Genomic DNA, 144,179 nt, shown 5'->3' on the forward strand with positions numbered 1-144,179 from the left:
GAGCGGAGCCGCGCCCGTAACCACGGCACCCCTCGCTGCGCTCCCGCTCTGCAGCCAAGCGCTGTGCCCCTCCTGTCATTTCACGGCACGAACCTCCACTACTCGGTGTGCACCAGTATAAACTTTTTTTTCTTGAATATTCTTCCAGCACCGGTAATGTCACTAGGTGACCTAAATCCTTCATTCACTCACATTTATTTTTAGTGAATGTCAGATAAAATAAGAGCATCACTGTGCAGGGAAGAAAAAACCGACTGTGTGAACTTTTTTCCTAGAGGTGAACGGTCTGTGGGAAAATTAATGTCAATTTTTAATCACAACATCACAATAATATTTGACTGCCACTAAAGTTTTTGCATTTCAAATGCAGGGGAAGAGCTAGAGTCTTAAATGCATGAAGTAAATAAATACAAAGGTATACAAAACTACTTTTGAAATGTGTAATTTAAGTGTAAGATAGCTGAAAACAAAGCTGCTATTCACTTATAGATGAGAAAAGAGACCTTAATTCATATAATTAGGCAGTTAATTGTCATAAATGTTATTTAAAGGTTCTAATCATAATCATGCATATCTAAGTAAAAACTTGGAGACTATTTAGCATTTGTAAACTTATTTATTCTAATATATTTATATATTCTAATACATATACATTATATGAGAATATAAATATATATAGCTCTATACACACAGCACATCCATTAACATAGAGTAATCTATTGCAGCTTTGCATGTATTGCAGATTGTTCTGTAAGTCTCCTTTTCTTTCCCTTTCATATGTACCAGGTGTGGTAGTAGGCCTCACTGCAAATGAAAGCTAACATTGTTGTTTAAAAATAAAATTCCATTCAGTCATTTTACATGTAAAACAAAAGTTATGTATGTGTATGTAGACATACATATTTACGATTGCAGTATTCATAATGGTAGTATGGAAAGGCTGAACATCTGCCTGAATGTAGGAGAAAAAGCTCTGCTGAAGTGATAAGTGAAAGCTGGCCTCAAGTACTACCTGTATGCAAACTTTTTGCAGGCAGAAGTTAATCAGTGTAAACATTTTTTCATTTTGAATGGAGCAGAAAGAAGAAGGGTCACTAATAATAGGTAATGAAGTAGAAAGATAAAGTACTTGAAATGAAATAATGGATTAGGAAATGGACTAAAATAGATATTTTTTTTCTATCAGGAATCTCACCATTAATTCCAGGCAACAACATTCACTGTGTCAGTTCCAGGTTTCCTGTAAGTTCATGTCTGCAGCAATCACCGTTTAATCAGTGACGCAACAAACAGGCTTTCTAGATGTTCAAGGCTAGGCTTTGCTTTACACAGGGAACTGCCTCTGTGCTCCAGTTTAACAGTGTGTCTGGGACCCTGGCTCTGTGAACCTGCTTCCCCAGAGCCTTGCAGAGTTCACATCCAGGCCTGAACTCCATGGCATTGGTCTGTCAGCTGGGGCAGAGCTTTTACTGTACAAATAACAACCTCTGATTCCCCTTACTGTGTTTGCTACACATGTTCCAGTGAAACGAGACACAGGATTTGTCAGGGAGAGCAGATTAGCCTCACTGAGGCTGAAGTAGGAGCAGTGTATATGGTGAAATCAATTTACAGACACCTTTTATTTCTGGGGGGAACGGTATTTTGTGAATTGGATTAGTAGTAGAAAAATGTTTTAATTTACCTAATAGATTTTTGGGGGCATTATGCAGAATTTCCTGTGCAACACTTAGCGTTGCTCATGGGGAAAACAAAGTCATGCCTGAAAGAGAGCCATGCATAAAAATGATCTTAAGAGTACTTGTTTGTTAAAGCCTGCTTGGACTCCATTAACTGTAGCAACTGCTGCCTCCTGTCGCTTACCATCTGCTGGTCCTCAGTTAGACCATCCCCCGGGAACTGAGCTGCGCGGCTCCGCCCCGGCTGGCGCGTGCTTATTCCCATGGCTGGTCCTTACCGCTCCCATGAAAGTGCTCGATGCTGCACGAGCTGCCCAGTCCAGCTCTTAGTGGCTCTCCAGAGGGACCAAGTAGATGGGCTGTGTTCAAAGTGTTTGGCAGGAACCAGTCCCTCAGTGGAGGCAGCACCTGTGCCAGGGACCCTCTGGGACAGAGCAGAGAGGCTGGATGTCCATGTGCCAGTAGGTCGGACAGGAGCTGGGGCAGAACTGCATACTCTGTTGCTCTTCACTAATTTCCACTCTAATGGCTTTTATGCCAGTGTTACGTCAGAGAAGCTTCTTTGTGACTTTATTGCCACAGTCTCATAAACCTAAATCAAGGACATTGTCTTAATAGCTTCATCTGCTGCTCAGCTGAGTGGAATTTGGACAAAAACAATAACTGAAACTTTTCCTTTATGAGAAAACATTATTCTAAAGCACTGCTAGAAATATTGTCTAGAAATATTCCTTTGGAAAACCTCTCAGTGCCTGTCTAGTTCAAGAAGTGCCTTTGCAGGTTGAGAAATGGAAATGTTGCCATTAGAGGAGTGCTGTCCTGCTGTAATTTGGTTTGGCTTCATCCTTCAAATGTTGCTTTTTAAAACCAGACTATCACTGCAGCAGCCTACTAGAGACTCCTCATGCTGGAACAATTTCTTAAGCAATAATTTGCAGCTAAAGTAACTAGGCAAAGTTTAAAGACATGATCCTGAATTTTAGGAAGATGAATGAAGTTTTCTTGCTTTTTGGAATAGCAGTGTAGTTTATTATTGCCTGTAGTCCTTATGATGAGGATAACATGGCCATGCTCATAGGAAGTAACTGAGGAAGTGACCATTTATGCTGTTGCTGCCCAAAAGTCTACAGCATGTGGTTATTTATTTATCCACTGCAACAATTGCTCTATAAACACACAGTACATTCTTGGAGAGAAACAAGTCAGGATCTCTCAGCAGGGAAGAGGGAGCCCACTTGTGTGTCCCACCCAGCAGAGGCAGCCAGCCATTGTTCAGGGCTGTGCTCAGTTGTTGCACAGGGGATCTCAGCCTGGGCTAAACACAGCCCTGGAAGCCATTCCTGTGCCAAAAATCAGTGTCCTCCCAGTCCAGATGAGAAATTTGAACTGAAACAGGTGAAGTTGCCCACAAGGAAGCATCCCATTTTCGTACTGCTGTCCATGTTAAATAAAAAGTGTGAGAAATTAAGCATAGAAAATGATACTAAAGTAAAATGGTTACTGAAAGGATACAAATTCCATTAAGCACCAGCAGCACTGAGTTCAGTAAACAGAAAGGTCATCTTTCTGTCTCTGCCTCATTCCCAATTGCAGCATGACTCAGAAGAACAATCGAATAGGTTTTGTTAGATGCTTGCATGCGTTCTGGGGTTTTTATTACTTGAAATTTCATTCTGTTCCCTGTTGATTGTACCACAATCAACAAAGTAAATACTTAAAAAATTAGTTGTAAACCAAATAACTTTTTGCATATGTTTAACAATCAAGTGTCCTGATTTCAGAAAGATTTCAGCTGATTTTATTACATGTCCCTGCTTTGGTGGAATTGTAGAAATTGAAGACAAAAAGGGAAGGGAGAAGTGAGAAGAAAAGCCATCCTCGACCTGTCGAGAGGTTGAAAGTGCATACACAGCAGGTGTGCATGTGCTTTACAGCTAACCATAGCAGTGGTAATGGTTGTCATAATCTGAAGAGGAATAAAAGGAGAGCTGGATACCACCAAGACTTCACTTAAACCATCAGATTTGGGATGCCTCTCTCTGCAGGGCAGACTTCTTTCCAAATACTTTGTGCCCTCTAGGACAGGCAGAAAAATCTAATCCTTGTGACCTTTTTTTAAAAAAAAACCATAAGTAAAGTTTGCAGCATGGTATTTGTATGCAGAGATTAGCTCTTGATTTCTTTGCTTGGTACCTTAGGGTATATTTTTAAAGTACTACACAGAATTTTGGTCTCACTTGTCAACTTCTATTGACTTTAAACCTCATGAGTCACTTTGACAATATATCCCAGAGGGTTCTATCTTACATCGGCTTTAATTTAAATTCCCCTGCTTTTAGGGGGGTTATTTCTGAATTTAGAGTTAGCTTGCATGGGAAGTTGGCTTTCAGGAGAATTTTCCTGTCTTAGAGATATTCTGCTTCCAGGTTTTCACAGTATTATTTTATGTTCTGGTTTTCTTTGGGGGGGGGAAAAAAAAAAAGACATTTTTGTTAGTATCTGCAATTTCTTTTACTTATTAGGTTTATTCATGCTGGCAGTGGCTGCATTACTCAATGTCAGTATGCATGGCCCCCTTGTGAGTGCTATTGTAACTCATGTGTAACTGTAAAAGTATGTACTTGGTAAGACTCGTAGTACAACAAAGGCGAAACTCTGTAAGTAAAACCTAGCCAAGCATTTATGCATTATTTTCTTTGCAGAAGGGCTATGTTCTTCTCTCTTAAGAAGAAAATCCCAGCTGATTTTCCGTATCAAAAATTCCAGTGAGTCATGTGATGTCATAAATCCCTATGGGAGTGATATGCTGCTCCATGGCAGCTGGATGCACATCAAGTCCTCTGCCTGGTAATGTGTTAAGGTGCCCAGACTGGTGGATTGGTCATTATTTGTGGCTCTCACATAGAAGTTATGTCAAACAGATATATACAAGGGTGAGAGTGACATTTTGCTAGTCCCCAGAAGGGTTTTCTCACAGTTCACTCCATTACTCCTCCAAAATGGTAAATAAATAAATGACATTTAGAAAGGGAGCTCAGTGAGAGACAGGTCTGTGTTCTGCTAAATGTGGATGGCAGCCCGAGTTATCCGTAACTCCCCTCGTTGACTGGCAGCACCAGGGGGGCTAAAAGGCATGGCAAAGAGCCAGCTTCCTCAGCTGGAGAAATCCTGGGCATGGTAACCACCTTTGCCAGGCTGTGCCATCATGTACCTCTGGGTAGAGCATCAAACAAGTGTGCTAACAAAAGGGTAAGTATTTCCCCTGAAGTGTTTGACAGAAAATAAACAGCTGGAGCAACTGGCAGTAAATTCTAGTTTCCTCAACAGCATTCTGGTAACAATGGGAAAAGGAAGGAGAAGTCAAATCAACAGTACCTCTGTTATAATTGGCACAATAGTCTGGTTTCTCCTCTTTTGTCTTATGTGGTCATATACAAATATGCAAACAGCAACAAATACTGCCTTAGCTAAAGACAACTGCTCTCTGTCTAGGAATTCAGGTAGCAAGATGGTGAAAATTCAGGCTGAGCATTGCTTTCAACATAATTTTCTACTTTGCCATGAAATATGAGCTGATCTTCCATTTTCTCAGTATCTTTCTCATCTAAGGGACAAAACATTGCTCCAGGATTGGTAAGCATATTGAAAACATTAAACAATATAAATGAAATTCTTACTATTGGGCAGAGAAAATAAACTCTCAGTCTTTCCTTAGTTCTTGCCAGGATAATAACTATGGCATACATGACATTGCTACACATCATTATCAGCAGTACTAGTTTCATTAAAAGAAACATTTTCTCTAGCACCACTAGCCATTTCTCATTTGATTTTTTGATTCAAATGCTTTACTGACCTCTAATCAGCATAGGTGTACTGCACTACCTTTGGCTGGAGAGTTGGTTATCTTGGAAAAGGAAGATAAGATTTTGTTAGTATTTAGCTATTAAGTAAGCTCATGTTATATTCCATTCCATTTTCATTGCACCTTCAGGTCTTATTGTCTTCCCCTTCAAAACTCTTTCTACGGCTTTGCATTTTGTTTGGATCAGTCTAATGGGCCTGCCATGGTCCCAACCGCTCCTTTTTCTTCTTCCTTTCATTCTTCTTCTACTTCATATGCACCTATCACAGACATAATTTTCTGGTTACTTAGTAGCATTCAATTGAATAAATTTATTCCTAATATTTGGTATCAGATCTGGAATTTTCTGTGTCCCTCCTTTTGAGATTCAGTTAAAGAGATGATCGAGCCCTTCACATGTGGACATTGGCTTCCAAGACAAGTTCCATACCCTTTTGCTAACCTGTCCTTGCTTAATTTTAGGAATGTACCTATGTGTCCTTTAATAAGTCTCCCTTCATGTATAATGAGCTTAATGTTATCTTTCCCTGCTTTTCAGTTTTATGACTAAAGGGCATTGTTTTAATTTCCTGTGAGTATTGAATATATTGACTTTATTCTTACACCTCCTGACTAGCAAAATGTTTGTTTCTTGGCTGACTGTTGGTGTTTTTTTGTGATTTCCTTATCTTCAGTAATGTTTTTGAGACTCTTCCTACAAACCTCTGCCTTAGTGTATAAATTCCAGATAAGATTGGCACCTTTGACTTAATGACATTCCCGCCTTCCTGAAGACAGAGGTGTTTTGCCTGGCTGACTTCACTAGTCCCCTCACTTCCTTAAAGTTTGTCCTTCTAAGTCTGGAGCTTTCACTATTATGAGTATTGCAACCCTTGCAGTAATAAAAGTGTAGTGTAAACATCTGTGGCAGCTTTGATTTAGGTTACTCATGCACTGCTCTAACTGCAGCAGTTAGTTTTGCTTAGACTAACTTACTCAATTTCTTAGGTAGGTTTTGCAGCCTGCCCTGAGCTCCAGGCTGCTTTATTTCAACCTCTGCTAATGCCCCAGTTTATTACAGTTTACTGAGTTACAGCTTCTGTTTGTTCTTCCATTCCATTTAAATGGCATCAGCTTCAGACTATTCAATTCACGTGTTCCTGTGACCAAATTCTGTTATTAATGTTCTCACTACTAACAAAACCAAGCTTCAAATAGAATTCTGTCCAGTTGTTTTAAGAGTTATTTGGTAAAAATATCAGTTGGTTATTGTACTGGGGAATAGCAGGCCTCTGAATTATTAGTGGCATTTCTCTCAATCATTTTGCTTGGGAAGCTAATGTCACTTACAATTTGTCTCCTTCCAAAGCCACAAATTTCTCTTTATGTACACAGAATTTCCTCTAAGTAATTCTTGGTCAGAGGAAAAGTGGTTTTGACTAGACCTCATTTTGTCACTTGTTCCTTAGCAATAGTCTCTGTTTTAGCTGCCGTTTTTTCTACTATCTGAATAATTGGGTATGTTTGCTCTTAAATATCTTCATTCTTCTGTGGTGGAAGTTACATCATTTGTTCTAGATCCAAAAGAAAACAATAGATGGCAATTTCTTTGATGGACTTTCTGCTGCAGTTTGGCATCCTACCGTTATCTCTTTGTGTAGCATCAACCCTGACCCTAATGAGCAAATTTACTTTTGTATCCTCCTACCTGGCAACAAGTCTTTGCAACACTTCTCTGTATATCTGGCAGAGATGCTGGCTGTAGCAGCATCTGCAGGCAAGTGAGGAGCAATTGTTATTGAGTTGTAGTAGAGACACATTTCAGGGATGTGCTCTTAAGTATTCCTGAGTTGAAGTGTAGGAAAGAAAGTCAGGGAGAATTCTCTCAAGGTCGCAGAGTAAACCACATTCTTGTTCCTATGCACTGTTTCTCTACTGACATCCCGTCAATGAAAATCTGATAAAAAAATGAGTAACTTGAGGAAGTCATGCTTTATTTATGGAATTTGGTTTGCTATTTATTTATTTATTTTGTATTCTCAAAATTTCTGCTGAAAGGGTGGAAAATTGGTGCCTGGAAGCAAAACTGGAGAAAATTCAAAGCACAAACATAGAAATTCTCCTTGCATATTCATGTAGAATAAATATTCCACATTTTATTACTCTATTTAGGAGTGACTGTGCCTAAATTCACAGACAGTCCGCGGGTAAGTTTTAGAAAAGATAGTGGATCTCATGTCACTCTGTTTAAAAAAACTTCAGAATATTAAAAGTAACTGAGTATATTAACTGTAAAACACAACAATTTATGTTCATTCTAATTTCACTTCAATACCTATGAGAATTTTAGTACTTTTTATTACTCTTTCTGAAAGAAGCTAAAAATTACAGTTCAACATTCACCCTAATGCATTTTCATTTTAAATCAAGATTTGATTACAAATGCCAATGGAAAAATATCATTCAGAAAATCTAAATCTCCATAAAACTGTTTCTTTTTGAGCAGTGTCCTTCAAAGTTAATACAAGCTATTTACATGTGTGCTTGGGCATTTACCTACATATCCATATTTTTTATTCCTTTTTTCTCTTCATGTGTATACAGGGAAAGGCAAAAGAGAAGAAGGAGAAAAGGGAGACAGAAAGTTGAGAAATCTCTGCTTTGATTGCTGATAAAATATTTTCTACAGAAGTCACAAGTGTTCAAGGAGCTTGTAGAGAGGTTTAACCACTACCATCAATAAAATATTTCAATGGTTTATAATCTCAAAGAGTGAGATCCTTTCAAATTTGTTGCCTCTTTCTGTTATGAAATCTGCAGCTGGCTCTTCAGTGTGCTTTGCCTGATATATTATGTTAATCAGCTCCCTTATTTTTGCTAGGCAGCAACCACTCCTTCAAAAACCCCACCTAATTGAGTGCACTATTTTGGGGTGTTTTGTCTTGCAGCTGGGAAGCCACATTTTTTGCCAGTAATTTGTAGTCTCTACTTATGAATGAAACATCTTTGTAGCTTCCTCAAGCTGAGTTTTTGGAAGCTATTTGTCAAAGCATTTTTCATAGTTCAAGGCAGAAGCCTCCACTGCGGAAGTAATGAGAAACATTTGGCAACTAGCGGAATTTGTTGATACTATTTTTTCTGGTTTTAATCATAGAGGTGGTCTCCTGCTGGGAGTTTCCCCTGTTATATAAATCTTCTGTAGAGAAGACATTTCATGTCTCTCTCCTGTAAGACAGTTTGGATTCTTCAGATTCTTCCTCTAAAGTATCTTTCTTCTCCTGTGGCTTGGTTTTTAAATTTATTTATTTTCTTTTCCTATGAAAACTGTACATATTCAATAGTACTTTAAAAAGTTTTAAATATTCTCTCTTGGTTTTTTGTCTCCTTGAAGACTTTAATTGCTTTGGAATTTAACAATCCCTGTGTTATTAAAGTTTAGTTCTTAGATTTACCTGCACTTTCACCTTTATAAGAGCAGTCTTCTGGTTCCTAGTGTTTCACAGTGCTTGAGAGATTGCAAAAATATTGACATGCTCTTTTCTGTCTCTGAAAAACTGCCCGAAACAGATTTTTCTCAAGCCTGTTCCATTTCCAATTTAGTCAAGCCACTAGGCTGCATCAGTAACTCTTCCTCTGTTAAGATTGTTTAAAGCAAATACTGTATTTTCCTATTAAAGAATCTCCCTATTTCCCTCTAGAGATGCACTGCTGCTAGAGGCTGCAGGGCTGCCTGCTCAGTATTGTGAGGTATCAATTTTTCCCTCACCAGCCATGAATAACTCTATTCACAGCCTTCAATCTGATTATGACTTTTCAAATGAAGGTTGTCTGAGGGTGGTGGAACTGTATAAAACACGGGTATTTGTGCTCACAGACACCGATGGCAGTGGGTAGTGTAGGCTTTTTCTCTAAGGAATAACCATTTCAAGTCTTTTGTTGGCACTCTCTACTGCTTTGGCAGATGGGCACAGGGTGGGCAGGCATTCTCCTGCTTGAGGGATGGGGTCAGAGTCCCCAGGGGATCATCTCAACTGCAGGAGACGTCCTTTGTAAAAGCTCTGCCACAAAGTGCCAAAGGCAGGAAGCAGGATGCAATAGCCAACACAACTGCCAAATGTAGCAGGACGGGATTTGGTACAAACTGAATTGTTAAGAATTCTGTAGGCTGACATCTGGAAGTGGTAGAGCTCTAACCAAGGGCAGCAAAGTCTAATTATTTTCTCTTTATCTTCTCCCAATGTCTTCCATGTATCTCATCAAAGTGTGAAATTTTCAAGGGAGATACTGACCTCTTCCCACTTTGAGAGCATGGTCCTTGCTAGAGTGCTGGGGCCACAGAAGGCAGGAGTTACCTACTGAGTTGCCTTCTATTTAGATCTTTGCTTACCTCCTACCAATAAATAATAATCTAACAAGTTACACTAGTGGTATTTACAGCCTCTTCTGTAGAACTGGAAGGCATCTTTTCTATTAAAAAGTGAATGTAGAGCATTTCCAAAGGCTCTTGACTTTGGTAAAGAGACCCTTTACCCAGGAGACAGCCTAATCTTTTAAACTTCCTTCCCAATGAGCCTGTTTTTTGGATAATCCATCTTTGCCTGCTAGCATGCTACCCTTGATAATGAGCCTGTCGTGACATCAGGTTAAAATGTATCACTACAATTAATTTCTGTAAAATACATTGTTCAGAGGATAATGAGAAATAAGTCCTATTTTAAAGCTGATCAGGCGGTGCAAGACAAGAATCTCATTCTTTTAATGAAAACCTACAGACTTTTACTTCAAAACCAACTATACTTGATTAAAACTGTGATAAAAGCCTGCAAAGTAGAGCTAAAATGTTGCAGCTGGAATTTCTTCAAAGTAAGAGAAGAGCTCTTATATTGTTTCAGTATGATGTAATGTGCATGTGATGGATTAACTCTATTTCCAGCTACATTTGCACCTGAAGTTTTGATTTTCTTCCTTCCTGTTCATATAATTAAAGGAATTTGGAGCCAGACCCAAGAAAGGACTTCTAGGCACTTCAGGTGGAATTTAGATGCCTATATCCAACATTTTAGTGCTTAAAACCTTCGCTTGATTTGCCAGCTGATCTTGAAGATACCAGAATTCTTATCTTTTGATCTAAAGCTTTCCAGGCATTTTTTTTTGTACAAGCTCCAAGCTGTCTCAGTTCTGTGATCAGATGTAATCAAAATCACCAACTGGAGAGTAGACACTTTCCTTCTCAAGGGCTTGAGGCTGTAGGTATTTCTAGAATGCACTTAATACTACTGACCCCTCTAAAAATAAATTAGTGGTAGCCACTGTCTTCTTGTAAGGCATAAGAGGAAGCACATGCCATTTCTTCTAGCTTGGGGCCCTGAGGTACCCGAGGAGAACCCAGATGGGTCCCTTCCTTTTGATCACATGAGGAAATTAGATAGTGTTCTCAATGTATGGCATATTCTGCATGGGGGGAACCAAAGAGGAACAGAAAAGAGATTAAATATTTCACTGAGGAGGAAGAACACTGAAGGTGATATAATTTTGTGACTAGGAGGTTAAGGTAAACCTCACAGATGCTAGGGAGGTAAATTCTACTTCCACATTTTTTTCAATGTTCAGTGTAAAGCATTATTTTATATAATCCAGTATTTTTTTCCCAAATAAACTGATTTAAGGCAAAATGATTTTTAATTTGGTACTATTGCATAATGGTGCTGGCTTCTGATAGAATGCTGGGTTTTTTTGATGCTTGTTTGTTTCTTAAGTAATTTAATTGCAAAGGGTGCAATAAAAATACAAACCGATATAGGAAGGGTAAAACAAGTACAGAATGATGTGGTGTATTTCTTATTCCTCACATGTTTGTAGCTTGCAGCTTGCAGCAGTATTTTGCCAGTCAAACTCTTTACAAAAAATAATGGTATTAGAAATAGGTTGATCTCATCTGTATGTCATGGAAATAACTTGTGATTCAGATAACAGCTGAAACCCACTATCCTTACTACAAGTAAGCAGTTCAAACACATTGAACTTCTAAGGATAAAATTTTTAGACATAAACTTAGAGTATGATTTCTTAGTGTTTAAAATAACAAAATTAAAAATTCTTTGTGAGTAATAATTTCCTTTATGTAAGAGTAACCATCCTAAGAGACATCATTGGCAGCCTGGCTGTGTATGTCATTACAAGCTCTGGGTGGACACTCAGCATATGACATTATGGAAAAAGGTGGGTTGCTAACAGTTCCATACGTAATTATGGTGATATTCCTATCAACTCATATGGTGAAAACAACTAATCAGACATGGAGGACATCTCTACAGAGGAAGATATTACAACTGGGAAGCAAGATGATGTTATGTGGCTTTTCTTCACCAGAAATGCAGATGCTGTGGTGATGAGGAGAACTTGGATGCTGGATGCCAAAACAGGCTGCTAAGAGACATCTAAGCACAGAATTGCAGTGCCACAGGAGAATACTTTGAAACATTTGCTGGGTTATCTGTGAAAACAGCACAACAATGCAAAGAGAATTTAATTAAATTTAGAAAAGGGCTTGAGAGCAAAACAAAAATATTATTATAGCACATTGTGGACCTGTAATATTCCCACATCTTGATTATTGCTTTAAGTTTGGTGATTTAATCTCTAAATGAATACAGAAGAATTAGAAAAGAAGAACTGAACAGGACTATAAAACCATGTATTCTGCATACCTTCTGAGTGAGGCTAGAGCGGGACAAATTTTGGGAGAGGATAGACGCCCACAATTTCATCGATGAAATGGGAGAAGAAAATGGGAAATACTTAGTGAATATGTGAGTCAGTATAAAGGGGATCCCGATGAAATAAGGTTTTAAAACAAACCAGCGGAAGTTGTTCAATTGTGCAAGTTCAGCTGTAGAAGTGAAGGTATTGTCTTATCCAGAAAAAGGTTGGAATAATCTATGAAAAATAAGGAATCTTCTTAACATCTAGCATAGGAACTCCTTCTATTCATGACCTAGGTAAAGGTCATTCAGCTTGACTTTACTCTGACCTGATATGGATTTCTCAGGTGGAGAGAAGGCTGGCAACATGAAAATTGTAGTTGCTGAAAGAACCATGCTAACAGTGTTCATGAGCATAAAATATTGCTCAAAATGGCTTAGAGAAAACTGTGAAAATTAAAATAGAGACCATCTACAATCTTTCTCACCAGCCCAATTGAAATGTGTGAAAACTTTTTAAGTCCTAAATGTAAAAAAGAGCAGAACTCTCCATTTCCAGACATGCTATCTGTAGCTGGTGTAAAGTTACTTATGATTGCAAAGCCTGCTACAACACTTTAGGAGTGCTGTGACACAGCCTGCAAACTAAGAGGTGGTGAGCATTTTGTAGAAAAAGAGTAAAGAAGTTATGGGGTGAGGAGCTTCCTTACTGATCCACAGTGAGAACTTTGATAACATCTTTTCTACCTAATTGTAAAGGCAGAAAGTTTTTTGAACAGTATTGAGAACAAATGTTGATTTGCAGAAATAAATTTGTTCCTTACAGTATTTTTTTTATGTACTGCAAAACATAGAAACCATTGGAAATACCACTCCCAGTGCTACAACGTGTCTGTTTCCCCCTAGTACAAGCATTTTTGTACAGGCCTAATCAGGATTTGAGCATTCTCTGAGGCTATGACTTTAATGATTGGTTTGTGAAAAGATATTAAAAATCATTGAAAATATTACTGAGTTCATTGCCTGATCTGCCAGTAGGCAGGATCTGAACAAAAGTGTTATTTCCCTGTCTGAATCATGAGCACTATTGATTGTCTTTCCAGTAAATGTGTAGAGCTATAGAAAGAATATTATAACTTGTCCCTGTAAGTCATATTCTGAGTGAATGAGCTTTTAGAAATGGAAGTTCTGGTGATTTATATTTACAGCAGCTGAGTTTGAATTTCAGGAGGATGCTTGGTAAAATTGAATGAGGACAGAGGCTGGATGGCTTAGCTTGTGCTCAAGGAGTCACAGGATGTAAAACAATTATTATTATGGTTGCTGCTAATAATGAATAGAACTTCTCTGCCTCTCTTTGTGTAGATCCTTGTGGCTGAAAACATGCAACTTGCCTCACATGCTGTGTGAGAAGAAATAAGCATGTATATTTACTGGTAAGAAATATATATTTGTACTGGTAAGAAATTTTCTCTTATTTAATGAAAGCCCAGTGCTGCAACCTGCTAAGCATTCTTGATATACATTTAAGGCAGATGCTCATATTTTTTATTAGTCAGTTGGCATACTTGAGTTCTTTAAAATCTTTTGAGCTTTTAGTAATCCCAAAGTGGTGCCAATGTACAAGACTTACCTTGTCTTTCATGAAATTTTAGCAGGAATTTTTGGAAAACATGCTGAATCACTGACGTGCTATATAGTATCTATTATTATTTATAAGAACTTACCTGTTGCCTTTAGTGACATAGGAAATTATTTCAGATGAAACACTAATCATATCACTATAAAATTCACCTTAATTACTCTGCCTTATTTTTGGAATTGCTTATTTGGAATGACCACTGCACAAATCCATCACCATGCTCAGCTGGGTATTTTCAGCTCACTTACATCTATATATATAATAATACAATGTAGAAAATAAGCAGAATGCTATCCTGGGGAGCATTCAAGGTCAGCTTGGATGGGGTTCTGAGCAACCTGACCTAGCTGAAGACCTCTCTGCTCTTTACAGAGGGGTGGGTCTAGCTGATCTTTAAGCTCCCTTCCAACCCAAACCATTCTATGATTCTGATGAAGCTGTATCATTGCTATCTCAATGATCAGGAAAAGCACAATTATGTGGTTGGTAAGTGTAAGAAAGTCGGTGGACTAATATACCTGATAGGACACAGCCAATATTTTGGGTTAACCTGACCTCTCCCTCTACAGACACTTTCTTAAGAACAGAGAGGTATGATAACAATGCTGCTTTTTAAAATATCCACGTTGAATTATTCATTGTATTTTAATAGAGAATAATCACATGCAACAGGTGTTTTTCCTCTGGCTTGTTGAATTTCAGTGTAACTAGCCTCCAGTTATTGGCCTCAGGGAAAGAAGCAGTAGAACAAATCAGCCTTATTTTAAAATAATTACTGCAATCCTACAGTGCCTGTCAGTTGTTGTTTTCCTATTTTATGTCAATGTACAGTACATGTACAAATAGGACTCTGAAACTGGGAGAAGAAAAATGCAACCTATTAAATAAAATTGAGAAAATAACTGGTGGATTTAGTAAATATGTTTTTAGTAGAAGTGGAGGGCCCTTTCTGTATGTTGTATTAAAATCCTTTTGAGCAAAGCAATAATAAATTGCTAGCATGATGATAAAAGGAATAAGGATTATTATAATTTTTCTCCAAGTAATTGCTATGATATAAAAATGCATTTGGGGGCTCCTTTTGTGGCTTTTACGTCAGCATTTAAACATGATTAATTTAATTTAAGGAGGATTAAGTAAAATTTCAAAAGGGATAGAAAGTATGTTTCACTAGTCTGATTCTTTTAAATTTCAAAAATACAATGGCTGTTAATAAGATATTAGGGAGAACTGCATACCTGTTTAATTCGACTGATGCAGCAAGGCCTTCTGATGGATCCTGGGTACTCATGAAGGGAAAATCCAGCTCATTCCCTATTCCCACACATCTGCATTTAAAACACTGCACGAAGTCTACAGGTCAAGGAAGAGGTTGGAAATAAAATAATCTCTGAATCTGGGCCTCTCTTAAATCTGCAGAAAACTCATGTACTGGATGGATATTTTGGAAGAGGGCATAGTGATCAGAGGCATGCATCTGCATGTCCACCTCTTCACCTGATGGTTCTTCCTGTTAGAGCTCTTCTCCCACATGCTGGTCAGACCCCAGCTCTGAATGATCTCTGCCTGATGCCTGTTAAGGAAGATTCTCCTTCCTGTGACAGGACACAGATTCTGCACTGCTCTTAAGTGCATCTGCAGGTGTAGATGCACTTAGTGGGTATAGGTTTTGGTGTCAAGGAATGACCCTCCTGAAGGCGAGCCACCCACACCTAACAGCAACATCTGGCAGCCTTTGAACAACGCAGCGCCGCTCTTTGTATGGGGTTAGCTCAGGGACTTAAAAGGTGGGGGCTTTCCAGAGGTGGTAAATTACTCAGAGAAGGCTTAGGATACACACAACTGAACAGTTGCTGTATTTCTCATAATTTTTTTCAGTCTCTCCCAGGCTAACATATCAGCAGGACTGGGAGAGACTTTTGATGGACTGCAATGCACTGCAGCAAGATGCTACTCAAGCATGCAGCCTTCATGGAGCTGGTGCAGTGTGAGGTGGAGTTCTTCCTTGTAGCAGGCTCAGAATTTGAAAAATTTATTTCACTGTCATCAGATCTACCTATTGGAATGTAAAGACAAGTGAAGAAGTAGTTTAAATTGGAAGTTATTAAACTTATGTAAATGGATAGACTGCTAAGAGGACTTTCCCAACCATAAAAAGAATATAAATATTTTTATTATGCTTTATTCTTGTAAGTTGATAATTTTTTAATAACTATATCTCAGTGCTAGAAGACTCTTGTGCTTCTGAATGAGGCAGGGAAGATTTTGTTTCTATTTTAGCAATTAAAGATCCTCTCACAGCACAAATATGGACATAAATTCTTTATAATTTTCACCTTGTCCCTTTACAGCAAATTATGTTCAGAACATAAAGTGTTACCCAAAAATTGAAAGATGAGATAAAAGAGATATTTTCAGATTTGGAGAATAATATGAATAAGATCATATTTGTTGGAAAATAGACTAAAAGAATTGATGCTTTGTGCCACAAAGGCTAGGTGGGAATAGTAATCATCACAGCTCTTTTCACAGTCTGCATCATCACCAGTAGTGTTTCATAGTATGAAGACTGGACAGTAGACCAGCACACAGGTAAATGATAACTAATACAACACATTTCTCCTATGTGTTTTTAATTAATGTAATTTGTTATTTTGGTACTTTTTAAATAGCAAAAATCTTTTAATAATTTTTTTTTAAGTAATAAAAGCATTCCTGTTAGCTTTTTACAATGAGAACATTAAAATAAGAAAAAACGTAGTCCTATATTTATTCAGAAATAATAAAAATTATGCATTTAAAATGTTAATGAAAGCTGGTGAGTAATTAAATGTAATAATTTTGTACATTTATTCTTCAAATTCTTCACTAGCCTGTATTAGTGAAATACACAGATAATGAAAATTAGAAAATGGACTTCACCGCTCAATTAAAGATAAAACAGGAGACACTTTAAATGTTTTCCTTTCTATTCTATTTCTATCTTGTGCTTCTCTGTCTCAGTTTCAGAGGGAAGCAGAAACTCAAGGAGTTGCTGCACTAACAAAAAGACACTTACACAGGTGCATTCCCATTTCTCCCTCTTAGTGCCATGCAAACATTTATTTCCCTTCCCTTCAGCCAGGAAGGAGACACATTCTGTGTCAGAGTCTCAATCCAGAGGAACTCTCCATGCCCTTCAGTGAAGTTATTGTGAACTTACTTTTACCTAATTGAATCGTCACTAAAATCAGAATCCAGCTCTACATCTCTGACAAGAGATGGAACAGCTGAACAAGAGTAGGCATAGAAGAAACACTCAGCTTTTCTTTGTATTTTCCTCCTTTGGCATCTTCACAATTCCTTCTGAAAGCTGGAGACACAGGAGCTGGGAATCCTGCTTTTACTCCAAACTGAGGTTCAACAGGGAAAAACAACTATTTTGCAACAAATTTGAGAGACACGCAGCTTAGATCTTGATGTCTTATTTCTTCTGAGTTGTATTAATAAAGGCCCCTATTTTTTTCCTACCGAGGAAGAGATGGAGCAAGATTATGTAAAAATTATAGAAGAGATTTGAGTTATTTTAATACTATTTTCTTTTGAAACAGGAGGAAAGTATGAAATGTTTCTTACCTTTTAAGTAATTTTTCTTATGTCATTTATTGTTCTAGTGATGAATGGTTAAAACTTACTTCGATAAAATATCAGGCTAAGTGAAGTTAGCTATGACGAATCTTTCATTTGTAGATCAAGATTTGTTGCAACTAGCCTACATTTTCTTTATACACTTTAAAAGACATCATCAGTTCCAGAATTCCTTCATTTAAGAATGCACACATGTACAGACTAACACATCTTCTTTGGAGGGCTTCTCCTCTGTTAGAAATTGTATACTTGTGGTCCTTTTGGAAGCCTGGACCCTAGTGGAACACTTAAAAATGCTCAACAGATGTAGATAGTTAAAAGCTCAGTAGAGGGGCCTTCATGCATCTTCAGTTATGTTTAAACTTTTTTTAAATATCTGAGAGCTGGAAATTCAGCTCTGAGTCAATTTTCAGATGTTTTCATAAAGTTTTACTCTGCGGCCATTTTTCATGGTTTTGATGTTTAGCTTCTATCAGAAACTAATTTAATGAATGCATCAATACATAAATTAGTCTAAATATGTCAGAATATAAGCCTTATGTCCCACAAACACTCGTTCTTGTATCATCTGTACATGGGTTTTATTCTTGTCTTTTACAAGGTGCAGTAGAAGGAACAAGCACACAAAATGTACAGTTATTCAGACAGAGTACCTCAACTGTGTGCATCACTAGACAGGAAGTCATTTGGGAGTGTGTCTGTCACCATTGTCACCTGCTGTAATTAACAGCATGCTAAGAGCTATAAGCAACCCGAGAAACTTGATTGCATCACACGTTGAGGAAAGGACAGCTAAAAGTTTTTCTAAATAAAAACCAAAAAAATAACTTCAGATATGGTTCTCTGTTCTGTAGGTTCAATAAAAATCCTGCATAAGTAGTGAAGGTGATTTGACAAGAAGAGCCATTATAAGAGACAAATAAAATAAAATAAATCAAGTGAATTACTGATAAGATGAATTTCAACTTAGATGGTTTGATTTGATCATGCTCAGTGTTTCTGGTTCATTGTGATTATAGGGTCTGATTTCTCAGCTTTATACTCTTGATTTATGCCAAAGAATGAGATATACCATTGATTTCAGACTTCCTGTTTTAATGCAATGCTAAATTATGGGTTGCATCTCATTACATTTCTGATTCCCAAAATTAAAAGTGTGTTTGAGAAGAGACTGCGAAGGAGAGAGAAGACAGGAGTGCGATGAACTGCCCAGCTGTCTCTAGCAGGAGCTCTATCTAATGCTGGGAAGCAACACAGAACAGCAGTGTTCCTACGTCTCTTTTTCATTTGTGAATGTTTGCCAGAGATTACAATCACACCACTTCTCATCAGAGCTGGAGTTCTAGTTTATCAAAGTGTCAGTATGAAGACTAACACTAGGGAAAATTTGCTGCAATATGGCTGGAATATGAGCCCTAGTCTGACAGCTACAACATAGAATCAAACCCATCTCTGTAGCCGAAAGGTTTTGTAAACATTATTGGGCAGGAAGGGACAGCTTTTACAGGTACTTAAGGCTTAAATAGTTTATTGTGGAGTGTGCCATTATAGTTTTTAAAGCATTTGCATGTCTGGTACTGTTATTTTACTGGGAAGCAGGCATAAAGGCATTTTGTAAAACCGTAGTGACTTTTGTTTCCAATGCTACTGCACACCTAACACTACAAAGTATATCCAACTTCTCCCTGGTGGGGGTTTCACACAACAGGAGGTGCCACACCTCTCAGGAGGCTCCAAACTTTGTCCTTAGAGCCTACACTCACAGTCACAAGGGAAGTGCCATCTGGGCTTATGATAGTGCCCCACCCCGTTCTGTTTTTCAATGGTTCTAATCATCAAGGAATTACTCACAAATATTGCAGATTTAAAAATTATGATGCATATAGCAAATATGAGTGTGCATAGTCACTCTTTTTAGAAATGGAACTCATTTAACAATGTAGTCTGCACCAATAAACTTTGGGTATTCCTTACCCCAGTCTTAATTATATTTGAACTTTAAAAAGCTCTCAGACTATTTGCAATCTTTTATATGTTTAGTGTATTCATGATACAGAAATGCAAAGCTCATGGCTCAAAAAGAGTAGGGGACAAAAGGGAGGCAGTAAGATGAGGGCTCGAAATACCAAAGAACTGACATTCATCATTGTATCAATGGTAGCACATAGCTGTATGGACACCTGCAGGGAACTGTTTGGCAGCCTAACTCCAAGCCAGGACAGCAGAAGGCTGTCACAGAAAGAGTCTGCAATGCTTTCTTACAGACCCCAAGATTCATTATGCAGTTCTGAATCACAGTATCATTTCCACTCACATCACCTGGCCTTGCAGAATAAAGCTGAAGAGGTTGGGATTGTAATTCCCAAAAGCACACTAATGCACTCATGCACTTTTCCTGGGATCAAATCTCCCCCAAAGTCATAAACCCTTGCTGCATGCTCTGGTGACTAACTAAAACTTTAACTATGCCTATAAATTGATCCTTTATGTCAGCAAAGTTTTTACTAGACACAATTTTTCTTCAAGATGTGTTTGGTTAGTGGAACTAGAGTAAATATTTCATAGGATGATAGTAGTAAAACTGAATGGCAAGCAAATACCTTTATTGATCTTGGACTTGCTGACTAGACATCATAATGAAAGACACACTGGGAACTCGTGAATGGATGACTGGTCACTGTTCACTGTGAAGCATTATACTGGTACTCAAATCCTGGGCCTGAAGTGCTTATGCAGAGAAAACACTGTCCGCTGGAAATCTGTGGGAGATTTGCCCAAGTAAAAGTTGATGGAAGGGTCCCAAAGAGCAGTCATCTACAGGGGAACTCATGGATTAAGGTCACCTCTGTCTTTCTATGGGAGATGAGTCAAGGACCTTCTGCCATGAGTGCTTTCCTGGGTCTAGCCTGGCTCAGGCTCTGGTGTTGTTGACAATCTTAGTGGGTAGCCTCTGTGGTGAAAAATTACCAGGACATCTTTGAAGGGGTGTAATTTTTGGGATCTAAAGATTTCTTTTTTCAGAAATAAAAGGCAAACCATACCTGTTTAAGAGAGTTTCTTTATCCTGCCACTGAAGGGATATAAATACGAATTGAATGTTTTTGTTTGTTTTTCTATGGCTCTGGAGCTTGTATCAAATCTCTATGGTTACTTATTTGTATTTTGTTTTAGAAGTATCTTAAAATATTCAGTGTTCATGGAATATTTTCTCCAGAACAAAGACTGCTCTGAAGGATAGCATCAAATGCTAAAAGGCTGCATGATCCAAATTTGTTGGTTTTAGAAGAAAGGCACTTCCTCCTTTTTTGAAATCTTCTGAATTATTATGAGCTCCTTTCTGTAACAACTCTTTGCTTCTACAAGAAATATTCTGAATAACCAAAAGGTAGAAAAAAAAGTAGCTAGAGAACAACCTTCTACCAGGTCTATTTTTAAAATGGAACTTTGCTTTCTTCTCCAGGGCTGTGACCAGACATTTATTGCTAAACTGAGGTGTTTCATCAAAGCTCTGAGTAATATGGTGGGATACATGTGACCCAAAAGTGTGTATTGGGGATTGAAAGCTTACCTATTTAATCGAGGACCCTGAGACAGGAGCACCTTGCACTATGAGTACTATGTGTAGGTGCTGCCATGTTGAAAGAAACTGTACTCATACAGGCCATTTATTGCTGTTTTTTGTTATTCCTTTTAAAATTGATTCACAGACATTAGAATCAGGTAAAAATATGATTTGTATAAATAAATATATGCAAATTCACTGGTTCACTCTCTAGGTTGCAAGAGATTGTGAAAACTTCAGCTTAGTTGGAAGATGCTGTTTACCAGATTATTTATTAGGTCTCCTTCAGCTTTGTCCAAGGGTGAGAATTTGACTTTAAATACACTTCATTTATTTAATGCAAGCCTCCATTGAATTATTCTGATTCTGCTTTTATTGCTGTGTAAATACATTTCTGTTATTTTTCAACCTAATAGCTTTTCTAAATTTCTGCTATTTCACTTCTGGTCATTTTGAACTTAGAGGATTTTGTTTTGGGGGGGATGAGGTTTTGTAGAACTGTGCTTTGAAAACATGATGTGTGCAATTTGCTACTGGCCCCCTTCAGTGTGCAGCACGGCTGCCTGCTACGCAGCATGTGCTTCACCTACAGTCAGGTGCTAGAAACAACAGTCCTGTTTTGTCCCTCTGCCCCATATGTTTCCACTCCATCCTTCATATGAAATCTAGGCTGAAAATTGACTTAATTCAATTCACTGGTTTGCCAGTACTTTTGTAGTTTTGTGCTTGGCTCTTGCTTTAGTTGAGTCAGACATCTGCTAAAGCAGTGAGCTGGCCCAACTCACCCTACAGCCACTGAGCTAGTAGGCTGAATGTAAGTAATGAGGGACAGACCACACAGATAAGGTGTGACACAAAATAAGTAGTCTCAGTGACTGTTCTTTACTCCTGATATTAACTATGTCTGAGCCAAAGTCCACTGCTCCATGGTGCTTGTGCCGGCTGCGTCTACACTGCCTGTAGCAGCAGGAGTGCGTTGCACTGGTTTTGAGCTTGGAATCTTCCCCACCCGTGCCTGAGTCGTCCCTCTTGGCAAGCCAGGATGGGAGCAGGAACAGAGCTTTGGCTTAATCCTGTGTGATGATATTGTCATAGTCTGAACTCCAGAATCTGCAGCCATTTTGTGAGGCCAGACTGCCCAGCTGTAGCACCACACCACAAGGGGCTGGCCAGCACAGGTGGCAGAGCTCAGCGCTGTCACGCAGCCTGTGGTGGGTAACCCTTGGCAGCAAGGGAGGGAGCAGCCTTCTCACCAGAGATCCAAGCTCTGGGCATCTGTCCTGTCTACAATGTGGTGACAGAAACAAACTGTTCTAGTTTGTGTTTTCTTTCTGTGAAAGAAAATGTGTAAAATAGGACTGAAGAGATACATACAATCTTTCACAGACCTTTATTTTAACTGAGGAATTTAATCCAATGTAAATAGATTGCATTTGAGTAAAACAATGCAAATATGTATATTAATGTAATTAGAAGACACTTATCTGCCTGAAGGACCTTTTAATGATTTTATTTTTATGGGTTTTTTTCCCCTGGAATGAAGAAAAGTTCATTTTTATAGAATCCTCTGAAGTCTCTGGGATGTGTATTCTATGTATCTTCTGCATGTAAATTTACATATATTTTGGAATGTAAATACAGTGGCACTCTATATGGGGGGGGGGGCCCATTAGAATCTAATAACAACTCCAATCTCCAATAACAAAAAGTGTTCATATGAATAAAAGAATTGTTGTGGTTATACAGTAAAGAGACTAAAAATGTATATGAAATTAGGGAACTGGAAAAACACATAATTTTTATCATCACTAGAAAAATATCTGGTAGAAGTCAGTGGAGGTACTTGGTTACCATTGTCATTAGTCTGAGTATTACCCAAAGAGAGAGGTAACTAGAAATAAAATACGAAAAATATTTTTAGAAGAGAAAAGCAAATCACTGCGCAGTTGCTTCTTTATCATTCAGAGCATGAGATATTAGTCATAATAAGTGTTGTGCTGGGGGAGTAGATGCTTTAAAAGCTTTCTTCCTCTTCTGGAAACATCTTGAATGAAGAGCTTAGGAAGAAATCCCTAGAAGAGAATAAACTATTGTGTTTATTAAGAACATCCTATTGATGGATTATTTGGAATGGTACTAAAAGTTTCCCAAGGGAAATATCTATGACTTTTACAATCAACACTTGAAACAATTTTTTTTATAATGTCATAGAAATCCATTTAAATTGAAAATACTTTGTATCAAACTTTCTAATATGACCAAAGATTTAAATCCAACCAGTAACAGTGAACATAATGATAAAATTAAGCATGTGGTAGAGAAAAAATATCCTGTAAGAGACAGTATGGCCCTAAGTTCAATGTTGCTTTAATATTTAAATTTGTGAGAGTTTATTTCAGTAGAAAAGAATCAAATGCCATATCTGAAAAACAAAATGCTTTCCTTAGAAGAACAAAAATTAATGCCCCAAATCTACAACACACTGTCCAAAGGGTTGGTCTCTCCTCTGCATTTCATTTTCAGGCTGCCTTGTATTACAACAAAAGTACTGCAAAGGCAATCAGAATGATGTTACTAAGGAAAAGTCTGCAAGCAGAAGCTAAGGGGGTTTCTGTCTTTGCAACAGAAAACATGAGAAAACTCAAGAGCTTTTCAGGGAAAATGTAGGAATCAAGCAGAGAAGCAGGTCAGTGAATCCAGCATTTAACTTTTCTGGTGAATTCCTGCACCAACCATTGCTCATCATTTATTTAGTTTCTGATCTCTAGCCCCTCTCTGAACCCTCTCTATCTGTCAAATTTTTTTCTCTCTGATACAGCCAACTTCAAGGAAATGTCAAGATCATCTTCAGGAGTTTACTGTGTCAATTGCCAGCTATTTAGAGCTAGCCTACAAAAAGTACTACTTAACACTGTTAAAAATATGTTACCTGATTATAACTGTATCTGAAGAACCAACTCCCCCAACCATAACTGTTACAGGAATGTCATACAGCTGAGCCATATCAGTCTTTGGAATGTCCAGAAAATTATTCATATCCTTTTTTTAAAAAATGTTGGTGAAAATGAATAATGACGAACTTGAAAAATACATAATTTTGTTCCATACTTCTCTTAACTTCAAAGCCATACTTGTAAGACATGTTACAAGTTTGTTTCCAGTATCTTTACAGTGACCATATCTTACACACATATTATGAGCTCACAAGCCTGAAAAGCAAACTTCAGTTGTAAATTCAGTATGCTCTACCTGTCTGCTAGTGAATAAATATAAAAGAATATTCAATTCAGCAATACATTAAACATATCCTCTGTACTCATCCCAGGGAGGATATATACAATATAAAAGATTTATATGGATTGGTTTCACATAATACCATGATTTCCTTGGTCTTGTGTTTTTGTTACCTTGTATATATAGCACCAGCAGAGACTAGAAATTTGTTTTTATCTGGAGCTCTGCTACAGCTCTGCCTATCATGTAGACAAGAAATTAACATGGCTTTCTTCAAACAAAATACAATTATTCTGAAGGTCTTTCTGGTTCCAGTTGTGACTGAACATTCTGCTACAGGTTCCCGTGTTATTTCACTTCAAGCTAACATTTCATTACCTTTGCCAGTTCTTTCTGGCAAATACAAATCATTCCCATGACGAGGAATGAGAGTGGAAAAGGAAAATAATCTGTCCTTTCTCAGCATCAGACGTGCTCTCTTCCCACTGTCCAGCTGGCATCCAGAACCTAAAGTGCAGTTTGAACAGGTATCAGCAGGCATACGGCAAGAGATAGACAAGTCTGACCTGAAGTTTGTGGTCAGACTTTTTTTGCAATCATGGTGCTACATGTTTAGCAGAAATATTTTTTTCATTTTTCCAAATGACCTCAGTGATGCTCCTTGTATGCTTCCTCTCTAGACTCTTCACTATCTTTGTACCCCTCATTTAGATGCTCTTTAATATCCTTCTTATCCTATCCTAGCTAATGTCCTTCTTATACTGTGGCACCCAAAACTGGACACAGTATTCAAGGTGAGGCCGCCCCAGTGCAGAGCAGAGTGGAACAATCCCCCCTCACCTGGCTGGCAATGCTGTGCCTGATGCCCCCCAGGACACGCTTGGCCCTCCTGGCTGCCGGGGCACTGCTGACTCATGTTCAACTTGCCATTGACCAGGACCCCCCAGATACCTTTCCACGGAGCCTCTCATTTCCCAGTCTCTGTGTACTTCCAGGATTGCCCCATCCCAGGTGCAGAATCCAGCATTTGCCCTTGTTAAATTTCATATGGTGGGTGATTTCCCAGCCCTCTGATTTGTTTAGATCTCACTGCAGAGACCCCCTGCCTCTGAGGTAGTCAACAGCTCCTCCTAACTTTGTGTCATCAGCAAACTTAGCATACTTTTGAGTCCTGTGTCCAGTTAGTTTATGAAGACAGTGTTGGAAGGCCTTTATTTCTCAAGTTACATAGACCTTCCCAGGCATCTGCAAGTGACTTGTACACACAGCCTTCCTTCCCCTTTCTATACCAGCCTAGATTAGCTGCCATGGCAGCATGTTCAAGTTGTTCTACACAACTGCTGAAAGCAAACACTCCATTCAGATTGGTAAACAATTACCTGGCAGGACTCTGTTATGATTACATGGCGTGATCTGGTTCTGATGAGGCCCTCCCCACCCTAAGTAGACAATCTCTCAGGCACCTCCCCCTTCTTCTGGCTTTGGCTCGACTCATGGGCTTGTTGAGGCACAAGTCAGTATCATTCCCCCTGAGGATTTTCTACTCATGATCTTTGTCGCATCCTGGTCACTTCTCCTCTGCACTGACAGCTTGATAGTTAAACAAGGTGTGGCTCAGAGCAATATCAAATAACTCTAGGAAGGAAAAAGGGTTTTCCTGCCACCCATTGGGAAAGCAGGACAAATTGGCAACTGCTGCATTCTTTCTGTGGAATGGATCTTAGGCAAAGGGACAACAGTAGGGTTATGTGCCAGGCTTAGATAAGGGCTATGTCCCACCCACTCCTCGAGCTGCCAGGTCCTTGGTAAAGCACTCCATTAGTACACAAATATGTATCCTCTGAGAATAAGGAAGCTTGGGAAGGCAGTGTAGTTGGTAACTTGGTGTGTGGACCCTGACTGACTAGTTAGGGTGATATGGTCCATAGTCCAAGAATTGTTCTATCTGCAGGGCAAGCAGGTAACTTGCAATCAGGAATGTCTCTCTGCTGTCATGAAAGGAGTGTTACCTTATGTGTGGTGAAAAGGAGCAGAATACCTGGACAGGAGAAGGTGAACTTGATTAGTATAGCTGTTCATGGCACTTGAGCCACTTGAGAGTGAGAAAACGCTGAAGCACCCTGGGCAGATATCCTATACTGGCTTGCTAACTTGTAGGTGTACCTTTTAAAGTGGTAAAATGTAAAGTATGTTACTCAGTTTTTCTGCAGAGACAAAATTTAACCCTTGTCCAGGCTCAGCACTAGCTAAAAAAGACTTCTGGCTCTGGCAAGGCTGGAGTGCTGTGTGGTTGGTGCTATCTTTTTTTGTTGATGCCTGGCCCTCTGCAAAGGTGAGACTATTTTGGTCTATACCTAAAGCCTGGTATACAGAGAGGCAGGTCTGCTCTTCTCCTGTGTGTGGGTATGGATCAGGTAGGGCATGCTAGATCCCTCCCCTTTGCCTAGACATCTGATGGAGATGGAGAATGGCCCTAAAGTGGGTTTGCTGCCCCCCAGTTTCAGGATGGAGCCTGAAGGACAGCAAAAGAAGAGATCTAGATTATATAAAGCACACTGGGGTGATCGCAGGAGATATCTGTCAGGAAAATACCAAATAACAAAGTTTGGCAAGAAGGAGTGCACGTGTTGGCTATAGTTTGCCAGGGACAAACTGTCTGCACACCTTAGGAGGAGGAACACTGAAGGAGCTTGGTGTGCCACTCTGAAAGAGGCATGAAATAAAGGGTGGATCAGCATGGAGGTGTTGCAGTCATACTCTGTTTAAAACAATGCAGATAATGGCATCAAAGGAATGACCAAGAGCTGAACTTTGCTTCAATAACACAGAAATACATGTTACTTTTCATGCCCTGCATATGCTAATGAAGTAAAAACTTGCACATGCTTTTTATGTGCTACTAAAATCATTAAAATTTCACCTAAACATGAAATGACATCAATTGTAACTTTATGTTTTCTCCTCCCTCAAAGGAAACAATATAAATATAGCTTCAGTGGGGAAGGGGATCAGAGGGGGCTCCACCTTTGTATCCTGGGACAGTCGATGGGCTGTAGTTATCTCCTTTCCCATAAGGACTCCTATGGCTATTGGCTAGGACCTGAACACTTGGCTGTGCCAAGTGCTTCTTCAGGAAATTCAGAAAGCAAGCTTGTGTTTGTGGTTAAACTTGCAGTGCTATATAGTCATCTTGCAATTTAATGTATTTTTCACTGGCTGTATTATTTGTATTTCATGTATTCATGCCCACTTCTGAGGACAGTATATCACCACAACAAGTAAGAACTTGCATTTCTGTTTCTCAATAAACGACACTATTTTGCACCTGACCATGAGAGATATTGAATGTGACTGGACTTTTAGTCTGGCTGTGAGAGTTCTTTGGGCACAACCAGGCTTAGAGTGGATCGCATTATTTGTGAATCCATAATCATGGTAGTTCTTATTGAACATGACCAGACTTACAGTGCCACGCTGGCTCTGCATTTCTGTTGCTTAGTGTTGAACTGGCTATCACTCAGAATCTAAGCCCAGTGACCCCCAGCCACCTGACATCTGAGGACCAGCTGGAATGCAAGGAGGTTTATTTTCTGTCAGATCTTCCTCTTAATGCAAAAGAAACATTATCCTTACTCTTAACACAAAAATGTCTGTGGCAGCAGAGTTTACTGAATCTTGCACAGTATAAAAGCTGGTGTTTGGAGATTGCAAAGACCTGTGGGATAGTTCACAGTGCTCCTTCCAAAGCATGAGATGGACATCATTATGGCATTTGCCAAGGCCAGGGCACTGGACTGGGTCTGGCAAATGATTTGTGCATCTGTGTGCTGTTAAAAGAGATAGAATGGGCATAGCCAGAGTAATCAGTTTAATTAACTTCTTTGTATCTATAATTAGTCTGATTTTAGAGCATATTAAAATCGAAATTAAACTTCCAATACATTATTACAGGAACATATTATCTTTCCTTTATGTCCCATTATAGCTGTAATTAATATATTCAAAAGTATACATTACACTGTCACAATAATGAACAAAGCTAAATGAATATAAATATCTGCAGTAAAATACAGTGAAGTCCTGTGGTGCAATGGTAATGTTAGTCATTTTTGCATGAATAAATTGAAGTAGAGTGTGAAATTCCATAACTCTGCTGTGAAGCAAAGTCTCCAGCTGGCATGGACTGTCAAGTCTTTGCAGGACTAGTCTGTTGTAAATATTCATTATTACTAATTTAACGCTTAGTCACAAAATAAACCTCTTATTCTTCTGTGTGATTTCCTATCTGCACTGTGTTCCATTTTCATTCTTTTCTGGAAATGAAAGCTTGAGATATGATTCTGACAGTGTGAACTTTGGAAGTAAAAATCAACAGAGAAACACTTGCTCTAGTCTCGTACAACAACTGATTCAGCACTTGTGGCTGATTACTGAGAATCTTTAGATATTGAATTGTATTGGCCGAATTCATTGATTTTTTTAAGATCAGAGAACAGTATTATTTAATTTCAGCTCCTTTCATAGCACAGACACCACATCAAATGAATTTATTATTAAAATAAAAACATCAGCAACCTGTAATCACTATTCCCTTGATTACTTGAGAATTCTCTTAATTACTAAACTAAGGGGTCCTTTACTATGCAAGTCTTCTCCGTTGCAAACAAATAGAGAGCATAAACAAGACAGCTCTTATTCTGATGGAGAAATAAAAAGTATAGGGCAAGACAGGCTTTTCAAACTTTTGTCCAAGCTTGCAATGCATTTCCAAAGTCTTTCTGATTTAAAATGCAAATTCTGAACAGGTATATAGATTTTCTAGTACTTTCATTACAAACATGAGTTCAGATGTGCTAGCAATGTTATTATACTGATGTGTATTTGTAAAATTGGAGTATCATGTAGTTTGGAAGGGATGTCTAGACCTTGTCTGGAACAATGTCCTGCTTAAAGCAGGGTCACCTAGAGTGGATAATTGAGGGTAATTCCCAGCCTGTACAAAGATTACTTTAAACAGTGCACTGGAACTTGTATTCAGACATTATTTGCCATGAACCTTGATCCTTTTTCTAAGTCACCTCTTGACAGGTAAGGAAGTCCTGACTTAAAGAAGAACGGTTTAGATCTGTTGACCTTTCGGGTGCAATCTCCACATCTTCCTGACAGATTCTCAGTGCATGTTAAAACGGCATAAAATATCTCCAATGCATTTCTAAATGTGCTGTTAAGGGTACCGTTGGCATGAAGGAATCCTGAGGTACCCCAAAGGCAACTTTGTACTTCTCTTTGCTACCCTTGCCAGGGTGACTTGTCAAGATTACTTTGGGGATGGAAGAGTAAACCAGGAGTGTCATTCACTCCATGATCAGTTGCAAGATCTGTAGTTTTTCCTGCTTTTGTGGAAGAATTCTAGCTTGTGTTGGGGCCTGCTTTGACCTCAGGTAGTTTCAGGAAGAAGGGGAAGCCATTGGTTGCTGCCTTCCAGGGAGTGGTTGCTGCCTTCCAGGGAGTGCCTGGAACAAGGCCAGAAAGTCTCCTTAGCCTAGTCGATTGTGCGCCTTGAGATCCCCTTCAATCCAGGCTTAGTAGACTGAAGAATTCAATATGACAAATATTGCTGTGACAGTAGGTCATGGACAGAGCCCTACTGCCAGGCTACGGGGCTGCATGAAGAAATTCTTTGAACTTAAAAATACCCAGTTACCTAAATCCCAGGTGAAATGCTCTCTAAAGCAGCAACTGAGCATTTTGTACTGCTAGTAGGCTTTAACAATTCTTGGATAAAAACCATAAGTAGGGGCAAAAAAGGTCACATTTCTATATCATGGCTGAAAAGCCCTCATACAAAAGGAATATGCACATTCTTCTAGGAATCTGAAGACAGTAGAAAATGTTTCTTACTATTTACCTGGCAGATTATCAGGGGGAGATAGTAAGTTCCTGTGCTAACCACGTTTTTGACACATAAAAGGACATTGTCCTACTTAGAGTTCAAAGAAGGTTTCAGTTAAGTGTTTTACTCTTTCCTGTGTACTTCTGTGCTGCTGTCTTCAGCAGGTTATGCTTGAGCCAGTTTTTTTTCTTTTCCTTTTTTGAGACATTCACTATTTCTATTTTTGAAAACAAAGTTGTGGAAACTATGTCAATGTCAAATACTGGGTAAAACCTGCTAGAAGTGATGGTATCAGAATGTGGTTTTACAGGCTTGTATAATTTTTGGACATGATAAAATAAAAATTCCTTTTGTGATATGTTAATTCTTTATAAATACGGGTTTTCTTTGTTCAGCATAGACCCTTGAAGGACTTCAGCAGTCCTACTGGAAACCTGATTTTATTAGTGTTTTAGAAGAAGTACTTGTTGAAAAATCTTTAAAAATTTGTTTGGAGAACTTTGGAACATAGCCTTACTTTACCCATCCACAGTAATGTCTGATCTTCTAAAATGAAATGTTAATTTTGTTCAAATTGAGTAAATGTTATGACAGGGATGGTCTCATGGTCATTTACAAGCTGATGTCTGATGGCACTGTTAAAATACTTTAGTAGCTTTAAGTCATTGCTCCTTTGTAATATATGGATTTATCCATGAATTTAATATTTCTGGTCCTAAGACCTGGATTACAATCAGAGGGTTTTGGTCTATGTTGTGATCAGTGCAGCTACTGTATTCATTTTCAGGAAAACGGAAGTTTAATTTACAGCAAAAGCAGGTTTCTTTACATTACTTTGTGCTGACTTTCCCTAGTACAACTTCTGCAATTTCTGCTGACTCTGCCAACATATTAAAGGGCAAGAGTGGCAAGCAGTCAGAGGACCCTGAGTGTATGGGGATGAACTGAGGAAACCTTTACAGTCAAGCAGTTCTTCAGGATTATATTTCTCTTACCTGTCCATTAATTTAATTCTAAAATGTACCATATAAAAAGACCCCTTATTATTTTCAAGGTATATAGAAAGTGACATCAACTCACTTAAAAATCTTAATTGTGGGGAGAAGCAAGAGATTTTGAACAGCTAAACTACCTCACTTTAAAATCCCAGCAACAAGAAATAGTCTTATAAATTAATGCCTTGCCTTATCTCTGAATAATTTACAGTGTTACTTGTGCCACTATCAGAATGGCTTACTGATCAGAGTTATGCACTGTTTCAAGTCCTGAGAAAGTGCTAGTGAGTTTTTGCAGCAATTCCCAGGCTGGCTGTGTCTAGATCTGGGCTTACACCTTTTAATGCCAGGCCTGGACCTAATTCTTCAATCTCAGGAAGTATGTATTGGAGAATTTTAATCAGAAAATAGGGAAGAGAGTTAAAAAGCTTGTGTTTCAAAGAAATAAAATGAAAATTGGATATCTGTACCAAGGTAGTGCTCTATTTGTAGTATGAAGAGTCAAGGAATCTGAATGAGAAGAAACAGAGTGAAAATGCTCAGTTAGATCATAGCATAAAAATAAACAATTAGTCCGAACTGAATTAAATTACAGATATTTAGATCAAAATGTAAAAGACTATAAGAACAGTATATGCATTACTGAAACGCCCTAAGATCATTGTGCTTCAAAACACACCACAGATTTACATTATGCTGGAAGATTTATTAAAAATGCAATTTTAAAAGAAGAATTAAGAAGATGACTATGGTATTTTTGGAAACTAACAAGAACCAAGGAGAAACCTTGCCTGACACAGGAGAACATACAGCAAACACTTCACAGAATCACAGAATATGCTGAGTAGGAAGGGAGCCACAATGATCATCAAGTCCAACTCTTATCCCTGCACAGGACGCCCCAAGAGTCATTCCATGTGCGTGAGAACATTGTCCAAATGCTTCTTGAACTCTGTCAGGCTGGTGCTGTGACCACTGCCCTGGGGCACCTGTTCAAGTGCCCAAACATCCTTTGGGTGAAGAACCTTTCCCTAATATCCAACCTAAACCTGAACCTGGCACAGCTTCAGGCCATTCCCTTGGGTCCTGTCACTGGTCCCCACAGAGGAGAGATCAGTGCCTGCCCCTCCTCTTCCCCTCACAAGGAAGTTGTAACTGCAATGAGGTCTCCCCTCAGTCTCCTCTTCTCCAGGCTGAACAGACCAAGTGACCTCAGCTGCTCCTCCTATGGCTTCCCCTCCAGGCCCTTCACCATCTTCACTGCCCTCCTTTGGATGCTCTCTAACAGCTCAGTGTCTTTCTCATATTGCAGTGACCAAAATTGCCCACAATATTCAAGGTGAGGCTGCACCAGTGCAGAGCAGAGAGGAACAATTACCTCCTTTGACTGGCTTGACAGATTACATTTATTTAAATGATGGATAAACTAGAATATTACTGACTTAACGTCTCAAGTTACTGTTGAATCTTGTAACTTCGGAAATTAAAATAATTTGTGGTGATTTTCTTATTGATTTACTCAGAAGCATGATTGCTATATTAGACACACAATTTTTCTAAGATTTCTGAAAATTGCAATATCAATTATAAGAGCAAACAAAAGGAAATATAGAAACCACTCAAACAAACAAACAAACAAACAAAACCACACAAAAAACCAAGCAACCAAAAAAACCCCACCAACAACCAAAAAGAATACTAACCAATGGTAAATCTATATGCCAGGGAATAAATTTTCCTATAATCCCCCAAAGACAAGCATTTATAAATTTCATAGAATCATATCATAATGCAGGTTGGAAGGGACCTTTGAAGGTGTTCTAGTCCAAAACCACGCAATAAGGAGGGCCATTTTTAACTAGACCAGGTTGCTTGGAGTCTCATTCAACCTGATCTTGAAGGTTTCCAGGGATGAGACATCCAATACCACTCTGGGTACCCTGTTCCAGTGTTTCACCACCCTAATTGTAAATATTTCTTCCTTGTATCTACTCTGAATCTATCTTCTTTTGGTTTAAAACCATTAACCCTTGTCCTACCAGACAGACCCTGCTAAAAAGTATGTCCTCAATTTTTTGAAAACTACTGCAAATTATTTTAGAGCAAATTCATTAGTAGCTTTTCTTTATTCAGGTTGTCCATTTCAAATTGTTAAATAAATTCACTATGCAATCTATAGTTCATAGCTACCAAATTGAAATTAGGTCACATCACAAGATAGGTATCTTCCTTTGTTAGAAAATGGAACCAGAAAGTACAACTTGTTGTATTTTAGGGGCCTCTATGTATTGTTTACTATAGACTTCATGTACAAACAGAAACCTAAAACATTCTTCTACATATGGCATATCCTAATAAAGTCACATTCTCTACCTACTAAATCAGTAAGTGTCTACCTGGAATTAAAGTGCATGTCAGAAAAATAAAAGCTCAGAAAAATAATGACGGATGTTGTTTCTTTTAATGTCATTTTCTCTTATTCATCACATGGGGACAAACTGTGGCCCTGTAGTCACTGAAATATATGCTCCAAATGTTCAAACTTCGCATATTGAACTTGGCTCAAAAGACTAACTAACATGTAGAAAGTTAACATATAGGGATGTTCAGACCCATTATCTTATAGAAAAACAATGACAGCAAGAGTACTATGCATTTTTCTGGTGGTTCCTAGGCCTTTTACAGATCTGAAATTATGAAGCCTAACAATAACCTGAGAGATTGCATTACAATTTGTTTGTGGATCTGAGCAGAAAATCTGAGCTGTAAAAATGAAGAAGTATTTATAGTGAAAGGCAGAAGTACCTATAAATTAGGTGTACAACTTGTAAGTATAAGGCACCTGGTGCTAAGAATGGGATTCAAAACCAGGCTAGATGCTCAGGCTCCCCTTAGCAATTCATGGCACCTTTGCTATTCAAAGCACCATCTGCTGAATGGAAAGGGATGTAAAGATGCCCAAAGGAAGTTTGGGAAGCCACCTTGGAGGTGACTGTGCCTCTTAGTTCGAAGACCTGAGTGCTGTGGAAAGTCACCTAGGAAAACAGAGAAGTGGATGTGTTCAATGTGGTCTTTACCTTTTCTCTTCAGATGGTGAAAATTCAAACTTCTCTAATTACCATGGAAAGACCAAACCATAGACAGGAGGAAAATATTTCCATTGAAGCTGTGCCACTGGGCAGAATGGAAGGAAAGATTCACATGATTACTAAGAGTTAAGAAGAGCCTGACACTGTAGTTGGAACACTAGCTGTATTGGAGGATGCTGAAACACTGTCCTCCTATCCATCCTATGTTAGACAGTTGCTAGAGAAAAATATAAGGACTGAAATAGTTTACAGCACTGAAGCAGTGGGCCAGGATTCCTTACTCCTAAGGAAATTCCCTGGCCAATACAACACAGAGTGATCTGACAACAGTCGGTTGGGAAGGGTTTTCTGCATGTGTTTGTGTCCTGCTTTGTATATGTCCTCATATTTTTTGAATCTGGCCCTAAGCAATTGTTGATTCCACATAGCAATTTAACAGCAAAACTAATCCATGCTTCCATTCCATGACCAGAAACTGTAACTCCTGCAGAGCACTTTTGAAAGGAATTTTAAAAGCCTGAGGCAGACTCAGCAATTTGTGTGATGTACAAATGTGTAAATACCAGAGAATCTGGTTACCTCTCCTGGCGGAGAATGGGTTTTTGACAGCGGAAAAAGAGTCATTTTTTTTCCTTTGTTGGCCACAATGGGTTGCACACCCTAATGTAAGGTGGGGAAACCTTGTAAGTACCTGGGAAAGAGTTCTTCCTCTATTTGTATTCTAGATGTAGGTTTGGCTTAGCTCTGCTGGGGATTATTTGCCACACACTGCTTGCATCTTATTATACTAATGAATCATATACAGGCATCATGGGAGACATTTGGATCCTAGTGGAGATGTTGGCAAACATCCCACGGACTAAACAGCAGACTTAGATGAACCCAGTGAAGACTAAGGACACTAATGGATTCCTGTAGGGTGTTTCTCAGCAAAAATGGCCTGCCCTGCTGCTGCTAAGCTTCTGAAACAAGCCAACCATTAGCTGTCCCACCAACTCTTCATGTTGTCCTTCAGGTAATGCATTTAACTTGAAATAGAAATGAACTGTTACTTTTATTTTTCAGACAAAGCTAAAATGATACTTCTAGAAAGGTGAGACTAAATGTTCTTTTTTAAAGCAAAGAGCAAAACCAACGAGTCAGTTTTCTGAATGCAATCTGTGTGATTAATGTGTCTCGAAATACAGACATTTCTATAAAATATTAATCACTTCACTTCTGGACTGTATTAAATTACATTTAGCAGTTTTGAAATTCCTTCCATATACTTTTATAAGCAAATAATATTTATTAAAATTTTTGATCCTGTAAACCACTTCTTGCATGATTTTACTCTTTTTGTTAAAAAATCTGATTTGTTTGCCAGGCAAAATAGAAGTTCAAGGAGCTTCCTAGGAGAAGAGATGACTTTTGTGAGCAGGAATTCAAGGAATGTACTTTTTTCCTTATAGCTACAGTGCACAAAATTTCAGACACGTGAATGTTGAAGAGTAACTGATTTTTTAAAAAACATTTTGCTTTTTTAACAGGATATCGTCATCATAGCTTCTCTAATTAAAATTATTTACATAGGTAAGTCTATATTAAAGTTATGAATACAGTTTAAATTCTTGATGTATCTTATAGTACCCAGAATGATTGAAATGTGTTTCTGTTTTACTAAAAAGAAAAATTCCCCTAATTGCAGAAGTAATGTGGTTCCATATTGGTTGTTTGATGAATTAAGGTGTAAAGTTCACAAATCTATCTATTAGTTGACATGATTATTTTCATTTCAGTCTTATTAAGGTGAAACTTGGTAATGAAGGATTAGATTATAAGAAAACAAAATGGCAATAATGATACCTAGTGTTTAATGAACACCGTATTTTCTCTTATTGGTGTCTTCAGAGATAGAGAAGAGTGCCACACCTCTTTCATGAGCACAACAGATTCACTGTCAGACAAGGAAGGAGTTGGCAGGCTCATGAATACACTAAAGGAGGAGAGCAGCTGTTTAGCAACAAAACCTTCCTAGCAGAGCCTTTCAGCCAGTTGCTGGACCATTTGATGTGGTGCTTGTGAGAGCGTGCGCACGTGTACGTAACTGGAAAGGCAGGAATGCAGGAAAAAAGCTTACAGTGGATGCACTGATTGTCATGTTAACTAGGTAAATATGTAACTTTTATAAGTGGGAGGTATTTTAAGGTTTTACATATGAAAGAACCACTTTCATGCTTTTCAGACACCAAATGGGAAAAATGTCTATGTTGTTGTTTATTGGGACAGTTCCCATAAATGTATATGCACTCAAGTTGTTTCTAGTCCGTAGAGTACTTCTCTTGACTGCAGTCTGTAAAATCTACGATGAAGAATGGGAAGAATAGGCCTGTTATCCTGAATTGATACCAAAAAAGGGCAAAAGGAGAGAACTGCATATCTATTCAAGGCAATTATCATCCATTATGAAGACATGGCTGTTCTGCATTCTTCACACAGGCTAAAGAGCCACATACACTTTTGATGAAAAAATAGAACACGTGTGCAGAACAATAGGATTCTAGAGGATATATTCCATAGTTGTATTTCTTTGCTGTTGTCCAGGACTCCAAAGCACATTCTCCACACCAAGGACCTAAATCCAAAGGTTTTGCATTTTTTCTTCAAAAGTTGGGCAGAAATTATCTTAAAAAAAGAGATGTATATACCATAATGTCAAAAATCCTATTACATGAATAAATTTTGATTTGCATTTAAATGTGTTCATATGAATCCATTAACTCATCTTACAATGACAACAAAAGATCTTTTTTCCTGTTTATTTTAGGTGGATAATAACTTGGGCTTTTATTTGGCATCACGTCTTAAGACATGTTTGCTCAACTGACTATTTTCATGCATATATGTTTTAATGCATGATGTAAAGTATTTATCATAGGCATGTAGACCCCATTTCAGAGTCATAGCTTAGAATCCAAGTTTTAGAAGTAAATGTTTACTGTTTTATTAACTTACTATGAGCTCAGTCTGAACTCTCCTAATGTAGTCTCACCTGACTAAATACTGGATTTATAACACTGAGCAAAAGAATAGAGATCTGTTTCTGTTGAAGGCAATTAGGACCTATGAGGAAAATAATGGCTGTTCTGTGTTCTTCACACTGGGGAAAAAAAAAAAAAAAAAAGAGCCACATACAATTTTGGTGAAAAAACCAGAGCACAAATGCACAAACAGTAGATTTCCAGAAGAGGTATTTGTTTGCCTTTGTCCAGGATTCTGATAGATATACAAAAGAAAAGCCTATTCTGTCTCTCCAACCTTTAAGGCAAGATTCAGCTACTCTTCCCAGCACACTTTTTTCCCAGCTCTGCCTTTATATCTGGGGAGGGAAGACACAAGAACATACAGTCCTATAATTGTAATTTGTCTTGAAAATATTCCAGCTTGGTAGTTGGTGAATATTCTTTATGTGTATTAGATTAGCTATTTAAGACAATTTCTATATGAGTAAAGTACCTTCACAAGGATAGTTGCAGTAGTAGAAGTCAGCATGATCACTGGTGTGATCACTTTGTAATAGTAATCTGTTGCTAAAATGAATGTCTTTCCTGCTCCTTCCCTTGGCATTTGTTGCCTTTAAATCTCCTGCGATGTTTGCAATTTGGAGGAATCTTCTCTTCCTGTGATATTAAAAAACCTACAGTCTCTGACAACATTTTATTAGAGAAGGAAAGGTGCTTGCCCTATAAGAAAGACTGCTTTAAAGCACAATGCTTAGTACTGTTTCTTTAGAAATGCAGTATTTTAGCATATTTTTCTCGTAACACCTAAACTGTTACTATCTGATAGCACAATAACTTGGTTATTGAAATCACCTTGTTATGTTCAGAATTTGACCAGAAATATTGTAGTCAAATGAAGCAATGTATTATTCATGCTTAGTTAGGTCAGCTGAACACATTTCAGCCTCACCGTGTTTGCAATCATCTTGACTAGTGTCATAATATTTTCCATCACCTCTCCCGAGGCACATTTATCACCTTTTTTTTTCCCCCTTTTTAGAAAAAGAAATTCTCAATTATAGCTGTAAAAAAAACAGGCAACTGAAACCCACCCATTTCCTAAAGCTCTATTATCCCTGAGGCATCTGAAACAAAAACATATCAATACCAATTACTTAGCAGAAAGCAATCAAGAAAACCTTCTCACTTTCAAATCTCTCTTCTCCCTGTACTCCTATAACCAATGTGCCTCTAAAAGAAAAGCCTGAGCTGTCTGAAAGCACACAGGGAGACATGGTGATAGCGAAAGCAAGCCTCCTTTATGACCTTGACCCCATGAGTCTTTTGTGGTATCTTCTTCTCACAGCCCTCTCCTGGTTCACCTGTGATAAGTGTAATCTCTTCTCAGCAGCTCCCAATGCTTCAACTCACTGATTTCAACAAGCAAGCAAGCAACAGAAGAGGTGTTGTTCATACAAATCTATCCTCTCCCTTCATCAGGCCGATGCCTGTACTGAAATGAGCTATCATCAGTAAGTCCATAAGAACTGGCACCCACGCCTGCGCAGGACTGGCACCCAGCCTCACAGCAGTATCCTCTGTGGGCTGGAGAGGATGCTGTGGGCAGGCCTGTTGGGAGGCTCCAGCAAAGGCTGCAGGGTGCTGTGGGTGGCTCGGTGCTCTGCTGTGGCCAAGGCTTCTGTAAGGCTGGGCTAGAGCAGCCAGGGGCTTGGGACAGGAGTTAAAAGTGGCTCATTATAAGTGAAATAACAAACTGAAACAATCCTCTATTTCCTTCTCTATGTTCTCTGTGTTGAGCTAGGCAATCACTCCTCAGTATTTAGGTTCCATTAGTATAGATATAGATACAGATATAGATACAGATATAGATATAGATATAGATATAGATATATATAGTAAGTGGTAAACGTACTCTGGAAGGTTTGGGGTTTTTTTTCCCTTTTTCTGAACTAATTAATACATGTACGGTGTCTGGCTAATTTTCTTTTCCAGTTAATTTTTAAAAGGATTATGGATTCCATAATTTTTCTCAGTCTCCCTCTCATGCTCTGTTAGATCTTTCTGCACTCATTTGGGATTTTCCAGTCCCTGGGAGTCATGGGGTTCATACCAGCAGAGTAGAACATAGCAAGGCTTAGAAAAAGGCACGGCTTCATCACACAAAATGCTGAATGTGTGAATTATGTGAATGCTTGATTTTGCATAAGCCAGGTTCACTGCAATCACTGGTCATACTCTTGATGTTTCTTTTGAAATGGTAGATGATCAAAATTATCAAAAATGGTGATCAATGTAGTATTTAATTTAAAAAAATGAATAAAATATTTGTTTACAAAAACACAACCCCAAAACCTGAATCCCCAAGGGTGGAGTAGGAGAAAGGTAAAGTTTACTACCTGCTCTTTGTTTCGTCAGGTGTACTGATGATCAGAAAACCAATAATGTTGGTGAGCTTTCCCCTCAATGCCATGGGATTATGCAGTGATGTGGGTCTCTTGGCAAGTAAGTGCATTTATCTAAATTATTCCTATTAGAAACCAAAAAGTCTTCAATAATTTGATATGATGGTGTAAGTATTTATGCTTCCATTTTGCCATCTCTTCCTGTATGCAAATGTTTTTACATGGAGCGCAATGAATTAACGTGAGCATAAATAGCAGAACAATTTCAAAGTATGTGAAGATTTTCTCACAAAGAAGGTGTTGTAACATTGATTCTTAAACTTTATGCAAAACAGTGCCTTTCCCTTGAAGTGAGACAGACCTGGGAGTTCTCCTGTTTAGTTAGGGTTGTTGGGGAAGAGGTCTGAAAGGCAGCTTGTAGTAAAATAATATGTGCAGATTTCATGTCCTGCAACCACCAACAGCACATTGATTTTTAGTTCAGTACACTGGTAAGATTGCTTGTTTTGCACTTCCAAGTGCTGCAATGAAAGCAGTGATGGAGGAGCGAGGGCAATTAAGAAAATGCTGTACCCATGAGAAGTACGTGCACTGCTCATCTGATTTGTGGTTTGAAATCCACCAATTCCAGAAGCATGGGGAGATATGCACTTGCCTCTCATTTGGCTTCAGATCACCAGAATCAGATGAAATTGATATTCAGGCTTCTAGAGATATACCAAGTGCTTACTTTGTGTTTATAATCAGCCCTTGAACTATGAGGATATTTCTAAGGGGAAATCTGCTACAGGAAAAGGCTCAAGTAACAATAGTCATTATAAATAACAAATGTTGCAAATCATTAATGTAATGACTTTCTTCTGAGTTTCTCAAGGTTTACTAAGATGTTTCTTTGAAGTGCCTTTCTGTATAATTTACAAAACACTAACCTACTTAAATTATTAATCAGCTTTCATTATTATAGTTTATTTTTATGCCTTCTCTGAGTTACTGTGCTCCCTGTATTCTACTCAGTCATTGAAAAGGCTTTTTGAAAGATTTCTTCTGACAAACATTCACAAATATTTCCGATCTATTTTAATAAAATTTTATATGAAAATGCCTTGACAGAGTTGCTTTCATTTATCTTACTTCATTAGTGACATAAAATCTTAAAGTAGCCCTAGAAATCTAAATATTTTGCTCTCATAAGGGCATAAAACTACCTGTTCTCTCATGGATTTGCAGTTTTCTCACCACTTTCCCTTTGAAACTTTATAAACCTTGCATGTCTTTTTAATATGCATCTGAAACAGTCCATGGATATATCCCTATCCAATAGTTAACATTAAACTGCAAAGTTATAAATTTCATAGAGTCTAGGAAAAACACTGTGTCACAAGTCTGCTTAGAACCCTCCTTGTTGATTCATTGGACATAATTATTGACTTTTTGTAGCTTTATGCAAAATCAAGGGGTTTAATATGTTGTGCAATACCATAGCAAGCTGCCTACTGCAGCCTGACAGAAGTTTTGCATGCTTCCTGGAAGGCCACAAGCAAAGTAAGTTTCTGCACATCAGTTTCCTCTGATTCTGGTGATCTGATGTGAGGAAATCTATACGAAAATCAATTTTCTGGCTTTACAGTCTTCCTTTGTTACATTAATTTTTGGACGACTATTTAGGATCAGAGGAAGAAGAATTAGCTGATCTAATTCTGCCTGAAAACCTGTTTTGTTTTCTTTCAACAAGGAGTGCTTTTGGAGCTGATGGTGTCTCTTACCAGGGTAACATCACAGGAAACTACTGGTGCCTGTTGCCTTTTGTCTGGCTGCTGTGCATTCTTGTGAAGAGGGTACCTCCACACTCCCTGCAGCCAATGGTGCTGCCAACTGTTTCCAGCTGAGGCACTCCTTGCTGGCCTTGCACGCTTCAGGTTTGAGCTTGCTGGGAAAAACTTCCTGCTATTCCCAAGCCTATTTACCTTACTGAGTTTTTTTTAAACTAAAATCAGGATCAAAGTAATTTATACAATCAATTCCTACATGAGAGATCTTTTATGTGATGGACCTTTATGAAAATTCTCTAATATTAACGCTTATGGTAATTAATAACTAAGCAGACTTTCAGAAGGATACAGATTCAAATTTAATTTAAAGATTCCTTTAAGTTTGTGTTAAGCTAAGAAATCTCAAAAGATTTTTATCATATGAATACAAGCTTTTAATTCTGCTAATGCAAAATGGGACTTTAATACTCCAAGGTATTTATTTTCAACTCCCCCCCCCAAAAAAAAAACCCTCAAAATCAGGCAATTCAAATTAAAATTCAGTTCTGGTTATATGCTTGTTTAGCTTGCCTTTTGGTCCTTTTTTTTTTTTTTTTTTTTAAACTGGGATGTGACTGCAAAAACTCTTGCGCAAATGCTGTGATTACAATGCCAAATAATTTTACATTTCTTTAATGTGGACCTACCTAAGGTAAGTATTTCTGGAAATATTCTCGTATAAGGCAGTGTCCATACTAGGTTGTTCAGCCAAATATAACACAAACAGTTTTAGCTAGTTAGAATTTTCTCAAAAATTCAAGTTTACAGGCAATGTGTCTTTACAAAAGATCTAATTTTGTAAAACTTTTAATTTCCTAATTTTCAGATGTAATATTTAAGATGTTGTCTTGGGGTGACATATGCACAGATGTGCACGCAGTATGTAAAATTGCACAGAATGAACCATATTGTTATTAAATATTATGATTACAAATATAACACTCAAAACTTGGACTGTGCCAAGAATGAGGTTGCTAGCAAAATATTAATTTGTTCCTTTGTATGCATACATATAAACTATTTTTAGTAATAAATCATGCACAGAATATGCATTTCTGTGTGCACAGAAATAAGGTGTATGTGCATGATGACTAGAGATGTCCTGTTCCCTAAGGTGGATAGAATAGATTAGCACCTACTTACTAGCTCTTTTGTATGTGCCATGCCTCACCTGCCACTGCTTGAGGAAACCCAGCCCCAGGGGCAGGAGCACAAAACTCCTCAACTCTATCCCTGTGGGTTTACGTACAACCCTGGAGGGCTCTGAGAGTGGGAGGGGGATTTCATCTCCTGCAAGCCATGTGGGGACCCCTCCGAGTGCCTGTGCTGCCTTGGGTTGCTTTAACCCGACTTCCAGGCTGTCCAGTGCCTGGTAGGCCCTGCGAAGGAATGTCCTACAGTGATTCCCAAGCTATCCAGGGCCTGGTATCCCCTGTGAAGGAATGTCCTGCGCCTTGTCCCACAAAGGCGGGTGTCACACCTGCCGGCTGCGAGAGGCCCCACTGCAGTGCTCTTTCTCTTTTTAATGACTGACAAACCAAAGAAGTACTCTGTTACACCGGCTAAATCTAGGAAATGTTGTGAAATTTACAGGTGGCCAGGCAGGAGAGGACCTGGGGGCACAGGATTGACCAATACAGCATTTTGGCATCTTTTAATTTCATCCCAGTCATCCGCCAGTTTCTTCCCCGGGAGGCAGCGCTGCTGGCTGTAGGTTTAGGGTAGGCCCCAGCTTAGGCTGGCCCCCACCCGCCAGAGCCGGTGGCCCGGGATCAAGCCCGTGGCCACCTGCACACCTCGGAGCCACTCTCGCGAAGGGGCGTCGCGGCGTCCCGGCCTGCGCCGCTGCCCGAGGCGGGACTCGAACTCCAGGCCCTGCGACTCCCGACTCCCCGCGCTAACCGCGCGGCCACCAGAGCACGAGCAGGTGCGCGCCGCGCGCGCCCCCGCACGGGCCGGGGAGGGGGCGGGAGGCGGGGCGGCGCGCGTGCGCGCGCAGCTGGGTGCCGGCCGCGCGCGCCCTCCCAGGCTTCCCAGGGAATCCAGCGGCAGCAGGAAGAGGCTCTTTCCCGCGCACGCGCAGCTGTCCGGGCGGGCGCGCGCTGAGCCGCGGCGGCGGGAGGGAGGGGGGAGGGGAGGGAAGCTGCTGAGGTAAAGTTAGGGGGAGAGAGAGACTCCGTCAGCGAAGCGAGAGCCGGGGAGGCTCGGCGGCCGCCATTACTGAGCGCCGGGGAGAGAGCGGAGAGGCGGGACGGGGCTGCGGCGGCCGGGAGCGCTCGGGAGCTGCGGGCCGGAGAGCGGAGAGAGCCCCGCGGGGAGGAGAAGCCGCCGGGGGCGCCGGCGTGGAGAGAGCGTCCCGGGAATGCTGCCGCTCTCGCCGCCGCCGAGGAGCCGGATCCCGACGGCGCGAGGTGAGGGGAGGAATGCGGTCCCGTGGGAGCCAGCCCGGCCTGGAGCGGGGCGGCCGGCCCGGCAGGCGGAAGGGGAGCGGGGGGAGGAGGCGGCTGCAGCCCGGCGAGCCGGCGCGGCGGCCGCTGGCTGTAACCAGTTCGGAGGGCTGGGGCCGCGTGGGGAGCGGGCACCGGCCCCGCGCCCCCCGCCCGGCCCCCTCGGCCCCTCCGCGCCACGGAGGGCGGGCGGGAAGGGCAGGGAGCGGAGTGCCTGGTCCCAGACAGGTGATGAAGGCCTGAGCAATGGGAGGGTCTGAGCCTGCTCTGCGAGGCTGCCAGCTGGTCACGGCTCTCTAGGGAGGGAGGAAGACAGGAAGGGGAGCTTCCCTGCTCCTCTCTTCTTCCTTCCTCATTCCCTTCTTCTGCCTACTCCTTTAGCTTCCTCCCTTCTTCCATTCCCACTGCCTTTCCTCCCTTTTCTCCTTTCTCTGTACTTATTTTCCTCCTCATTACCCGCTAATACTCATTCACGCCTTCTCTGTTCTTTTCCTCCTCTACTAAATTTGAACAGTTGTCCATTCCCCTCCTCCTTCCTTTCACCTTCAAATATTGCTCGATATTAAATTTCAGAAAACTTCACTCTCCTAATGATGTGTGTGCATTTCTGTTTTTCCACCAGGTGGATTTTAAGGCTTTGGAATAGGGTAGCCAGTTGCAGTGTTGCAGCTTTGAAGCATTTTGAATCCCTTCAAGCAGCATAACCTTTAGACTCTCTCCACCCAAGGGAATCACCAGAGACATACAGATGTAATGCCATGGTGTTGTAGCTATAAGACATAAGGAATATGAAACACTGCTTTAATTAAAAAAAGAAGCAGGACTGTGTAGTTATAAAAGGAAGACATACTTGTCACCTTCTCCCCATTATACACCCCACCCCTCTGTATCCCCCTCTTTTTCTCTCTCCAGTATCGCTTTTGATATCAGCGTGGAATATTTCCTTAATAAGTAGCAGGGGAACGTTTTTAATCTAGACCAAAATAGGCCTGTGGGAGTATGTGTGTATTCTTTAGTTTCGTGTCATGCAGATAAACTGGAGGATTTTTTTTCTTAATAAAATCCTTGACAGAAATTTGAAAACTCTACACTGCAGAGTAAAAGCAGTAGAGAGAGAACAGCGTTTGCTGGTCAATTGGACGTCCATTTTAAACCTGTGCATTGAAGCCAGTTGCAGCACTGATGCCTGTATACTTATTTCATCAAGAATGAGGAGTCAATAGGTGGCTTTTTTGTCAGTTGTGCTGTCTTACCTTCTGAAGGGTCTTCTGCATGACAGTTGTTTTCAGCAGTGACATCAGTGACCAGAGTTGGCTGCCTTCTGATAAAACCCGTACTTATTTATAGTACAAATCTAAAGTAAAGGGTATTACAAATATTCATCCAGGTGCATTTTTGTAAGGGTTTACTATCATTTTTGTGTTGCTTTGAAAACTATTTTTAAGAAGTGCTAAAAATCTTAAAATTATATTTATAGTACTCTACTAAAACTCAGTATTACTAGATCTTAAGAAGTATGATGCAAATGTAGGGGTTTTTTTAAAGTCTATAGTACTTAAAGTATGGGAAGTTGTTGAAGCATTTGTTATCACTGACTTGTTTTAGTATAAGTTGCTTTAGGCATGGAACATACTGAACTGAAATTGCATTTTTTTCTAAAGTATCGCTATCTAAAGCAGCTGCCATTGTTGTAAAATTGTAAATAATTGCAACCAAATGCCTACCACTCCCTGGTATTGGACTTTACTTTAGCTAAGGTGTTGCATGTGTAACATAATCTGATTAAATACTTTAGGGTCAGACTAAATTGTTTTAAAATGCTATATTTAGCACTAACAGAACCAAATGCTCCACATATTTTTCCAGCTATGTGCTTTCCTAAAGCTGTAGGTGTTCTTTCCGTGTGCAGACTTTGTAGAAAAGAAAAGCACTGATTATAATAATAGATTGTTCTGTGTAAGTTTCCCTGTTGGGACTTGTTATTTGAGGAGATGGTGGAAAAATAATTCCTTTATGTTTAATAAAGATATTAAAAGGATGCTGACGCTATCTTTAGGCTTCCAAAAGTACTTTCTTGACACAAGATAAATCCCATGTACTGGCATCCTTCAGGAGTATGTCGCATAACACTTCACAAAGCACTGCACATCACTCCGTGTAGTAGACTGCTCCGCGGTGTGTCCTTAGGATTGTGTGCAGAGGGCGTTCTTGGGGGGTGACACTCCCTGACCTCCGAGAGAGTGGCACTTTGGAAGGCAGATACCCACGGCTGAGTTCTGCTGGCACGGTTACGTCGGGCGGACTGAAAACAGCCCGATTCGTGGCCATGACGTAGCTGTGCGAGCGAGCCCGTGGTGCATTCCTGCTCGGTGATAAGGAAGGAATGCTTTCCAGAGGGGCCTGCGTCCCGCGGCCAGGGAGGGCTCGCGCCGCCAGAGGGCTTTGTGCGCGCGGCGCTGGCGGGCGCGGGGCTGCCCGGCGCGGTGCCCGCGCCCCCGCTGCCCTCAAGGCCCCCGCAGGGCCCGGCGGGGAGCTCAGCGCAGTTTAGGGGGGTCGCGGTCACGCTGGGAGGTCAGGACTAGCGCTCCCGGGACTTTTTCCTCCCCTGTATCTGTGTTACGTCTCTCCTAATGGGCACACAAAATACTTAATCGCTCTTTAATCACTCTTTGTTTGGTTGTTTGGTTCTTTTTCACTCTTGAGAATTTTTAGCCTAAAGGTCAGTGTAAGTGAGCTGGAAGAGTATTGCATTTTACAGATTATTGTTTGAACTATCTCATCACTTCCTTATGTTTATAGATTTGGTGAAATATTTAAAGAAAAGCAAGTTCATAGTTCCTCACAAGAAAATCTGAAACAATTGTGAAGTTATTTTGAATTTGCATGTTAACTGTGTCTTTCTAGTCACTAACATCTATTGGAAAACAAAATAATTAATCTTTGGCTAGTTCTGCCCATTACATTTTGTGGTAAATAAAGAGGTTTTTTGGCTTTGAGTTAAAATTCCCACACATTTTTGCAGTTCTGCATCAGTTGACATTCAAACATGACAGAAGAATGTTTGCATTTAAAAAAGCAAAACCAATACCTGCATGTGCAGTTTTTGGAAAAGTGTATATTGTTGCATTTTGGCATTTATTAAAGTTGGCTAATTTTTATGCAGAATATTATTTGCTGCTTATATATGCCATTTCTCTTTCTCGTTTCGTAATTTTAAGTAGGGGATAACCAGTGTTGTTTTACACAGGTAGATATGACATATATTGCTTGTACAAGGTCAAACAACAAACTAAGCTTTATGGTGTCGAGTCCTGGATTCTATACTGCAATTGCTCATGAAGCAAAATAATCTGAAACGATCCAGATCTGGGGATCAGTGAAATTAGCTGTAGTTGCTGATACAGGATGTAAATGTTCTTGTTTTTTTCTTCCAGGCAATGCATTTTACCTCTTTTTCTGTCCTTACTTTGATCCTTCCTTCTTTGTCTGCTTCTTTTTCTTTCTTCTATTTTTATAAGTTTTTTGATGGATCCCCTTTGTCCGATTTCTCCATTAGTTCTTTTGTGTTCTTCCTGAGTACCTCTGTAAATAAGCCTGATTGGAGACTTGCCCTGAGAAACTTCTCTGACCACTCTCCATGTTTTCGGTTGGAGCTTATCCTATGCATAAAGAATTAAGAATTTATTATTTCTGTAAACTTGCACTTTCCTTCCCTGTGAAGTACAGGCTTTGAAACTATACTGAATGCTTTCAGATTTTCAAAAATCTGAAGATAAGTAACTTGAGAGGCCTAAGTTCAGAATACTGCAGTGCTGGTAATTTGAACCTTTGCAATTTACCTGTTTATTGTACCTTGGTTTAATTTATTTAGGTTGGTTTGGTTTTTCTCTTGTTTGGTTTTTTTTTTTGTGGAGAGCAATGATGATAATAGGTGCCCTGGGACTGCTAGATTCCACCTAAAAAATGATGTTTTGTTTAGAATTCAGAAATAATATTTAGGCTCTGATTTAATTTGGGTAATACACAGTCTTCAGTGTATTATTATTAATAGAAGACATTTATTGAACTTAGCAGGAACGAAGAGCTTTGAACTTCTGTTTTTAAACACAGTTTTTCATTGCTTTGTAATATGAAGTTGTCTCTCTTTTTTTTTTTTTTTTTTTTAATACATTGGTTACTTTGCTTTTGTATGGAAAGAATAATCTAGGCTACAGAACTACTGTAGGGATGGTAGTTGGCCATCATACTAACCAAATCTGAAATGAACGGTGATTGTAGTCACCCATTCTCATCCTTCATTTCCCTGGCATGATTAATCAGCATACCAGTTACACCATATTCCTTTTCAGCCAGAGGATCACTCTTGAGGGCATTGCAAGATATTGTCCTTTAAGTCTGGATGTTGCTTGATTGAGCTTACTTTGTGATAATGTGATAATGTCTGTATAGTGTTTTTTCTCATGTTGGCTGATACTTGGGTAATTGTTGTATTTATCATTATTTATAAGTAAGATTTCAAGTGTGATTAATTAAGGTTACCAGCACTTGTGCAGGCAAGAATATTGGTATGCTTGTGAAGTGGACAGGACACATTAAGTGTTAGGACCTCAACAGACTTAGGTGATTTGAAATTGTTGATAAGGTGACATCAGTATACTCTGGTTTCATTTCTAAAAAGGATTTTCACTTGAAGGGAAGATTTCTTATGCTTGCTTGTGTGAAAAAGGTAACTCCTGGTAAATACTGAACAAGAAATGACAACATTACATTAGGGTACATCAACTTTTTTTTTTTACTGGTTGTAGAAGGGAACACAGTTGAATTCTTACTCTGTTTTGAGTAGGGCTATAGTTATTGTTGTGCTGATAGATCTTGGGCATTGGGTACTGTAGTAAATGTTTTCCAATGCCAAGTTTTGGTTCTCAAAAAGTATCAAGTGAGGAATGACTCAGTATAAAAACTTGGTGTCAGTAGTAACTTGAATCTGGAGCTGTAACTTTCTTGGAATCATGGTCAGTGATATTTTGAGTGCGCAACACTTTCAAACTCATCCTCCAGACCATTTCAGTGATACCTACTGTGTTTGAATTTACTTTGTGATCTGCTGTAGAGGTTACAGTAAGTTTCTGTTGGTGTATTCGTGTACCTGGTAAAGCAGACTAGGCTGTTCACGTATGCTTTTCTTTGCTTCTCCAGGTGATTTACAAACAGACTTGCAAGACTATGCTAATTGAAACTAACCCCAGAAAATACTAATCCATAAACGATTGGGTCTATACAACACTACAGAGTGAGTAAAGGACTTGGGGAAAAAACTCTTTATTTTTCCCATTGGCAGCTGCTTAAATAGTTGACAGTCATAAGCAATTCTGTAGACTCTTTCAGACAACATTTTTACTTCAGCCATGTTAGGTCTAAAACATTTTTAGGTTCAGAAAACAGGAGGGTATTGAGAAATACTCAGGAGTATTTATCTGTAAGTGATTTTCTTGACTGTGAACTCATCTACAAGTTCCTGTGCAGCCACAATTACTAAATAATGATAGGTGATTAACTCTTCAAGTATTTATTACTTGCTAATAATATGTCATTCTACTCTAGTGTTTAGAATTCAGCTCAGAAGATTTTGGGAAACATGTATTTGTAAATAGAGATTTCTCTGGCCTCGTAACGTTTCTGACTGATGTTGTGGGGGCCTGTTTTTGAGCTTTCTCTTGTGGCCGTGTCCGTCAAACCTCAGATGCCATCTTGCAAGCAGAGACACTTTTCTCTTAGCTCTTCCACATACTCCTGAGTTCTTCAGAGTCCCATTGTCTTTTTCCTCATGAGCAACTATCTGCTCTGCTCAGGTAGCTGTGGATGTAGAGGAGTGCCACAGCTTGGAGATAAGGGCAGGGAACAGCACTTACCGCCTGTCTTCTTGTTCAAGTGATAGAATTTAGCACTGAAGCTCAGCCAGGCTTAATGCAGGACTGATAGACTGCTGCCTATTAATTCAGGTATTGTTTGGTACCACCAGATTAGTTACTGTTGTGATATTGGTATATTGTTTATCAGTATAGCCAAACCGTTTTTGTCCAAAAGAAAATTTTGCTAAAGCTTAGACTCTTTCAGTTACCTGCATTATTCCCAATGCCGAGTGAAATTACTAAGAATATAATTGTAAGTGGCAAAACAAGAAAAAGCTCTGCTGTTTTGATATAGTATTTAGCATATATAGTGTGGTGCTGCATCTTGCTTAACAATGACACCTTTCCTTAGTTCAGAATGGCTTACATAATATTCCAGTGCAGGTGACTCAAGTTCCTTTCCTTTTCTGCATCATAATGTATGGATCACTGGCCTGGCAAAGTCTGGGTTTTGTGTGAATGCAAAGGGAAGAACAGTGGAAGAGAGTTCAGTTTTTTGTTACTTTATAGTAGCATCCCTGCAGTGAGATCAGCACTTAAGAGGGTTATATTAATAACTTGTACCCTAGTTGAGAATTCAAAATCTTCAAATATAATTGTACTTTCAATTTCTAATTTGTCACAGTTCAGGAGGCCTTTTAATTTAGAAGTGGTGTATTACAAGTAAAAAGGTTTTGAGGTAGACTGTACTTTTTTTCCTAGTAATAAAATATATGTACATAGACATACATTTGTTTAATATATTTTGTACTTATGACTATACCAACTTCATCTGACAAAGCTGTGTTCTAAATACTTTAGAATTCCAAATTACTCTACAAGTGATTAGTGATTTTTGTAGCTCACATTTTATATGTTATCTGAGAAACTACATTAATTTTTTTCAGAACAGGCTTCTGCAAACTAGGTATTGTTGAAATATCAAGTTGAAATTCAAATCACAGTCATGTAAGAACTCTCCCCTTTAACAGGTGTACTTGCAGGATTTAAAACTTCTAAACTTAGATAAATACCAGCTTGAGATCTTGAGTTTTGTTTATGGGTTTAAAATAAGGAAAACAATCCTCATGCATAGCTGAAGTGTTGTACCTTCTCTGATTGCTGCTTCTTCCTTCATAAACTTGAAAGTTTTAATGGTTCTTATTTTTTGTTTTCAGATCCCTCAGGGAAGGACTTACTGAAGGGCACTGTTTAAATGTGTGACATTACTGCAGGAAGATTACAGCAGGATAGTCATCTTGCTTTGCACCTCGTTTTCCTAAGGGTAAGTTTGGGCTTTAGGCCTTTATTATGTTTAAGGGGGAAGGTGGGTAAATAAGTACAAGATGCTACCTTAATTTCTTTATAACTACACTTGGAAATCTAAAAATCTGTAGAGACAAGGTCCTACAGTGCATCTGTAGATGGTTAGAGATTATTCCTGTAGTGATGTCAGACACTTTGTATCTTCTGAGTGCCTCAGAATTTTCTGTATATCATAGATGTATTATTTTCAATCCTAAGATTGAAATTAATTGGGGAAATCAAACAACCCCTTGTTTGAATCTGTAACAAAGGTGGGGGGGAGGGTTGGGTGAATCGTAGTATTTACAATTTGTTATAATTGAATTAGGCAGATTGAACTAAGATAATGGAACTAATTTACAATTAATTTCCAGTGTACGTGCTTTAAAACAGTACAAAACTATAAAAGTATCTTTACATTAGTGGTATAGTGAAATGAAAAATCTTCCATTTGGAGAGCAATTTAATGATGATAACATATTAAATGTGAAGCCATTATAATGTCAGATTTTTACCAGTCGTATTACTTAATTAAAATAGATTTCATTTTGTGACTTTGTACAATCAGTGCAAAGTAGGAACTGTATTTAAAAAAAAACCAAACCCACACTGATTTTAAATCTCTTTAGTGATTCAGCTTCTGCTATGGTTAAAATCTTCCATGTCAGAACTTTAATGATAGACTGATGTGTTTGTTCTCCCTTTGTCAGTGTCCCCTTTCATCTTACTCCTTGTACTTACTTGCTTAAAAATGTATCAATTTAACAAAACATTTCATAGATGGAGGAGGAACAACCTTTGTTACTGATGATGTAGAGTATCTGAAAGTATTAATTGTTTCTTATAAACTAATTTCAAATTGACAGTGTCTTCCTGATGAAATGAAGTAATCCTGTGGATGAAGATTCTTGTGTTCTAGTTTAGTCCACATGAAATCTGTATTGTGCTGTGGCAAACAGAAAACATTTTATAGTGAAAGTGCTGACTAAATTTCTCATTCTAACAGTTTGAATGATGCTACTATGATAAGCTTTGCTTTAGAAAGAAAACACTGGGTTTATTTGTAGTAATATAAATACTGCTTGTAAAGGATGTTACTTTTGCTAAGTATTTTTATTCCTGGAGGCATTTTCTGTTAGCTCCAAATTCTGTGTTTTAAGAATATAATAAACACAGTGGAAACAGTGAAAAGCAAAATTCCAAATACAAGTTGTCTTTCTGAATGTGTCTTTGAGTAATCTGATTTAAACAAAAAATAATTCTAAAATCTGGCATAAAAGTTTCAGTTTTTGCAATAGAAGAGCTCTCAAGTATGAAAATTAGGTGTTCCTCTTCATTTTGTAATGAAGTTGATACTTTTTTCCTAAAAAAAGTACTGTCCTTTTTCTGTAATTTCTATAACTAATAGCTGGTTTTATGTATGTAGTTTGTATTTTATATTTTGGTTAGTTAATTGATGCTAAGAAGGGCAAAGTATGTAACACTAAAATTTCAGTACCTATGCTTGTTATATTTGTGTTCTTATAAGGGCTATTTGCATGTTTGTTTTAAGTACCTTTATGTTGTTACTTTGTACTCTACAAATGTAAAAGCATTTACAAATATGTTAAGTACCGTGGTATCTACCTTTCATTTACAGTGCCATGTAATAGTTGTCTTCTTACCAAGAAAATGAGAAGTATTTTAATCAAAATATTTTCACAGAGTATAGAACAGTCACCTAGGGCAGATTTCCCAGGTCTGTGTCCAGGTGTCTTTTGAATATCTTTGGTGCAGGAGCCTTTGCAACCTCTCTGGGCAAACCAGACCAGTGCTCAGTCACCCTCACAATAAAAAAAGTATTTTCTGATGTTCATTTGGCATCTTGTGTATTTTAGTCTGTGCCCATTGCCTCCTGTCCTCTTCCGGGGCACAACTGAAAAGAGTCTGGCTCTGCCTTCCTTGCACCTTTCCTCCCAATACTTGTACACATTGATGTTCCCCTGAGATCTTCCCTGAGTCTTCTCTTTGCCAGGTTAAACAGTCCTAGCCCTCCTAGCCTTTCCTTGAATGAGAGATGCTGGTGGTGCTTTAACCCCCTGCTGCATTCTCCAATAGTTCTGTATCTCTCCTGTGCTGTAGAACTGGGCGCAGTGCATCAGGTGTGGCCTTACCAGTGCTGCAAAGAGGGGAAGGTTCACCTGCCTTGACCTGCTGGCAGTAAATTGTCTAGTGCTGCCCAGGGGACTCTTAGCCTTGTTTGCCACAAGTGCACACCGCTGGGGTTCACGTCCACTGGGATCCCCAGGTCCCCTTCTGTCCAGCTGCTCTTCAGGCAGGTGGCTCCCAGCATATACTGGTACATGGAGTTATTCCTCCCTGCATGCAGGCCTGTATCACCCGCGCCTCCTAATTTTGTCATCAGCAAACTTGCTGAGGATACATTCTCCCCTGTCATCCAGGTAATTAATGAAGATACTGAACAGTGTTGGACCCAGTACTGGCCTATGGAGTGCACTTCTAGTTACTGGCCCCCAACTAGATTTCATGCCACTTGTCACAATCTACTGGGACCAGTTATTTGGGTATTCAGTTTTTTCTTTCTTCCTCATAATGTAATTGATTCAAAACCAACAAATACATTTCCATTTGCAGTATGCATGCAAGCAAAGTCTTCTGATTAATAATTGAGACGTAGTCTTAATTGTTATACTTGATGACAGCTTCAATAAGGCCACTGGAACCTTGTAGTAATTCTGTTAACATCTGAATGTAGATATAGTAGTTTTTTTGTTTCCAGTTAATAAAAGTCTGGTTTTTTTTAATAGAAACAGAAGAAGTGACAACACTGTATTCTTAAAATCTATACATAAGTCCTACTCTTAGTATTTTTATGATATTTGTGTTTTCCTGTAGTATTCAGGTTTGAAACATCACCTTAAAAGCAGTTTGCTGTTAGTGTACAAATAAAGTAGTCTACTTTGGCAGATAGGTAGCAGCTGAGCCATGCGGCCAACTGCCTGCTTTTACAACTACTTATTTTGAAGTTTTCTTTACTGCAACCTAAGCTCAAAACTACAAATGCACATAAAAGTAGTGTTATTCATGCAGATGAGCATACCTAGTGAAAATGTGAGTGTGAATAGAAGTACATGAATATTGGGTTGGGTTTAGAGGTTTTATGTTGTATTTTTGCTTTTTAGTGCCCAGTATTCATAAGTTAAGGAGGAAAAGAGTAATTTGGGGATTTGGGTGTGGGTTTTCTTTTTTTAGAAGTAATGCTGATCAGCTATCAAAACAGCTGACAAACTACTACTAAACTGTGCCTAAAATCTGTTTATTTTTAAATTTGTCGTATAAATAGCATTAACTATAGTTCATACTGAACTGTGAATTTAAAACCTTGTTCAAAGAAGTTGAAGAATTTTCATATACACAGAAAATCAGGGTGATCAATTAAAAGTGCTTCTTAAAATCTCCTTTTTTAATGAATATTTTAAAGAAATACCTGCAATCTTGAACAATCTTTTTTTCTCTGTATTTTTTAGGAAGATGATCCTCCTTGTCATGGTTGTCTGAGTTTGTCTTAATCACAAGCTGAAGCAGGAATGACTGAAAGCGATTTTTGGAACCCTGGATATACAATTTAAATTTGTAGGAACCTTTTCCAGAATGAAAACCGCATACAGTTACCTTGATAATTGCAAAAGGATGAGAGGAAAGTTATGATGGCAAAAAACAAAGAGCCACGCCCCCCATCTTATGCTGTTAGTGTTGTTGGACTGTCTGGAACTGAAAAGGATAAAGGTAATTGTGGAGTCGGAAAGTCATGTTTGTGCAATAGATTCGTTCGATCAAAAGCAGATGAATATTATCCTGAGCATACCTCTGTGCTTAGCACAATTGACTTTGGAGGAAGAGTTGTTAACAATGATCACTTTTTGTACTGGGGTGACGTAACACAAAGTGGTGAGGATGGAATTGAGTGCAGAATTCATGTAATTGAACAGACTGAGTTCATTGATGATCAGACTTTCTTGCCTCATCGGAGTACAAATTTACAACCGTACATAAAACGTGCAGCTGCCTCCAAACTGCAGTCCGCAGAAAAACTAATGTACATTTGCACAGATCAGCTAGGCTTGGAGCAAGACTTTGAGCAAAAACAAATGCCTGAAGGGAAATTAAACATAGATGGGTTTTTATTGTGCATTGATGTAAGCCAAGGATGCAATAGGAAGTTTGATGATCAACTTAAATTTGTGAATAATCTTTATATCCAGCTCTCAAAGTCTAAAAAACCCATAATAATAGCAGCAACAAAATGTGATGAATGTGTGGATCATTATCTGCGAGAGGTTCAGGCCTTTGCTTCAAATAAGAAGAACCTTGTGGTCGTGGAAACATCGGCAAGATTCAATGTCAATGTTGAAACATGTTTTACTGCACTGGTACAAATGATGGATAAAACTCGTGGTAAACCTAAAATAATCCCCTATCTGGATGCCTATAAAACTCAAAGACAGTTAGTTGTTACGGCAACAGATAAGTTTGAAAAACTTGTCCAAACTGTGAGAGACTATCATGCAACTTGGAAAACCGTTAGTAACAAGCTGAAAAACCACCCTGATTATGAAGAGTACATAAATTTGGAAGGAACAAAAAAGGCCAAAAACACATTTTCAAAACACATAGAGCAACTTAAACAGGAACATATTAGAAAGAGAAAAGAGGAGTACATTAATGCATTGCCAAGAGCTCTTAATACTCTTCTGTCAAATCTAGATGAGATTGAACTTTTGAGCTGGTCAGAAGCCTTGAAGGTAATGGAGAAAAGGCCTGACTTCCAGTCCTGTTTTGTAGTGCTTGAAAAAACACCCTGGGATGAAACTGACCACATAGATAAAGTGAATGACAGAAGGATTCCATTTGACCTTCTCACTACCCTAGAGGCAGAAAAAGTTTATCAAAACCATGTGCAGCATCTTATATCCGAAAAAAGGAGGGTTGAAATGAAAGAGAAATTCAAAAAAACTCTTGAGAAAATCCAATTCATTTCACCCGGGCAGCCGTGGGAAGAAGTTATATGTTTTGTGGTGGATGACGAAGCATTCAAATACATCACTGATGCAGATAGTAAGGAAGTGTATGGTAGGCATCAGAGGGAGATTGTTGAAAAAGCCAAAGAGGAGTTTCAGGAAATGCTTTTTGAACATTCAGAGCTATTTTATGATCTGGATCTTAATGCAACACCAAGTACAGATAAAATGAGTGAAATTCATGCAGTTCTGAGTGAAGAACCTAGATACAAAGCTTTACAGAAACTTGCACCTGATAGAGAATCTCTTCTGCTCAAACACATAGGATTTGTATATCACCCAACTAAAGAAACTTGTCTTAGTGGCCAAAACTGCATGGACATAAAAGTAGAAGAGTTGCTTGCCAACAGTCTTCTGCAACTAGACCATGGACGCTCAAATTTATACCATGATAGTGCCAACATTGATAAAATTAATCTTTTCATTTTGGGCAAAGATGGCCTTGCACAAGAATTGGCAAATGAAATTCGGACACAATCCACTGATGATGAATATGCATTAGATGGAAAAATATATGAACTAGATCTTAGGCCTGTTGATGCCAAATCCCCATACCTGCTGACTCAGTTGTGGACCTCAGCCTTCAAACCACATGGTTGTTTCTGCGTGTTTAACTCTATTGAATCACTGACTTTTATTGGGGAGTGCATTGCAAAAATAAGGGCTGAAGCATCTCAGATAAGGAGAGACAAGTATATGGCTAATCTTTCATTTACATTAATATTGGCTAACCAGAGGGACAGTGTTAGCAAGAATCTACCTATTCTGAGACATCAGGGACAGCAATTGGCTAACAAGTTACAGTGTCCTTTTGTAGATGTGCCTGCTGGTACATACCCACGCAAATTTAATGAGGCCCAAATAAAACAAGCTCTAAGGGGAGTACTGGAAGCAGTTAAACACAATTTTGATGTTGTAAGTCCAGTTCCCACTATTAAAGATCTGTCAGAAGCTGACTTAAGGATTGTCATGTGTGCCATGTGTGGTGATCCATTCAGTGTGGATCTTATTCTTTCACCTTTCCTTGATTCTCACTCCTGTAGTGCTGCTCAGGCTGGCCAGAATAATTCTTTGATGCTTGATAAAATAATAGGTGAAAAGAGACGTCGAATACAGATAACTATATTATCATACCATTCTTCAATTGGTGTAAGGAAAGATGAACTTGTTCATGGATATATACTGGTCTATTCTGCGAAGCGAAAGGCATCCATGGGAATGCTTCGGGCATTTCTTTCTGAAGTTCAGGATACGATTCCTGTCCAGTTGGTGGCTGTTACTGATAGCCAGGCGGACTTCTTTGAGAATGAAGCAATCAAGGAACTCATGACTGAAGGAGAACACATAGCAACAGAAATTACTGCGAAGTTTACAGCTTTATATTCATTATCTCAATATCATCGTCAAACTGAGGTTTTCACATTGTTCTTCAGTGATGTATTAGAGAAGAAAAACATGATTGAAAGTTCCTACATGTCAGACAGCACAAGGGAATCAACGCATACAAGTGAAGATGTTTTTCCAAGATCGCCGAGAGGAAGTTCCCTTGACTATAATTACCCAGATTCAGAGGATGATGCCGAAGGACCACCGCCTTACAGTCCGATTGGTGATGATGTAAGGTTACTCCCAGCACCTAGTGATCGTTCGAAGTACCGACTGGATTTGGAAGGAAATGAGTATCCTATTCACAGTACGCCAATCAATTGTCATGACCATGAACGCAACCATAAAGTGCCTCCTCCGATAAAACCGAAACCACTTGTTCCAAGAACAAATGTGAAAAAACTGGATCCTAACCTCCTGAAAACAATTGAGGCAGGTATTGGCAAAAACCCCAGGAAACAGCCTTCTCGAGTGCCTGCAGCACCACCAGAAGATACAGACCAATCTGACAACTATGCTGAACCTATTGACATGGTTTACAAACACAAAGGCTTTGCAGATGATATCTATGCGGTTCCAGAGGATAGTCAGAATCGTATTATTAAAGTTCGAAACTCAATTGTTATAAATACCCAAGGTGAGGAAGAAAATGGGTTTTCTGATAGAGTAGCCAAAAGTCATGGGGAAAGAAGGCCTTCAAAATACAAATACAAGTCTAAGACACTGTTCAGCAAAGCCAAGTCTTACTATAGGAGAACACATTCAGATGCAAGTGATGATGAGGCTTTTACCACCTCTAAACCTAAAAGAAAAGGAAGACATCGTGGAAGTGAAGAAGACCCACTTCTTTCACCTGTTGAAACATGGAAGGGTGGCATAGATAATCCTGCTATTACATCGGATCAAGAATTGGATGATAAAAAAATGAAAAAGAAACCCCACAAAGTAAAAGAAGATAAAAAGGTAAGTCAGTTAATTTAAATTTTATTTACAACTTCTGGTGCGTTGTAAAAAGGGAAGACACAAAATATGAAAGAGTTGCACCCTGTTTTGAAACAGGTGCTTTAAAATTTCCAATCAATATTTGTTAGATTTTTTTTGTCTTAAGTTCCTGTTAAGTTGCTTGGAACTAGCAAACCTTAGGGAATGAGATAGTTTGTCACCTTATCAGCTGTTTAATAAATTTCAGTTGTTTTCATCTCTGTACTTACATGTGGAGGCTTCCTTTCTTTTAAGTGAGGTGGTGGGGGTTTTTTTAAGGAAAAAGATGCTTTATGACTTCTTGAGTAGAACCGGTTCTTTCAATTCTTGCAGTTTTTGCTGTTGGAATGAGGTTTAGGGCTGGTGAATGAAAGGAGTGATTTCTTTTTAAGTCTTGGTTGTCTACCTGGAACTCTAGAACAAGTGCATGAAAAGGAAACTTTGTATAGTAGTTCTACTGACTGCTGCATTTTCCTAGTGTGAGCAAACAGCTGATCAAGTTGAAAGTTATACCACTTGTAAGGTTCTCTATTCAAGCAGAGTAAAAGGAACAAAATAGGGAAATAAAAGGAAAATAACAATGTTGCAGTTTACTTGAAAAATGTTTCATTTTCATCTTTATGCCTGAGAGTTACTTATTTTTTGACTTACTGTCTGAGAAGTTTTATCATCCAAGGTAGTGTTGTGGTGTGGGTTCTATATGTACATTCTTTATAGTTTAGATTTTAATTTTAGGCCAGCAGTCATTGTGTTGGGTATAGTTTTGACATGAAATCAAGACTGTTCCTGATCAGTTAGATACTTTCTGTCTTGTCTAAAAATAATCTGACCTTTTTAATATTATCTTTTGTAGCATTTTCAAAATGTCACTTTTTTAGCTTAAATCTGATGGTACTTGAAAACCAGGTAGAAATAAGTTTTGTTAAAGTAGAGCATAGTTACATTTTACTAGTAGATAAAATTTTTCCTGGTGTGCAGCTGTGATTTGAATTACACATGACTGATTTAAAGGGCACTAAATTTTCTTAGGGCTTACTCATAAGCGTGGATAATGATGTCTTGTGGGCATAAAATCATATGGTTAAAAATACCTTGAAGTTATCCTTGTGGAGAAACTTCGATTTAAAAAAACCCCAATAATTTATATACTTTTCATAGGATCGTTGAATATCCTGAGTTGGAAGGAACCCACAAAGATAATCAAGTCCAACTTCTGGACTCCTTTTGCTTGAAATAATCTTGTTACATAGAAATTGAAATGTAGTTTCATAATCTTCCTGCTGTCCCAGCTGTGTTGAGTTGACACAGAGTTATTCTGTGTTGAATATTTATGTTTTAAACTGAGTAGATCTAGTAGAGTGGGGTCTTCTCTTCCTATAATTGTGTCAGGAAACCTGCTGATGCCTCTACCAAAGCCTCCACTTTTGGCTTTAGCCTGTTGAGAAGAAGCCTGAGTTGCAAGTTTCAGGCTGTTTTAATTTTTGTAGTGGGTAAGTTTCTTGAAGAGTAGAATTGTTTTAAGTTTTGGTTGGTTGGTTTTGCTTTGGTTTGTGATTTGTTGGTTATCTGGGGGTTTTTTTTGGGAAGGGGTTGTATGTGTTTTGTTTTTTTTTTTACTCACAAGTAGCAAAGCTGCTACTATTAGAGAAAACTTTTAATAATCGTGGAAATTATTGTAATGATTGAGAAAACAAATTTAACTTGATAGCTCAAATGTTTGCAAGTTTTTAAAGTATCTTGAGTGCTATTTTGAGTGCTCAGTGCTTTTGATAAGTAGTGACTTCTGTGTTGACTTGAATGAAGTTGAAGTGAGAGCAGTTCCAGTTCAAGTGAGTCATTCTAGTTCATTACCTGTTCCTTTGGGTTTTTTAATGCTTAATTTTATTTCAGAAGAGATGCAGTTTTATTAATTTTGGAACTTTTTCCACATGTTTTCCTGTGTTGTTTTGGATGAGGAACTAGCAGTCTTTTATTACAGAAACAAAAAATTATTCAAATTATATTTTCCTTGTCAAGTGTTCTTTGGTCCATGTGAGAGATGTTAGTGCACCACTATTTACAGATTACTTGCCGAGTTTTTTTGAGAATTTTGACTGCTTGAATGTGAAAGAGATAAATAGAACTTGTGTACTTTCTTTCTGACTATTTCTTAAATCTCTTGCTGATACTTTTTCTGAATTGTTCAGCTCTTTGTAAAGGGAACATAGGATACATGTGTAACTATTCTTGCTTTAATTACAGTGGTTCTGAAATACAGAAATCCTATGAACAAAATTAATTTGTTTGGAAAAACTTGAACTTTGAAGTCTGAAGTCCTAGTTGTCTTTTTCAGAGATTGATTGTTTTATTTTAAGCCTGAATAGGGTGTAACACTCTTGATACTCCTTGCATTTTTGTTTGAGATGTGATGTGTTTCTGGTTGGGTTTCTTGTAAGGTGTCTCAGGAGAGACATAACTGTGCTGCAGGATGCTCATTCTGCCCTGATGCTTTCAGGACCCCGGTCTCCCAACTCACAAGATAAAATCACGTAAAAATATGGGCACTAGGACATTTATAGGGAGGCAGAAAATGGATGTAGAGTGATTGTAGGGTTCAGGTAAAAAAACTGAAGGCAAAAAGGCAAGAGTTGGGTGGGTAGGAAGGAGGAGTCAAGATCTGACGAACAGTAGAGTGGGAAAATGAACAGCTGTAGTTTGGCTAACACTTACGTATCAAACTTTGAAAATCTCTTGTGAACACATGTTATTAAAGGCAGAAGTAAATAGTCAGAATTGTGCTACTTGTTGCTATTTGGAAGCATAAATTAAAATGTTTTACTGTGGAAAGTAATAGCAATGACAAATCTGTGGAAAGCAGGTAACATTACTTGCAAGGTCATCTAACGTTTTTTACTACCAAAAGAAACAATTTAAAATTCAGGCCAGTTAAGCAAGTGTGCTTTGGTCTGAATTATTTGCCCATTATTTTTGTCCATAACACTGTGCTAGTGTTCTTAGGTCTTCTTTCAGTATACTGGTAGTCAGAACTGGAAGAGAATTGTCCTTGAGCTCTTCTTTAAATTATCACAGCAATATAATTCCTCTGAAAACTTTTATCCCCTCATTACTCATTTACTCTGAAAAACTCATCCAGAGCTTCTGTTTCCTCTGTATTGGTGAGCAATCTTGCAATTCCTAGTTTTCACCTTTCCATGTGGTAACCTCTCTCCTGGAATGTTTTTTTTCTCTGTCTGGTCGCCTCCAAACTGGTAAAGAAAAAATGGCTGCTTCTTGACCTGAGTTTTAGAAGATTTAAAGAGAAATTGGAATTGTCCTCTGAACCTGTGTTTTTGAATGAGGGTGACTGAAACTGTGCATAGTATTGCAAGGAATGTCATAACAGTGCATCATATAATCTTAATGTTTGCTGATGTCTACTAGAAATTACTACCCGACACAGTTGTGTGATTGTACCCAACCTTTGCTTAGCTGCAGTTGCTGTCACTTTAGGTACCTTTGGCCTGCTCTTGTCCTTGATAATTTCCGGGTAATGACTTCACACTGTATAGTACAGGTGGTTTATTGTACATACACACCTGTATAGTATATACACACAGTATCCGTACATTAGAGCACGTGCTACAGCCACATTACAGCGCATAACTGTTACTAGTTGCGCATTCCAGTGCATGATTTTTCCATTACTCTACGACTTTGTCCTTTTTGTTGTTGAGTATCATCTTTTTTCTGCTCCTCCAGTTGTCACTGTAGTTTCCTATATGCCATCACCAAGTGCCTTACTAAAGTTCAGATTGGTACGACCAACAAAGAGATGGTAGTTCTATCTTTGCCTCTAGAAAAGTGGAAAAGGTTGAATCAGTATAGTCTAATCTGTGATACACCCACCTTTATCCTATTTTATTTTATTAGCATGTGTCTAAATGTTCTGAAAAATCCATTATATGGCCTTGCATGTGCTATTAACAAGTTGACCATTGAACTTTTTCTGGTGGGGATAAATATGAAGAGAAGTGAGGAGGTGGTGAAGAAAGCAAGCAGACTGGCTTCAATCACAGGACTTTTTAGCCACGTTCATGTGGAGTTGTGTGTGCACACTGAGCTTGAAATACTTCAAGTGCATGTTGTTCAATATTTGAAGTGCATGCTGTGTGCTAGTATTTGTTAAGCTGTAGTGGCCTGTTTCTTCACCTACAGAACTTCTTCTGTAAAGTTTCTCTTATGAGAAAAGCATCTTGTCCTTTCTGTTGTTGCTAAACAAAATAGCAAAAAAATGCATTTTGTGGAGTAAATTCTCCTCTATATTGTCATGCTTTCTATGTTTGATTGTTTATTTCCATCATGGTGTTCACAAACTTTAAAGGATCTAAGCACAGACTAAAATGTTAAAATGTAGCTTTGTGCTGTTTCTTCTTTGCCAAGTTAGACCTCTCCAGCTGTGATGTATGCTCACTCATCTCCATGTCTTTATCAGAAACTGGAAGTGGGAATTACAAGTAGATGCTCATCTCAATTAGAATTTTTAACATTAAGGTCTAGTATAAACATTATTGGTGTTGGTACACATGAAAAGCAGCAGCCTTGCAAGCTGTATCATAAACTGAAGACAAAAATAGTTTAACTTAATTACTTTGGAGATACAAAACAACAAACTACAGAAAATTTCAGGTCATGAAAGGGCATGAACATTCCTAGAGGAAAAGGATCTTGCTGAAGGAAGCCTTCTAATATCTTAGGAAGAACTGTTTCATGTGTGTGCAATAACCTTAAAGCTGCAACTGATGCATTTTATGCATTAATAGAAAGCCCAAACCACAGTAGTCCTTGCCTTTCCATTCTCACTGTGTAAACAAGCCCAGTGTAAATATTTAAAAAACTAGTCATCAATTATTATCAATGATTTTTTTTTTATTATTATTATTACTATGAAATAATAGCCAGTTGTTTTTGATCCTTGTCTTAATTTAGTAATTCCCTCTTCAGCAGGAAGCCTGCCTGATGTGGAAACCGGTAGCTATTCCATATAGTGACAACTAATAACCTTGTTATTTGTTTTTACAATGGCATTGATGTGTATTAAAACTTTACCCACCTGCTTTAGAGCTCTTATCTTTGTGAACACTTTGAGATATGTTCAGTGTCTAATTTAGGCTGTTTTTTTTCTCCTCTTATAGATTATGGTTGTTTAGGTTTTTGTCCTCCACAACATATAAAGAACAGCAAATATCCTGACTAAATTTTTGCAAAGGGAAAGGAAAAGCCTTATCTTGAATTTTTTAAGTACTTCTGAAAAGAAATCCTAACAAATCCACCCACCACAGAGACTAGAGAGATCTTGTAAACAATACAATCAATTACCTGTTCGGTGATAATTCTTTGGCATGTCATTGTTGAAATCTGAAAAAGTTCCACTATATGTTCTTTGACCAATGGTCAGTAGTTTGGTTATTCAATGTCTGATGGGTTTTTTTTTTTTTTTTGGTGAATGGAGTTTCCATCTGTATTGCTAAATCTGAGAAACAGTGTTTTAAAACATTGCTTTGTAATCCTGTTTGCAAACAACACTGGTTGCTTCCAGAGAAGTTTGTGAATTACTTCTTTCCATTTTCATTTATACCAAGATGATTGATTGTAAGATGCTTTTTACTTTAAATGAATCTGAACACTTTCCTCAGTTATTTCAGCAAGAAAAATCCACTAGCATCTTGATGAAGTCTCACATATTTTACTTTTGACTTTTTAGAACATGATATAAGCAGTACGTTTCTCATCTATTTTTCTATGCTTAAACTTGCTTGCTGCCATTATAATTTCAAAACTATATGAAATTTTGTGTTAAAACTATTACAGAAATAGTGTGAGGAACTGTAGAGCCCATGTGTGTTGATCTCAGTTTTAATAAGACTATGGTAAACATGTGAGCAGTGGCAGATCAACTTACATTTTTATTCAGCTGTTCTTGTGTAAATTCAGTGGTTAATTTAGCAAAATACTGTACTTCAGACTGGAATGTGCAGTGAATTTTTTTTTGTTCTGAGGAATACAGGAAATATTAGAATCTGTACTTTCAGGTTTCATCTGTTCAAATTTAACACTCTTAATATGCATATTTAGAGCCATATGCCTTCTTGAGCCACTGTAGTTTAAAACAGTGTAACAAGCTGGAATTCTAAAAATGGCAGAAGGCATGAAGTGAAGAAAGAGCATGTTAGGGACAGTGATCTGCATTATTCATATATCATATAATTTCTGAAGAGCTGGCTGTGAATTAGAGATTACAAATACTTTATTAAGTATATTTATTCACTATAAAGTGAATGCTGTTCATGGTGTGTGGTTTTATGAAGTCCTGAAAATACAGACTTTGCCCTCCATGACCTTAGGGCTGACTGCAAATGATGCAGGCAGAAAATTTCCTTTGCATCAAAAGTAGTAGTGAAGTCTTTTGGAGGTAGAGAAGTGGTTGAATTTTGTACTTAATAAATAAATTATTGATGGTAGTTCTGGTGGGATGGCAGTGAGAGGAAAAAAAAGCCTGTCTTGAACAGAGGGCTTGCTAGAGTAAGCAGCCCATCCATAAAGGGACTTGATAGGATTTTGGCAGTTTTTAGTTTTCTAGGTTAATTTTAAAAGGTTGTATTTAAGTGCATTATACCCTCAAGGCTCACAACTGGCTAAAGTCTTAGCCTAGTTTCTCTCTAGATGATGAGTGTTACTTAGCTGGTTCCCTAGTACCTGCAGTCAAGAGGTTAAGCTTGGGTATTCTTTACATCTATATTTTCAAAGTTAATGTTCTTCGTAATAATATTTCTTTGAAATCAAGAATTGGATACTGTGCCATGCTAGACTATGTTTTTGTGTTTACCTTGTCTTATGTTAAGAGGACTTTAGCTAATCTTTTGCAACATGTATCTTGGTGATTGAAGTACTGCAAAATAAAGCAATATTGCAAGTAAATGCAATGCAAGGCAAGTTTGGAATTATCAGAGTTATAATGCTTTCCTGCCAAAATATATAAGGATCAGTTGAAAGTTTGGCATTAATCTGTTAGGGTATGACGAGAAGTTGTCTTTGGCAAGAAGCAAGTGGTGAAACCCATGCTGAAAGCTCAACGTAAGTGCAGCAATCAATTATACAAAGCCCCACAGATCTATACGAAAACAAAGGATTTCAACTTCATGGTCTTGGGCCTGTATTTTAATTACTAGCAGGAAAACAGTGGTATGTGAAACAATGAGCTTTTTGCTAGGCTTAAGTCACAAAACTTTTGTGCTGGTTCTTGTCTTCTTTAACTTGGTGCCTATTAGTTATTTTTTTATGATGATGTAGGAGAAGCATACAAAATTGGTTTTGGCTGTGCCTAGATTAGTACTTGCTGCATGCAGTATTACGTGACTGCTGCATTGTCGGGCGTAGGTGTTTTGGGAGGATGATTGAACTAAAAATACCTGGGGCAAAATCATAATCTCTTTGCCAAAATCTAGGAATTATGGTTCACCTTACTCAGGTGCTGTTTAACTAAATGAATAATTTAATGTTTAACAGTTTCTGTTTATTGTTTCATTAGAGATATTTTAAAAGAATTTTTTCTGCATAAAATTAAATGGTAGTTACTATCTTGACTAGAAAATCTGAAAGTTCCGTTCTATGTCTGATAGATCAGAAAAAAAAGGTGTTTTCTCAGAGTGGGGAATAGGGGTTAAAGAAAAGCTTTCACTAAGACTTAATTTTGTTAGAAATAAGACCCATATTTTTTTCCCTGAAGCCAATTGGTCTTTTGGCAAAGATTAGGTCTTTTGTACAGTACACCTTTTTGTTCAGAACAAGTTCTCCACTTAAGAAATCTAGACCAACAACTTCAGGAAGGTGTGGAAGTCTAAAATCAGGAAGTGGCATGTTGGTTTTTCTTAATGCCTTAAAGTTTTGTTTTTAATTTACAGAAGTATTTTTTGTAAAGATCATGTAGATAGTGTTATTTGCAGGAGGATTTGATTTATGCTGTCAGTGGAGAGTTTATGCACTCATATACCCCAAAAGAAAGGAAAATAATGAGGGAGATATTTTAATAAATACTGGCCAGGAGAGGTACAAAATACATAATGATACATAATGAGAAACAGCTGATAAACTTATTGTTGTAGCAGCCTTGTGAAATTGTAATTTCATGTTTATGGAATAGTCTTGCAGTGATCATATCTTGTACTCTGCCTTTAGACCAGTTTGCAAAAGGACTTCAGGGTTCTCTCCTTTTTCTCTTTATTGTTTTATTCTTTATGCTTCATTAAGTTCTTTAGACAAATTTTCACTTTCCAAACTGGGGATTAAACTGTTTTCAAGTAAAGAGTTCATCTAAGAAACCTTTTTGCATTTGTGTGTGCATAATGTCAAACGTGATATCACACAGTCCCTTGCAACCTTTCTTCTAAAAGCAGGACAATTATTGGAAAAGAGCACTATTTACTCCGATTTTGTACCTGTGTCTGGTATTTCATACTATGTCCAGGTATTCTACACAGATAATATTCATAATTTTCATAAAATTTCTGTGGAGTCCTAGTTTATTATTCCATTTGCCTGACTGCTTTCCAAGAGACACACAGAGTCTTTTTCTATCTTGTTGATCTTAAATACACAGTCTTGAGTGTTGCTTCATTTATTCTGTGATGGTGAAGATGTGCAGTGAACACCCTGGGGAAAAAAATTGAGTTGTTTCTCCTTTCTTTACCGCCTTAATATATGTATCTAAAATGATCTTTCGTTTAACATTTGACAAAAATGTTTTCAGTGAGTTTTATACATTGTTTAGCTTCAGCTTGGCCCTTTCAGCTGTTGCTCATCTGAGCTGGATGCTGCCTAAATAAATATTTTTGATGTACTTTATATTTTCATCAATATTCAGAGATGCATTATGGTATCTGATACAATATAACTCTTGTAATCATCCAAGGCTGGTTTATCAGTTCCACTGATACAAGTCCTTCTCAGTGGGAAAAAAAAAAATAAAAACAGGAAAATTCCGTATGAAACTCTCCATCTTAGATTTGATTGTGTGCAAACCTCCTTTTGGCTAAAATCCTATGCCTGTAACAAAGCATCCATGCATAATAGGAGTGCCTGCAACTTTAACTTCAAGACTGATTGTTAGTCATTCTCCATTGTCATGTTTCTTGTATAGTTGCAATATAAAGATTGTTTAGTATCTTTAAATATATGCAGAAGACACCAGCCTTGTTTTGGTGATATGACACCGGAGTTTTATCCTGACAATTTATAAGGAGGTGTGGTTCGGATGTGATTCCTGTGAGCTGTGCTGAAAGACTTGTCACAGCACTCTAAACAAGTGGTGTCTTTACTTCTGTTCCTGTGGTCTTTCAGTTACTGATATATTGGGTCATCCTGTTCCTAGTGTAATACAAAACGGATCAAAACTTTTAGAAGGTGAGTGCTTTGTATCTAATGTATTATTACTTTATAATTAAGTATTTATAAATTTATCATTTTAAAAGTGCATTTAATTTTTATTCATTCAGTTTGCTGTAGAGGAATTTTAATGTCTGATAGATATATGATCTGGTTGTGTTTACTGAATGATTGAAATATGAGTTGGTTAAAATGTTACTTGAATATTACTTAAATAACTCTGTTTTGTTGTAGCCGAAAAAGAAAACTAAGACATTCAATCCTCCAATCCGTAGAAACTGGGAAAGTAATTACTTTGGGATGCCCCTACAGGATTTGGTTACACCCGAGAAACCAATACCTCTGTTTGTTGAAAAATGTGTGCAATTCATTGAAGATACAGGTAAGATAGGAGGACTGTTAGAGGAAAGACTTGCCCATTTTGCATAACAAGTAAAGCCTCTCGTTTTCTGTTATAAAGTACTTACAGAATTTTTTACTATAAATAAATACATGGGGTTAGGCACATTTAGAAAGAATGTTTTCTAAATTGTGTGCTTAATATGTGATTTTTTTTTGACTTAATTTATACAAATACTTAATTACTTTTTGACAAGTGTCTGAAGTTTAACATGTTCCCTGTAATTTAAAAAACTTGTATCACTGTCTAATGCCAAATGACGTTTAACCCAATGGCAGTCCAGTCTTACATGTCTTACTATTGCCACTGCATTTTCTTTCATATATTTAAAAGCTCTGAAATCCGCCTTTTCCAATTATAGAAAACAGGGACTTGAAATGGCTTCTGACTTGGTTTGATTAGTCAGCTTTGCTTTCTTGATTTTGAAGGTGAACCTAGTTTTGCATTCTAACTTGTCACAGAGACAGAAACATTTATTTTCTAAACACTGTGTAATTCTCCATGAAAAATGTTAATCTATCTAAGATGTAATTTCACAGTATGGTTTTCTCTCTCTCCTTTTTCCCTGGCTTCCTGGTTGTGTGTTTGTCCCTGCTTTCAGCCTATTTACTGTGTGACCATGAGGCAAGTAGGATGATTTTGCTGGTCCAACAGAAGACTACAGTTAGGAGTGGGGATTTGTTTTGAGGTTTGGGAATGACCTGTGGTTGGGTTTTGTTTGGGGTTTTGGGGGGATTTTTTTTGGTTTGTTTGTTTTTGTGAGCACTGTTTTTCAGTTAGTGTGTAGATCCTGCTTGCTCTGAAGTTTTATAAATGCTATATTGCTGTATTTAAAGTAGATGACAGTGTGACAACTGAAACATGCAGGACCATCTTTTGATGTGTCTGCAATTGGATGTTGTTTAGTGTAAAGTAAAACAGCATCTTTTTTCTAATTTGCTTAGATCTCTAATACAATTTTGGCTGTAAGATGACAGTAGCAGTTTTAGCAAGAGTAAAGCTGAAAGGTTTTTTTTCTTATAATAAAATTCAGTTTTACTGCCATCTGTAAGAACAGTGTTTCCAAAAGAATTACCACAGCTGGTAAGCCTAATAGCTGTTTTTAAAGACTTACATACTGCATTATTGCAATAAAAAAATTAGGTGACCTAAACCTCAGGCACTTTAGAGTCAGAGATACTTGTATAGGTCTGTCTTTAGCCTTTACTTTCTATGGATTAAAGGTAAGAGCTGTATTTTCTTCCCTCTTGCTTTTTGCTTTTTTTTTTTCACCCAGTTAAAAATGGGAAAGGAGGAAGAAGGGCAAGGAGTAGTAGAGTAGCATAGGCAGTTTAACATATATATATATGTTGTGTTTGCTGTTTTCTGTAGCAAAAAAAAAACCCAACCCAAAACAAACCAGCATAAATTATGGGTGAGTCACTGTTGGAATTGGTGTTCTTTAAAAGTGGGTACATACAGCTACTATGTGTAGCTATATGAAACAGGTATTAACAGGTATTGAAGACCAATTTCAAGAGTTTGTAGAATCTAGCAATAACTTAATCTGAGCATGTTTCACTTTTTAAGAATACTTTCAAACAACAAAATTACAAATCCAGTTCTAAGAATTTTATTTGCTTAAAAATATTGTTGTCTTTGTGGTAAACTTTCTAAAAAAAGGTATTTCTCCTGAAGAATTTTCACCAGCTTGTGGGGTGAGAGAGAGAACTATAAGAGTGTGGAAACATTATTTGTTGTCTTTTTTTTTTCTTCATGATTGTCAAACCGTGCGACCAGCTGAAAGATTCAGGACATCTTTTCTGGTGGTCTGTCTTGGGAAAATGTTTGGTTTAGCTGCTGTGTGTTCAAAATGTAGGGTCTCCTCAAAAATGGTGACTCAGAAGGCACAACTTCACTGTTAGGTGCGTATATGTTAGTTCATCCTGGGATGCTGCTATACAGGTGGAGAATTTTAATTCTGGCCATAAATGTAAGCTGGACAAACATCGTGCCATCTGCATACTTAGTGACTGTGAAGACAGTAGTTGTCTTGCTAGTTTTGTTTAAGCACTTAGAACAAAACCTCTACTTTTGATCTGTATTACAATTTTCTTTCTCTTACTCTGGATTCTGTGTAAGTAGTTTTGGTGTTGTTTTCAGCTTCCATAGTTGGCTGTGGGAGTTTTATTTTTGGTATGTATTATTTTTATACTGAATTAATATGCTGTAGGCATTTGAGGTTCAAGCAGGGTTCTGATAGAATGTATTTGTTACCTTTGAGAGAGGAGAATGTTCACTTGCATTGCCTTCAAATCCTGTACTGAGATAGATTCACATCATTGACTTTGTGACTGTGAGAAAATTCCACAAATACAGTTTTGAAGATTTATCAGTCTGCACAAGACAAGTCAGGACCTACTGTCTCCAGGCTGGAGTTCAGAATGGTACCGTTCCTTTATGATAAAGCTGCTTGGCCCTGGGGAGTTATTCAGTACTCCTCTGTCTATTAGCAAGTCAGCCTGCTGTCAATTTGAACTGCACTGAATTACCAGTGTTTATTATCATGGTCTTTTTAATCAAGAAGTGCAGTCTTTTCCAGTTTGGCTAATCTGTATCTTTCTCTTACAGAGGATATAATTGTTTAGCATTTCCTTTTCAGGTACTTTCATGGAGTTCAGCTTCTTCCTATGTAATTTGGATTGTGGCTGAATTTGTGAAGCTGTGATTAATCTCTGTTTGAAGGGCTTATCTTAATTTTTAATGTTCCCTCTTTCTGTCTCATGAAATTATGCAAGGCAATGCTTTGTACCGAGACTAAATTTTGGCCGAGGCTAGAAAGTACACAGTGTGAAAAAGTTTTCTGTATTTCAGATGCCTAGATGAGACAATAGCACCTTAAAGTGTCTTTGAAGATTCTTGCTCCACCATAAACCTTAAAGAATCGAGCACATGCAGAAAATACTATCAGATTTTTGTTTTACCATAATATTCTGGAATAGCCTCACAAAAAAAAAGTGTTTGTCAGTAGAAGAGGGACAGTTTGGAAAAACTAAAGTAAATTCAGGAACTTAAAAGTTCTAGCCTTTTGTAAATAAACAGATTTTTTTCTTCTGAAGAAGCCGTATTGTTCCTGTCAATGTAAAGGGTGATCTGGTAAAGATCAGGGATCCTAAGTCTGTGCCTGCAGGTGAAGGTTATTGTCCCTGTGTTCCTCTTTAGTGTGTTTCAACAAAAAGCTTTCTTCTAAATTGGTTTAGCTTTATGGAGCCGACCAGTTAGTTTTTGAAATATAATACAGAGTTTGAATCCCCTTGTAATCTTCTGATAGTACTGGAAGCAGAAACTGGGGGGCAAAGTGGTTAATACCTGAGTAGATCTAAAGCTGGTAAGCTGTAAATATATGTCAGAACCTCCATTTCAGAGCAGTCTGCACTGTCACTGGTACTGGGGGTATGAAGCAGCAATGGCACATAATACTTGGTCTTGTTGGAATCTATTGATTTAAAAAAAAAAATAGCACAATATCATGTGTGAACATCTTAAATTTTATACCACTGGCACTTCTGGATAAGAAGGAAGGAAAAATTTGCTAAGTATTGTAAACAAACTTTGCTTCTGTGTTTCTGCATTGTCCATGATTACAGGAAAACCTTTTTTCTATCCAAGCCTTTAATTTTTGAATTCATTGTAATTATAGCAGGATGAGTAATATTTTGTTTGGTTGTCAGAGCTCTTTCTTGGTTCACTGAAGATGATCAAAAGATTTTTTTTTTTCAGGTAAGTGACTTGCCAATGGTGAATTACGAAGTTTTCCACTAAACATCTTGGTATAAATGTATAATGTTTTCAGGAAAACTGATTTTTTTGTAAAGATCCTGTGATCTTATCTGTAACCTTTTACAGACTATATGAACACTTTTCTGTCACTAGTGACATGTATGATATTTGTATGCTTTTACCTCTGTCACAACCTTTGCAAATCAGTTTGTAACTTGCCTATGAGGGCAGCTATTTCAATTGACTCTTTGTCATTGGTAGCCATTTTTGATTATGGGCTTCCAAAAGAGTATTTTGATGATACAGTTGTTCTGGTCTGTTTTTTGCTTTCTCCTGATGGACTCAAGAGAACTTAATTTTGTTGCATCATTTGAAATGAACTTCCAAAGTGTATTAGTTTTCTGCAAACTAGGTTTATGAAAATGTATTTAGCAGGGAAACTAGAGTTTTAATTTTTAAGAAAATTGTAGTGGCTGTTTTTGTGTAGAAGTAATGGTGCTATGCTAAGACATACTAGAAAAAAGATTACCTGCTCTTTAAAAAAAAAAAAAGTCCAATGTAGACCATTACCTTTTTTAGGGCAATTCATTTTTTTGAAATATAGGCAGCAGAATTGAGATACTTTTTGAAACTAAACTGTTTAGCTGTATGAATTGCATGAATTCTGTGTTTCTCTAATAATTATCATGGAGAGAATAAGGTAGATATTCTGATACGCTGATAATTTTTTTTGAGAGAGAGGAACAGATTTCTGAAGGCTAATTCAATGTCTTCAACAAAATGTTAATATGGTTTGAATTTTGTATTGCAGTGTAATGGAAAAATATTTACTGAATGTTCGATTGTAAGTGTAAAGAGTGTACATGTTTATGCCAACTTTGTAGCTTGAGTGTTTTGTTAGTAACATTTTTATGCTGTTATACACACCCTGAATTTAGTGATGAACTATTCCATGTACTGTTTGTGTACTGTTCAGCACCTACTGTTGTTGATTTTTAACTTTTTCCCAAACTTAAAATAATTCAGGCAAGATGACTTATGCTAACTGATACTATTAGCGTATGAGGGGTTTTCTAATATTTCAGTATTTTTTTGGGTTTACTTTTTGTATTTGTTCAGGCATTGGTGGAAAGTTTGGTATAGATCACATTTCATTCTGTTTACCAAGGAAGGAGACAGCAAATTAACATTACAAATACTAGCAGTTTTGCCATTTAGTACATATAGCTCTTGAAGATATTCAACTTTAATATCAGTATTTTAAAGTTTTTTTCTCTGAGCTTTCGAATGTTTTAAATTTTTTTGTAGAATATTGCTATCCATGTACTTCATTGAGCAGATTATAAATTTTAAATTCCGTACTTCATAGAAAACTGATAATATTAATAGATTGTTAATTGTACATGAAATAATTTAGCAAAGAGAGGCTTACTAGAATAATTTGTGGTTTAATAATTTAGTTACTCAATTAATATGAGACAAGGAATGGAATAAAGACGGAAGAAGGAATTTGACAGAGTTAAATGTCAATATCTCACATGGTTCCTATGGAGAGCTATAAGAGAAATTAAAAATTGTGTACTTGGTATATGTACAATAATTACTGCTTTTGATATTGAGACCATTTTTGTAATGCTGCTAAATTCAGTTTTGGAGGTAATTCAAGTAAAAAAATATTGCCTTCTGTGATTCCTTCAAACCTAGGTTACACCAAGGTCTTTTATGCTGTATCTGCAGTGAGGCCAGATTTTTACACTGACAGTATAGATAAGGCAAAGTTTGTCTCCAGAGAATGAGATTTGATAGAAATAGGTGAGAAAATGAATCAGCAGTGCTGCTTGTGGTAAAAATGTCAGGTAAATCATTGAAATATATTCCTAGTGGCTGGAAAATCCGGAAATCCAAGGTTGTTTACCTTACCTTTTATTCAAGGGGCTTGGGAGAGCTAGAGGGTTTTAGGAGCTTGGTGTTTTGGACAGAGAGAACAGAACCGGACATCCCCCTGGCCTGGTGTATGAGAGCTGGCATTCTCAGCGTAATTTCATAAGAAATAGTATAATAGCCAGAAAGATTCTCTCCTGCTGTATGCTTCTGCCACTTTTTACTTCGGGTACTTGTCAGATGTCTCTGAATCAGTGGCGTTCGCTGTTTTGAAAAGCTGTATCAGCAAAAATGATTAAAGTCCTGCTGTGTAGTATTACAGCTGGTAAGTTAAGGGTCAAATATGTGCCAAAACAAGTGCAAGGCAGGGAGCAGGAGCAAGGGAAGGACAGAAACAGTGATTGATGAGGCAGGGAGTTAGACCATCTTTTTCAGTCGTATTGTTCAGTTAAGTTGACCCAACTGCCCATGAAGCTTTATGTTTAGCAAAAAACGCACATGGGCCATGCCTCTGCTACTTTTGTTTCTGGATAGGTACAGTAACAATAGATTTAAATAGTTATACAACACATTTTGTACCCTCATCAAGTTGGCGAGTGATTCTAGAGTGGGTGGTGTGGTTAATGTATTTAAGACCAGGGCTTCTGCTCAAGGGAACATATCCCAGCTGGAGGAATGGGATAGTAGGAACCTGAAGGAATTCATTGAGGACAAATGCCTTCAACTAGAATTGCAAGGACTAAACACCTGCAATAGTACACGCTGAGGACTTGACTGGCGCCGTATCAGTGCTAATGAAAAGAATCTTGCAGTCATGGTGGATAATAGGCTGATCATGCCTTCTGTATTGGACTGTCCCAGTAGAAGGGCAGGCACTACAGAGCAGAAGTGGTTACTAAGCTTTGCTCTGCACTTGTTGGACATCATCTGAAATACTGAAAGAAAGGCGTTGACAAACTTGAGTCTGGCAAAAAGAGGTCAGGGGCTGGAGTTCCTAATATGTTGGTTTATTCAGGTTGGAGAGAGAGGCTGAGGAGGCCCCCAGAAGCGGCTTCCCATACCTATGAGGAGGTTACTGACAAGGTGCAGCCAGGCGAAAGAACTGAAGAACAGTGTCACTAATATAGGAGGTTCTGATTAAAAAGAAAGGCAGTACTTTTGCTCTGAAGGTTATTAAAGCACTGGTTCAGGTTAACCAGAGAGGTTGTGGGGTATCTTGGAGACATTCAAGGGAAGTTTAGACAAGCATCCGAATCTAAATTCTATGTTGACTGTTGTTTGAGCAAGAGGTTGCACTAGATGATCTCCTGAGAATTCCTTCTGTGATCACTTCAAAACTGGCATAGAATTGGTTTCAGTAGTTAGGAGACTGTACACCGGTTTGTGTTTTGTAACTTTGAAATTAATCAACAGGGAGGAAACAAACTCAAGAGGGTAAAACAGGCATCAGTCATTTTTCCTAATGGAAGACTGACTACCAAACAGGGGAGGAGCAGATGCATTAAGTTAGTAGTGTAGAGAAATAGTAGTAGTAGAGAGAATCACTGAAAACTGTAAACAAATATGTTTTGAAATACTCATAAAACACATGTTGTGCACTTGGGTTGTATGGCTAATGAGTTATCTCTTCAAAGGAAACATCATGGGAGTTATAAAAAGAATTCCTAAACAATGCAGGTAGGACCAAGATGCCAGGGTATGTACGATAGTTATGCTGCTCCACTTACTCCATCTGCATTCTCCAGACCCAAAGTGACTAAACAGCTGTACTATATGCCTGGAAAACTACAATGCTTCAGTTGTCACCCATTTTTAATGAAGCAAAGAATGCACCTACCTTTTCCTAGGCATGTTTGTAATGTCATATTAATTGTAGTCTCTTGTTCTTTTTTTCAAAATGAACAGGCCATAAAATATGGGCTTGAGGGGCACTTCATAAATGATTGAGGCCTTGTTTAATAATCAGTTAGTGTAAATTGTAGAAATGTTAATTCAACTTTGGAGAGCTTCCTATTATAAGAGTCTTTCTAAAAGTACTGCTTACTTCCTTACACTGCTTATTGTTTATTGAACATTTCAATATGCTATAAATTATTTTATTTCAAGAAGCAGTTAGAAACTTATTTGTGGTTCTGGTTTTCAGTGTGTGAATTGAATATCATATGTCTTTAAATGTCAGTGTTGAAAAGGACACATTAAGTGTGTTTTATGTAAGTAAAGTTAGTGCTAGATTCTTACTTAGAGTTTGACTTTTTTGCTTGGTAATTACATGCATTCTAGGTGTACATAGAAATTAATGTTTTGGATCAGTAAATTGGTGGTTCCTTTAGTCTTGTGTTGTAGCATAGGGGTTGAAAAGAGGTACAGCAGATCCATGGAATCAATCCATGGAATAAAATTAGAGAAATATATAGATCACCAAATTTATAAAGATAAGTGTGGGAATGATAGTCTTAGCTATTGTAGTGAAGAAGGAGTCCTTAAAGTACCATTGGCCACTGTAGAGGAAGGAATTGAACTGGGGAGAGACAGGCTTGCTGTGATTGTGGCATGTATTCAGAAACACAGACAGAACATAGCAGAATCTGGCTGTGGATGTTCTTAGCAGACACTCCATGACTTTCCAGCAGTCTAAATGTTAGTATAGCTGTTGTCACTTTGGAAAAGGCTTTGGAAATCATCACAGACAGCTCTCTGAAAACTTAAACTCTCCGTACTTGCTATCAAGCAAGCAAAAACCAAAAAAAATGGAGTGTTATGGAGGAAGAAAAATCATGCTATTACATAATGCCATGTATACGTACAATTTGGATACTGGTTGCAATTTGGTTCAGCCTTTCTCAGAATAGAAAAGAATTGGAAAAGATAATACATATGGCAGTAAAAGTAATTCTTGGATAAAGATGAACTGAATGGATTAGCTTAGAACATTTCTGAGGAAGAGAAATTACATAAATTTAAAAAACGTGCTGGGAAAATGTAGAGAAGTTAGTACTTCTTGTTAAGAATAAAAACTATGCAAACTTCAAATACTGAGCATAAACTCAGTGTGCTTTCATAATGTACATTCTGGAATGACAAAGCTGCGTTCACCATGATGTAAAGACCACAAGACTAGAAGGGGTTTGGGTGAATTAGTGATGGATAAATCCCCAGGTGGCTATTACAACGCCTTATGCAAAAGCCTGTGTAAGCCACCATCTGCAGGAAGCTGACAGGATGTACCACAGAAAGATTGCTGGTAGGTTTTGGTTTTTTTCCTCTCCTGTCCTTTCTACGTCTCTCCTCAAGCACCTACTACTTAGTGTAGTATATGGGATGGAAAGTAGATATTGTACCAGGTTGACTTCGGTCTTCTCTTGTGCTGTAGTTAATTCATTCTATGGAGGAACCAAGAATTGTGAAAATATATTGAAGCCTAAGAATGGAAGTGTCCTACAAACTGATTATGCATATAGGTGCAGGTCCACCTTGCTCATTTTCTCTGAAATGCTTTGAACCCCATGTGGCGAAATTCCAGTTAGATGGGATGGAGCCCTGGTCACAACTGGCAGCACAAAAGAAGTTTATTAGGCTCTAGAAAACTTTGAGAAAAGAGTAGTCTAGGCAAAGGGGATATGATTGTTAAATATATATAGGTTATTGTGATGTGAAGTAAGGAGAATCTAAGTTTTTAAACCTAGTGGTGTTGTAAAGCTAGCAGGACAGAGAAGCAAATAAATCATATGATTCTGATGTATAATATTACAGTAGCAGTTGTGTTCAGTAAGGATATATTGAAAATTACGACTGGACCAGAATGCAAGCAGGGTAAGAACATAGAAAAAAATTCTGAAAAACCAAGAGGCTTGCAGATGAAGGAACCGAATTTTTAAAAGGGTGCCAGAAAAAAGAGATGTTGAGTGCTCTCTGTCTCTCCCTCTTTTATTATAGATATACATTATAGATATACAAGAAGTTTAAAAGCTAAAACTTGTGAACTAGAGTGTCTGGTACTTGCTGAAGGTCCTGATGTAAGAAGTGTTGGAGAGACCTGGTTGCATGATAGAAAGCAACAGAGAATTGGAGCAGTACTTAAAGAATACTTTCAGACTTCTAGCTGTGTGTATACTCACAAACAGCTTAAACTTAGAAAAAGTGTAATGGCAATTGACCAACTGTTTCATGAAGTGTGACTTTCTAGAATATACACAAGCAAGAAAAAGTTTTTCCTTGAGGAAGAAGACAAATTTAGTTAGCTTAATCCAGAATTGCAGCACTTCACTATTTTTGGAAGATGCCTAAATTCAGTAGGCATCTCTGTGTTTAACCTGAAAATTTTCTGAAGTACTATAAGTTGTTTTTCTATGTTTCTTAGAGCTGTAGCCCAGATACCACACTAGAGCATTTATGTCCAGAGCCAGTTGAAGTATTCAGGGTCTATACACTAAACAGTGGCTGGGTCAGAAACTGCTATTTGCAGCACATTCAGGTTTTTTTTTTTTTGCAGAAAGAAATTGAATTGTAATTGGATAAGACAAAGAATATCCTGGGGCTGTAGGGTCTCCAATTGAGAATTCTCCCATACTAGACAAAGAGAATCTTGATCATAGCTTGTTCTTATCTACCAGTGGTCTTTTGTGTTTATTTACAGCTTCTGGAAGAAGAATGCAAAGTGTTTCTGGCTTTGATCACATATAGCACATTTGGGGCATTCTTTTGAAGGCAGGTTTGAAAACCCTTTCAGATAGATTGAGTCATTGAAACCACTTTTTGCCCTGTGCCACCAGATTATACCTTCTGGTGGTGTTCAAGGATATCAGTGAACAAGGCTCAGGTTTTTTGAAAGGACTGTTCTGGTGTCTGGCTACAATAGGAGAACTCCTGGCTATGAAATTGGAAAGCTAAAAGGTAGACATGAAAGTTTATTGAAGAATTGCTTACTAAAATAGCCTTGATGCAGCCGGTAAAGAGACACATGAGTTGTCGAGGCATTAAGAAGGAAATGAGTTAGAAGAGTCATATGAAATCATTAAAAATTTCCCAGCTGTATGAACCAGTCAAGTGCTTCTTGTACTTTGAACATTGTAATAGGGTTCTTAATTGTTGTTGGTAACTTAAAAGGAACACTTGGTGGATTGTGGTGTGTCAGAGCAGTTAAGTATTGATCTGATGATCTAAAATGCATTCAGTTTTTGACCTGTGATGGCAAAAGGCCAAGAGATTCCATAAAGCTGTGAAACCTGTGAATTTTTTAATAAAACTATGTAGTGTTATGGAGATCTAGCATACAGAGAATTTTGCACCCATACAGGTAACTTGCAGAGTTATGGACCTATAAGTTGTTTAAATTCCCTAATAGTTTCTAAATTAGAAAAATACCTCGGGTAATGGTGTGAATATCAGGATGGACTCTTTCATTCAGTGAGTAGCTGTGGGCAAAAAAGATAACGATATGATAGGAAGCATAATCACTGGAGTGGAGTGTGCAAGTGTGTGTGTGCATAATTAAGGTGTACTGTTCAATGTTTACCATGAAAGGCTGATGGAATTATGATGACTCTGTAATGTGTGGTAAAACAAAGTAATAATGAGAAGCTTGGGGAACCTCTGCTTCCTAAGTCCTTTCCTCTTTTTCCCTTTTCCCCCACCCCTTAAAGAAAGACTTGTAAGTGATGTGGTAATTTACCTTAGATAAGAAGTGAGGGGAAATGGATTCAAAGTTTATAAAATATAAATGTTAAAAGGGAAAGAATGTTGGAAGATTAAGTTCTTATCATATACAGGAGTGTGTTACACCATGAAATTAAAAGATCAGGATTCAGTTACAAAGGCTTAATTTTTATTTATTTATTTTTTTTTCTCCCTGCAGAGTATTTTTAGTGTGTTGTTGCTTACCACAGTAAGTTGTTAAGCCTAAACTGTGAAGACAGTTTTTAAAACCATAAATGTTGTGGGTACCACAGAATTTAGGTTTTTGATTATTATTTAAAAAACTGTATAAATAACAACTGTCTAATAGAGATCAGTGAGAGAATAATTTTGGGTACATTATTGAACAAATATCTGCCATCAGAGTTTTGTTATCCTACAATGTCATTTCCTCTGATTCATATTAAATGGAATAATGGACTCTAGACAACTGACATTTTGTGTTTTGGTAGTCCTATATCCCTGTAACGGTTAATGTGTTAACTTTTTAGGCACTCAAGAATTGTATTCCTACTTTTGGTTTCTGAATTAGTAGTTATAACTGGTTCTGCTTTGCTCTATAGTATATAAACTTGCTTTTAATTATTTATTTTTCTTCCTCTTCTAAGGATTGTGTGCTGAAGGCCTGTACCGTGTTAGTGGGAATAAAACAGATCAAGACAACATTCAAAAACAGTTTGATCAAGGTAATCAGAGATTTTATTATTTAAAGCCAAAACAGAACATGAATTCTCCATGGATTTATCACAGTGCAATATAAAAGGATTGCACTTTCAAATCAACTTCCATAGCACTGAGTACTTAATGCTCTGGTGGGTTGTATTGGTATAGTCCAGGTTATTACCAGTGAAACTCCAAGGATGGGAAGGGAATCTTGTTGCAGCTGGATTAAGTGCTATTAAAATATTATCTAAGTGGTATTTGAAGGTTTTAAAGAGTTTAAGTGCAGTCGTAGCTGCTCCTTGTGTTAGCAGTTCATCAGTCCTAAGGCATTAAGGCATTCACTTCTGCTTCTTATGCCCCAAAGATAGTAATTCTTGATATTTACTGGAGTGAAAGGTCTCTTGAATAATACACATTAACAATTAAGTCTGGATAATTTCTAACACAGCCTTTGTCACTGTAGAATATAGTGAAATGTGATTGGTGGATTAGGCTGTTCACTTTGGTGTATTTGTTTTTTAAAATGATAACTCTTATTAAAAATTCTTGGATGTTAATAATGAAGTTGAGCCTGTGAAAAATAGTAAAATATCTCCTAGATGTTAAAGAAAATAAATGTACTATTTCTTAATGCCTTGCTTTGCTGTTTAGCAGCATTTGGGAAATAGAATTTATAACTCCTTACTGGGCAAAATTGATTAATCGGAAGCCAGTTAAATGACAAATACAGAATCATTCAAGTCTTCATTGAGAATTAGACAACTTTATTTTTCTGATCTTCTACTGTTTTGTAATACTGTCAGAGTTTGTCATATTTGATTCCTTGTTGGTCGGTGTGATAGCAACTTATCAATATATTTGCCTTTTCATGCCTTATTTAATAACCATTTGGCAAAATTTTAGTTTTCAGTGTTTTGAATAAATTCTTGTTTTCATAAAGTATTATAAGGAATGATAACAGTAGGTTTTACTTACACTGCTATTTAATTTTTCAAATTTTGTTTTGCAGATCATAATATCAGTCTAGAATCAATGGGAGTAACAGTGAATGCCGTGGCTGGGGCTCTTAAAGCTTTTTTTGCAGATCTGCCAGATCCATTAGTTCCTTACTCTTTGCATCAAGAGTTGTTAGAAACATCAAGTAAGTACTAAACAGCCTTTTCTTTATTTGTGTTATTTCCATTGCCCTTATTGCTATTTTTACTTCATTGTAAGTTGAAAGGACTATCTGCACTGAATATTTTTTAAATTGCTTAGATATGTGCATTTTTTAATATTCTTTAAACTTAGAAGAACTATATGATGAGATGAATGTAATACATTTTTTCTTCAGAATGAATTTGGCTTATTTCTCCTTTTCCTAGAAAATTTAATTGGGAGAAATCTACTTTTTTCTGTTTTTTGTTAAGTGATGAAAATGATGAAAGCTCTTGGAGCGGCTTTGCAGTTCTTAACAGGAAAAACCTCTTGAATTCATGAAGTCCTACATTCAAAGTAGGCTTTAAAAATCAGACACATCTATGGGATATTATGGTAATTCTCTAATTCTCTTAGATTTTTTTCAAATTCTTTTTTGAGCTCTTATAAAAGATGCTTAGTTTTGTTTGCCTTGCAAACATTTTTCAGACATTTCATAGTATTCCTATCTTTGAAGTTAATGTCTTGTGTTGGCAGCAGGCTGTTCCACAACATGACCACCACACTTTTTACAGAATACAACTGTGACATACAGTATTCCAAAGTATTTTTTGTTCAAAACATGGAAACACTAGTATAAGCCTAAGGCTGGGGCCTGGGCTTGAGTCATATATAGCCCATTAGAAATTTTGTATTTTTTGATGATATCTGTAGATACCTGTTTCTGGTGTTTTTACTGTACGTTTCAGGCATATTGCTTGTTTAATGTAATTACCTTAGTTTTATTTTTTCTTAAAAGTATAGCAGTTAAATTCCAGTCAAAGCATAAAGTAGCTTAGAATATAAGTGGAATTACTGTTTTAAAATCCCATTAATACTGCTTTAAATTTATATTTGGGATATACTGGACCGTATTTAACATTTTTTCTATGACATTAGGATAGATCAAATTTCTTTTTAGCAATGCGACCTTGTATTCCTTTTTATGATATGAATCATCATTGATGAGAAGTGTATTCTGCAGAATGTATGGATCCACAGCATTAGTTGCTGGGTTTTTAAAAATAAAATTGTTACTTTATTTCATATTCCTTTCCTACATGTTGGTTATTTCCTGTTTGAAACATGAATAATGTCCTTTGGTCCTGTGAAAAATCTCTGCTCTTCTTTAAACAGTATATTTAAAATAGCTGCACTAGCCCTATTAGTAATTATTTTCTTATTTGAGTAACTGTGAAGTTTAAGATACTCTAAGCTCATGTGAATGTCTTTCTGTCATAATGTTTTGCAAGCAGAGGGAACTCTTAACAAGAAATGACCCTGTCACATTGTTATTCTACAGGCCAGCAGTAAGCTAGTCAAGTTCAGTTACTTGCTGAACACATAAATAATTCTGCTTAAATTCAGAAAAATATTTTTGTGCTTAGTTAAACTTTATCATAAAAAAGTTACTCTGTGGAAATAGGAATTTTATTAAATATTTTCTCACTTGATATTTCTCTGTGGGTATCTTATCTGTACTGTTATACTAGGGAAAACACTCAGCAACACTTTATTCAGTATGTCTTTCTAGATGTGTCAGAAAATGTCACTTATTTCTATAGAAATCATGGATAAGACAGAACGGCTACACGAGTTAAAAGAAATTGTGAAGAAATTCCACCCAGTGAACTATGATGTCTTCAGATACATAATAACACATCTAAACAGGTTTAGTATTTTTCAATTTCATTTAAGTTGTAATAATTGCAAAAAAGATTGTGTTTTTAACAATGAAATATCTACTAGAATTGAAAGTGTGGAAAAATAAATTAGGAGTTACAGTTGATTATTAAAGCCTTGTAGATTTGTTTCTCACATTTTACCGATATATTTATCTGGCATCATTGCTACTATAAAGCTATAAGAATGATTGCTCTACATAAAAAAAGCTTGAAAGAATAACTGCACCTAATAATAACAACGTACCTAATTACAACTATTACAGACACCCCCACCCCCCCCCCCCAGGAAATAATAGCCATTAAAATTACAGACTAATCTAGCTTTTAAGGAATTTGAGTCATTTGGCCTCTTCCCCCTGTCCCCCTCCTGCCAAAATATCAAAATCTAAAATACAGAGCCCAAACCTTGTGCTGTATAGTAAAATGTAGAACAAATCTGTAAGTAACAGTAACTTGGTTACATTTGCTTCTTAAATTTTGCCTCTTGCATAAAAATTTAGTGTTTTTATCTTTAAAAGTTATTTCCATATTTACTAAAATAGTATTTATTAATGGATGTATATCACATCATAATCTGAGCCTTTACATATACAATATTGTCATAAAAAAAGAGAGAAAAAGACTAGCTTACTTGTGCTTCTTATGAAATTATTCTCTGGAATCCACAGAATGAGATAAACAGTGTTGTTGTTGAGGTTCAGGGAGAGATTGATCTTTGGAGATTGTTTTGTTCAACACCATTGCTTTGACAGAGTCAATTACAACAGATTGCCCAGGATGGTGTCCAGTTTGGTTTTCAGTATCTCCGGGAAGTGAGACTCCAATTTCTCAGAACAACTTGTTCAGTGCTCAGTCACCCTCACAGTAAAGAAGTGTTTTCATATGCTAAGAGAATTTCCTGTGGATATTTGTGCCTGCTGCCTTTTGTCCTATGCTGAATACCACTCCAAAGAGTCTCAATTCATCATCTTTACATCCTCCTATCAGATACTTAAAACCAATGATAAGACTTTCCCTGGCCTTATCCTGGCTAAGCAGTATTAACATTCTTGGCTTTTCCTCATTTGAGGAATCTTGGATCTCTTAGTGATCTTCTTTGTCCCTTCATTGGGCTCACTCCAGTAGTATGTTTATATGTCTGTTGTGCTGGAGAGTCCAGAGCTGGATCCCAGACTCCAGATACGGCCTTTGCAGTGCTGAGCGGAGGGGAAAGATCACCTCCCTAGATCTGCTGGCAGCACTCCTAATGCAGCCTTGGGTGCTGTTGGCCTTCTTTGCCACAGGGTCACCTGGCTGACTCATGCTCAGTTTGTTGTCCATCAGGACTTTTTCCTCTCTCTCTCTGCGCTGTTACTTTTCAGCCAGGCAGTTTTGTGTATACACGCATATGTAAGCTTTTCATGACATATAATTGTTCTGGACTACTCTCTGTGTGTTTGTGTTTCTGCAGGTATTTGTCATGATCTAACTGTGCTTGTATTATGGAGGTCGAAATAAGAACCTTTAACTTCCCTACTTAGTCAACAGGGAGAGTGTGGGTAGTCTGTTGCAGTTTGGAAGGAGTCCTTTTTCATGGAATGTGTAAGATTTTAGAATTTAGGTGCCTACTTTTACACTTCTCTCCATCACATATACAACTTGCTTAACGTTTATAAAGTCATCCATTTTCCTTTTCAGGGAAATGGATCAATTTTTCCATTGTAGTCTTGTCCAATACAAATTCAGCCCTAAATTATATTAAACCATATCAATGAACAAATACCCTTATTAGAGAACTTCATGATGTGCTTGCAAGTATCTAAAGTAAAACTAAATGTGTCAGACTTGACTTGGTTATTAGTTACCTGAAATGTTCTGTTAATTCTTAATCAACCTGATAAAAATTTTTGTGGAAGAATGGCAGTCTTGGAATTGTCAAAAGTCTTCATCTGGTCACCTATTTGCGTAGCACAGCTGAATGTACAATGTCAAGTACCTGGATTGCTGCAAGTAAAAGCGCTAAACATAATTTTAAAAATCCCTGAATAGGTTCTAATGCATGCATATCTACAAACAAATGAAACATATTAATCATGGAATTCACTGGAGAACATAAGTGATGTATGCTGGCCTTTACTTTCTGGTCTGGTCCACTCTATTAATTGGTGATTTACATTACAGGTTGCTAGTAACAACATGATCTTTTCTTAAAGAAAGGCTGTCATTTTTTGTCTCATTTGCAGTGTCAGGTAGTTGCATTCCATTCAGCAAGAAATCTGCTTCAATGTAAGCAATTGCATATATAGAAAGAGGTGGATACAGCTGTGTACAGGATCTTAAAGGCTACTTGCAGCTAAACTCTTGACAGTCTGTATTTATTTTTAAGAGATTAATTTGTGGTAAATTACTGCTGGTATATAATTAAAATGGAAATGTTGTTTGCCAGATGAATTGCTCATTTAATGAGGTAAAGCAGTCTTCTACATGATGAAAGAGCTCTCATCACAAGCTAATGTTTTAGATGCTTTGTTTTTACATCCTATGTCATTACACTAAAATGTGTGCTATTGTTGTATAGTTAGTAATGGTTGATTGATAATATTTTGGTGTGTCCACAAGCACAAGACCTGGTTATTGAAAGAAAAAAATGTAAGTATTGTCCACATCGTATGAGACCAGTAAGCATAAGAATTCAGTAAATGGCAACAGTGAGATGAATTTTTCATTAGTGTTATAAGCACCTCTCTGAGCATTTCAGGTAATTGTGGTTGATTAACTGTAAGCAGAAGCGAGCTTTTAAAACAGGATAGTATTGGATTGAAATTGGCTTTTTTGATACTGGTTGTGTTTTATGCACGTTTTTTGGTGACAAGATCCTTTATACATAAGGACTAATATGGCATAATATACTTCTGAAGTCTGGGAAAGCACCAGTGTACAGCTTTTGACGTCTGATCAGAGTGGGTTTACAGTCTGAATTTCCTGAGACTTGGCAGTGGAGGAAGTGGGCAAGATCAGGAGAGATACTCGTCATTTTTCATTTTGAGTGAACATAGAAGGTAAATGAGCATTTGCTGAGCACTTAGAAGAGGATTCTGAAGTAGTTTGGGAAAGTTTGGTAGGAGTTAGCATAGAGGTTTGGTAGGGTTTTGCTTACTCTTAGAAAGTACAAAGGTAAAGTTGAAGCACAGGAGGGTATACAGTTGATTGTTGATTTTGTTTAATCTGATAGTGAGCTGTTGTTGGGGATGAGGTGCAATGCCTTTCTGTTTATTCTGACCTCTAGCCATAGGTTCCCATTGCTTCATTTATTGGGTGTAATGATTGTGGAGATACAGCATGTTAATAATAATGCTAAGCAAAATGTAGCTTACATTTATTCTTTTATCTGTAAATTAATTTAAAATGTAATTTTTTAGCAAAGAGATTATGAATGTTACTGCCATTCAGAAATAGTATCCAAATGTCCTTTCGACCAAACTTACTCAAAACAGATTGAGAGGCAGTATTTGTATACCTTCACACTATTTTTTATGCTTTATAGTTACCAGGATACATGCATTGTAAATGAGTGGAAATATTTTCTTATAGTGTTAATTCTAGTGTTTACTATGACTTTCACAGCTTTTGAATCTATGGGCTACAGCCAGCTGTCAGAATTTCTTGTGGGCTGCTCTTGTTAATCATCAAAATTGTAACTGACAAATTTCTGAAGTTTTATTTTCTATTTCTACAGGACAATTGTAGGTCTATTGCCTTTGTGATGTGTACTGTAATACAGAAAATGCATGTTGCCAGCTGAATGCGTATCTTAGGTGTTTTTCAGATGTATTAACACATGCTTTTTAATGTATCTCTCAGTAATTACTTCTTGATAAAATTGTGATGTTGGTTTAGAATGCAGAATATTTTAGAAAACAAAATATCCAGGCTCTTTGTAGCCTATTACTCTGAAAAGCATTTTGTTTTTTCTGAGGAGGCATTTACTTGTAGGTGATAAATTTGGTAACAGGATGGTTTGTTATTCTTTGGATGTTTGTTTTTGGTTTTTTTTTGTAATACTATTGCAATAATGAATTCAGATAAGTGAATAACTTGTTTCAGTTTGTTTATTATTGTCAGTTCAAAATGCTGGTGGAATGTTGAATTTCTTTCTTGATTAAAAGCTTAATCAGATTTATATTAGTTAACTATCCAAATCTGGAAACAGCATGGTTTCTGAATTTTCTTCTGCATAATTGCATAAAGTATTCCAGCACAATTGTTTTAATGGATTGCTGGAGGAAAGGAGCAAAAATCTTGAGATTGTTTAGTAATGATGCCTACAGTTAGAGCGTGATGAGAATATTTCTAGTCGATTGCATACTGGTTTTAATTCACGCTGTGTGTATCATTCTCATTTCAGGGTTAGTCAGCAATATAAGACCAACTTTATGACTGCTGATAACTTATCGATTTGTTTCTGGCCTACTTTGATGAGACCTGATTTTGAAAACAGAGAGTTTCTTTCTACCACCAAAATCCACCAGTCGGTTATAGAGACCTTCATTCAACAATGTCAGTTTTTCTTTTACAACGGGGAGATTGTAGAAGCACCTAACCCAGTGGCTTGTCAGCCACCGCCTTCCAACCCAGTGCAGATGGTGGAACCCATGGTACCCCTGCAGCTGCCACCCCCGCTGCAGCCTCAGCTGATACAGTCGCAGTTACCAGCAGACCCTCTCGGTATTATATAGACAGAAGATGATTGCAGGCAGCCTGGCGCTGGACAGTAGAGACAAGCTATAGACGTGCATGTTTCAGGATACAGTAATGTACTTCATATTTATGAGAAATAATTCCCATCCAGCTGATTGGACATCTTTTTGTTATATCCCGTACTGTGCTCCTCATTTGTACACGCTGCAGATAAAAACTATGTGATAAGCATGACTGGAGAGGTTTAATTTTTAAAAGCAAAAAATAGCTATAAAGTACAAAGCTGCTGCTGCATGATACCTTATTGCAATCACTATATCATTCCTGTGACGGTTTGTCACAATATATTGTGAATAAAATTTTTCTATAGAAATGAAATGATTAAAAAAAATTACATTTATGAAACATTCAGTGCTTACAGCCTGCTTTATGGCTGGTTTTTGTTATTTAACATGCTATTTTTGGCAATTTGCTTCACATTCAAGCATTCTGCGTAAACAACTAAAGCCCAGCTATAGTTCATTTTGTAATCTCCTGGCTACTTATGTGACTTTATGCTTAGGGTGGTTTATGGAAGAATGCAAAATGCACTGTTGAGAATTTTACGATCCTTCACCATCCATCTTTACTTATAAGTAAACCTGTGGACAGTTTAAGGGTGGGTGAACTTGCTTATTATTTCTTACAGCACAATACCAAGGACATGCTTGTTGTAAAAGTGAGTTTCAAATATTGTACAAAAATTTTGATGTTGCCTACTTATTTCTTTATGTTCCATTACTGAACTAAACATTTTGTAAAACTGTTAATTCTGTAAACAGCTGCATGTTTAAAAGATCATTGACGGTCTTGTAAACTTAATCTAATATATTTTAGATATTTTAATTTTTCCCACTTGGGAATACATGTAGTGTTTAGAAAATAGTTCATGACATTTTCGTATAAGGTTATATAACTTTTCATACATAAACATGACTTTTGTTGTAGTAAAATTCTCTAAACCAAACAATGTTTTAATCTAGGACTTCAATTAATCTATTCTTTAAATCTATTTTTATGTGACCCTCTAAAGATATACAAAAATGCATTGCTAATACATAGCAATAAATACTTTGGGTACTGACAATTAACCTCTTTGGAGTGTGTATATATAAAATCACATAAACTTGTATTCATATTTTTTTCCTGTGGTATGTTGTACTAAAATTTCAAATGACTCTTTTTTTCACCATATTTTTAAATTATCTTTTTTTTTCATTTATTTTACTTTTATATTGGTACCAATTTTGCTGTAAAAGAATGCTGCTTAATTTAAACAAATCTTTTGGTTAAATATTTTGATAGTGGTAAAAAAATTAGAAGGTTACAAATTGTAGCAAAGGGGAGACCATAGATAAACACTACCTGTGAGACTTTTCACAGCAGCTTTTTTTCTTTCATGCTCAAAATGTACCTTTTTAGGTCTGCAAAGAAGAAAGTTTATTTCTCATTCAGCTGCTAGAATGTTTTGTGTAGTTTTAAACAAAAAAGCTTTATGATGGTCACTGTTGTAATCTTCACTTATAACAAGATTTAAGATCGTCTTGTATGTATTATAGTAAATAGATGATTTTGAGAATTAAGGCTTTTATTAAGAGATTGATTTGCTCCATTTCCCCAAAATAAAAATTGCCTTTCCCACTTATGTCCTAGGTATTGTACTTCTAATGACTTGGATTATCATTCTAGATTACTAAAATACCATAAACCTGGCTGCTGTTTGAAGTACATGTATATTATAAATTATCTTGATATTGTGTTATATTCTTGCAAGTAATTATCTTTTTTAAGAAAACATAAAAAAGAAAAGTCAACCCTATTCCTATTGCAAAGCACACAGGAGCTAATAGTCCAATAAAGTCTGTCCTGTAAATTGTAGCATTTCTAACTTGTTCTACTTTACCTGTTGTCTATATAGCTTTTATTTATAGTTTTCAGTCTAATCTTGGCATGTTTAGCAAAGAAAATGAAACTTCAAGAGTTTTTATAAACTATTTCTAGGTTGCTAAAGAATTTATTTTTCTACTGTATATGGCATAGACAAAGCATCATCTGTACAGGAAACAAGTGTATTTCTAATAGAAGTAAGCTTAAAAATAAATGCCAGTCATATCCATATTTAAAAATTCCATCTATAAAGTATCTCCAATCTTCGTAATGTGAATTACATTTTAAACTTTCTATAAATTGCAAGTTTTTTGCCATAATACTTAACTAATCTTTGAATACTAATTTTTAGAATACTTTACATTCCATTTTCATGATGAACTTTCATGCTGAACTTTTGATCAGCAGTGTTTGCAGTATCATTTCTTCGTGTATGATGTTATGGCTAAATCACCATTATTTTTAAGAATCTTTACACTGACATTCAGCCAAATATGGAAGTGTTATTACATTTACTGGATAAACATAGAGAAATAAGAAAGCGTGGCATGCGGCACCTGGTTGTCGCATGGAAGAGTCCCTGCATACTGTTTGCATTATGGAAGTGTTGTATGCAGGAATGTGGATATGTGTGTATGTGTAATAGATACACTTTGAGGTTTTTTATCTGTTTGTGTGTTTATGCAGACATGCATGCACATACACCCACACAGTAAAGTTTTTAAAATATACTAGGAAATTAAACTGTGGTTATTAAAGATTTATAATAGAGCTTTATCTAATATTATTTTTATTAGTGCTATAAAATGAGGAAGCATGTCAGTTTATCCAAATTCCTCATACTTTGGCTCATGTAGTCCCTTCTAGTTTTAATGAAAATCCAAACAATAATAACTATATTTTTTAATGTGAGCATTTTTACCGTAATATCTATCTTGATGAATATACAAATGTATATTACTTGATCGAGCCATCTCAGTGACACTTTATGGAGTAGTTTCTTTTTTATGTTATAATGATATAGACATACTGCAGTGTATTGTCTTTCACTGTTTCAGCAATTCTAAAATCCCAGACCTGAGTTACAAAAGTGCCATTTTAAGTAATGCTTAACAGGTTATTTCAAAATTCCTTACCCTTCATGATCTTGTGGAATTTAAACTCATATAGTGTAAATAGATTGCAGATGTCAACTTAAGTGAAAAGAAACTTTGTTGTTGTTGTATGTTTTCTCCTTTATTTGAATCCTGGTTGCTAGGAATTTATAGGTATGTCTCTTTTTAGTTGCTGGAGTTTAGCTTCCCATATTTATGATAAACATAGAAAAACTATCAATTGGAAATTTAAAAAATGAGCCATAGTTTATGTGCTTCTTTCATTTTTTTTTTCAGTAATTGTGATGCTGTTTGTCAATTGCAAAAATTGCACACATTTAAAAAAAAATTCAAGTCAAAATTTTGTTCTTTGTTTATAATGTAATCTTTTATTGCTACATCAGGAGAATACTGCAGTGAATTAAATATCAGTGAAGCTTATTCTGTATAAAAGATGCAACGAATAAAATAATAAGATGCTTACTGTGTATAATGTTCAGTTTAGTTGCCTACTAAATTTTTAAAGGCAGAAGCACCCCATCTTTCACAGACACAGAAATGAAATTTAGCAGTAAATCTTGCTAAAGTGAGTGCAGTGTGTGTTTTAAGTTTTTCTTGGGTGGGAGGCTTTCTCTCATGGGTCTCTTAAATTTATTTTTCCTGTGGAATTTTAAAACCTGAAGTAACAGCGGTGGGCTTTTAAGGTCAGCTTTAAGTCATCAGAGTTGTACATTACTGGTGATAATTCTGCTAATGATATGGGATAAATGCAGCTTTGATAGTAGTACTGGTTTTAGTTCTCATGTTTGCAGTGTCTGTGCTTGCTTTGTTTCTTCAGAACATCTTGAGTATATGGCTGCTGCAGAAGTAACTGCACAACCTTCCTGACACTCTTCAAATCTGAACACTGTTCAGGTTTTATTATACTTATTATATATATACATATCTATATATATTTTTATATATATCATAACACATTCAGATACTGGAGCACTTTAATCTCAAATAGGATTCATCTTGCACACTGAGTAAATTACGTGTAAATCTCAGTTATTTGGATTGCTGTATCAAAACACAGCTCTACTGAATCTGACTGAAGTATAATGTGCTGTTCAGACTCAAGTTTCTGAGAGTAGCTAACCCAGAAAACCAAAGTGTAACATCAGTGTTCACTTGTGTCAAATTCAGTTCTTCACCTAATTCATAGTTTCCATGGAATCAGAAAGAGATGAAGTTAATCTGTCATCATAGCTAGTGAACTGAACACTTCCTGCCTTTCCTTACTGATAATTTCTTTCCCAAGTGTGTAGCTGGTGCATCTTATGGCTGTTTCCCATGTGTTTCTCATCTTCCTTATGGAATACAATGCATGTGTATTTAGAGCTGGCACTTTTGTTGCTGAACTGAGTGTTATTGATGCCCAGCTGACCTCATAGTGCTTTTATATTGCAGAACAGGGTTTAGTATAATTGATTAGTAATAATTTGACCATTACTGATTTTTATTTGGTGTGATTTAGAAAATAGAGAAAATTAAATAGTTTCACTGAAGGCCTGCAGTGCAGCACCTGGGGTTTTTTTTTGTTTTACAATGTGATACTAACAAAGACTGTTGTTTCTTAGAAGCTGTTTGATTTGAGAAAGGATGGAAAGGAAATCTTGTGGTGAGTCTAGCAAATGACTGCATGTCAGTGCTTCAGGGTTAGATGCACTGACTTGCAGAGTACCTCTGGCTGCTTATGTGACTGACCAATTTCTGCAGTGTAGCCGTAGCTTGTATTGCCCCCAAAATTATGGTATCACAATCTATCTGTTCTTGTAGCTCTTTCTGCTTCACAACTCAAGAAGTGAGGTGGCTGTTCTCGTCAATTCCTGCAGTTCTCAGCTTTGTCACTGATGAGAATTGTCAGGGGCCCCTAAATTGCTTTTGCAGTGTTTTACTGAAGTAGGAAACGTATGGAGTGGTTAGTTTTGAGTTAACTGACACTGAGTGCAATCAGTTGATGAAGCAAATAGAAAAAACCCAAGTTGCACTGTTATAAAGTGCAGGTGTCACGGTCTCCCCTTGAAGACTCCACTCAGTACTTGACAGTGTAACCTGAGTTTCTGTAGTGACAGCCCTTGGTCATACTGATGCTGTGCCAGTTGGGAATGAAGAAGAGATCAAGAAACCTCAAAAAAAAAATTTGAACTTTGAACAGCTGTCTCTGAAAATATTTAGATGAAATTATTAAAAATAGAGTGTAGCAAATAAAATAAATATCAGGAATGAAATGTCCATGGTTGATTATTGAAATATCTATGTATGTACATATACTTTTTTTAGCTTAGTAAAGAAGTGGATGTTGATGCAGGGGTTTTAGTATAGTAAAGGGGGCCAGCCTGCTACAGGTAAATATTGCTTACAACTCACACGTTAAATTTTGAAAAATGAATGTCAACAGTTACACCTAATTTTGATACTGTGTTGGTGAATTGTCTAGCTCTAATGGTTTAATTTTGTTACCATATTATCTTGTGGTCACACAAGCCTGGTTTTATGTTCTTGATGTAACTCTTACGAGTTGGAAAGTTTATTTTCACAGATAACTGCTTTCTTTACTCTTCTTTTTGACTTAAAGCCAAAACTTAAAATTTATAACATGATCATACTACTTGTCTCCTATAAAACAGACCAGGTCCCACATAAGGTTTATAAAAGTCTGACGATACTCTTTTGTCCCCTTTTGTCTGCACTTTTATGTGTGTACTCATTTGCAGTTTTGGGGATGGACTTGTCCATGTCTGGAGATTTCTGATCACTAGCAGGTATATATTGGGGTGATCCCTTTCCATATCCTAACCTGCTTTTTATAAAAAAGTGCTGGAAAGACCAGCTAGGAAACCATTAAAAATGGTGAAGGATAAATACGAGCTCTTAGTACATCGATGAGATGAAGATGCTCATCTCAACTGGGCTTCCTTTCTTTGCTAGAAATTTGTGTGTAGGGTGGTTTTAAGCCTTCCACTGATAGTGTAAGAGGGAGGAGGAGATTGAAAAACTCTTCCCTCTATACCCTTGTCTCTGACCTCAAGGGTCAGTGTTATTCTTACAGAGTTTGGGGCATAAAGTTGCCTATGTCCAGCGTGGAGTTTTGGCCCCACAGAGTTGTGGATTAGCATGTGGCCTTCAACTGAATTTGGCACACCAAAGCAGTGGGGACATATATATGAGCCTTAAATTGTTCATCAGCATTCCTTCTCCTGAAGTGTGCTGGCCTGAGAGTTTTGTTGGTTTTTACTTTAAAATAGTTTCGAGTGGTATTACCACCACAATCTGCAGGTCCAGGTGATTTTTAGAGGATACAAAGATTCTCTGACCTGAAATACTTCTGAGGAAGTAGAAATCAAGCTCCATTCTCCTTGGGATTGTGCACAGCACTATCAAGTGTTACTTTGTTTCCTCTCTTCAAAGAAAACCATTTCTAAGAAAAATCAGAGGACTGAACTGTTATCTGTCAGAGGTGTGTTTTTGTAGCATGATAGTGACACCATGAGGTAAATGCCCAGGTCATTCAATGAAGGTATTGAAGCAGTCTATGAAGATGTAAATCCTGCTGGAATCATTTGGAAGACTGTGGCAGAGTGAATTGCAGAAGAAATTCTCAGTCATGGCTGTAGTTCGAGACTTAATACTTTGTTTTGTTTGTTTTCTTTTTTGTTCTTCAGGAGGGGGATAAACTGGCGTGCATGTAATGTGATTGTCAAAGCTGAGCTCTAACCCCAATGGGAAATGAGCAAAAAATTTGACACCAAGTACACTAAAAGGCAACGCAGACATCTATGTCCTGTTGTAGTATTCAGAGTACTGGGAGGAACTGGATGCTTCTGTTTTTCTCCAAGGCTATGCGCTTTTCATAAACTGAAGGGAAGGGTCCCGTAGCTCCCTTTGGATTTTGACTACTGCCCCATATCCATTATTTTACTTAAAACATTTGCTGTAATAAATGTGGTTTTTAGGTACTGATCTGTAAATGGATTGAGTCTGATTTCCTGAAACGCTATTCTTTCCCTTCCTTCATTCTTCTTTATTTACTTTCTCTCCCTATACACACCCTGACCCTCCCCAAAATGGCAGAGCTACTCAGCTAGAGTTTTGTCAATATGAAGAAAGGATTCTCCTGCAGGCTGCTGGGCTTTCTCATTTGAGAGTACTTGGCTTTAGATCTCAGCTCTCTTCCTTTGCGCTATAAGAATTTGTTTCTTAACTTCTGAGCTTGCTACAAACCCTGTTTTTTCTCCTCCCTAAAGTTGGTGAGGATGAGTTGGCCAAAACGAATGTCTACAGGCAGTTACTTGTTTTTGTGCATTAATTTATGGGACAGATACCCAGAGCCCTAGGATGGCAAAATTTCTTCAGAAACAAAAAGAATAGCTTAAAACTTGTGAGTCTCCTTCCTTCTGATGTACTCCTTAAGGAAACCTACAGTTATTCTTGCAGTGAATAGTAGTAAAAAGATTGTTGCTGTGCTGATCTGGATGATAAATATCTCTATATTAGAATTGTCTAGCAAAAAAAAGATGTAAGCAATTGCCTTCTTGACAACATATTGCATGTCCAGCTGAAGTGAAGGACTACTAGAAAGTGTGCTAAATACAAGCCAATAGGATGTGCAAATAGCTTAGCTCATCTGAAGAAAACCATGATAGAGTGGGGATTTTAAGAGCTGAGAAGTTTTAAACTGACCGGAAGGAAATATTTATGGTGGGTATTCTTTCCATTCTAGGGTTTTCAGAGGCTTCTGTTTGTGTTTTTTTAACATGAGAACATGTTCTGACACATTCCCACTGCTGCAATGCTCTTAACTAATGTCTAGCTGTGTGCTTGATGAGGAGGTGCTGAAGGCAGTTTGCATCATCCTTTTCCCTTTCAGTGTAAAACCCAAGGGCTTTAAAAGGCTTCATGTAGGATAAGAGAGTTTCCCACCTTCACAAAATTCTCAGGAATATAGATTGTTGGCCAAAACCAATCTCAACAGTTTCTATGGGGATGTTTTTTTGGACTGGTTGTCCTTTTTTAAAAAAAAAAAAAAAAAAAAAAATTTTTGAATTTGGCACAACTTTATTTTTTTTTTCCCTTTTGGAGAGGTGTTAGAATTTACTATTAAAAGAAACTATTAGAATTAGCTAAGTAACCTTCTGGAAATACCAGTGAAATATTCATATTAAAGGCAATAATCTGATTAGTTTTTCTAGTGGCCGCATAATTTTCTGACTACCAGCTAGATTCTTTTTAAGTCATTAAATGTGTTTTATTTGCAGGGATATTAATGCCATTTTTAAACTACAGTTGCATGTATTAGTTTTAAAAAGATCTATGTTGAAGTAGCTGCATACAGGAGGCCCTGGATTATTCATTATTCTGATGGTGAGTGAAAGAGATCCAGATTTCTTCCTGAGAATATAAAAAGGAGAGAGCTGACATTCTTTATTGTTAAAGAACAACTAGGGTGACCTTTTTTTGCCTGAATTGGCAGAAGTTTGGTTTCAACTGCAACTGGCAATAGTGCAACTGCAGTATCTGGAGCACCCATGTACAAAGGAAAGAGAACCCGTTCTGTGAATGTAACTTCCAGAGAGAGAAGCATTAGGTAGAGCAGATGAAAGCATGTCTTAATTTTTTTCCTTACTGGAAATTTGACTACAAGACTGACTATCTTAGTCTGTTTTATAGTCTTAGGACATACTCTGTCTGAATATAAATGCCAGATGTATATTTTCTAACCCATCTTTCAAAAATGCTTAGCAGACCTGTGTTCCTGCATTCATTATATTTTCATTTCTGACTGTACCCAGTTTGGTTTTTTTTAAAGAGATGATGTCTACACATGCCCAAAATCATACTGACACAATGGCAGTATTAGTTCAGATTAAAAGGTTTAGTGAGTGTTGTCAGAAAACAGTTTTTGGTTAGAGTTAATCTGATAAAGGTAGAGCAACCTGTGTTATTGTTAAAATGCTGCTCTTCACCTTAAAGGTGAAGTAGAAGTTAAGTGGGGATGGAAATGTTGCACTTCTGCTTTGGTGTAGGTTCAGTTAGTGAGGAGGGAATGAAAGTTTCTATTTACTTGTGAAGTCCTCGGCAGACGGCTCCGACGTGATCAGCGGAAGTCTCACATACGTGCATGTGTGCACGGAGGGTTATGAAAATGGCTCTCTGACGCTGCAGTTTGCTCATTAATCTAGTAACTCTGTGTCCCCAAATGTCTCAGATTCAGCTGTGTATAGCACAACGTGTTGAGTTTTCCAGCTTGTCTTGGAAACTAAAACTCGAATTTGCTCTAAGTGCATTAACTTTTAGTCTCTCTGCTTCCTGAACAGCATCCTTGCTTTGTCAATACAGCTGGTATTTAAGAAGCAGAGAAAATAAAGGTGAATGAATTTCTGAAAAATCTGGGAGTTTCTGTATTGGGAATTTGCCCCTGTTCTCTGTCTGTGGAAGAGATCCAGCTGCATCGTTCCTACAGGCACTCTGAGGGTAGCTGAGTATTTTGTTTCTAGGCAGGGCACAGTCTCAAAGGCTGGCATTTCATATGCGGTTGTATCCTTGAAACCTTTGGTAAATGGCTGTGTACTGTTCTCTTTAAATACTGCAGAGGAAAAGTTCTCTCCCTCTGATTTTGAAAATAAAATTTAGAAAACTATCCTCTTGTTTCACATCAGCAATGTGAGTCTTTGCCCTTTTCCTCAAGAGGCTTAAAGGAACACACTTCTATTCCTCAACTGCAAACTTTCCCTCATCCTTCTGATTTTAATTGATGTAGGAGATAAATTGTGTAAATGGAAGAAAAGTTCAAATATGTGCATGACATCATGTGCACATACTCACTGAGCAGGAAATAATTGAAGTCCTTTTCCCTTTTGACTCTGAAAAATAGTTGTTTTAAAGATGTGTGTAAAAATGCATGGGCACAAGTATGGTGGTCTTCTCAAATCTAGGGCTCTGATCACGCCCTTTGGTTTATTGGAAGACCTGCAAATGATATTTCTAGCTTACTGCTTAAATCCTCGGCCCTCTCTGCTTCCCCAAAAGAAACAGGTAGCAAAGAGTGACCTTGCCTGAATCACGTCACCCACTGTACACTCTGTTACCCATTTACTACAGCCAGCTGTTGTCTCTTGCCTTCTGCTTAAGTCACAAGTTTCTGGAACAAGGAAGTTTTCATGCTGTGGGGTATTTGGCACCTTCTTGGGACCACACCTGTACAGTAATAAGTGTACAATAGCTGGGATTATGCTGAGTTTTGTAAATCGTATTGGCAAAATTTAATTGGATGCAATACCAATAGGATGGCAGTAACTTTGTGTATATTTTTAGAAAGAATGAGGATGCCATAGGAACTGCATTTAGAATTGAGAGACCTTAAAATGATTTTATCTTCACTCACTTTTTTTTCCCCCTGACCTACTTTCTTTCTGTTTTCCCTTGCTAGGTGGTAGACCTCTATGGCCATTTGGTTGTTCCTGCTAACAAAATTCTGGAAGTTGTGGAGACTGCACAGATTGTTTAAGAAACGTGTGGTTGGGGGCAGGGGGGCGGAGTTATATATTTAATTATAATTTAACATTTAATAATAATTTTAGAAAGGCCATAAAATAGGGACCCAAATATGGAAATGGTTAAGAAGTAGAGTTAAGGCAAAGGTCTTCAAAGGAGGAAGAACTTAGTTGTTAATAAAGGTGAAGATGTAAAAATAAGGCTGCATGAAATGTGGGAATGGTTGCATGTGTTAATATAAGGGTTCTAGCTCTAGGCTATGCAAATGGGTTTGTTTGACTATTTCTGTATATTTGTCTTGTTTAATCAATACATATACGCTTGTTAGGTTTTTAAATTTACACTACTATTGAGATAAAACAATTCTTGACACACCAGAGATTTTATATAATAAGTATTACTGAATATTCAAATGTAGATTGTAATCATTCTTCTTGTTTGGATATTGATCTATGCTTTTTTTCTAAACCTGTGAAATAGATTCCACGGTTTTCTCCCTGTCTTATGTTAGTGATTCAGTAGCCTTATGGGGAGAAAGATTTTCCAGGTAGCCAAGCTAAGTCTTCCTTACTGCAAGATGAACTGAATTCTTCTAGTTCTACTGCAAGTGGATGTGGTGGATATTTATCACTGTCACCTTTATGGTGGTCTTTAGAGGCTTGAAGACTTCTGTGGCCCATTTTTCTCTCACTGCTTTCCGTGACTCTCTTACCTTTGTCCAAGTAACACAATCTCTTAAGTTTTTTTGTAGTTTTGTTTAAAACCTATGTAGTATTTTTGTTGCCTTTCTTTTAAGTATATTGGTGGTCCAAACTGGGCACAGTCCTGATCACTCTATGAGTACAAATGACACCCCATTTAATACCTCTTATGTCGTGTAAATAACAAGTAAGGCTGATTAACCCCTTGCCTAATATACTATAGGCCCTGATTTTATTACCAGACTGTCCTTTTAAAATAGTACCCTTCATTCAGAAACACTGGTTTGTTCCTCTATTGCACAGTTTTGTGGGTGTTTCTGTCCACTCAAGGGGCTCAAGTGGTGTGAACCACTGTGCTACAGGCACTGCTCAGTAGGCGCATGAGTGACAGGGAGATGTGGGATGAGGCATTCTGCCTTTCAGAGAATTGAGAGGCAGGTGGCTTTCTTATTAATTGCTCCTGAAACACTCGCTATTAAATCATGCTGCAACTCTGTGATCTAATGCTGTCATTGAGAAGGATGATAGGGAAAACACAAAAGACACAGTAAGCCTGGGTGAGAGCAAAGGCAGCCTTTTAAAATGGTTACTGAATTGAGTGATGAGAATAGATGTGTCTCTTCTTAAAGCATATATACTTAATGCAAATGCCATTATCATGGCTGCCTTGCTTTAAAGAAATAACAAGAATTGCTTTGTTCAGTGAGGATTCAAGAATTAATGTTTGTTCTTTATTGGATGCTTCTAACATTCAAGAGAGAAATATAGTTGGGTGAGTTAGGTGTCTTCATGCCTGAATTACTTCAGTATATCCAAAATGTTTAAATACCTCCCATTTATCAGAGTACCTGATCAACATTTTATAACTCCTTGTTCTAAAACTGAAAACATTCTTTCAGTGTTCTTAGCTTTGTCTGCAAAGATACAAGCGACATTTTACAAACAATGCAAATATATTTGGCACTGAATCCCATAATAAATGTCTTATTTAGTACATGCTAATTTAAGACTCAATGTCATGTTTCCATAAGGTTTATTGGCTATTAAGTTTATAGCTCCCTTCATCAGTTCCAGGGCTAGATAAAAGCAACTATCCCCCCACCCCCAAATCCAAAAACTTTAATTTGTACAATAAATACCATTGTCTGAAGGTCTGTGATCTGGCCTTTTAAATGCTCATCTGTCCTCCTCTCATTCTTCTCACTTTCTTTACATTTATAGGAAATGTAAGTCCATAGCACTGCAGTGTGATTCCTTATTGCAATAGAGGCCATTAATCAAGTTTTGCTGGTTTTGAAATGTGATATCGTATCAGTTCCTTCAGTGTTGACAGTGCATTCCAAAATCTCAAAGCAACAGTTTCTTAAATGACAAGGCAAACAACTTACTATACACCTGTAACAGGTAATAACATGAAAGGATTGCTTTAAGAAAAATATCCTATTAGGAAGCATATTTCTCTAATGTTCTTGATGATGTATTTACATTCAGCTATGCACACATCATCTGATACAGAATGCACCGTATATTGTCCTAGAAATGCAATAATTTGTGGTTTGAATGTGAAGGTTTTATTGGCAAAAGTGTGGGATAACCATAGGACCAATTGATTGCAAAGCCACTGAGACAGAGCTAGTACATTGGAGTGGTTTAAAATCCAGTTGGAAAATTAAACTCCACTCAAGCTTCTCCCTTTCTCCCCCTGCCCCTTCTGGTAATGAAGAAACAATAAGGAGACATTATAAATTGGAATAACAGTTTACTAAAATCACAATAACCATAGCACTACCAAGAGCAAAGAGCATCTCAGAGAGGGTGCTTTACCCACAGAGGGGCATTCACCACAGGGAACAAAATAAATGCCTCCCAGAAATAGTGCTGCCCATGTGGTCTCCAGACAAAAGACAATATGGTGAGGAGAGCCCAGGGAACCAGGACCCAACAAAGCCCTTGGGAGCTTGGACCCTCCATGCTGTGCTGTGCCCTGGTCCTTCTGGACCACTGCACCCGAATTATGTCACACAACTGGAATTTTTTAACATGTGTCTGGGAACTGAGAGGCTTTACTGGGTACTGCTCATGTTACGGAAGATCAGGTGTCTTTCAGTTTGGAGTGGAAGGAGAAGAGTGCAAGTCTATTTTGCATTGCACTGCTTTGAATAGGCACAAAAATACCATATCTATTACAGGGACGCGTGAATTCTTTTGGCTAGCAAAGGCTCTTCTGGGAATGTGGTTTAGATAAGCTCCCTTCATCATTTCAGTGGTTTGGGTGATCTGATGACTTGCTACCTGAGTTTAGTGTTATTCATTTGGCCCGCAAGTTGTTTTTTTATTCTGAGCAGCAGCCCACTGCTTGGGTGTGAGCAGTGAGATTTTCCATCTGGCATGTGTTGGTGTGCTCCCTGTGAAGGCAGGAGAAGGTGTGATGTGGCCTGGGGTTTCCAGCCGTGGACCTGGTGCTGTGAACGGACCACAAGTAAGCTGCCTTCAGTTGATCTTCAGAGCTCAGTGAATGAATTTCTTTTAACAATGAAGCAGGCAAAAGAAAGTGTAGAACTAGGCAGATGAAAAACAAACCCCAAAATGTTTCTGTTCTCCATGAAATGGCATAATGCTTTCAGAAGCACAATAGGATTTGTGAAATACTTCAGTACACAGCTTTCAGTAATAATGTGTTAAAAGTAAAGTTTTAATTTATTTTAAAATGAAGCCCTAATTGTTTGATCTATGAAAGTTACTTCTTTTAAAATGAATTTATCACTTTAAAAAATCAGACCTGCTTGAACCATTCTAAGAAAATTACTTTCCTATTTGATTAAAATACTTTGGCCAGTTTTCAGGTTTCTTGTCTTAATCATACAGAACTCAATTTGCACAACTTGATGTTCATCATTGAAAGCATTCACTGACAGTTTCAGGTCTTCTCAGGCTGAATTAGATGTAGGAGTGATGCTCATGTTTTCAGTCTGAATGGCTTCTTCCTTTCTCTCCTTCTGAGAGATTCTGCTCAGCAATGCTGATCAGCAGCTTGGACAACAAATCAAGCAGAGCCCTTGCAGACCTTGTGCATACAGAAGTTGTTGAGCAACATCATGTGAATTCCTTCTCTCTCTGCCACTTGGCTGTCTGTTGAGATGATGGTTTGTATTGGCTGCAGCCCTCCAGCCACAAAATGTTTGCCAGGGGACAGGACACACCTGAGTCAATGGCCCAGTGGACAGCTGTGCCTTAAGACAGCAGACAAGTTCATTATAGACAGCTAAAGACCAGGAGGCACACAGCCCCGAGTGCTTGTGTTGTGTGGAAAGGAGGACAGGATGCCTTCCCTCTGAGGTTTTGTGTCATGGCTCAGATCTCCAGGTTAACATCTGGGAGCTGGCATGTTGCCAGCCCTGTGAACAAAGCGGCCGAGTGTGCCCCGGGAGAACTGACCCCTGCAGAGTTCCAACACCTCTGCTCCTTTCTTCACTCTGTCCCAGTTTGCCCGTGCTCACATGCCTCCACTGAGCATTTGCTCATATTTTATCATGGTGTTTTGCTTTCTTTTCTCACAGATGGATTTGCTTGCATTTTTGCTGGCTAAAAATCTTGGTTCTGCTACTACTGAAACCTTCCTTAATCTCTTCTCTTAGTTCATGAGAACTTTACTAAGAATTTGACCCATATGCATAGATAAATAAGTATTTTTGTGTTTCTAAATTAATTACTTCTCCTTGTCATTTAAAAAAAGGTTATGTTTGAGCCTGTTCATGGTCAGAAAATAAGCATATGTAGTGGTTAGGATGTAAAATAGAACTTATGGCATTTATACATATTTTTGTGTTGGCTGTTACTTTGAGGTGTCCTTATTATGCCTATAGTTCAAGTCTGCACTTTTAAGAAAACATCTTTTCTCTTTCTCTACCACTGTGAGACACTCACTACTGCCCCTTTAAGTAATTATCTTTGTGAAAACAAATGCCAACTTGCTGTTGGTACTGTTTCTTTATTTTTGTCAGGAATGCAACTGAGGCAAATCACTAAAATTTCTTGGTGTTAAGTAATGACCTTACCATAAAAACCAACTATCCCTGTTTAACAAAATACATAAGAATAATAATCCTCACCGCTGGTTAGTTTTAAAAAAAGAGGTTTGGGTTTGTTGTTTTTTTTCCTTCCTGTATTTCATGCAGTAGGTTTGACCTCTAAGCTAAAAAAGAAAAGGTCTGTGAGACCTCCATTCGCATTTACTGCTGAACCTTAGAGCTCAGCAAACAGGAAAAATAAAGACTTAATGCATCAGGCCTGCATGACGGACAGACCCTCTCTATGCATTACATCTCTTTTAACCAGATGTGAATTGTATTATAGCTGGAATAAAGGTTTTGTGTGCTAGAGGCTAATCTCTTGAATGAGAAAGCTATTTGTTTTATTATTCTTCAGGCTTTTATACTGCAGAATCCTGCTGCAATTCAAAAGTGTCTGCAGACAAGCTGATGCTGACAAAAGTAAATATTGCAAAAAACCTGTTTATAGAGAGAATCATAAACTGATGTGTCTGAGCACGTTATTTCCATTTAGAAGATTTCCAGTGTTGCATCAGTGCATTTCACTGCAGATAACTGAAATTAATATTATTAGGTTTTGTTTTGTTGGTGCAGTCATTACTGTGGCTTTGTGTCTACGTTTACAACGTGTTGAAATGATTTTAATATTTTGACTTGCAATAAGTAAAAATAACATTTTTACTGGTTTTTTTTCCCCTTTCTGATCATACTTTACTGAATGTTATGTACATAAATGTTAATTGTAACAAAAATTCCAAGCCCAGTTTTTATAAAAGCAATTAAAGCAGCCTGTGTAGGAAAAAATGTTCAAAGAGTTGCAAGCAGAGAATGGATCTGGATACAACTCTTCTGTGTCTCAAATGAACATTGCAGACATTTAATGGTAGGATGAAACTAAAGAACCACTTTATGAGCCAGGCTGTCGGAGACTGAATTTCAGAAGCAGTCTCAAGACCATGATTCCCACACAGACACAACCCCTCAGTTTGGTCTGCTTTTTGCTTCCAGGACTGGGCTTTTTGTACTTCCACTTTTTAGTTATCAGGTCTTTCCCCACATCATAAGAGAAGTCTAAGTCCCAGTTAAAAGCTCCATGTTGTGCTAGACTCTGAAGTGCTGAAAGCTAGGTGCTCCGAGAGCCAGCTGTGGATCCAGCCACATTAATGAAGAGTATTCTCAGGCCTCGGAAGGTAAGCACGGAAGGCATACGCTGGGACAACTTTCACTCTAACTTCTCCAGGTTTTCTGCCCTATTCTGTGCGTGTCCAAGTTGTTTATGATTCAGGGGCTATGTTTTAGGTTAAAATGTAACATTTTACAGAGAACTATCTCTCATTTCCATGTGCTTTAAAGCTGTACTGCATTACAGCCCTCTGGGAGCTGTCTCACAAACTGTTTGAAAATCCATGCAATGGAGTTAGCAAGATGTAACCTTGTCATGTGTCCCAAGGTAATACATTCTGGATGGTTAATCAAATCCTTCAGTTCAAGCAGGGATTGGAGTGACTGACTTCTTTTGTGTCCTTGGAGCATATTTGGAAAATTTGCACTCAAAAGACTTACGAGGTTGTTAAAAGATGCTCCTCTGAGGGAGGACAGCTTGCTTTGATGCAAACTCTTGTCTGACAAGCCAACTCAGGTCCATTTACAGCATCAGAAGTGGACTGCAGAGAAGCTTCTTTTGACTGTCTGTTCAGTTGTTATCTGGTGAAAGTGGTTTGACTTCGAGTACGTTTCAGTATGATGCTGTGGTATGCATCTGTTATTTTTTCACAAGTTACTTTTATTGCCTTTGTCCCAATTTTGTGACATGAAACAAGCATGAAGTGGGAGATAAAGGCAGTGGCTGAGAGACAGAAATGCTTGTTTAGCTGCCTTCCTCACTACATCCTGGTAGAGTTGTCTCTAATTGTCATTTATACTTGCTACACTGGAGTTAACATTTATTCATGCTTTTTTCCTTTGTTCACCTTTATTTGGTTTTCTTTTCCAGGCAGTTACTCTGCTTTATTGTTCTTGTGTGCACAATTCCACTGCAGTTATATTTATGAAAGATTTTAGCCAAACAAACAAGCTTGGCCTGTGCTCCACAGGGACTCATTAAAGTTCTTCTTATTCTTACTATTCATGTTAATGCTTTGAATTTTAATTACTTACACATGCAGATAAATAGAACACATTCTTTATACTTGTAAAGCAGGTTCTATGAATTCTGTAAAGTCACTTCTGTTTCATCTAGTATTTGTTTTACAAGGTTTTCAAAAGGAGCAAATTCTGAGGAGTTTGGTGGGTTAACATTCACACTGAAATCCCTGGTGTTTTTTATCCATGCTAGATTTAACTTTTTATAGTGTTTTGTACATAACAGTAAACTTTTGCCATATGCATGTGTCAGGCCCATGTTTAGTGTCCTCACACTTCTACAAAGTGAATGTCACTTGTGATCCCTTTTTGAATTTTAAGCACACAGAAACAAACACGGAGAGCTTGAGCATTGATAGAGCAGACAGAACACCTACTGAGGCAGTACACGACACAAATAATAATACAACAGCTGAGACCTGGGTAAGATCTTACTGGGCTGCAGGATCAGCAAGATGATTTCAATGGAGTTCACGGAGTGGTGTGGATGTACCGGAGTGGGAAGAACACTGCTCTCCCCAAAGAGCCTTGGGAAACCACCATTAGCAGTGGCTAGTTCAGAGGCAGGTGTGTTCTTTGGAACTGTCTGAAAGGCAGCTCCTTCCATAGATAACATGCCATGTTAATTGGTATTGTGCAGCTAATTCAAGTTCAGTAATGATGCTTACATCTGTCTGACTTTCTAAACCCACAGCAGTGCAGGATATTATGAGTTGCAGTATTTTTCTGTGGGAAAAGAAGATTTCTTGACACCCAAGATAGTGCTAAGAAACCATACAATTATTTCTTAATATCACAAGCAGTTTTGTTGTTAAGTAAATGATTCCATATGTGGAATTAACCACAAAACATTTAGTTCTTGAGATCTGCTGTTTCAAATGCCTCTATAGCTGTGGATTAGGAGGGAGGTCTAACAGACTTAAAAGGTAAAATCCCATATTATGAATTTAAACAAGGGTAATTTTTCATTTTCTCTTTTGGTTTTCCCCTCAGAGAGAACATTTCTACCTCTGACAAAGATTTTGAAAAGTTTAGTGATGTTTGTGCTTTAACTTTGTTAGACAAAACTGTATATATTCTCCTCTCCCTTAGCACAGGTTTATTTCAAATTGTAGCTGATAAGATGTTCAAAGATAAAAATAGAGATCATAGGTTTTCCTTGGGCTGCTGTAGCAAAACATGTTTTCCTTAAAGTAATGAAATTTATTTCAACTTCTAAATTAATTTGTGCACACATTTAATTCTCTAGAATATTTACAAGAAAAAGAACACCTTAACTCCCTAATGATATAAAAAAACAAACAAAAGAAGCCATTTTCATGTGGTCTTCCAAACCATCAGACAAACCAAGATCTTTAAACTTCTTGTAGTGTTGAAATGAAAATGTTAACTCAATTTTTTTTTCAAGAAAGAAATGTCAGAGAAAACAATGCTTAGTTTTCACTGGGGGGTAGTATCCATTTTCCTTAGGTTTACAATGGGCTGGTTGTGCTCAGATGAACAGTTAGTACATCATAATTCATGTAACCAGGCTAACAGGAGTTCAAGCCTTCGTTGCATTAAAACCTCTAGAGACAGGAAGGCAGCTTATATACTTTAATATTCTCTGGCTTGATGCCCTGATTTAAAATACTCCTACAGCACCTTTTGCACAAACTTTGGATTGGCTGTGTTCAAAGTAATAGTATGCAAGTTGTGGTAGTTAACAAAGATTTAGAATATATGTAGTGTTTTCCATCCCAAGATCCCAGAGCAGTTCAACACATAATTTCCTTATAACCTTTCTGAAAACACAGTTTAGATTTTAAATCTGTATCAAAACAGATTATAACTGTTACTACAGAGGTTTACTGGTATTTCTTATTCTTTCTTAATTCTCTGTTACACATTTGGTTTATCTGCTTTGGAGATGGAATGCGAGAGCCAAGCAGAATTACAGCCAGGGTGAATTTGGCTGGGTACCGGCAGCCACTGTGTGTGCTATTTAAATTATTTATATGCTCCTTTGGGAGACTTCTTCACTTCTGTCAATCATAAAAGAAAACAGCCAACAGACAATGAATACCTTGTGGTTAGATCTTTGGAAGAAACGGTACACAGAAATCTTTGGGTATTTCTTTCTTTCTCTTGGTATCTCTGACTTCCTAGAAATGTTGGTGATCAGTAAAATAAGAATGAATTTTTCAGCTATTGCATAAGAATTAGTTTTTAAGCTATTAGATTGTGAGGTTCAATATCCTCAGGTTTATTTATGAGGATCTCCGCATAAACACTGTACAAAAGAAAGGCAAAAAGACAATTAGTGATTCAGACTGACAAAGGTAAGTACTAGGGCAAACCTAATTTCATTGCTGCAAATCTTGGCTAGTTAGGCCAGTTTTTCAGTTTAACTACTGGGAGCTGTGGATCTTTTAATGTATTTATATCCCTGTCTTCAGAATTTGTAGGAGAATGAATGAAGTTTACTGAAATGATCCTTTAGTTTTTTACCTACAACAAAGAGCATCCTGTAACTCCTGGAGACAAGGCTTACACTCTGACTTCTATCCTTGCTCCAGACCACCCTGTGCAGCCCTGCTGGCCCATGGCTGAGCAGCAAGCAGGCACAGGTGGGTGTCTGTTCTCAGCTCCTTGGTTTGTCCTTTTAGCCCAGACCAATGCTGTTGCTGCCTCGCTGACCTGCTGTGCTTCTTTCTGCTTCTTGGGCTGCAGAGCCACCTCACAAGTGCCCAGCAGGATTGTCCCCTGCCCCAGCACCTGCAGCCCTGCCTCTGCATGTCCCTGGCATCAGCCACACACCCTTTGCAGGGCACTTCCCGGACAGCAGGCTCCAGGTAAGCCATAGCCATCTCTCTCAACCCATCCCTGCCTTTTTTTGCTGTGGAAAGGAGGAGAAGATGGGTGGAAGATGCTAAATCCTGATACTCAAAACTTGAGACAGCATCCTGGCTGTGCTTAATGTGAAGGAGAGCAGAGCCCAGTGCTGCGGGAGACTGCAAGGACTGACCTCACCCTCAGGGCCGCTTTCGCCTGGACTGCTTTGGGGTTTGAATGTGTGCGTGTTTGCAGGGTTTGTTTTCTTTACAGTGGCATTATTAATAACTAAAACTCTATTTTCATTGGACTCCTGACCCTAAGTAGTGCTGGCTGTGATTTAATGCTTTTTTCCTCACTGGCAGTCCCTGCAGTTGGCTCCTGGTATGAGGCTGTGGCAGGACTTGGAATCCAGCAACCTTAGTATGGGCTCCAGCTCTCTCTTGTTTGAACTGGGAGATATCCTAATTCTAGCTTGCTTTTCCTGTAAGATATTTCATTACTGTTTCCATGTTATGAGGAAGAAATGATATTCAGACTATTTTTTTTTGCACAGACAGATGGCCAATAACTGAGCCTAATGAAGAGAATAAGTTGGATCATGGTGCTAGTGTCAAAGAGAGGATAACTGGAAGTCTGTCTTGTACAAGATGAGAATGCAACAAACATAAATTGTAGCCAAGCTATATTGCCACGTGGCTTTCTTATTTAATTTGTTCCCTCTTCACCAACGTTTTTGCAATTGTGCTTGTTAATGAAAGGTAAATCAATGTCATTCATGTGTAGGCATGTGGCCTTGTCAAAAAATAGCTTTAAAATCTCCTTTCCTAGCTCTGCCCATATGTGCATTTTAGTATTTCTCTTCCCAGATCTCAAATTTTCTCACTCTTTTTCTCCAAAGTGATAGGAATTGAGCAAATTTTTAATTTCTTTTTTTTACTCGTGTTGTACTTGAAAAACGTTTGGCAAGTGTTGCTATGCCTAAGGATTGCTCTGACTGACTGGTGAACTGAGAACACTTAATTGAACTTTGCTGTCTGTCTGCTCTTGGGAGATTATGGTTGTGCATGCATCCCCAAGCCTGGCAGTTGGCCTAATTTAGGTTTAGGACCCATTGTATCCAGAGGTATTCAGGGCTGGCATTTGGCCAGGCCTATTTTAATTGCAGCTTCTCTCAGGCTCCTTCCTGGAGTTTTGCTTTTCTCTCTCCCCTTCCCTTCAGTTGTGTGGCTGGAGAGGGTGTAGAAGAGCAAACTGCTCACAAAGACTCAAATCTTGGAAGGCTTACACAGCCAACCCCCTTTGCTGCAGACTAGCCACCCATGAACTCTCCTCATCCAACTGGGTAAAGCCCTTGGCACTCAGTGGATTGATTTTTTTGGACTATAGATGGTAACAGGAGCGAGCTCAAAAATCAAGAAGGAAGATAGAGTTTTCACCCCCTCTGTTCTATGAGGAACAGTAATCCCTGCCCACGAAAAAGATTTTTGTTTGCAAAATTATGGCCTGCAGTCAGGCTTAGGTTCCTGAGTGGGTTGTTTAAATCAGACTGTACATTTTACTTACAATTTTCTTTGTCAGAGGTTGAATCTTGAGCCAGAGTCTACTTACTGCTGTATTTTGATTTGCAATATGCGAATGCTTCAGCAGACAACTGAAATTTAGGAGAAAAAAATCGTGTTTCTAATGTCTCAAATGTTTTCAACAAAAAGAAGAGTCTTGCTTGTGAGTTATTTCTTTACTTTCATGTTATCCTTCATAACTCACTCACCATCTAACTATAATTTTTCTTCCATTTGCCTTTGATAGCAAGAGGGGAAAGAAACCTTCCTGTAACTGAGCTGTAGCCTTGCAGATAGGTTATCTGCTTCACTGCTAGTGTGTGGGGTGATGTGGGAGCATTTAGTTCAGTGGGAAACGTGACCACATTTTCCCCCTACCTTTTTCTTCATCTACAAAACTTTCATTCTGCTGATTTCTGGTGGTACACTCCTGCTTTTTTGTTAACACATCTTTTCATCCATTTACAATTGAAATGCAGAGTCATGAATCTTGAAATCTCACATTAAAAAATATTTAATACAGGAAGATGAATTAAGTGAGTTTCAGAAGAACATGGTGAATCCTCCCTTTTTTTTTACATACATACGTACATATATATATATTTATATACACAGGAAACTTGGCACCATATTTTAGAAAAACATGCAGTAGGCTGAAAGTTCTGACATTTCTCTCTTTCCTGGAAAAAAATTAATTAGCTCAAAACAATCAATCCAGTATCCTATTGATGCTTTATTTGCAAGATTGGTTGCACATCTGGAGCAAGGCTGTGAAGAGTTTTTTTCCAACAGGAAATAACTATTAGAGGAACTGCTCGTTTTTCACCACACTTTTTTCCTTCCTATCTGATGTGATCTGTTCTGCAGCACAGCACAGGTGCTCCCAAGCACCTCTTCCTAATGTAAGTATTGACTATTATTTCCAACAATAGAAAGTGCTCTCAGAAAAAGATCATCACTTGATGGGTAATGATAGGGAATAGAAGCTAGGGAAAAGCCTATGATAAAAATTGCAATCAGATCTCCTGAAAGTGAGAATAAAATTCACTTATGCATTGAAGTCAACAAGACTTTTTGCAGAAAAGTTGCTCAGAGAGAGTAAGGTTGGGAAAATGTGGCTCACAGCATCTGCTCCATGGTACTGAAAAAGATGGTACTGGCAGAATGAGTAGCTGATATGCATGACTGACTTCCCTGATCACAAATCTGATTTGTGGTGATCGAATTCAACTGCATCTGATGTTGCTATTGAAATACCTGAAAAAGTTTAACACTGAAAAATTAATGAAAAAAGCACACGAGCCTTAATGTTTGCCAGAGGAAACTGCCGTGATCGTTCCATGAAAGACCCTTTCTTCTTGAAGGCTCTCATACCTTCCATGGTTTGCCAGCCTTTTGTAACCAGTTCTCCAGAAAACACAACTTTAAGACAGTCTCACTGTCCTCTGAATTTTTATTCTAAACACCCTCCATACCGTGTCTGTTCATTACATCAGAATGCAGATGAGATTTTTGCATTTCCGCATAGGATGTTGCAGCTGAGCTTCCCAAGTCAGTTAAGTGGTGCTAATGGATGGAGCCTCTGAGCCTCACCTGGTTTGACAGCTGCTGTTACACAGAGGTTTCACAAAGGCCCATGATGTTTAAATGAAAGACACACATAATATTTCAAGGCAATAGAAAAGGAACTGAAATAGCCTGTTCTCTCTTGAATATGCAGGTGCTCATTTCTTTCTTCTTTCTCTTCATAAGAATAATAATAAAAATAAAAATAAAGATCTTTACATCTTTTTTGCATCTCTTTTTTTTACATTTTTTTGGACACCATCATTTGCTTGGGTTTTTTTTTTTGGTCAACTGTGAGAATTAAATTTCATCTTTTCCTTGCCGAAAATTGACAATATTTTGTAAATACGTGTTCTTTCAGGACTATCTCCAACAATCTCATTCCACTTTTCTTTTCTAGTAAAAATATTTTTCACAGATGATGTTTTTGTCAACTTAATCCTGAGTCAGCAACAATATTTGCCCGCCTCCCTAACCTTTCTGTTCTGAAAATATTTTACATCTTTGGATTAATTTTTTCTTTACCAGAAAAGGCTGTTTCAGATTCTTACCAAAATCGATCAGTCATCACAACAATACTTACCAAAAGAAAAAAATCCTTTTCACTTAATTTGAAAAAGAAAACTAAAACTAAATATCTGAGAAGTCTGATGCTTCTAAGTTTCAAAAGGAAAAACTAAAATCTTTTTATTGCAAGAGTGTCTTGTCACTGCTTTGTCTATTCTGGCTTTACAAGGGCTTTTTAGGTGAAAATCTTCGTACTAATTGGGGAGCAATTATGTACTATGCAGGAAATGTCATCTTGACCTTCTCGAGCCCTGGAAGTAGTTATCCTGAAACATGAGGATTAATATTTCCTGTGTTCCCATAGTGTGTTTTACAAGTTGTTATATCACAAGATCTCAGCGTACATCTGAAATATCAGTATTACTTATCTAGCAGCTGTGAGCACAAATATTACTTCAGAGCACTAACAGCTGAAAAAAAGAGCAGAAGTTAAGGGAATGCTACCACTCATCTCTGGTAAAAAAGAGTATTCTTTTCTGTATGTGTATGATTGTGTTATCTCCTCTGCATGGTTTTCAGAGGTACAGTGCTATTACTCTAAATTTGTCTTCATATCAAGACACGATTTTCTCTGTTTTTATTTTCTTGTCTTTTTTTTTCTGTATTAAATTTGTTCAAAGAGATGCAATAACTGAATATCTTTTCAATACAGAATACAACATTAGTTTGTATTTAAAAACTTGTAGTAGTTTTACATGGTCTATTAAAGTGCTCATTAATTCCAGCTGGTCACTAGCATTTATGTGGTTAGGAGAGTGAAAAGTCAGTGAGGAAATGGTGTGTCATAAGGGAAAGGATAACAGGGTTTTTTATGGCGAAAGCCATTTAACATCTGGTATCACAGAGATTATTCACTCTCCTTACCTGTTTATCAGTGGCCTTGGAGAATGTTTGTGAAATCCTCAGAAATCCATTAAAAAATGCAATTTCACTAGCATGAGAAGAGATTGTCCTTCTCCCCCATAGCAGTTGGGGAAGTCATCATTTGTCATGCACTGGAAGTCAACTGAGAATCAACTCCAATAATTACAAATCCATATTGGGTGCCAGGTGGACACCCTTCATTTTTACTGCCAAATACCGAGAGAGATCATTTTGGTAAATAGGATATAACTAATCCTTGTTTATTTATCTGCTTTCCTAGACCCAGTGCTGAATGGGATGTTCATACCCGAGCTCTCCAAAATTCAAACATAGGATTATTCACTTCAGACAATGAAAGGATGTCCTCTTTGATCAGAACTCCAGCTTCCCAGGTCCTTTAAAGTAGACCGTCCATAGCACATGTGCACTAGACATCCCTCAGCTGCCTTGAAAGAGAAAATCAGGAGAAGACGAGCAAAAGTGTCCTTTTTTCTCTTTAAAGAGAAAAAGCTATAGAGAAATACAGTTTTCTCAGCCAAAGGAAAGGGTACCTAGTGTAGCTGGTAATAATGTTTAATGAATTACAAATGTTGTTTAATTAACTGACAGATGTTCACAAAAAACCCCTTGTATGAGAGAAGTGTAAGCCTTATTATGAACACATATACAGAGAGGGAGAACGCTGTGGGGTGGCTAAATAAACTGTATTCAGGACCTAACGCAGAAGTAGAGCAGGACACAGAAGGAAGATCCAACCTATGAAAAACCTCACTGGGATGCACTTTCCAAAAAACACCTCAGTTTGAAGCTTCCTGCAAGTGAATGTTTGCCTTTAGATTACATACTGGCCAGGATCCCATCAATTTTGCTCTCTGAGCTGTACAGGCAAGACATGGGAGACTGACAACTTGGCTTTCATTTTTCCAAGCCTTCTCTTTCTTTTCCGTCCTAGTGATTGTTGCTGTTTATGTAGCTGGGTCTGGTATGTTAATCCCATAAGAGATTTCTCTTGCCTTGACTCATATACAATTTATGGGAAACATGCCCATCTGATGTAAAGAAATTCCAAGTGTCACCTTTATTTTAAAGTCCATAAAATTGCTTGTCCAATAGGTTTAGCTAAGTATGTCCCCTATAGGCCCTACAGAAACAGAAAATGTCAAACATTCATATTTATCAAATTATATACTTGTATGTAAAAATATAAGTATGTATTTCTATACTTATATTCAGGATATTGAATACAATGAATTTTTTTCAATACAAATTCAGTTTGTCTCGTCTTTGCTCTAATTGAAACAAAGTGATTGTTTGGTTATAAAGGCTTTAAAAACCACCATCTCACCCAGAAATAAACAGGTCTTTAGTAGTGTTATCACAGGGTTTTTAAATAATAGTTTTCAATTATGAGGCAATGGCTGGTGATTATTTCTATGAATGAATTTCAGTGCTGTCTGTTCGCCTCTGGACCCAAACTGCACTCTCTCTTTCCTCTCTCTTTCTTACTTTAGCATGCCATTAATAAAGAATGCTATCAAACACCTTTATCTTTTCCTACTCTTCTGGAGAACATTAAAATGTCTGTGCTGCATTCACCACTCTGTTTCTGCTTTATAGAGGGTAACCTATTTTTTGATCCTCAGTAATATGTCCATTTCCGTTAACTTCTCAGAATCTTTTCATTAATATAAGGATGCTTTGTTTTACACTGACAACACTTATTTATTAGTCCAGTTAAACATGGTCCTTTCACTGAACATGCCATCTATCTGAGTAGATTACTCTTCATAATTAGAGATCCTTTCCTAAGGACCTCGGGCCTTCCCATCAGTTGTGCCAATCTCAGGGCCAAAAACTGTTTCTCCAGATTCTCTTGTAGCATCCACTCTCCAGAATAAGTATTTTAATGCAAGTTCCCCCCTAGGAATTATATATATTTTCATATTAAAAAAAGTTCTAGATGCAGTAATCCTTGAGCCTTCTATTAGTCCATATTATTTGTCACTGCAGTTTCCTTTTCAGAAACTATAAAATTTTAGCATAACTGAACAGCGAGGAAATTTTTGGTTTTGAAAAAATGTTGCTTGATAGTACTTCCCCCCCAGCACCTATAACCTGTCCACATGCTCTACTATTAATACCTGTTACTGCCCAAGTATTGACAATCAGGGTAGGATTTGTTTTCAAGAAAGTGTCACTTGATTCATCATTTTTAGACCAGCTTATAAGAGCTTCTTTACAACCATTGATTAGTCTTTGCCTGTGAATATTAATTAGATGCTTAAACATCCTGTACCATCAAGGATTATCATGCTTCATTAGTACTGTTTTTTGAACTGAATGCCAAGAAAGTGTTTGGTCACAATGGATTGTAATATCCATTTTTAGAAACATTTGAATTTGCTGCCTTGCTTACTAAAAGAATCAATCTGTATCTTATTAAGATACAGCTGAAGTTCAAGTTATTAACAGATTTCAGATGCTTTTCCTATGAAGGGTGAGACTGTAACATTTGAGTTAGGACATTTTTTGTGTAATGTATTTGCTTATGGTTTCTGTAGATGCTAGTAAATGAGCACATCTATGGCAACAGATATCAGTAAGCATTATATCTTATCTACTGTATGTGCTAGGAAGTTAGGACACATTTGGCAACTATTTATTAGCATTTCAAACTCCTAATTACTGTGATAACTAGCAACTATTAGTAAGGTTAGGAATCTTTATATACAGGTTGTTTAGTGATGGAGAGGATAGGCATACTGTGTATAAGGATCTTCTTGTTTCCTGAAATAGCAAAGAACAAATATCCTTATAAAAAGGGCAGCTTTGCGTGCTCTGAGCACTTTTCTGAAAGGCAAGTCTTTGAATGGTTATATGTTATTTCAATTTCTTCTGCATTTGAAGCAATGAGCCAAGTTCCAATAGTCTTAAAAAAAACATCACCAGCTGTGAACAGTTTGATTTGTTTATCTGGAACAACACCACCTGTAGAAAAGGGGATAGAGGCTGAATTTTATGGAGCAGACTTGCTGCTGTCAAAGAGTCAAGTCCTCCCGTGCTGTCATTTTTGTGTAGCAAGTACATGATGAATCTATCATGATGTGTGTCTCTGATTCACTGAAGACATTTGATTTCCAAGAGTTGCCCGATGATGTGGGATGGCAAAGTCTGGGATTTTTGATAAGGGAAAGGTGGGTAATACTTATCTCCTCTTTCCCTGCCAGAGTTACTCTGATTGCCACCTCCATTACCCCATACCAATATTTTTAAATGTTTGCCCTAAGAAGAAGTCAGTAGTGAACAGCTGTGATGTGATGATAGTAATGTGTGGAATTTTTTTCTGTTCACCAGCTGTGTTCTAATGTAAAAGATCACCTGTGGTAGTTTTAGGTCTTCCTTCTTCTGTCTTCAGCATAACTTTTCAAACAAGCAGTCAGGAGGCCTGTTCTAGGGGTATGGCTGTAGAATGAAACTAGCATGAATTGCACTGAAAGGTTAAATGTGTGGACAGTTACTGTGGACCATGAAATTCATGGTAACACTTTGTCTATGTGCTCTTAACCAGAATAAATGTTAGGTAATTAGATTTAGCCCATTTTCATTGAAAGTCATTAGTACAGCTTCTATATAGACTAATTATCCCTGCTTATTAGTCAGACTAATACTGCACTGTCTTTCTTGTTTCTGGTACTTGAATTAATGTTTTCAGAGGCAGCTTTGGTGGCTCACCTCAGGTTTGATTTGTGTGATGTAGACATACCCCTGTTATACTGTTTAATAGAGCTATGCCAGGCCACCCCTGCCCCATGGAGCAAAGCAGGCAGACACAGCTCTTCCACATGTAGTAGAGGCCAGGTCAAAGTTGGTCCAAACTAGCCCTAGCAAACAGCCAGGTATGCCACAAAATGTAGTATGGTACTTGGGAGTATCTAAGATGCAGCTAAAATAGGTTCTAAGATTTCTTTTTCCTATGCTAAACAAAGTCAAATTTTTTGCAGCTGAGATGTATGTGCAGTTGTCTCTTCTTGTTACTAAAAGTAGCCTTCAGCAAAACGGCTTAAAGTCTTGAAAACACATTAAGGTAGTGGAAAGTGTGTTTTCTTCTTTTATAGGTGTATCTTTTGGTCAGTGCTTTAATGCAATGATTGATGAAAATGTTGTCTGTGGCTGACATCTGGGATTATTAATGGAAGTAGAATCAAATTTCTTTGGCATTAGAGGAAAAAGGAGATCTGTGTCTCACTAGATAAAATGTTCGAATGGGAATGGACCTTCAGTTTAATTTTAGGTATTGCACTTTAAACTCGCCAGTCTAATAAATGTTGCTTTTTGCGACTATTACTTAGCTCTGTTTTACTTATGAAAGTGTGCAACTTGGTAATGAATAAGAACAAGAGCTGGGAGTTTCCTGGCTAAAATCGGAAGCTTTTGTATATGCAAAGTTCTAATAAGAGACAAAAGGGCATAAAGTAAAAGCAAATAGGAAGTTTAGAAGGCAGCACATTACTCTGTGATTGTTGCATTTTGTAGCTCTCCATGAGTTAAAACTAGAGCACAGCACAAGGCTGCTATTGTGAGAAGCCAGCTCAAGGATTTTTAATGCTGTAAGACAAAGGGTTCCCTTAGCTAAAAATAATCTTTTCTTTCCTCCTGCTCCTAAGCTTTTTCCTTCAGGGAGCAGAATCATTATGCTACATGTGTGTGCTCAGTGCATTGCAGGAGTTGCTGAGATTTGTGACGTCATGGCTCCGAGCTTTCCTCTTTTGCCACAAGGTCTGCACGCGTAGCTGTTGCCCTTTGTGTCTTTCTAAAATACCACTTTGATGTACTAATGTGCTTTTTACCTATGTAGATGGCAGCGTTTTCTGTTCTAGGTCAGTAAATTTACAAAGGGAAAGCATGGATAAAGAAAGTTGCCCTTTTTTTGTTAGACAAAGCTTTCCCTCGATTTTTAGGGCTTGTTAATCAAACAAAACAAAACACACACCTCATCAAGATTTTACATGGTTCACTTGTCAGGCAGAAGTGTGCCTGGAATCCATTTCCCTCAGAGGTCAAAGATCAGCAGCGCTAAGGCAGCCAAGGGAATGATTCCCCTGTGACACTTTTGCTGTGTTTTGATGAAAGTGAAAGCCATGTGGTACAGCGATGAAAAAGCAAACAGACCTTTTTTTTTTTCCTGTGGCAGTCGTGAATTTTGAAGCTAAGCACAGCAGGTAGGAAGTGTCTAATATTTGAACAGCACTGGTACACCAAGACACTAATGCACTTATCTCTGTCTTTTTAACAGCTTGCTACATTTCCTACACAAATCTGTGGGTTTTAAGATTCACAGTAAATTTTTTTCTCCTAAGAGCTTGGGTGTTTCTCTTCATTAATCCCACATTGGCACCAGGAGAATTGTGTATGCAACACACGGGAGGTCATAATGTGGCAAATGATATGTATAGTATGTTACTAGAAGAAGTATGCTTCACAGAATCACAGAATATGCTGAGTCAGAAGGGACCCACAAGGAAGTGGCCATGTTAACTTAAATATGCAAGTGATATATGCTGGAATATTACCTAAGGATGGGGTTAAAAGCCAAGGTTATAATTCATATACTATAGCTTTTTTTACTATGCCAGATGTAATGTATTACTCATATATTTGGTTATACAATTCTATTCTCCTGACAGAGTATTTCCTTTCAGTGGGTCACAAGCCTCTTACTTCCGACCCATTTGACGGTTATATGGTGTTGATTCCATTGTATTGCCCCATTTTGAAGGTCATTTAATGCAAATATTTCCATCGCTTCTATGTACAGCTTTTTATTATGCATTTTCCTGATGCTTGATGAACATGGAATTTTTATAAGATAATAAATAACAATACTGCAAAATCCAGCTAGGAAAAAATTATCAAGGGATTTTATGACTCAGGGGATCAGTAATGGAATACAGAGTTTTTCACCTCTAGGGCACTGATTCAAATATAACCTAGGTCATTAGTGTGCAAAAATCATTATCAGCAGCTGTTCAGTGACCTACAGAATGTGAAATGAGTTTATGGTCTCAATACAGTTTCTACTAGATGTGTATACAGATACCACAGAAATCACAGTCAACTTTGGCCTCCTTGTTGGCACTCTCACTGAAGAAACTAAAATCCAAACAGATGCACAGAGTGACTAAATGGCTCTCACATTTGTGAGTATGAAAAGCATTTGGCTGCTATAAGGAAGGAGAAATCCCATAGACAGCATGTTTAAGAAAATGTACAGCTGACAGTTATTGATTGAAAATCCTCTCTCCCCTAATAAGGATAGATTCCCTTTCAAGTGACTGCTGCTGTGGACATCCGAAGGTCCTGAATTAGGCGTGTAGAGATTTAATTGTCATTAACATATGCCGCCAACAAAGCAAAGAATCATGGGTTGAAATAACAAAACATTAGGATTGCCAAGAGATGAATTTCAGTTTCTAAAAGTTTAGGTGGGGATTGTGCAGCAGCACAAACAATGTGGGTGGAAAAATGTTGTGGGTGGTGGGAGGGATTTCATGGCAGCTCTTTCCACATGACTGAATTAGTTATTGGCTTATCTTCTAAACCAGTTATGTGTTCTTGCCTCAGCTGATGGATGTAGGAAAAAGATAGATTTTTTGCTTGGCCTTTTTACGAAGAACAAATATATCCTCAGCTTACTATCTGATACATCTTCTCTGACAGCCCTTGCAGTCACATAAATTTGATGAGCTCTGTAAGTTATTTCCATCTTAAACTACAGTGCAATTAGAGCTTAACTGACTAAGGATTTGACATTGAGAAAATTTTCTTCTTGTGTGATTTTTATAGAATCTGCTGTATTCTTGGTTGTGTTAGATTCTTCCTTTTTCATTTAATATTCCCAGCAAATGAATATACAGTATTATAAATGCTTTCATATTTTCAGATGATTGATCAGATTTGCTACATTATATGATAGGGCTCTGACTTTCTTTTAAAGAACTACAAACTTGATTGTACTTCAGATAAGGTTTCTTGGAATAAGAAAGACAGTCATGCTGTTTATGCCACATTTAGTTAATTAAACAGGTTAGTCTGGGATAAATCATCTGTGAACATGCCATGAAAACAAACAGCTGCAAGAGAGGTTCTTGACTGCATTGTTTTTAGGACTTCGTACTATTTATCTAGGTGTGATACTAAATCATTGCTGCTGGGTTAGAGACACAAGGTGCATGAAACTGTTCTCAGTTTTGCAGAAAGTGGGCAAGGCAGCTATGGCTGTGTGAACGTGATCAGTCATGGCTGTATGAGACCAGTGGTGTTTTAACTTGGCAGCAAAATGCCTTGCTTGTGTGTAGTGCTCCAGTAACTTACCTTTATTTTCCTAAGCCCATTTGGTCATACCCTGATATCCATTAACTACAACAAATAGCTTTGCAAAGTAGATTATCCTTTATATAGTGACCCCCACCTTGTTGAAAACTGGAAACCATTTGCAGGGTTTCCTCTGGCTTTTTCTTCATGGAGAGGAGCAGACTGTTCTTAAAGAGTAACTCAAGTAAGTACAGGCAGCTTAGGAAGGCTGCAGGATCTCAGCAAAAGGACATAAAAGCCAGTGTGCTGCTTCATTTCCTTCATTTCTTCATGTCCCATGTTCTGGCAGTATGAAAGCCTAAAGGCTGCCAGGCAGAATAAGCATGCACCTGGTATAGCATGGGGATGCTTATCAAGTGGAGAATTTGCAGCATGGTCTAGGGAGATCAGATTCAACCCTGCTTGGCTCGACCCGAAAGTACAGATCCAGCATACCCTGGAGATGGCATCTTCATGGAAAAAGTACATTTGGCCTACTCTGATACACTTCCTTCTTGGCTCAGATAGAAACCTTCCCAGGGATCAAGGCAAGAAAGAAGCTCCCTCACTCAACAGCCAGTGCAGGGCCTGCCATTCCTTCATCTCCTCGCTCCTCTGTGGTGCCATAAGTAGTTTAATGCAAGAATTTTAATTTAGTGCAGGGCATTTTATTGATGTTTACCTTATCAGTCTTCATCTATTAAGTAAAAGTGAACCCTCAGCATCTGTTCCTGTTCTAAAAAGAAAACAATTTAAATAGATCAGAAAGGCCCAGATGAAGGAAATGTGACACACCACCTCTGTCACTTCTCAGGTGACAGTAGGGATGAAGCTCACCTGAGGCTATGTGGAGATCTGTGAACCATATTTGTGACAAATCCCTGTCTCCTGAACTTCAGCTGTAAGATAATCTCTTTTCCAGCTTAGGTCATGGATAAGAATGTCATCATTTTAATCTTTTTCATACATGAAATAGAAACACTTGAAATGTGGGGTTTTTTTGTAAGGAGGATCTTGTTACATGCCCTGGCTTCTCTTAAATTTAGGGCAATGTCTCTGTGGATGCACAGTCCCACTGGTATAAACAGAAGCTATTCTTAAACTCCACTAAATTACCTCAGAGACTCTGGCTTCTTTAAACTGAAAATCCAAAATCCAGTGAAAGGTACAACAAAGTTTTCTTGTAGCACCCCAAACACATTAATGTGTTTCAGTGAATTAATTTTTCTAGCTTGGGTCTGGCTCACCTGATTGTAGAAGAGAGGGAAAGGCACAAAAATGGCCAACTGAATCCTTACAAACCTATTTTCCTGACCTCTAGGCCCAGAGCAGGAGGGAGGGGTGACACTGCTGAGGCTGCAGTCACTGTGTCACTATGGAGGACATTGAAGCTGTCGCATAGCACGGCCTGGCTTCTTGCAGCTGTTCTGTTTGTGTGTGGGCAACATTCTCAGGCAAATGATGTACTTTCTTCCTAACAGGCAAAAGTGATTTAAAAATCCCTTTTTCTACACTTCACAAAAATTCTAATCACTTTAAGCTGATTTTTAAATGCTTTCTTAATTTGATTTTCTGGCTTGAACAGACTTTGGAATATTTTTCCTAAAAAAACATGGGAATTTTCACAAGTTGAAGAGGATGTTTGTTATTGAGACAAGGTTGTGTCCAGCCTTTTTGGCACTTGACTGTTTACTGCCATTGCTACTATATACTTGACTTTAATGCTTCTGTTCACTTTAACTGGCTTTTGCCTTGACTTCAGGTTATCTTTTTCTTCTTATTTTATTCTGAAATAACTACAGCAGTCAGTTCTACTGAAAGATATTTCCAAAATTGTTGTTTTTTAAGCGTCTTAAAAGGCCAGTTACTCATATGGTATGCTGGGGCTGGAGCCCTTTCTAGAGCTTGTGAGGATTATTCCTAATGCTGATCCTCAAGGGGGAAATTGCAATTTATTGATTGGAGGTGTAGGACAAACTGTGGGATCTGGTACAGAGGTAGATGGGGATTCTAATGTACATGCAGCATGTCTTTTTGTCTGCTGTAAAAAAAACCAAAACAGTGTCAGCTGGATTCTAAGATACTGTAAGGGGAGAGGTTGAAAAATACGCTGTTGGGCAAGAGCTGCTTCCTTTGTGCATCACTGTGATCAGCCATCTTAGGTGAATCCAGGAGAGGAACACAGATGTAATCACTAGTTTAGAGAATCCCTTATACCTTTTTTGTAAGGAGGGGGCCTATGGCACATGGCAGGGCCCTGGCCAAGCAGCAGGGCTAAGGCTCAGCCCCAGGCTCATCCATCCCCTGTGTGGTGTAGGAGGGCACCCCAGCCTGACAGGCATGGAGGGAACTCACGAGTTGCTCCGGGCTGTAGAGTCTGTTACCATAATCCCGAGTCTGCTTCATGCTGAGGTCATGTCTTTCTCCTGCCCCTGCCCTGGATCCTGGGTCTCATGTCCTGCCAGAAGGCTGTCATGACCGGCTGTCCAGGCAACCTTTTCCCTGCCTGCCTCCCACCTCTCCTGGTGACCCTGCCCAGGAGAGCCCTGTGCTCCAGAGCCGACTGCTGCCCCATTCCATGGCCCCATTCCATGAACAGCCCCATTCCATGGCACAGCCCTGTGTGATCTGAGGCTGGGGCATTCTCCACATGGCATATGCCCTCATTAACCATCTTGAAAGTTATGTTTTAAAAGCCCGATCATGAGTTTCTTTTAATGAATCTCTATTATTTGAAAGCTCATCCAACAGGAGGTTATTGCCCTCCGGGCTGAGTTCATTTGTATTAAAATTTGATCCTCTTTTTTACCTAAATTGTTTTCATATCCATTTCCATTCAGATGACCAAGGCATGATCCCTAGTTGGCATTTGTGCAAAACCTCCACTTGCATAATAATGTTTGAGTAGGTCATGATGATTAAGCAGTTTAATTTCTCCTGTTTGTGATCTTCGTCCTTAAACATTTGTTATATCAGATGGATATGTTGCACTTTTCCAATTAACATATAATTAATTTTTTAAGGATTTGTTTTGCCTGGGTGCCAGGACGTTTAAGGTGGTAATTCTGTGACAAGGCAGAGGTTGGTTGTAACCATTATTGGTCAACTGTGTGGTCTTTCTGCCACCTTGTGGGGAAGAATAACTAAACTGTTGAGATGAAATGGAAAAGAAGACATGAATATTAAAATCCATATTTTTCATAGGTGGGTCTATGAGCTGCTGTAGCAGAACAGAAATCATTGCTCTCTCCAAAAGTGTTTTAAATTTGTTAATAAAAAGTGCTAAGATCACCCCAGATTGCTAAAACCTCAACCACTTACAACTATACCAAACTATCACCACATGTTTTCTGTGATTAGTTTTCTGTGATTAGTTTTCTGTATTTCCCATCCATACCTTCATAACACCAGTCCTTCTGGCCTCCCCAGCTCACCCATTTTGAGTAATATAGGTTGATAGGCCTGCAACTTCATAGCATATTTTACAAGGGCTATACTTATTATATTTACATGGCTATACTTAAAATTCAGTCACAGCAAATGTAATTAGCCTAAGAGATGCACCAGCCTGTGTTCAGTGGCTATGCTGAATGTTAGTGAGCACCAGGTGTTAATCATTTCCTTCTTCTAATTCCTGGCTGAGCCCCCAGCATCCAGCCTGTATTTAGACACTGAAATAGTACTATTGCCAAATGAGCAACTTTTCGCCAAGGGTAGCCAAGTTATTCGAAGATGAATCTTACCTGGAAGCACTATTTGTTTCACACAGACAAGTCAGAATTTGTTAACTGACTATATTTAACCCTCTGCTGCGTATATGCAAAACCTCTGTGGTATATACTGTATGTAGAAAATTCAGAATGTTGCAGCTTTGTGCATTACAGATTTTCAATTCACCAGGAGGTAAAATCTTCTTTAAAGATTCTTGGCATTTGACAGTCAGTCATGAAGTGCAACTTCTTGATTGACTGTCAAATTTCCTTCATCTCTTCCTTCTTCTTTTCCTTCTCTGCTGTGTAAAGGACAGAAAATTCAGCTTTTCCTCTTCCATGTTTCGGGACTTCAAAGAAATGGAAAAGATTCATTTAGTTCACTCCCACTTCCATTTTGTATGATCAATAATTATGTGAATCCTTTAAACTAGATTTAAAAAAAAGCCCTCTGATTTTAGAGTATTTTACAAAGGTGAACTATTCAAACAGAAGATTTTTATCAGCTACTGTTAGAATGATGTATGCCAACCAAATCTGGGTTCCTTTTGCGCTAGATCCTCTACACATCTAGACTACCCAGAGGGTAGTGAGACACTGGAACAGGTTGCCCAGAGAAACTGAGGATGTGCTATCCCTGGCGGTGTTCAAGGCCAGGCTGGATGGGGCCCTTAGGAACCTGGTCTAGTGGGTGGTGTCCCTGCCCACAGTGGGGGGTTGGGACAACATGATCTTTAAGGCCCCTTTCAACTAAAGCCCCTCTATGATGATTCTGTGAAAGGTCACCCAGACATGTTCTGATCTGATCAAGACAAAGAGTGGGGCAGTAGAGATACGTAAATAGAAAAGTGCCATTAGCTCATTACTTATTGTTCTGCGTCATACGGAATGGATGATTCGTGCTGCAGACAGATAATGTTTGTGAATACTTTAACTTACATGAAAAGAGGGGGGTACTGCATTGAGTAAGATTCATCATCTGCACAAGAATACATATGCCTCTGAAGATCATGAAGATAGTGTGCATCATAACCTCCAAATTAGCTCAGATTTCTTCCTGTCAAATTCTGTAAACATTCATAGTCTTCCATATGAATACTTCTATGGATTAAAATAAAAAATGTATCAATTTAATAGCATTTATATGTTTATATATATAGGTTATAAATTATTACAGTTTCTAAATTATTTTATTATTATTTATTTATATTTTTATTATTAATTTTATTTTTTAACAACAGCAATGCATTTTTCATAGAGGACAACAGAAATTTATATTTTGCTGGTTTTCCTTTCTTTGCTTCTACAGCTCTGCAGAGAAAGAGTTCATGCATTAGTTTATCTTTCTTTTGTTTGTTTGTTTGTTTTTCTTCCTGGTAAGAACAAATGATAGAACATAGGTGTTGGTGGTAGAACTATCTGTATCTTCATTTTGATTAGCTGTATAATTCCAGTCCCTATAATTTTCCAGTTCCACCATGCCAATGCTCTGATTCCTCCTCGCTCTGGATGGCAGAAATCTACTGTAACTTCCTCCAGGATCTGTAGCAAGTGACCAACATTTTGTGGCATGCTTTTGGGGAACACATTTTCAGTTCGACAGTTCTTCTTTCAGTTCACTTGGCTTTCTTCTTACGTTTCACTGCTAGATGTAGCAAAGAACACAGTCCCTAGATTTTTCTTGTATTTTATCATAGTACTTAAATACAGGTTGTGAACATAAGGATATCAGAGAATAGAAATGAAGTTGGTTACCAAGCTGTATCTTACTGTATTTTTGACTCAATGTAGGCCAAAGCAGTACAGCACAGAAAAGCACAATATAGGTGGGAGTGAGATCTCTGTGTGTCACTGCATTCTGCTTTTTATAGAAGAGAGGAGCCAGATTTGTTGTAAGTTGCGGTGTGAAATCTTTCAGTGTAGTCCTGGCAAGCTTCGCCCTCAGTCAGTGGAAATCACCTTGATTTTTCTTTCTACTGAGAATGGGTATCACAACATGAAATAGTCTTAATTGCTGTGACGGTTAATTAATCATACTTATTCCATTGTGCTGTGGAGGATCAGTTCTGAGGTGAGTACCTGGATGCTCTTTCTATGTTAGCTGAGCCCTGGGAAGTTTGATTGCAAGGAGATTTGGAGGGAACTGTGTGAGAGAAGCAGACAAAAAAGCTGGAGAAGAAGGGAATTCCCACTTCCCCAGAGGGAGTGGCTTTATGTTATGGCTGTCTGGCCTGTAGCAAAACTTATCAGCTCTGGAATATTTCTTCCTTTGAGGAATAAATACAAATGCTGAGACTCAGGTTAGTTACGTGTAGACAGTGATATTGAGGTTGTTATCTGTGCCTAAGAAAGAAAAAAAAAAAACACCTGTTTTTTTCACTCCTTGAATGTATAGTCAAAATTCTGTGCAGTCCCTGCCCTGGTGCCTCAGGCAAAGATAATTTTACAAAGAAGTAAACTGCCTCAACAGAGGGAGCAACCTCTTCCTCGGTGGCTGTGTCACCAGAAGAGAAACTTTGTTTTGTCTGTGTAGATAAATGCAGGTTATCACTGAAGAAAATGGGCTCTAGGCATCTTGTGAGTCAACAAAGTTGAGTCTTAATTCAGGACTGTGCAGAGCTCAGCTTAATACTTAAAAAATACTTAGTAAATTCACAAAAGGTGAGTTATTAATTATTTTCTCTGTTTACTCCTCCTGCTAAAGTTTTTACTTTACTATCTTTAATTTAAAGAATTAATTAGAACAGGTGGCCTTTTAATGTGAAAAGTAAATTCTATGTTACTTTTAAACACCTACAAATAAAGAATTCCATTCGTTCAAAATTCACACTTGAGCCTATTAAAGTGATTTATTGCTCTCATATGACATATGATCTGTAAACTCTGAGAATTTTAATATACACTTTATGTAGAACAATCTAGGCAAGGTAGAAAGATATTTTTGCCTCTTCAATCACCTTCACTCTTTTCTTTTTTATTTTCAAAGGGCAAGACATTCTTCCTTGAGAGAACATATTGCAGGTTTGGGGTTTATTGTTTTCCCCATATGTGAAGAGGTCAAATACCAGTGTGTGATTGAGCTTGGAGGGCAGTGACTGAATTAAATGAAGTAGTAGCTACTGAATGAAACCTTTTGAGACATCTATATATATATATATACACACATATACTTATAGTATATATATTTATATTATATACACACATATATATAAAAGCTGTTTCCCAGTACAACTCAGAAATGCTATTCTCTAAAGTCAGATAAAGTGGTAGTTAGTTGAAACTATGGGTCACAATTTTGGTAGAACCTCTGCTAGGTTTTAACTTCTTTTCCAAAATAAAAGCTCAAGTATAAAGAATTTTCAGTGCAGTTTGGGATTCTAAATGGTCAAGTCAACCTGCAGTGCAGGACTTGACAACTTAAGTTTTTTGTTGCAGACCAATTTCATCTCAATGACTGTCATGTTCTGTTGCATCATGGTAAGCTGTAGGTGAGTCATCCTATCTGTGTAGGCTAAAATCTACACTCAGGCGGTCCCACAGATTCTTTCAATTTGGTCATAAGAGGAAAAATTTCAAAAAAAATCAGCAGGAGGAAAAAATTTCAATTGAACAGAAACGGCTTTATTGCAAATATTTCAATCTAATGCCCTTAGTAAGCTTTAGCAGGTTTCACACCCCATGGCGACTCTTTCATTCTTCTGTGCAGAAGCTTTAAGCAGAGCTAAGATGTGTTGAGATGTGCAACCTGCGGCTAACCAGTTCCATCTTGTCCCCTGCTAGTAGCATCCAGCCTTTTGCAAATGAAGCTAAGAAAAGTCTTACAGACAGCAGGATTTTCACTACTTCCCCTGCAGAATCTGTGTAGAAGAAAATGCACATATGCTTCCCTGTCTTTGAGCCAAATGGCATTGTGAGATGATGTTCATAGTCTTATTATCTCGGAGGTTGCACACAACGATATGATTCATGAAATGATGGGATATCTTTTGAAAGCACTGGGAGCAGGCTGACACCTCCCATTGAAGCTGTCAGAGTGTTGCTGCTTGGGCTCTCTGAACTGGGAAACACTCAGAGAGCTGGAGGCAGTGTGAATCAGGCTGGCACTCCTGTGTCCAAGGCTCAGGGAGCAGTATCTAGGGAGACTTGATGGTCAGACTGGTTTCAAATCTAGAAAAGAAAACAAGACCAGTGAACAAATATTTGAAAAAATAGTGAATTTAGACATAAATGTTTCCCCATTGCATTCAAAAGCTGCCAAAGATTTATGCTGTTAAACCCTGCCTCCTTCTAGTCCTTAGCCCATGATAACTTTTAATTTCACCCAAGACCACTACTGCTAAACCACCGCAGCCTAAATCTGATTTCAGTTTCTTGCGGCATTTTAGTCAAAACCCTCCATGACCCATTGTAGCCAGAGGGTCCAGAACTGGGATGCTTTCTACTGTTTTAACCCTATGTCATTGAGGCAGACTGCTTTCAAGAAAAACGGGTGGGGGGCTATGTAACTGTGTAACAAAGGGGAAGGCTCTCTTGTGTTTTCTCAGGGGCAGCTTTGCAAGAAGGGCAGAAGGGAAGCTCTGCTCCTTCCTCCCACTATTAGCTACCATGCTGCTTCTCACTGTTCCATCAGGGCACTGGTACTTCATATGCTCTTTGCTGTTGTGAGCTGTCACTCCTGTTTCCCTGCTCACATCAAGAGACAGACTATGACACTACCATCAGGATATGCAGCATATATAGTGTGGGGTTTTTTTTTATGGTGTCCTGTCATTTCTGAACTTTCCACTCCCATCTAGACAAAACAAACCCCAAACAAACCAGCTTCTTCACTAGGAGGGTGGAGTAGCACTGGAGCAGGTTATGCAGAGACTGGGACAGTTCCATCCTTGGATGGTTTCAAGATTTGGCAGACAAAGCTGTGGCTGACCTGATCTAGTGCTGGCAACAGCCCAGCATTATTCAAGCCATGGTTTGGACCAAACACCTCCTGAAGTCCTTGCCAACTATCATTTCTATGATTGATCCATCCTCTGTAGCTGTAAGCTGCAAAATCTTGGAGGGATATGACCCAGTGTAAAGGAAGAATTCAGTTCTTGTCTTTCACAGTTGAGTTGTGTCTTCTGCAGGAGTAATATGCATGTCTGTTCTTGCCTTGCAGTAAGACTACTTAAGCACACCTGCTTTTATGGACTTTATTGTCTTCTTTCTTTTTTTTTATAAAGTTACATTTTTGTCTCTTTATAAAAGAAGACAAAGGAATGTAAAAAAACCTAAGAAGAACAATAATGTTGCTACTTTCAGAGATGTGTAGCTATGGAAAAGGTAGATGGAGTGGAAACCCATGCTGCACCAGAACATTCTGCAGATTCAAAGTGCTTACATTCCTGTCCTTATCTGTTGCTTTTGTGCAAATTTGGATAGTGACTAAGCACATTTCCAAGAAGAGATGATGTATTGAAATGGGCGTGTTCCATTCATTTTCCTGGCAAGGCCTGGTTAAACATACCGTGTCACTCATCCCTTTGGGAGAGAGCATATATCCTTAATTAGCCAGGAAATAACATCAGTGATGTGCCCAAAGCTACTTCTGGGATATCTCTCTCAAAATTCTGACATAACATTTACAGGAGGATTCCTGGAATAACTCTCTCTTCTCTTTCAGTGTTTCTGAAATGCCCTGTAGATAGTGTTCAGTTACTTCTATATCTTACAAAAATACTTCTGGAAAATAATTTTTTGAAAATTGAAGGCTTATTGTTGTCATAAATTGCCCTAGGATATGGGATCTATGGATTTCTCCTTCCGCTTTGCAATAGTTTTGCTCTCACCACTTTAAAATAAGTATATAACCGTCTATCTATGTTCCAGAGCATCCAAGTTTTATGGGAAAGTCTAGTTTATTCGAGGATTTTTCATTAAATTGTGCTGCTTTATGGATGCTGAAGTTAGCTCTTTGCACTACTACAGAAAATATTTACATCTTACTGCACCAAACAAATAACTGTCTTCAGGTAGGGAAACACACCATCTTTGTTCCCTTTGCCATCTTTTCTGTGTCTTTATACATCTTCAGGATACAAGTTACAAGAGTTAAGGAGGCAAACATTTTGGTAGTTCTGTGTTCTGCTACTGATTCGATTAGAGATGTGAAAGAGCACCTTGTAAAATGTAGACTTCTGAAAAAAAATTTCACCAAATATCTGAGAAGTAAAATAGTCTCACAATTTTAGTAATATCAGTAAGCAGTTAGTATTTAGGAAAAGGTAGGTGACAGACATTTAAACAAACTGTTCTTTTATTCCCAGTTGCATTAATGTGATTGACATATATTTTAAATAACCTCTCTAATAAGGAGAGTTTCTGAACAGACATTATAAAATACATGTAAGGTTTAATTTTACTGAATAACATGACAATCATTTCTAGCTGCTGGGAACCAGCAAAGGATCTTCAGTGCACTGCCAACAAAGTTATTCCCTCAGCAGGTTAAACAGGGTAGTTGGTAGAGTATTTGAGCATTTTCAAGCAGAACCATGAGCAAATACCAGACTTGAATGAGGAAATTACGAATCACATGTGTTATTCCTGCTTGTGGAGCAAAGGAGAAAAGTGACCAGAATTTCCATGCAAAGGAAGAGAGACAGATGGGCTGTGGGCTCCCTTCCAGTAGGAAAGACATTGACTTTGGCTTCAATACCCTCATTAGAGCAGGGTGAGCTGATGACTTGGTGGTGCCACTCTCTCAGAAATAAGTAAATTGTTTAATTTGGTTTGTTTTATGTTTTTGTTTGCTGGTTTGTTTTATTTCTACAGCACTGAGCTCAGGTTTGCATTGAATTATTTATGAAGTCCACAAGATTTCATTCCTGATTCACAGTGAACACCTCAGCACCTACCACTGTATTTGCAAATTGGGATAATTTTTCTTAGGTATGTTATTTCACAGTGCTACTTTGTCTACTGAAATTTGTCTACTGAAATTTGTCTGTCATTTTAACACATCACCACTTGCTTGTGGAACTTCTTTGTGTGCCTTTTCAGAGGCAGCCCTTGTCCTTACCAGACTGAATAGCTCAGAATTACCAGCACACCACCCCACCTCACCTACAGTCAGAAACCCCCTGGTGACCTCTCTCTACTGTATGAACCCTTTCTTCTACCCTCTCTTTCATGTATTTAATCTAAAAATTCCTTTTTTTTCCCAGGCTGTTTATTATTCTTGAGAGCCTATGGTGATCCACTTTGTTGAGTCCCTATTGGAAATCCACATGGATAGTGTTTTTGATTGATGATGTACTTTTTCTGTGCCTATAAAGTGGTGTCTTCAAGTAGCCAGTCTCTAGTCTGTCTGCAAATGTTTAGCTCTTAGATTCCCCATATAGCTTCTTTTAAAGAAGCTGTCTATATAGGATGCTTCCGAAATTGATCCAGTTATGGTGGGATTGTTTCTCCTGTAAGGATAGAGTTTTTGTAAGTTACAGAAAAACTCTTGATCATGACTTTTTGAAATAGGTGTCATGTGCTACTCTGAAGTTATATTAATTTGATGTTATATTTTTATTCCATGCCATGCTATTCCCTCTTGTCCCATATATCATATTAACTTTTCTCTTTCCTATCAGAGAGAATCGCTGTATTGCTTCTCTCCTTCACCCTTGTCTGCTTTTAAGTACCAGCTCAATTTTCCTCTCATACATTGAGCTAAGGGGTTTTTTTTTGAAAGCTTTTTTTTCTAGCTTGTGCATATCTTTGAAATTATTTGCTTATGTTTATAAAGAAAGACTAATGTTCCAGCTTTGTAAAGTTGGCCTAATGAGAATATGTCCTTTTCCGTCTTCACTTCTAGTACTGATCAGCTTGAAGGGCTGCTGGTACCTTGATACCTTTGCCTGATGACCTGCACAATGCCTAGAAAAAAAAATAAGGGAGTCTTAAAATGAGATTTCTTTAAAATTGTGAAAAAGTTCTTCAGAGCTTATGAGGATCTTTGCCAAACAAATGAGTGCTAGTGAGCTATCTGTTCTGGAGGGGTTTTAAGGATGAGGAAGTTTTGTGCCTTAAACTGGTTTGGAGATGGAAATGAGAAGAGATTGGTGTGGTCATGTTGTGTTAGGAAGAAACTGAAACTGAAGCAAACAATTTACACTTGTGAGAAAGCAGAGGAATGCAGAGAGCCATGCAAGCAAAGTGACAGTCAACAAAAAATGGCTTTTGTTTCAGTCTAAAGCCATCAAGGTCAGATGCCAAAAGATAGCAGTAACTGAGTCATTAAATGATGACTAAGCGGATTAAATCTGTAGCTGTGTCTATGGACAGGGATGTGCCCTAAAGTTGTAAGGCAAAAGCACTGCGTAGGGTTTAAAGCCTGTGGTCATTTTGCTGACTGTTGAAGAGGAACACAGGCATTTGTTTTCCTTTGTTGACGTGAATTCTGGCCTTCGGAGGAACAATGTACAAGTAAAATGGCACTTCTGGTCTTTTAGATCATTAATGTCACTTTTAGTTTTTAGATCATTATAATGAAGAGGCAGATGCAGAAAATTTTAGGTTAGGCTGTCTTTTTGTTTTGTTTGCCTTTCAAGTATTCCTGTTGTAAAAATCCAAATATATAACTTATTTCTATTCTTTTATGTCTCAATATATTAAAGTATATATTCTTACTAACTAGAAGATTGATTTGTACAGAGAATGGTAAGCAACTTAAACCAGACAGCAAACCAATTTATTTAATGGAAATTTCCAGGAGTCATGTAATATCTAGATTTTGTTTTTAATCAAAAGCTGATAATTATCTTGTCTGGTAAATGCACATTCAGAACTGAAAGCTTTAAGCAGAAACACAAACTCTGCATAGATTTATGATTTTCAAGGTATTGAGATAGCCAGTTATGTATTAGCTAACCACACATTATAAAAATGATGAATTATTCCCTTTTCTGGAAGCCAGCAGTTCTATTTATTATAACCCAAGATTCTTCATATGAAAATGTATTCTGATTTATTATATATTGGTAATCCAAAGATTACTAAAGAAAAGTCACTTATACTGTAAATCAGCCCTCTGCCTATTTCACATCATCAAAATTTAGCTTCACTTGATGGCCAGACTGTGTCTGCTGAGTCTGCTCTTTGACCTTGGTTTGTAGCTCCTATGCATGGACCTGCATTAAACCTACATTGCACATAACATAGAACTTTTGTTTTAAGGTAAATTAGAAATATGGATATGAATTTACCTTATGTAGGATAAACCACAAAAAATTACATGTGTTGTTCAAAAAACCTGTTTTATAGGTCCCTGTTAGGATCTGGCTGCTTGCCTTGGCTAAGACAGACAACACTAGAATTAACATTTAACCAGTCCTTTTGTGTGAATGCTTTCTAATATGGTCTGTAATTATAATACTCGTCTGTTATTTGCTCCCCTCAAAATGCCCGCCTGGGAAGGATCTGTGATAAATGAATGAAAGCAAAAAAAGACAGGAGAAGATTTCTGTAGTATCCATCATTCCTCTGTAGCAAAAGTTGAAAGCATGCAGCAAGTACAGATTAGGTCATCAAGTTCAGAATGGTCCTTGCCTGTGTTTCTGCTTCTACTAAAAAGCTGCTATAGAATGTTGACCAGTTTGTTTAGGCTAAACTTTTGTCACATTGGTATTTGTTTTCTTGATCCTAACTTGAAACCAAGGAACTGGCTTGCCAACTGCTCATGGCTGAAACTGAAATCAACAGCAGCTGGGCTTTGAATAGAAAACATGCTGTAGGAAGCCATGTGCTCTTGAAAAGTCAAATCTCAGGTCAGACACACAGTATTTGTCATACTCTTATTTTCAATCTTTGTGTGCCTTTGTTTATCTTCCTGAAAGCATGATTAAAACCTCTTCCATTATAGGGATTTTGTGAGCATGAAGGAATTTGGTTTTGTGAAGTTTTCAGGTACCCAGTAAGAAGTATAGAAAGCTTCACAAGTAAATTTAAACATTCTGTCCCTTGAATTCATGCAATGAATGATAGCCTACGGCTGTCCACAGAATGAGAATAAAGCAGGATGGAGGAACAACATTCAAATAAAGCTGAACTACCTTACATAGAAAATGAGATAGTGTCTCTGAGTTGAACAAATATATCTCTGTTTGTATACCATAGTGAGGGTAGACAAGTATTTCACAAAGCCCATGAAAAAGGCAAATCCAACATAAGCACAGTATGAAAAGAAGGACACAGAGGATAGGGAGGTCAACAGGAGATATAAGTCCCTCAGGTGATGGGGAGGACAAGGACAGAAAAGGACCAATACACACAAGTGTTATGTAACAGCACTGAAGAAAATGTCAGGCTGTCTTCTGTCATTGCCAGCCCTGATCCAGCATCAAGCACTCTCTGAGGTATGAACCCCACCTCACCAAGCCCAGAAGAAATATGCCAGAGAAATATGCAGTTTGGAGGGAGAGGTGAAACCATCTATCAGCATACTTTTCCTAAAGGTGGGAGTGCCACAGACTCAACTGTTGAACCTCAGTCAGTCAATTTATTTTACTAATTTGGCAGGATACAAACCTAGCAAAAATTGGATCATTTTCTGCTGAACTAGTGAGTTAAATGGGCTGATGAAATTATCTGACAAATTTCATTAGAGTGAGGGAAGGTGTGGAGCTGCACTGCTGAAAGTTAAAGGACTAGGAAGGAAGGATTAAGATTCATCTTTATTTTTTGGTGGAAAGTGAACAACAGAATCAGGGCAGCTGCCTTTTATAATTTTTTTAATGGAAAACTGTGGAATCAAGTCTTGCAATAGTAAGACCTCTTTTCTATCTACCATTCAAAGCACAGATGCCTGGTCCTGGCAGGCAAAGGCCTGGCTTGACAGCTGTAGGGATTATGGGCGCATGAGGCAGTGTCAGCCCTGATATACCAAGGACTGCTGAGGCACAAGTGGACCAAGTGAGAACTCTGACAACTCAGCCTTTGGAGGCTGTGGCCAGTAACTTCTGATAAGTTCTACCAACATATGTGAATTGTGGTCTTGAGAGATTTTGAAGACAAAGAGCACATGGGGCTTGAGTGATACAGGTAATTTGTTAGGGAAGGATGAAGGCAAAGAAGAGATGTGGTGAGATGGCTGTAGCATAAAGAGAGCCTGGAAGAGGAGGAGGAGGGGAAAACGTAGTTTTGCTGTAAGAGCACAAGGGAAAGAGGCAATGATGCAGAGTTCTACTAGGATTGATTAGATCAGATACTTTGTTGAGTGAATGCAGCTGTGCTGTCTTCAGGGAGAAGTCAGATTTTGAGGCTATAGAGTTGTTTTAATTCAGCAGCTAATAATACTGGTTCATAGCCAGCTGTTCCTGGAGCTGTTAACAGGGAAGGTGCATGGCAGGGACCCCAGAAGGTCAGCCTGGTGACAAAACCTTGCTTCAATGCCAGTGCTGCCCCAAGCAAGCCCTGCCTACTCAGTGAGAGAAGATCTTAGGAACAAAACAGCAGGCTCTGGGGACAGAAGGCCTGTGCTAGAAACATTGCAGGGAGTCACTACAGACTAAACCATGTCTAGTTCCCAGGATTAAATACCTCTTAGAAGTTGGAGTGTACTGGGTGCACTCATGAAGTTCATCTTCTGGTTTAGATTGAGAAAGGAATGCTGTCGATGTCCTTGGAGACTGCTCAGTGGTTGGAATGCAAGTACAATAAATGTGGATGATTGAGAGTTGTTTTGAAAACACGCTCCTGCTTTGAACCAGAAAGCTAGTTTAAACTCATGCAGGAGGATCAACTAATCTGGATTTAGTCTGACTTTTGAAAAACACCTGGGTGGCTTGACATTTCCCTGGCATTTCTTCTGTGTCTGGGGGGACATGGCATTCAATGTGTCATGAGGACAATTCTGCTTCTCAGTGTTTTGGTTCTACTGGGGCCATAGTGCTGTGGTAGGGATCAAGTGTTGCTGCTGAACACTGCTAGCACACCTGGCCCTGGGGAGAGGGTCTGCCCAAGTGGCAGTAGGCACTCTGCACCCAGGTTTTCAGATTTCAACCCTGTTTGATTAAGATTTCAGTCCCTCACTTTGTTTTAAATACATATTAGTTGGCTGACTGGCCATCTGAGAGGATGGGTAAATTTGCTCTGTGACTGAGATTTGTTGTAAGTTGATTTGCATTGTCCTGTGAACATGCCCAGCTCCCTACTTTTATAAAGAAAACACACTTAAAAACCAGAGGGCTGTTCAGCCCTTTTTCCCTGGCACAGCTTTGGCCTTTTCTTCTCAAACAGCTTCACCACTTTGAAGGAAATTCAAAGGCACAGGCACAGCCCAGTCAGAACGTTTCCTGTGGGTAACCAAGCTCATTCTATGTGAGAACCTGCAGCCACTCTCTAGCAAGAAGTCTACTCAACCTATGCTCCAGGGTCAAACTTTACATTATGAGGCCCTGTTGAAACTGCAAGAGCTGCAAGAAGCTCCCTGCCTCCTGTACAGTCTTGATGACCAGATTTAGCACCTGTTGGCTGAGACACCACAAAGGGTGTGGGAACTGAGGGAAAGGAGGGGCTGGGAGGGGCCCAGGTGTGAAAAGCTGCTTCTGTCTTGTTTTTGTTGGGATTTGTTGTTGTTGTTGTTTTTGTAATATGGACACTGGTTTCATATAGGCAGGCAAGGGAGGGGCAGATCTGGGGCTCAGTGTGCCATCTCCACCTAAAAAACTCATTTTCAGAGCAATGTGATCTGCAGTACCCCTGTATTTGCTGGGACATTACATCTATGCGATGCTAGGGGTGGTAATGTTATATGCTCAACTGTTTTTATTGTCTCTACAGCCCAAAATACTTGTATGGACTCTAACTGGAGACAGAGATAATTACTTTTAGACTACATTTTATATTACAAACATCCTCATATCAGAATGGGCTTTAACTATCTTTTGGGTGTTGGACAAATACCCTCTGCTCATGAGAGCTGAGGCACTATTTGTATCACTGCCTCTCTATATTCACCTTAGTGTCCACTCTCTTTGCTTGTTAGTAAATGACATTGGTTGTTATTTGATACCAACAGCCAAGATGAAATAAATCAGGAGCCACAGCTTTTTATTTATTTTTTTAATAATGTTTTGCCTCCTTGCATAATTTAGTAAGTCCCAACATCTGGGTAATTTCAGCAAATAGATTAATGATTGGAATGTGAATTTTTTTATTCTCCTTATAGAAGTGTCTACCATACAAACTAATTAAATTGAAGTGGTAATATGCCAAGTAGGGCTTGTAATGTGCTGGTGGACTCTGTGCTATATTCTTAAGTTGTCGTTCTTCAGGACTGTCAAACTGGCATATAAATTTTACTTCTTAAAAATATAATGAGTTGTTTTCTGCCAGTGTTTCCTCTATATAGTGGGGTTTAGTGCCTTGCCAAGGAAGATCAGAAGTTTTCTGGTATTTCTTGCTGCGTTCTCCCCACTGTGGTTTTTCTTTTTTTTTTTTAAACTTATAATTCTGTATTCCATCACACTAATAGCCAGACTGTTTTGCCATCCCACTGTGCTTAAGTACTGATTTGGATCCACTGAAAGTTGAACTGTGTTTTTAAAAAGAAATGATGAAAAATTAAAGCAGCTGTGTTGTAAATAGAAGCTCTTAAAGTCATTGGCTCTATCCAGACAAGATAATTTTTTTCTTTTGTTTATTTGTTTGTTTTTGTTAAATGACTTGCCTTCAGATCCTGGAAATAGATCCCTGCTTTAACTAGTGTGGGGAACCATGGTGTGTTTAAACTCTGTGGGTATATGTACAGTAGATGACTTATCTTTAAGCTAAATTAAAGTTTTAAACTAATACTAGAATGCTCAGCTAACTTTAAACCAGCCAGTTCCAGAGAAAATACCTGTAAATCCAGCAGCATGAAGCCAAAATTATGATTCATCTTTTCCTATAGAATTTTAAGTCTCTGTGCTCCCTAAATTTATGCCATTAGCCTGTCGCTCCTGAAGTGCTACACACAGTGAACATGTGAAGGAAGCGGGAGGAATATCACAGGTTGTGTGGAGGGGCCTGAGGTGGAGGAAGAAAAATAGGATGTTTAGGACATATTGGTCTAGAATAGCATGGAAGTCAATCAGTGATGGTAGTCAGGCTGTTGTTTTCCTATTTGTTTATAAATCAGATTAGAACTGTGCAAAGCAATATTAATACAATGTTTTATGAGTGTGAAGAATTTTTTTTTTTTTGGTGGGCATTTTTCTTGTTGGCAGGAGGAAGTGGAAAATGAAGTGCTTGTAGGATGGATAGGCTGGAAAGTTACTGGCAGAGCAAAAAGTAGTCAATTCTGTAGAACAGGAAGATGAAAATATGCAGAGTTTTCTAGAGTGTTTGAAGTAAAAATAGAATTAATTATGTTTCATTTAATGCTTAGGGATTTAAAGCTTACTGTAAAATAAGCCAGAAAGATGAACTTATTGGTAATAGCCTGAATGGAGAAGGATAAAACTGATCTTTGGTGTTTGGAGAGAAGGATTTTGCAGTTTTTGAGACATGAAATGATCAAGTCTCAGCTTTGATTAAGACCGGTATAAGTGGAGAAGAAACATGAGAAACAAGTTCAGAAAATACGGAAAGGTGCACACAATGAGGTGTGTTAGTCAACAGATTTGGCTGTAACAGAGGCAAAACCAAGACTTCTGGTGCTGCCTATTCTACTAAAGGATGGAGTAGGCAGAAATTTTGGAGGCAAGATTTACAACTTGATCTGGGAAAGCTTAAGTTTTATTAATAGAAGTGAGTGGGCCTTATATTGCATATAGGTTGCATTTAAGAACATAAGGAGAAAAATCTCAATCCAATTTTTTTTTTCATTTAAACATTATTTTAATAAGCAGAAGACCTTCTAGGACATTTTCTTATTGTGTTAATAATATACTTCTTGGGTGGTTGAAGGCACAAGACCGAATAAAAACAAATCCACTAATATCACAATATTGTATGCCCCGGAGTGCTATAACAACACTGCATTTGGTCCAGAGCTAGGCCAAAACACCTGGAGCTTATGTGTTTCTCCACCCAAGGATCTCAGCTCACTGGTGGCTGACGGAAGCGTCCCAGTACTCAAATCCCTGCTGTAATCTTTCAGTGTGTTGGGAATGAGGATATTTCCTTACTTCCTGACACAATACATTGAGTCGTGTCTAAATAAGGTTTATGCTGGAATGGAAAGATTTTATTCTACCATATGGATGTAGAATGTGGGTGATTTTTCCAGTTATAGAGTTACTACTGTCTTTGTGTTCTTGACATTTCAAAAAATAATTTGTGAAGCTGTTTCTGATGAGACTGATTGTTGGATATTAGCATTAGATGCATTCATTTTATCAAGAAAGAAGAAGCAAAATGTGTGACTAGTTACTAATTTATTAATCTTCTAAGAAATGAATGAGGCAAGGCAGTCCCACTTAGGAAACTGAGTTTTCAGCCTTTTAATCTCATGCCCCTCTTGAGATTCAGATGCAGATAGGAAACCAGTGACCCAGATTCCCTTCAGGCTGTAGTAACAAGTGTGAATGTGTTCATCATGTAACCAGGGACTTCTCTACATAATGATTTAGTACAAATGGAGTCTCCAAACTTGAACTGATGTATGGTTCTGACTAGTGTCTTTGAGTTGTGCAGTTGTGGGAGCATTACCACTTTTTCTACTTCATATGAGATGCAGTTTTGCACCAAAACAGCAGCTCCCATGCTTAGTCTCCTTTACTGTAGGAACAGAGGCTCAGATGACCTCAGTGACAGGATGGAAAATATTCCCTACCCAACAATGTAGGTAGACATAGATGTTTAATGAGTTTAGGCTAGGAAGACTGTGTATAACTCTCATGTTTACAATACAACATTCAGTTGATGGATTCAATACAATAGACTCAGTAAGACCTTGATTAATATCCCTTTCCATTTCCATTATTACACCAGAGAAACGGGACAGATTTGCCATCAATGTGTATGCCCTGCTCTTTCCTTCTGACAAAATCAACAGTGGAACAGAAACCCAGGTATATACAGCTGTTTAATTAAGGCGCTCCATGCAAGATCTGGGACACAGGTTCGTGAAGTGGATTACAAAACCTTGAATGAGGATCAAGGTTTCTCTTGTTGTGTTGTCACAGATTGCTGATGTGCATTAGCATTTAGTAAATTGTGATTTTGCTTTTTATGCATTTTATTTTTAATTTAAAACCTGTTTCTGGCTTATTTGACAGGTAATTCAGAATACGCAATTCTCATTTCCTTTGGTCCTTCACCATACTTCCCCTTTCTCTCTTGGCTGTTTGGGTAGGGTAGCTGGCAAAAAGCAAGCAATTGCTTTCCTTCATTCCAAGGGGGAAACAACAGAGAAGAAAACAGATGGATTATACAGAGAAAAGGTCTGCATTAACATTTTACCTTTTTATCTGTGTTTGTGAGCTTACTCCTAATTCATTTTCTTGAAAATACTTAAGTGGAAACTAAAATCATGTCAAGGCCTCTGGCTTATTACTGATCTTACTGAGGGGAAATAAAGCTTTTTAAAGTTAAGGCCATGACTACTTGAATGGCAAAGACTTGCTTACTGAAAACCCCGTGGATTTTGTAAATGTTAGTTGTGCGCATAAACCGATCAAGATGAAAACAATGGCAGCTGGTAGATGAAACCCTTCTTCCTTTTCAGGTGAGTGTAAATCCTTTCAAAACAACTGTGGGGGTCCCAATGTGGAGAAAAGGAAAGACACAGCATGGCTTAGAGAGGCAGAATGTAATTAAAATAAGAATTTTAAACTAGTAATTTATGCCTATCATTAACCTCAGCTGCTATAATTGAAAGTAGGATAAAATATTTCTATTTTGATAGGAAAAAGTTATAGTCAAACCCTGTGCTTTTGGCTCAGAAACCTACTTGTGATACTTCAAAATGATCAAGGTATTTGTGTAGTGATAGAGTAGATTGGGCTCCCTGTCTGCACCTCCTGTTCCACTGAACTGTAAGGAACAGAAAGCAATTTTAAAGCTTAAATCTTGAAGATACATCAGTCCTGGGTTGGGTGAGTAAAAAAAGCTTCATTTTTTCTTTCCTTATTAAAAAAAAGAACCAAAGCAGCTAGGTCCGTCTCTCTTCCTCTAGACCTGCAGATTTAATTAGGAGGTTACAAAGTTTGTGGGTGCTACCTTTTGTATTCATAAGGTAGAAATTCCTTTAGCATCTCGTGGTTGCAGTCGTCCATGTAAAGCCACTATAGTACCATTAGACCTGTGCAACAAATCCTTAGTTTACACTCTGCCTGGGACATTCCTGTTGTAGCTGTCTTGCACCCAATCTGACATGTGCCTTGGCTCATGAGAAAGAATTTCTGGGAAAAATAAAAAACAGACTGATATTTTAAAAATACCAAATGGTCAAAAGTCAGGAAAAACACTATAATTTTGTCTTCAACTTATCATTTGTATATGTGAATAAACAAACTCATACAGCCTGTAGTTAGCAGTAGGTAGGCAGAAGTCTTTGTAAAAAATGGCCTGATATTTCCCCTGTTCTTGCCTGACCTCGCTCCCTCTCCATGCTCCTCTGTGTCCGTGTTAGCCATGCTGCTACTTCACCCCTGCCAGAGAAGTTTACCTGAAGGTCACATGCAGCCAAGATGCCCTCTGGAGAGTCTGGAGCAGGAGCCTGGAGCAGGATGTCTGTCAGGCACTGGTCCCCCACCGTGGTGAGGCTGGCCCAGGGTGTGCTTACCTGATGTGCCCACCCCACCAGTTTCACTTCCCCGTGTTTGGGAACAAAGGCCAAGATGATGGGCATGAGGCAGAGCCCTTGTATCAACTAGATTATGACTCTTGGCTTGCCATACTGATGTTTCTGAATCTCCTCATTTTCCTAAGAAAAATAACAGCTCACTGCCTCTTTTCAACTCCATTTCCATAGCAATAAAGGTAGTAGAAATTATATCAAATAATCATTAACAAAATAGAAATAGCTCCTTTAAGGAAAGTTTCGGGAACTCATTATTTGCACAGAATGGCATTCAGCACACCATAAGCTTCGCCAACTTACAATGACATACCTTGGTTTTCCTGTCAATCCAACACAAATCATGTTTCAATTGTGTCGTCCCCTGCTAAATTGGGAATTACATCCTCAGAGACCTCAGAAAGTTTGAAACATTCAAAAATCTAGAGCTATAGCTCTTTTGTGAGTAATGCTTCATTATGGATCACTAGACTGGATTTGATACTGACTCCGTTTGAGAGCTTTATTGTATTGTTTGGAATGACATAGGATTAATACTAGAAGAGAGAAACTGTCAAAAATGAGACCATGCAATGTCAAGGCAGCACTAGTTAGAAAGCCTATGGCATTTCTAGATTTATGGAGAGACTTTGTATTTAATCCATTAATCAAAAGGTATCAAGGTCTCTCTACTTTCTTTCAAAGCTGGGTGGTAGCTAAGAGAGTGTAATTATTTCCTATGGTTTATTCTGAAATCAATAATCAAAGTTTTTACTTACAGGCAGAATTTTATTGGAATGAAGGGTTTTAGTGACATGCATATTGGACATTAGTGGACATCTTCAGGGTGTTGGGAATTCTTGGTTCAAGTTGGGCATTTGTTTTACTCTGGGTTTCAGCATATCAAGCGCATAGGGTCCAGCCTTTTGTCTACTTTCTTTCCTACCATGTAGAAAGGGATTTTCATGGCTAGGGAAAGCAGTTTTTGCCAGAAACTTTTCTCATCCAAATAGAACTGGCAAGTGGCCAAAAATGTGCTGGTGGTTCTTTAGTTGTGAATTTTAATTTCCAGGCAGCTCCTTCCAGTACTTGTTTGCACAGCCTTTGCTTCTCTCATCACTGCTCTGAACAGAGGATGTGAGCAGGTTCCTGGTGCAGAAGGTAACATCTACAGGCTCAGCCTCCAGCCCCAGGCCTTCACTTAGGTTATGGGGAGGGGCTCTCTGCTTTGCCGGCCTTCCTGCTCTACCTGGAGGCAGCAGTGGGGCCCACTGGGCACTAGCAGCTGCTTGCCCACAGCTATCAAAATCTTCACTCATCTGTCTATCTGATGGGCAGATGAAAGCCAGGCTACTCAGCATGCAGAGGGCAGTGCAGTTTGTCCTACAGTTGAAAAATGATAAGGAGATTTTTACTTGGTTGGCTAGAAACTTCTTTACCCTCTCCTGAATAAAAAGCCACCCCCCTGCAATTTTTTTTGAACTCATTGTCATTCATTCAACAGTATGAAATCTGCTCATTTTGAAGTATCAATTGTTTTCCCCTAGCAACAAGATTTTTCTTGTAAGTGACAGATTGGATGTAGGAGCAGGGTGGGGCAGTGTGAAAATATATATTTCTTAAAATACTATTCAATAACTACTGTCTTTAGAGCTTTAGTGTTAAAATCATGCTACTGACTGTTTATTTTAAGTAAGGTTCCCTTACATGATAACCAAATTTGACTTATAAAATTTGTTCTTAAATTGACATACATGATATTAAATTTTAAATATAGAAATAATTTATGGGTCATACATCTCAGTTCTGTATCACCATGTGGGAATAATTTGTTTAAAATATTCCTTAACAACAGGCATGTACTAACATGGACTCTAAAATCTGTGGCACCGTACTTTAAAAGCCTGTTTGCATTTTGTCTGTTTCTTTAAAGGGCTTCCGTATTGTCTCGGACTCCCCTGGAAATGCAGTAAGGATTCGTATCACATCTCAGTTGCCATAGCAACAGCAGTCTTTCCCATAATGAGCTGCATCATCTGAACTGATGTCACAGCATCATGCAGCAGGTCACACAAGGCACCTCCTAGTATTGCATCTTACAGATGTGCCGTAAACATCAAAAGAGGATGATTTGAACAGGACATGGTAAGTTGCAAAATATTGTGCTGTTCTTAATTGCAGCTCTATTTTTTCCTGTTTTATAAGGTTTTCCTAATGTAAGTGTGTGGGTTTTGCCTTGTAGAAATCATTTTGAAGAAAGATGCTGCATGCTTAATATTATTTTTCAGGCAGACAGGCTAAGACAAAGGCCTACAGAAAATGCATTCAGTCTGAATGTTTAGACTTGCCTTTGCATTTGTGATAACAGCCTAAGTATTCGAAGAGAATATATTTAAATTTCACAATCCAATTAAAGTAGCTACTGTCTGATTTACTTAAATGGAAAGAATAGCTGTTTTCAATTCTAATGCCATAAACATAGCTTGCTCCTTTCCCTGTCTCTTCATTTAAGCATTCCTATTACGTTTAGTTCCTCTTTGAACCTATTTTATCTCAATAGCACGAATATCACCTATTTACTTTCATTGGCCTTCCATAGCATGATAGTACAGAAAATACTCTGCAAACCAGTGCTGAACAAGGAACTGGAAC

General features: G+C 37.9%; 3 protein-coding genes and 1 long non-coding RNA gene across 10 annotated transcripts in view; 3 read left to right on the top strand and 1 right to left on the bottom strand.

Moving 5' to 3' along the window:
* Nucleotides 1-32,394: 32,394 nt before the first annotated feature.
* LOC121674095 lies at nucleotides 32,395-42,951 on the top strand. The gene is made up of 3 exons (XR_006019442.1): nucleotides 32,395-35,838; nucleotides 36,157-39,770; nucleotides 41,403-42,951. It is a non-coding gene; the product is annotated as an uncharacterized LOC121674095 (long non-coding RNA).
* Nucleotides 42,952-43,250: 299 nt separating this feature from the next.
* On the bottom strand, nucleotides 43,251-46,253 carry LOC121673682 (protein transport protein SEC31-like). Its single transcript, XM_042047272.1, has 3 exons — nucleotides 46,156-46,253; nucleotides 45,179-45,243; nucleotides 43,251-44,221 (listed from the first exon to the last, which is right to left on the bottom strand). The coding sequence occupies exons 1-3, from the start codon at nucleotides 46,251-46,253 to the stop codon at nucleotides 43,251-43,253; spliced, it is 1,134 nt and encodes a 377-aa protein (XP_041903206.1).
* Nucleotides 43,620-91,422, top strand: ARHGAP5 (Rho GTPase activating protein 5). 4 transcript variants are annotated; one of them, XM_042048433.1, is made up of 9 exons: nucleotides 43,622-43,889; nucleotides 49,122-49,215; nucleotides 50,992-51,098; nucleotides 54,646-58,545; nucleotides 68,215-68,362; nucleotides 80,320-80,397; nucleotides 81,384-81,515; nucleotides 83,116-83,221; nucleotides 87,620-91,422. In XM_042048433.1, exons 4-9 carry the CDS (start codon nucleotides 54,823-54,825, stop codon nucleotides 87,948-87,950), a joined length of 4,518 nt encoding a protein of 1,505 aa, XP_041904367.1. In that variant the 5' UTR covers nucleotides 43,622-43,889; nucleotides 49,122-49,215; nucleotides 50,992-51,098; nucleotides 54,646-54,822; the 3' UTR covers nucleotides 87,951-91,422. The 4 variants fall into 4 exon arrangements, with proteins under 4 accessions (XP_041904369.1, XP_041904367.1, XP_041904368.1 ...); XM_042048434.1 differs by lacking the exon at nucleotides 49,122-49,215 and adding an exon at nucleotides 53,560-53,682; XM_042048432.1 differs by lacking the exon at nucleotides 49,122-49,215.
* Nucleotides 91,423-143,542: 52,120 nt separating this feature from the next.
* The window catches only part of AKAP6 (A-kinase anchoring protein 6), a 272,762-nt gene continuing 272,125 nt past the window's right edge, over nucleotides 143,543-144,179 (top strand). For 3 of the 4 annotated variants that reach the window (XM_042047594.1, XM_042047595.1, XM_042047593.1), the window contains exon 1: nucleotides 143,543-143,672. The gene's annotated coding sequence lies outside the window, so the exon portion shown is untranslated. The remainder of the gene's footprint in view (nucleotides 143,673-144,179) is intronic. The other variant, XM_042047596.1, reaches the window with a different exon arrangement.

Source organism: Corvus kubaryi, unplaced genomic scaffold (genome assembly GCF_017639235.1).
Source record: "Corvus kubaryi isolate FWS band 111438036 unplaced genomic scaffold, C.kubaryi_AGA036_p1.0 66, whole genome shotgun sequence".
Lineage (NCBI taxonomy): Eukaryota > Metazoa > Chordata > Aves > Passeriformes > Corvidae > Corvus > Corvus kubaryi.

Coding starts and splice junctions, on each gene's coding strand:
- LOC121673682 (XM_042047272.1), bottom strand. CDS start 46,253: ATGGCCACGAATCGGGCTGTTTTCAGTCCGCCCGACGTAACCGTGCCA. Junction 45,244..46,155: donor AAAGTGCCACTCTCTCGGAG/GTCAGGGAGTGT, acceptor TTTTATCAGAAG/GCAGCCAACTCTGGTCACTG. Junction 44,222..45,178: donor TGCAGAAGACCCTTCAGAAG/GTAAGACAGCAC, acceptor CTCCCTCCCTAG/AGAGCCGTGACCAGCTGGCA.
- ARHGAP5 (XM_042048433.1), top strand. CDS start 54,823: ATGATGGCAAAAAACAAAGAGCCACGCCCCCCATCTTATGCTGTTAGT. Junction 58,546..68,214: donor AAGTAAAAGAAGATAAAAAG/GTAAGTCAGTTA, acceptor GTTTTGTTGTAG/CCGAAAAAGAAAACTAAGAC. Junction 81,516..83,115: donor AGAGTTGTTAGAAACATCAA/GTAAGTACTAAA, acceptor TTATTTCTATAG/AAATCATGGATAAGACAGAA.